The sequence below is a fragment of the Desmodus rotundus genome, chromosome 12 (assembly GCF_022682495.2).
Source record: "Desmodus rotundus isolate HL8 chromosome 12, HLdesRot8A.1, whole genome shotgun sequence".
NCBI lineage: Eukaryota > Metazoa > Chordata > Mammalia > Chiroptera > Phyllostomidae > Desmodus > Desmodus rotundus.
Window position 1 is genome coordinate 65,199,835 of NC_071398.1, and position 118,253 is coordinate 65,318,087.

A 118,253-nucleotide genomic window follows, 5' to 3' on the forward strand; every position below is an offset into this window, starting at 1 on the left:
TTTCCCTCCTCACAACGGCGTAGCTAGTGCCTGTTGTGTTTTTTTCTTCTCTTGGTCTGGGATGCAGATGTGGCAGATCAGAACCATACGCTGAGGGATGGCAGAGCACCAAGATGGAAGGAACATAGGTCCCTACCAAAACTCCCCACCCCCTGGACTGCTCCCCACAAACACTTAGGTGATAGACAACTATTACTTCCTTAAGCTTTTTATTTTGGGATCTCTTGATTAAAAATTGCCTTGTCTAATTACTAATCAGTGTATTTTTATGTGTGAATTAATGAATGCATGGATAAACAAAAGAATAACTAAAAAGAATGCATGAGTAAGTAAGTGACCTGCTGCCAGTCGCAGTTATGCCTGAAATAACACCCGTCTAATTTTCCCAGTGGTGTCCCTGAGTTTCCTGATAGAGAGAAGCCCAGGGAGAAGTTGGGGGAAGAGAGGAGGAACCTATCCCTCAGAAGGTGAGTCCGCAGGGAGTCCCATGACAGATGTGCTACTGATCCACTTTGTGTATGATGTTAGGCCACTCCCCAGCAACCTGCTATCAGAAAACGCAGAAGGGAGTTTTCTACTGTCAAGAGTTCAGTTGCAATAGCTTGAGCTGGCAGTGTCAGATGGCAATAAAGGACATTCAGGAAACCTGTCCTTATGACAGTGTTCTTTAAGAAACCTGAAGTATTTGGTGAGGTGTGTGACCAACCACCTCTCTAAGGTGAAGTGGCATCATATAGTGGACAAAAATGTGCTCTACATTCCTCACAGGGTTATAATGACAGTCCCATGAGGTCACGTGTGTGGAAATGCTCCGTAAACTTTTCAGCCCAGTAATGGGTGGCTGTAATTTTATCTGCCTGGCAACTTCCTTCCATTATCTGTCTATGCGATTCTGGCTGCTAAATACAGTCCCCCTCTCCTGGGACAAAGCAGTGAGAAAGTGACCCAGGTCTGGTCAATCACAGACCCCAGTTTTTTGGCCATAGGGATTTGTCTGAGGGGTGAACACATGACCCAGGCCGAGCCCATCAGAGCTCTTCCCTAGGGGGCGCTGTACCTCTCTGCTAGAGAACCCCCTGGGTTCTACCTGGAATGAGGCCAGTCTAGAGCTCATTGCAGCCCTGGGTTCTGTGTGAAGGAAGCAGGGTTCGGAGTTGGAGAGGGCGGTGTGACTGATGGTCTGAGACCAGCTCTACCTCTGTCCTCCAGAACTACATGAACAAATTGTGTTTGTATATGAAAAAGCTCCCTTTTCCCCTGAGCTGATTTGAGTTGGCTGTCTTTCACCTGAAATCAAAATAGTGCTAATAAAATTCTCTATATAAGTAACATTTGACTCAAATGAACCTTGAGAGCTTGCTTATTTAGAGATTCTAACCAGGGACAATGTCCCTTGAGACCCTTTAGCCAAGAATGGCCATCATTGTTCTGGAAAAGTCATCCTTTGTGACCTGCCACGTGGCTTCTAAGGGGACATAAACATAGTGCTGCCAATAGAAGGGGAACCTAACCAGCCAGGAGGTCCAGTCCAGCCCACCCTGGTGAGCACGGGGATGATAGTTTTGCTTGAATATTTCCAAGGATGGGGTTGTCAGCTTCTCATAAGGCCGACTGCCATATTGCTGCACACCTCTGATCCTTAGAAATGAAACCAAATCTGGCCCCTTTAGACTTTGTCTTTGTCTCTCTAAAGAGACAGAGGTTTCTGACCTGCCCACCCCCGCTGACCCCCAGCCCTTCTAAGTCTTCAGATCGGTGAAAACAGATGGCATGTGTCCCCGAATCCTTTCTTCTCTGGACTAAAAAGCAGTTTTGTTCAGGTGACAAGGCTCTTAAACTCTTCATCAACCTGACTTCTCTCTCTGGGTGCACACTTACCAGTGTCCCTCTTTAACCAGGCGCCCGGGACCGCGTTGACAGTTGCACCCGTGTTCTGCCGGGGAGAGCCTACCAGAACAGCGCCCTTGGTCTGGGCCTGTGCGTTCTGGAAGTGCAGACCTAAGTTTGTCTTTCTAAAAATTTCTTCTCAGACTGTTGACTCATATGGAGCTGAAAATAAACTAAAGCTACATATTCTTCTCTCTCATGAAGGGCTCTTAACTTATCTTTATTTTTGTGGCTTACTTTTTGAAACCAAGTAAAAGAAGTTCCATTGATTCTGATTTACTTATTGTGGCCCATCACTTCATATATTTTTAAATAACTGGTATGTGAACAAATGTTCCTATATTGCTCAGAGTTCAGTCATTTCAAATTAGATAAGCTGCCTCTTTGACTTGATTGAAATCATTAATTCAGATGTTGGCTAGGATTGGGCCAAAGGCAAGAAACCTCCCTGCAGAAGGCCAGGAATTTTTTGACTGGGTAAGGGCCTCCAGCCAACAGTGCATCCGCCCACAGGTACTCTGCCCAACCCACCTTTCTCCATCTGGCTTCCCTCAGGAGAAATTTGTCAGACTCCTGAGCTGACCTGATTAATGCATTAATGATAATCGTCCCTTAGCATTGAGGAAAGGCCCAGACCAACAAACATGGGGCAGGTTCATTTTGGGGTGAGGTGAGAGGAGCAGTGAATTGGGCCCTGCCCAGAGGTCAGAGCAGCACAGGGCCCCCAGTGCCCAGGGGAGTGGGGGCACTTGGAGGAGATGTGGAGGAAAGTAGGACACAGCTTTATCCCATTTACCGTTTTCCCAGAAAAGTCTTGTAGGGATATAGGCTAGATTAACCATTCAGCGTGCAGTTGTCCGATGCTTAATACAGATGAGATGCTGTGATACAGGCATGGCGCTACAGAGAGAGAGAGACCTACGCTCCCAGAACACAATCAACATAGGCACATTTTAGGCACATTCAAAGGCTTTCCTAAGTCCTAGTGTCCCTGAACTTGGGCAGGTGAGAGATAGTACTAAACATCCTTAAGAGCTGGGGGCGGGGGGGGGGGGGGCGCGTCTCAGTGAAACACATCTTCTGGGGAAGAGTGCCCAGGACGCACAATACAGCCAAAGAGCAAAGCTCTGGCAGAGGCGCCAAGGAGCCTGGGGAGCCCTGGGGAAGAACTATGAGACTGTTGGTCCCAGAGAAGCTGGCTAGGGTGTCCATGGGGACTTCTCACCATGGGAATATGGGTTAAGGTTTGGTTGTTTATACCTTCACATTGAACCTTTGTAAGAAGATAGCATTTCAGAACTGTATTCCTTCCATTGAACTGCTGTGACCAATTATCCCAAAGTGGAGGACTTAGCAGGATACAAATGTATCCTCTCACAGTTCCGGAGGCAGAAGCCTGAAATCTTGGTGTGAGCGGGGCCACACTCTTTCTGGGGCGCCTGGGAAGAATCCGCTACATGCCTCGCTTCTGGTTTCTAGTGGCTGCTGACACTCCTTGGCATTCCTCGGCTTGCAGCCACATCTACCAGTCTCTGCCAATGTCTTCACTTGGCCATGTCCTCCTCTTCCGTCTGTCTCAACCCTCCCTCTGCCCTTCTCCTGTAAGGACACTGGCCATCTGATTTAAGGCCCACTGGATAATCCAGGATGATCTTATCTCAGGATGCTTAACCGAATCATATCTCCTAAGACCCTTTTCCTAGATCAGGTGGCATTTGCAGTTTCTGGGAATTAGGGTGTAGACATATCTTTGGAGGGTGGGGGCATCATTCAACCCATTATATAAATCCATCCCAAATGTTCTTTTCCCAGTAGCAAATCACTCTCACATTTTGAACCCGAGCAGCGAGCGCTTTTGCTGCCAAAAGCAAGCAAGCGTTACAGCTGGCAATGAACAGGACGTGTGCTACCACCTGCGGGTGGAAGCAGTGCAATGTCTGCTGCGATCTGGAGAAAGAACACACACACTCAAGGAACGTGTTATTTCAACGCCCTCAACACCTAACGCAGTCTTACTCTCCTTAAATACACCGGCAACTACAGTGACTGTAAGTGCCATTGTGGTGTGTGCATATGATGTGTTTTAAAAAGTCCTTTGATCAGGATCCATTCATTTCCGTTTGTTGCTTTGAATAGTTGGAAGACCCCCCTCCGTGTCTCATCAGATCGCTGCAGCCTTCCCTAGCCTCGCTGCTGCATTTGACTATGCCTGCACCAACCCCAGGTCTCTGGGGGCCACCAAAGAGATGACTCAGGGGCTGCTGCTTCTGTGGCTAATCAGACTCTCCTTACCATGCTTACCCACCCCATTCCTAATAGCCGCACTTACCTATCATAGTAATCCCCAAGTGGCTGTTGCTGGCTAGCCTAGCACTTGAGGCCACTCGGGAGGAGGGTCAGGGAGCATGACGGCAATGAGTGCGTAGGGCCACTGCTCCAGCAGGTACAAGCTGAATTCATTCCTTCACCATCATTCAAGCAGCCCTCCCCGAGTGCCTGTGATGTGCAAGGCACCATTCTGGGTCCTAGGAGATGGGGAATGGAGAGATGATCCCTGCCTCCGAAGCACTGAAAGCAATTTCCTAACATCCCATGTTTTAGACTCAGAATTTTTAATCCCAAGTAAGGAAGACAAAGTTTTGTCAGCAGAGTGGAACTGTCAGGACATATGGAACATTGTAAGTGCCTTACTCTTTTCGTTTTTTACAAGTGGCCCAGGCTAGGTAGCTCAGTTGGTTAGAGTATGGTCTTGATATGCCAAGGTTGCAGGTTCAATCCCTGGTCCGGGTACATATGAGACTCAACCAACGAATGCATAAGTGGAATGACAAATTGGTGTTTATCTCTGTCTAAAAGTAATAAATAAATTTTAAAAGTTTAAATAGTTTTTTACAAACAGCATTCACGTACATCGTCTCCTTAGAATTAATGTTATCACCCTGTAGGGGCTGGTAGCCTCTGTTTCCAGACAAGGCAGCCCAGGCTCAGGTGGTGAGCTGGTTTGCCCAGGGGGCCAGCCAGGGGGTGGCGGAGCTGGGGCCTGAGTCTGGGTACCCTCCGAGCTGTCTGGGGCTCACTCCACTCGGCCATGCGCTTGCCTTTGCTCTTTCCTGCCTTGACTTCTAAGCCATTGCTGCCCCCGCTGCTCCTGCGACCCCATGTCCCTGGTGGCACCCTCTGCCTGGGCTCCCTTCTCTGCATGAGGAGCTTCTCGGTTCTCTGATCTGATAAATTATGCTAATGGGTGAAAATAGGTCAAATAGCAATTTCCAATCCTATTTTAAGCTTTGGGGAGATAAAGCTCTAGTGAAAAATGGATACAAACACTATTTAATGAACATACCAGCTGAAGGATAAGCTGCTTTCATTATGCAAACGTTTATTCAGCACTTAGCATCTTGGGGGCAACCGGGAGGCCCATGGGAGGGCAGACTCCACGGTGTCCTGGCACAGAAAGCAGGAGTGAGAGCAGCTGGAGCTGAGGCTGGGCAGGTGACAAGCTCTACTGGCCTCTTGCGAGATGCAGATGAAAATAGCTACGCAAGGGTCTGGTGAGGATCTGATGGGCTAAAGTATATAGACATGCAGGTTGGGAGTTTAATTTGTTAACGTTGGTGCCTTTCCTTCTCAGAAAGCTTACGTTCCAGTGAGGGAGATAAAACCACTAATACAAATTGCCTTGAGGTGAAATATATTCCAGCCACCTCACCCTTCCTGACACTTGCAAAAAAGCCACACACTCCGGGGAGGTGGTAAGAGGATGGACCACAGGTGAAAAGATGGGGCATAGGTAAGAGGACAAGAGTGTGGGTGAGAGGGCAGGGACACAGGTGAGAAGGCAGGGACACAGGTGAGAGGACAGGGACACAGGTGAGAGGGCAGGGGCACAGGTAAGAGGGCAGGGACACAGGTGAGAGGGCAGGGGCACAGGTGAGAGGACAGGGGCACAGGTGAGAGGACAGAGGGGCAGGTGGGAGGGCAGGGGTGGAGGTGAGTGTGCGGGGGCACAAGTCCACAGCCAGGTGGGCAGGGTCAGTACTTACGGGGCCTGAGGGCAGAAAAGGAGGGGGGTTGTGAGCATCAGAGAGTGCCTCCCTTCCGGGGCTGCTTCTTGTCTTCCTTGCACTCTTTAAAATCTTGTTTGACTTATAAAAGTAATGCACAGTAGTGAAAATAAAAAACTCAAACAATGCAAAATGTTACAAATTATTACAAAATTACATAAATTCTCTCTCTGAGCCCCACTGCCAGCGCTGGCCTCGTTAACAGTGTGGCCCATTCCTCCACACCTTGGCCTGTGCCCTGCTGAGTGCATTTTATATCTGTCTACTGTTTCGAGTTTAAAACAATGGCTTACCCTAAGAATTCGTTCTGCAACTCGCTTCTCATTGTTGTCTTTTGCTCAAAGTCTGTTATAACCAGCTCTCCACGTCAGTAACCACGGCTCTGCCTTGTTGTTTTAAAGACCTGTGTGATATTACACAGCACGATACCCCATCATTTATTTAACCTGTTCCCAGTAAATTGTCTCCAGTCTTTCAATATTACAAACAACGGCGCAGTATGTCCGTTACTTCAGCAGACACGGACTGGGCAGCTACTGTGCACCAAGCCCAGGCTGTGCTTCAGTGAGCAGGAGAGTGGACAGTCCCCGTGCCCAAGTTGCCTGCGGGCCACTGGGAGAAGCAGACACCAGCGCAACGAAACGATGGCGCACGTAGACATGAAACAGTGCCTGGGGCTGAGGGGTGGGTGACGCTGAGGCCGCAGCAGCCAGCCAGGGGAAGGAGACTCACACTCCGTGTGGAGAGGAGAGTTCCTGAAGTCACAGTGAAGGGAGCAGAAGCGTGCGGGGCTAGTGGTAGACCAGGTGGCCAGAGCACAGCAAGACCTCAGGGCTTCTTCCTAGGCTCGCTTGAGGGGTTCACCTTTTATCCTGAGAGCATGCAAACTAAGGCAGGATTTCAGCACCAGGGCAACGTGGGGTGATGGATGTGACCACCACCTTGATTGCAGGGCTGTTTGTACGAATGTCAAACTTACCACATTGTACACTTGAAATAGTATATGCATGTTATTCTACAGCAATTATACCTCAACAAAACTATTTTTTAAACCCACCAGAGCATTTTCAGTTGCAGTAGAGGCATCACCCAATACTCAAAGACCTGCCAGATGTACAGAAATGGGGCAGACACTAGAGACAGGGGAACCAGCTGAGGCATAATGATGTATACGGTTAGGTGAGGGAAGAAGAGCTGGCTCGTTTATGTTAACTGGTGGGTGGTATTCTCTTGTGGGAATATATTGTAATTCATTTATCCATTTGCCTGCTGAAGGATATTTATTGGGTTGGCCAAAAAGTCTATTACATTTTTTCTGTAAAATAAACAACACATTTTTCATTTTCACCAATAACTATTGATTTGGATATTTTGAGTATGTCAGCTTCCTCTCACTATAGGCTTCTAGTGCATAGAGGCCAGGGGTGCTGCTAAACATTTTCCCACACATAAGACAGCACCACAGCAGAGAACTATTTGGCCAAAATGTCAATATTACCAAGAAATTTTGCAAACCACTTTTGACACATTTGATCAGTCACAGCACCTTCTCCGTACACTGCACAAATCTTTTTTTGCATTTCATTGCATTTTTTACCTTTCCTGAAATAATAATACTTAATACACCAAAAATGTTGTGTATTTTCTTCCATCTTCAATATTAAAATGGCTGCACAAAAATTCACCAATTTTGATGTTTTTTAAAAATGCATGCTGATATGACAGCTGTCACAATACAATTTAACAAAATTGTTTTGAATGAGTTCAAGACATCTAAGAACTACCAGAGTCCTCATAAGGATAAAACGTAGCGAACCTTTTGGCCAACCCAATAGATTGTTTCCAATTGTTCAATGTTACAAAATTGCCTTCCTGAACAGCCTTGTCAGTCTCGCCAAGTGTTCACCTGTGCTGGTGTCTCTGATGAAATACCCACAGTAGGAATCGCTGAGTCATGGGGCATGGGTGCCTTCAAGTGTTCGAAATGTTGCCAAGCGTCTCTCTCCAAAGTCTTTGCAAACAGTCCCTGCTGGCTTTCACCAGGCCAGAGTGAATGTCAGCAGAGCTGCGTTCCTTCTGCAGGCTCTCGGGAAGAACCAGTTCCCGTGACTTTTCCTGCTTCTAGAGTCCACCCGCACTCACTGGCTTCTGGCCTTTTCCTCTACCGTCAAAGCCAGCCACCTAGAATGTTCAAATCTCTCCCCCACTTTGACAGTCCTATGTCCCTCTCCGAAGGACTGTGGACCAGCCCGATCTATTAAATACAGGCATCCCCTGCTTTTGGACAGTTTGCGTTATGCCAGTTCGCTTTTATGAAAGACCCACATTAATACCTCTTTTCAGAACCTAAAGAAATCTGAACAGAATTTTCACTTTTATGAAAAAAGATGAAGAGTGAAAATAATAATTTTCAGTGTTTTGTGTTGCAGCCAGCGGTGAAAGAGGCAATGCATCACCCGAGCCCCTGGAGCAGCCCCGCCAGGCTCCTTCTCCGACCCACACTCGCCACCTCAACATCAAGCCTCCAGAGCTTTGCTCCGTGTGAGTGCCTGTGCTTTATTTCCGTGTATTTTGTGCTTCGGGCAGTAACACGCACCCTAAGGTGTCGGCCCTCCTGAGGGTTCCCGCTTCACATGAAGCTGGATGGAATTAAGCATATTTGGTATGATTTGGGAAATTATTTTTTTTCAGTCTGAAAATGCTCAGTTTTTTTCATACAAATTAACGGTAATTGCTTCTGCACTTTGCACCATTTCAGCTTAGGAAGGTTTCATAGGAACGCTCTACTTTCAGATTGTAGGGAAAACCTGTGGTCCACTTCCCCTGCTCACCTGCTGTGCCACCTTTATTGTACAGCAATCTTTCACAAATGCATGGAATTGTTTCTGGGCTCTTTGCTCTGTTCTTTCAAGTATTTACTCCCATTTTTCTCAGAAAGTGTGGTCCACGGGGCAGCAGCAGCAGCATCACCTTGTAGCTTGTTTGGGATGCAGAACCTCAAGCCCCATCCCAGACCTTCCCAGTTAGGATCTGCGATTAACAAGGTCCCCAGGGGATTTCTATGAGTGTGACAGTTTGAGAAGTACTATTCTACCCCATGCTTTTGGAATCCTAGTGCAATAGCTTTATTTCATGTACTGGCATTTAGTAAGTCAAGTTCTCTTTGTTCTTCCTCATGTTGATGTCATAGTTTAATTTGGGAGAACTGGAATTTTTATAATAATCAGAGTCAGTCATAAGCTTGTCAGATATCATTGATGTTGTCATTTATGTTCTTCAGTAAACTCTGGTAATTTCCTCCATAGAGGTTTTGTATATTCTCTTGGTGGGTTCTATTCTTAGGAAACTTACAGGTTTTGTTGCTATTGAAAATGCTATTTTTTATTACCTTTTCTAGTCATTATAGGTATATTAGAATGTAATTTGTATTTGCATATTGATCTGGTAACCTTGCAGAACATTTTTTATTAGTGCTAGTAGTGTTGCAGTAGATTCTACAGATTGAGGATAATAATATTGCCTGTGCATGGTAATAGCTTTGTGTCTTCCTCTCTCATCTTTTCAGTTTGTATTTATTTGCCTCATGGGAATCCAGTAGCTGGGATTTCCAGCATAAGGTTGAGTAGAAGTAGTGAAGCAAAGACCGCCTTGATCCTGAACTTACGGGAGTAAGGTCATTTACATCGCCAGTGTTCAATTAGGTGTTTTTAGTTGTTTTTTGATCAGTACACTTTAAATGTTGAAAGAAGTGTTCTTCACTTTCTCATTTGCTAAGGTTTTAAAAAATTATAAGTGAATATCAGATTTTATGAATGACTACGTGTATGCAGCTACTGAACTATTAGTATGCATATAAAAAGGACTGCCAAGGAACCCCTCACCTCTCCTCCCCGGCCAAATGGCAAATGTGTTAGAGTGCAGAGCTTCTAGGGGATTTCCATCTCCTTTCCTATCTGTTTGTGGTACATTGCTTCCTAATTTTAAATGCTTTGCCCTTCTGGAGACCCACTAGTAATGTTAAAGAATCCAAATGAATTTACTGGGTTGGCCAAAAAGTCCGTATGGTTTTTTCCATAAAATAAAAGACACGTTTTTCACTTTCACCAATAACTTTATTGACTTGGATGTTTTCAGTATATTGGCTCTCTCCCACGTGGTATAACATTGACTGTTCTCAGTTAATGTGTCCATTTAATTGCTATCCACTTCAACTGGTCTAACCGACTGTGGAGCATTCATTGTCCAGCGAGAAGTCTCCAGCACGAAACTTCGCAAACCACTTTTAATATGTTCGATCAGCTACACAGCACCTTCCCCACACTGCACAAATCTTACTTTGCATTTCAGTTGCATTTTTACCTTTCTTGAAATGATAAAGCATAATATACTAAAAATGCATATCCTCTTCTACCTTCAATATCAAAATGGCTACACAAAAATTTACCAATTTTGGTAAGTTTTTTTAAATGCACACTGGTATGACAGCTGTCACAATACAATCTAACAAAATTGTTTCAAATGAAATTCAAGACAACTAAGCACTACTAGAGCCATCTTACAGAAAAAACCAAACAAACTTTTTGGCCAACCCAATATTTGTCCGTTTCTTTTAAGGAGACTCAGAACATCAGCCTATTCAGTAATGTTAAGGAAAGAACAGCTGTAAAAATTCAGATCACACAAGTACTCACATATTCAGAGTATTTATTGAGCACTTGTTATATTCCAGATATGCTAAAAGCAAGGGTTATTTTTTTAAAAAAAGAAAGATTGGGCTCTTTTCTCATAGAGTGAGTTTTGTGTAGTGTCTAAACATTGGGGAGAGTGTTGTCCCAACTCAACAAGGTTGTGGGTTTGATCCCCGGATCAACCAATGAATGCATAAATAAGTGGGCCAACAAATCGATCTCTCTCTCTCTCTCTCAAATCAGTAAAAAAATTTAAAGTCCTATACTTACATTGACTATTTACAAGCAGTTAATCTTGGGCAAATTACTTAACCTCTTTGAACTTCAATGATCTCATTTGTAATATGGAAATAATAATAGGTCATTCTAATGGATTTTTTAATGGTTAAGATGCTTTTGAGTACAAGTACTTCAATTTAAACAATAAGGAAACTATATCTCTTCACCATGAAAAGTTCTGACCCTTCTGGGTTGGTTCCCTCAGTAATCAACGACACCACCAAAGACTCAATTACAGTACCACCTATTTTTTGATTCTGACATTTTCTTTAGGTCTCCTTGCACTCAGGCTAATACCCCTCCTAACTGTAAAATGACTGTTAAAATTTCTGGCATCAAAAAAAATTTTTTAAAAATTTCTGGCATCCAGAAATTTCTGAGAAGCACCATCCCTTCCCCCCACGCTTAGACTGCTATCCTATCTTACTGGCTGCAAGTTTATTATATGTCCTGGCTGAAATGAGTGACTCTAATAAGAGAAATGGGATCCCAGTAATTGGATTAGGCCAACTGGGATAAAGCTTCCCCTGAGTTACAATGAGGAAGAGTAGCAGACACCCAAATGAAATCAGGGCTCTGTCAGCCCCGAAGGGAGAGCCAGGAGTCTCCACCCCAGGGCTGCTGTGACCTGTAGTGAGGCCATGTGTGTAAGGCTCTCAGAATGGTACCTGGTGCCTAGTCAGCACTCAAACGGATGTTAGCTAAGAATATTTCTCACGTATTTCACTTTGAAGTATAAACTGTGTTTTTCTTACAATGTTGAATGACAGTTGTAATCAAGGTAACCGCAGACCACAAAGGAGCCCCGAACCTGGTGTGGACAGAGGAATGGAAGGGTGAGGAGGCGTGGAGAAAGGCTTCTCAGAGAGATGGCCTTGAGCTGACTGTTGAAAGACAGACAGGAATTGTAGGATAACAATGAGAAGGACGGCTTGTGCAGGGGCGTGGAGCTGGAGACCTATCTGTCCTTCCCGCACTGGAAAAGGCCGGTGGGGGCGGGATGCCTGGGGAGGAGGAGGAAGAAAAACCATTGCAGCGGCCGTGGGCTGTGCCTGGAGGGCACGGTGATGTCACAACATTTAAATGTCTCAGACAAATTGATCTTGAGCGCTTGTCAAAGTTTGTTATCTTGCTGGTAAAGAAACCAGAAAGACATGCGACAGCCCAGGTTCAGAGAGAAGGTATGGAGTTGGAGAAAAGAATCTTACATAAGTGGCCAGTTTTTGTTTCTATTTATTTATTAATTTAAATTTTTTCAAATTAAATGTATTGGGGTGACATTGGTTGGTAACATCATATAAGTGTCAAGTGTGAAATTCTGTAACACATCATCTGTATATTGCGACGTGTGCTGCTCACCCAAAGTCTGGTCTCTGTCACTGAGTATTTGACCCCCTTACCCTCTTCAGCCTCCCTGCAGCGCCCCCCGCTGGTGTCCAGCTGCCTGTCGCCAGTGCGTAGGCATTTGTTTGTTCCTTTGTTGCTTTCTGGTTTATATCCCACTCCTGAGTGAAACCATGTGGTTCTTGTCCATTTCTGCCTGACTTGTTTCAGTTAGCGTGACGCTCTCGTGATCCAGCCACACTGTCACAGACAGCAGTGTTTCATCCTTTCTTACAGTAGCCACTTTTTAAAAAAGATTTTCTTTATTTTTAGAGAGAGGGAAGGGAGGGAGAAAGAGAGGGGGAGAAACATCCATCAGTTGCCTCTTGCATGCCCCCACCAGGGAGCTGGCCAGCAACCCAGGCATGGGCCCTGACTGGGAATTGAACTGGTGACTTTTTGGTCCACAGGCTGACATTCAATCCACTGAGCCACATCAGCCCGGACAGTAGCCGGTTTTTAAAGTGAGAAAAATTTCAAGGTCATTTGACAAAGGTGTAACAATGTCAAGGGCATATTGGTTGTGCCAAAGGGCAGCTGCAGCAGGACAATCTAAGGTGCCAGGTGTGTTGGCTGTCAGTCAAAAGAAGAGAGAAAAGGAAAAGAGGAGAGAAAAGGCACACTTAAGAAGCAAATGATAAGGGTTCGTTTCTCTCTGAGTTTGGAATGGCCAGAAGCAGTGCTCTATGGGGCCAGCTGCCAGGTAAGCAGGAAACAGAGTCTGCTCTCCAGGGGGATGAGCAGAAGCAGAGTGTGAGGGGGGAAGGTCAAGTAGGACTTCAAGTTCTTATTCCAAACAGTGAGCCCTGATGACATGTTTCACCCAAACCACAAAGATGCAAAATACAGTTTGCCCACTGCTCAGTTTTGGAGCACATTTTTTCCCACCAGAAATGAAAAGCAGGCTCGATGCTGTGTCTGGGGGTGGGGGAGCAGAAACTGATCCTGAATGTTGGAGGGAACCACTGCCCAGTGGTCAGGCTCCCTCTTTGGGTTGTCATCCCCTCCACCCGGGCCTGGGACATCCCACCAGAGCACCCAGAGGGAAGCCCAACATGCCCAGCAGTACACTGTCTTTCATTTTGATAAAGCGATAAATGTATCTATGCTTGTAAGTACCTGCCCCAAGAAATCGGATGTACTGACAGTACCTTGCAATAAGAGCCTGCAGATAACAGCTCTATTTTAAATAACCAGTTTGGTCAAGTGCAGAGGACCCTTGCCAGCCTCTCCAGGACTGCCATGGCGGACTCCTCACCGATTTCCAGTGGGCTTAGCAGCCCCCCCCCCCCCCCCCAAAGACAGCAGCGACCAGAGTTCAGTTTGCTCCAGGCCAGCAAGGGCACCTCCTTCTGAACGCCGTCCAAGAAGGAACATCCTGCCAAGACAGAATGTTCCAACTCTGCTACACCCAGAAGATATAAAACAACCGATATGTTTGAGAGAAGTAGCAATCAAGGGAGGGAAAGCAAATAATTTTGTCCTCCCGCACTTGGCTGGAAGTTGAGGAGGAAGTGAGAATGCCCGCCTAGCCTTCCATGGCGCTGTGGGGCCTGGCCTTGACCCTCACTTTCCAGCCCACAGCGAGGGCACCCACTGTCCCCTGTGGATGAGGCCCTGCTGAGGAGGTGACCAGGGACTTGAATGACAAGGCCTGGGAAAAACACTTCCCTCCTCCCCTTCCCCAGTCCCTCAAACCTATATGTTTTTACTAAATAAAAAAGCAAGAAAGTAAACTCTGTGGCTGAGGGGTCATTACCACCCTCTCAGGATGCCCATCTCCTGCCATCCCCTCTTACATCTTGCCCTCGGGAGACACCAAATTGCTTCCAGCAGCCCACGTGGCAGCACGTCACTCCTCTGCTCCAGGCCTGTGGCCACGCATATCCCTGTGGCCTGCAGCATCTGTCACTCATTGTGAGAGCTGGAATCGGAGCTTCGCCCAGGTACCACAGCATCCCAAGTTTCCTCTACATGAAACACAGCTCTGTGCAGGAACTACTACCTGTCTCCTCCACCATCCTGGGACCTTCGCAAGGGCGAGGACGGAGTCTTACCCACGTGTGTGTATTCCGGTACCCAGCATGAGCCTGCACAGAGTAGGTGCTCACAAACATGCAGAGGAGCCGGCGTGAGCGGCGAGGAGCTGGCTCAAGCTGCTGGGGCTCCCCAGTGCCCCAGCCTCCGTCCCCACCTGGCTCCACCTGGGGCCTGACCTCGCAGACCGGCCACAAACCCGGGCCAGGTTCAGAAGGACAGAGAAATGAATCCGGATCACTTGCTTCTTAAATGTTCAGGGTCTGTCCCCCGCCACCCGCCCAGCAGCTTAAGAGGAACATGCAAAGAGATTCTCTCCTTACACAAGCTTCGACCTCAAGTGCCGGGGCAGAGCTGTGGGCTCCTTCTGTTGTTGGGGTTTTCCTGGTCAGCCCTGGAAGGAGCCACTGAGGCAAAGGAGGGCTCTTCAGTGGGAAGATTTCTGAATGCAAAGGACACTTTCCAGCCCTGGGCATAGCTCTGGGTGCCAGGGCTGATTTCTCTGGAGCGGAAAAAAGTACCTTACAGATTAATTAGGGGGCTTCATTCCCCGAGCCAAAAGACACTTTAAAGAACATCTCTGTCAAGGCAATAAAAGAATGTGTCCAAAAGGGCCCAGGGGTCAGGAAGAAGAAACCCCAAACTCGAGAAAGAAAAACAATCTCCAGTTTATAAATGCTGGTTATCTCCCAGCTGCAGTCCCGGCCGCGGCACAGGTGGAAGCCACCCGCGCTGTTTCTCTATCAGAAACTGTTTGCCTTCCGTGACTCTGGAACGGTCCAGCCTGTGTCTTCTTTCCCATTTCTCAGTCCTGTCTTTCAAGCTGTCTCCTTTCTCCATTTACTTTTTCTTTTACTATTAAAAATTGTTTCCTCTCTCTCTCTGAAGCGTGTGTGTATACACACACACACACACGTGCCCGCACTTCCCATTCACATCTCTCAGTACACCTTCCTTGCCCACCGAGTCTCTGGGGCCCAAATCATCCTCCCTCACACCCACGCCCTGAGCCCTCCCTTCTCAGACCCAGTCTTTGAGCTCGCCGAAGAGATTTACCTGAATCCCTCTTTAATTGAACTTATATTTATCTCAAAAGTTATTAACCACTATTTATTAAAAAAATACATATATGACCCCACCTACTGAATATAAGGCCCTGGACTGAGGGCTGAGGTTATCAAGATAAGAAAGGCGATAGGGTTTATTTGGGAAGACACATATAAACCTATACTTTGGGTACAATAGGTAAGTTGTAAGAGATCTTCACTGACCTTGACAGCCAGGGTGGGCTCCTCTCCTGGGAGCTAAGGGAAGGCTTCCAGGAGAAAGTGATGCCAAGTGAAGAAAGATGGAAGAAAATTCCAGAAAGAGGCAGCAACACAAATAAGGCACAGAGACAGGAAATGGTGTGGCTTATGAGAGGAGCCACCGAGGAGCAGTCCAGAATTGCTATGCGGGATGTTACCAGAGATGAGTCTGATGAAGTACTAGGAGAAAGTTCTAGAAGCCCTCTAAGCCAGGCCAAGGGCTTGGACTCTCTTCTGTACAAGATGGGGCACTCATCACATGATGTTAGTTACTTGTGGAGTGCAGGACGGCCCCACGTCCGGGGTTCAGGGAGCATCACCAGGGGGCATTTGCGGTACCCCAGTCCAGAAATGATGCAGGCATGGGCTGGGTCAGGGGTGGTGTGGATAAATAGGAAGCGACAGATTCAAAGCATGAATAGTTAAAAACAAAAAAACCTCATCATTCTTTGGTGGCCCCTTGCACTGAGAAGCATGTGAGACAATGTCTAGGGCGATTCCACCCCAGTTTCTGGCCCAAGTCCCTGCGGAGAGGGAGCAGTGCCTCTGGCTGCTCAGGGGTGAGGTCCTGAGTCCCAGGGTGAGAGGAAGACCTTTAGAGGCTGCAAGCACAGAGAGGACTATGTTGTCTCCCCCATGCATGTATCAAAATAAAATCAATGCCAGTTTATGGTTGTAATAAAGGCCAACAGAATCTTGAATTTTCCAAGTTATCAATTTAAACATACTTAATGTATGTACAGGCATATGTACATACATGTGCTTTTTTCATTGTTTTTTCTTCACAACACCTTTGCTCCGGGTACCCCGGACACCTGTCTCATCTGTCTGCTGCTGGTTGCAGTGGGTTTGGGAGTGAACGGGACGTGAGGAAGTGATGGGCCAGTGCAGCCAGAAGCTCAGATGAGGGGGCAGGAGAGAGAGAAGAAGATGTGAGGAGAGGGAGGGGAAGTTTGTGTTCTAGGGGGAGAATCCTGGTGATGCTTATAGGTTGAGGGGTGGGTGAAACAAGCAAATAGGGCAAGATTGAGGAGGAGGAGGGATTGGTGGGCAGTGTCCCAGTGACAGGAAGTAGAAGGTGAAGGGCCTGGGAGTCCTTGGCTTTGACAGCAGGGAGGACCGCTCAGCCTCCCTAGGCCACAGGAAATGGGATGCAGGTGTGGATAAATATGTAGGTGGGATGGGAAGTGGGTGGCCTCCTATGTCTCGGAGAAGGAGAAACATGGTGAGGGTGGCGATTTGTGGGCTTGGGGGACAGGGAAAGACTTGGCGCTGGCATTAAAAGAAAGTGGACCCAGGACAGCAACCCCTCTGCCCACATTTCCTCAGCCCCTCAGCCCCTCACTGCTTCCTCTCTCAGAACCACCTTCAACAGCAGCTTAACCTGGAGGTCAAACCCAGGACAAAGGTGATGCCTGAGGGGGCCACTGTGGAGACAAAGGTCAAACCACCCCTGACGGGGACCACCCATGTTCCTTTGCCCTGGCCTTTGCTGCTGCCCTGGCTCGGTGTGAATTCTCATCCGACTCCATATCCTTTGGCTCTTTGTCAGTTTCTCTCACCAGCTGTTTACTTGTACGTCATCTTCATGCCTTTTCTGTCTCCTGGATTAATTCTATTGTAGGCTGAGTGCAATTTCCCAATACATATTCATGGGTTTCTCTCTGCCCAGAGCTATTGAGCCTCGCACGCACGCATGCACGTGTTCCCTCTCTCCCTCTTTCCCTCTTCCTCTTTGGGTGTAGTTCCAAACAAATCTCCCCATGCTCAAAAATTTTTTGAAGTTTTGTGTTATATTTTAACAACGTATTAGATTATTATATTCTTCCCCATAATATATTTATTTTTGATATCATGTAAATGTATTTTAAACCACACACTAGCAAATATAACTGACACTCCAAGAGGATATTCTGTGTCTGTCCTGTGGCCCCTTGTGCCCCTGAGGCCTTGCTGAGCACTCCCAGGGGTACTTGCACCTTGTTGGAGAAATAGCGATCTATAAATTACTGCTTTCTTCTCTCTTGTTTGCAAGCCCACCAATGTGCTGTCAACACCATAGGTGATGTGTTTGTGTTTGATCTAAGTGATAGGAAATTGCACTAGATGGATGGAATGTTGGCAATTGTAGGGACAGTAGAGCACAGTTGGTCCATCTGGAGCCCAGAGCGGGTGAGTGACTGGCCTAAGGTCCCAGAGCAAGTTAGTAGAGCTGGGACTTGTCCCCAGGTATCCTGAGTCTCAGTCAAGACTCTTCCATTCTGCCATATCTTTCTTTGACGTTTTTCAAGATCCCAATTAGTTCTCAAATTATGCGATTTTAAATAGGGGTAGAAGTTTATACCCCTGTGTACTCTCTAAGACACTGTCTCTTCTAGAATCCATTACTCTTTATCATTGTTCTTTGTCCAAGCAGCTTTTTAAAAAATTTTACTTACTGATTTTAGAGAGAGATAAAGAGAGAGAAACATCAAATTGTTGTTTACGCACTAATTGGTTGATTCTTGTATGTGCCCTGACAAGGGATCGAACCTGCAACCTTGGTGTATGGGGATGACACTCTGCCCAACTGAGCTACCCAGCCAGGACCCATCCAAGCAGCTTTATATCCCTCTTCAAGACTGCATTTATATCCTAGACTAATTGAATTCATTAATAATCTGAATAAGCCAATTCAGTTCTTACATATGATTATTTCTTGGTGATTGGATATGCACCATTAGCTCAAATACCATTTATGTTTATTTATTTAAATCCACTAAACCTTTTGGAGGAAGTAAGCCCTTGGGGCATTACCTTGTGCCCTAGAAAACATTCCTCCTTTTATTTCTCTTGAACTCACCTCTTCCCAGTTGCGATAATCGTTCCCTATTCCTACTCTCTCAGGCTGGCTGCAGGCATCATTCTAGTTGTGCCCGTGTTGGTTTTATTCATGTGCTTGGCTCCATCACAGTGTTCGGTCCACCTTGGTCCTTGTCCAAAGAGGGTCACTGCCAGGAAGACCTCACTCCAGTATGGTTCCCATGGACCCCAACGATGCCCTCAGAGCTCACACCTGCGCGTTAGGGAAGGCAAGACTGTCAGAGGGTTTGCAGAACAGGATGAAATGATGTTCCCCTTTAATTAAGGATTTTACTCTCTCAAAGGGGGAGGGGTGTGAGCTGTGATGACTGTTTTCTTCTTCAAAACCTGCCTCCTGTCGTATCGCATCTCTCCTGAGTTCCCTGTGTTCCAGCTCACCCCAAGTAACCCTGCCCCGTTTACCCTCCCATGGGCTGGGGCACCCCCCTCCCCCGCCTGCACCCAGCAGTGGCCTGTCTGATCACCTGCCCTGTGGCAGTCAGGAGGAGACTGGCCCCAGCTGGAGCCCAGCGGAGGAGAGATGAAATATTAAGACATTTTCCTTTCTTCTGAGTCCTCGTTAATTCTTCCTGGTGGTGATTAGCCGGTTATTTTTAGCTCGATTGAAGCTCCCTGGTTAGTATTCAGGGCTGGTTTAGACAGCACTGAGGCACACTCAACATGTTAATGCTCTGGTTCCATTTGGTGCCGTTAAAGTGGCTGCTGAAAGAACTTGCAGAGGGGCCTGCCCCCAGCCTCCCAGGTGCACCTTCTCCCGCTGTTGCTCCCTGAAGTGTTGGCTGCTGTCCAAAGGGCCTGCAGCTCCGGGGCCCGGGACAAAGTCTCACCAGGAGGGTCTGGGGAATGAGCAATTTGAAAGCCCTAAGAGGAGGCAGAAATAACTCTGCACCGGGAGCCAGGGCATCAAGCTTTCGTCCTGGACTTTGTCACCTGCCAGCGGCGTAACTCTGGGCAAGATACCTTCCTTTTCTGAGCCATCAGTAAAACAGTGTGGCTGGAGCAATCGGCCCTAAGTTCTTTCCAGGACTAAGATGCTCTAGAGTCACCAACTCTAAAAAAGGAACTGAATGCAAAGCCACCCACGCCTGTGTGAGGACACTTTGGTGCCTTTTTCTTTCTCACTGCACACCCCTGCCTCCGCCTCCTTCCTGTGCTGTGCACATTCGTCCCTGGTGTGAGTGCCTCCCATAGACCTCCCAGGGGTGCTGGGCATGCCCAGAGGCAACAAAAAAAAGTGTCTGGGGAGATGGGGCACCTGGCGCCTTGGTGCAGTTCTGTAGACAAGACGGAGGCATGCACTGGGCCTCGCAAAGCAGTCCCATTGCAGTCTGTTAAACCAGCCTAGGAACGACGAATTCTAAGTTATGGGTCCTGTTATACTTCCTCAAGCAAGGGTAGACTCTAAACCAGCTCAGAGGGATGTGTGCATGGCCACTGTTCCCAGCGGTTCCCCTTGCGCTGGGGAGGTGGCAGGGCCAGCCCTCCCCTGGGATGCTGAGCCTGCCCTTAACTTGTTTGTAACATATGGTAGATCGTCATAGGATTAAATATTATGAAGTCACATATATAATTTGGCCCAAGGCCTTGCACAGAGTAGGCGCCACTGCCTTTTTATTAGCTCTGGTCTGGAATTCATCAATAATAGCCACCTTTCACTGAGTGCTCCTGCTGGGCCGAGTAGCACGCACCACAGGTGTGTCCAGCGCTGTATAATGAGGACCATCATCCAGACTAAACATTGAGAATGTTTAGATACATTCTCACTACAGTGGGCTGGATAAGCCCACACTGTAAGTGTAAAGATGTACTTGAACCCAAGCTCTCTAGGCAAGAGTCCGAGCTTTCAACCGAATATACATGTGCATACATGTATGGGTAAAGATGTGGTGCATGGAAACAATGGACCGGTCCTCAGCAATAAGATGGAGTGAAATCTTGCCATTTTCAATAGTGTAGATGGACCTAGAGGGCACTAGGCTAAGTGAAATCAATCACACACACATACAGTATCGATATAAAGATGGTTTTTTAAATGTGTACATCCTTCAGGGTTGCACGCCCTTAAAACTTCCTGTATAATGTTCTATGTCAATTATATCTCAGTAAAAACTCGCTCCTATGTGGGATATAAAACTGATACTCAGACACACAGACAGCCACCAGTGTGGCAGTCACCAGAGGGACGGGGTGGGGGCGATAGAAGGCAAATACCTGCTGACGAGAGACGTTCTGACTGCGGGCGGGTCACGGGTCACAGTCATGCACACGCGAAACCTGCGTGGCCCTGTTAACGAACGTCACCCCAGTGAGTCTGATTTTTAAAATCCCCGTAAGCACAAAGTAGACGTTAATAAGTATTTTACTGATGAACCGAAGCGACAGCCAGTCCCTTCCTCACACCTTCCATTCTGTCGTTTCCCTTGTACAGAAGCTCACGACGAACTCGTCTGCATCCCCAACCTGGTTCTGCACCTCCCCCCGCATCTCATTGCAAGCTCGTGGGTTGCGATATCTGCACAATTTTGTTCAAGCCAAGTCAGCTGTGGGCCCTACCACTCAAGGGTCCTTCAGCACCCAGAGTCTCCTGGGCTGCCTCCCGTTAAAGCCCAGGCCCACCCTTCACTGTCCCCGCTCCACATTGCTGTTGCCAGCACCCCCGGCCCCTCCCTCAGTCTTGTTCAAGGACACAGTTCTCCTTGGGCTGACCTCTGGCCCCTCCATGACCAGGTTGCAATGGGATGGTCATTTCTTCCTCATTTTTTAAATAGTCATTGTGTGTTTATAAAATCAGTTGGCATTTTATTTTATTTTTTCCACTTACCTGCCAACCCTCTCCCCATCAGTGTGTGCTCTGTGTCTGTGGGTCTGTGTCTGTTTTGTTTTGTTCATCCGTTTGTTTTGTCTCATTTCAGATTCCACATAGAAGTGATGGTGTGTGTCTTTCTCTGACTTCTTTCACGTAGCAGAATGCCCTCTAGATCCATTGTGTTGTCACAAAGGGCAAAATTTTGTCCCTTTTCCCTGCAGAGTAATGCTCCATTATGTATCCGTCTTCTCTATTCATCTGTTGATGGGTACCTAAGTTGTTTCCGTATCTCGGCTGTTGTAAATAATGCTGTGATGAACATAGGGGTTTTTCAAAGCACCGACTTGTTTCCTTCTAGTAAATACGTGGAGTGGAATGGGGGGATTGCTGGGTCTTATGGCAGCTCAATTCTTCATTTTGGAGGTAATGACAGTGACTTCTGAAATAAGTCCAAAGCCTAACAACTATGGGGACAGTCAAGCATCGCTAACCTGTGGCTGTGAGTTCACCTTTAAATGGTTCCCACTAGTTCTGCTAGGGCTACACCGTGATTGATTGACCTGTAATCCCTCAAAGCAGTCAAGGTACCTGTGTCTGGGACAAAGACTTCCAGTGAAGCAGGCTGGCTGGCTCCACAGGCCTGGGGCAGGCAGGACTAGGTCTCTCTGGCTGGGATCCCCCGGCAGCCTTACCCTGCCTTACCTCACCCTTCTCCCTCTGTTCTAAACACAGCCCCACCCAGCCACGGCAGGGGAGAGGTCACGAAGCTGCCATTGTTTACACAAAGGTCGGGGGAGAGCCGAGCACAGTGCATCATCCTGTGATAGCCCTTTCTGCCAGCAGGCCCCAGAGGGACCCCAGCCCACCGACACTTGCCCCTCACTCATTCCGAGCTTTTGGAATTGAAGGAAACTCTTGTAAATCCAAGACCACTTGGGACTGCACATTTTATTGTAATCGTAAACAGCGCCCAATGCCACAACAGGTGCACCTGGGCCCTCGGCTAAATAATAAATGCAGCTGGCTTTGTTCCCCATTCATTCAGCCCAGCGGGCCCCTGAGCAGCTCAGGGTGAGGGGCAGGGTGCAGGGAGCAGGTGAGTAGAACCCCAGGGTTGTGCTGCTGCTGTGATGGAGTCAGAGAGGGAGTGTTCTCACCTTGGACTCAGGGAGTGGAGTGTGGACAGTGACACACAGCAGTTCTTCCACGCCCACGTGGTTCGGGGCCCCCTTCAAATGCCAGCTTTCCAGCTGTGTGCCCTTGGGGAGGCCCCTTAGCTGTCCGGAGTCTGTTTACTCACCTGCTATGCAAGCATGAATGTTTAGGGTAATTCTGATGAGTAAAGGAATTAAGGGCCCAGCTCTGGGCCTGTGTTCCCTCTGTCAGTACTCGGCCCGCTCCCCTGGGGTGGTGTTTGGAAACTCTGTCTCTAAAGCTTGTCCTTGGTCAGACACTTGCTTGGGCCAGCATTAGAAGAGAGTTACAATATTGAAATGATCACTTTGTAAGATACACAAGGTCTGTCCAGAAAGTATCCAGCCATGTACTATGAAAAATAGAGACATTTATTGAACAAGATACAAGAAACATTGCACATAGGTCAATGACACCTAAGTCCCCTTCAAAGTAGGCACCTTGGGACCTCACCCAGTTCTCCCAGCACCTCTTCCACTGTTCAAAACACTCTGCAAAATCCTTTGTTGGAATTGACATCAGCTGCCCCGTCGTATTTTCCTGAATCTGATCGATGGTCTGCAATCTCTTCCCTTTCAAATGTGATTTAGTTTTGGGAAAAGCCAGAAGTCTTTGTTTGTTGCAGCTCAAACAAGTTCAGCATTCTGAGGTGTTCTGCTTGCTGCAGGCCTTCCAGAACATGGATCACTTTGAGCAGATTCTTGGCCTTCTTTGAAGTGTCTGAGCCTCACTTTTATTTGCACTGCACTCATTGCATTGTCTCCGAAAGCCTTCTGACTCACCTGAATAGTTTCCACAGAGGAATGTTCAAGTTTAACGCAAAATCTGATGCAGATTCGTTGCTCTGCTCAGTCATTTTGAATCCGATGGCCACACAGTGCACATGCTCACTCAATGGAGTCTGCCGCCCTCACTGACACTGTTCACGCATGCGCATTCCAGTCCACTCGCCTTGGCTGCCCGGTTACATCCCTGTCGCACAAACTGTTCTCGTTATATTAACAATGGCTGGACTTTTTCCAGCATACCTCACTTAATGTCTGACCACTCTATTGTACACCTGAAACTAATATAATATTGTATGTCAAGTGTAATTGGGAAATAAATTATTTTTTAAAAAAGGAGTTATGGGCCACCTCACAGCCATTGAGAGGGCTACTATTGAAAAAATAGAAAATAACATGTTGACAAAAAGTGCTGAAATTGGAACCCTTGTGCATTGTTGGTGGGAATGCAAAATGGTGCAGCTGCTGTGGAAAACAGTATGGAGGTTCTTCAAAAGATTTAAACTACCATCCTATCCAGCCATTCCGCTCTGGGTCTGTACCCCAAAGAACGGCAATCAGGGACATGAAGAGAGATTTGCACATGTATAGGATGAATTCTACAATTTGGATCTTGCTGTATTCCTCAAGCCAGTCCAAAGGGACATGCGCATGGCCGTTCTCCCAGCAGCTGAGTTCCTCTGGTGCAGGGTGGGACCAGCCCCTCCCCTGCGGCGTCGTTCCCCATAGACACACCAGCACTGGTCACGGTAGCCAAAAGGTGGAAGCACCCCGGGCGTCCGTGTGCAGACGGATGGGTAAACAAGATGTGGTGTGTACATGCAATGGAATGTTATTCAGCCTTAAAAGTGAGGACTTTCTGACATATGCTACCAAATGGATGCAACTCGAGGACTTTATGCTGAGCACATGAACTAGTCACAAAAAGGCAAACATGGTCTGATGCCCTTTACATGAGTTGGTCTTATTCCTAGAGAAAGAAAGTGGAATGGTGGTTACCAGGGCGGGAGGAGAATGAAGAGCTGTTGTTTAATGGGTACAGTTTTGGTTTTGCGAGATGAAAAGAGCCCCAGAGACTGATTGTACAACAATGTGAATGAAATTGATACAACTGGGTTCTACACTTTAAAATGGTTAAGATGGCAACTTTAGCATTATGTGTATTTTATGAGGGAGGGGGAGAGAGAGAGATGAGGGTTATGGGGCAAAGTGGTGGCGACTGGTTCAGGGCTCTTCTCCCCACGGCAAGCACTCGAGTGAGACCCTCAGCCCAATCCGGGCCTGGTGGTCCGTGGTCAACTTGGCCGAGTTTGACCTGACCTTCCAGAGTCTGCAAATGAAACAGGGTGTGTGTGTATGTGCGCGTGTGCGTGTGAAAATGTAGACCTCTCTCCTTTGTTTTATTTTTTCTACAGATGTAGATAATAACAATAATTGTGATCATAAATGCTATTCGAGCATTAACCTGAACTTTGCATATGTCATCACCTTCAATTTTTACAGCAATCCAGTTAAGTATGTATTATTACCCTCAATTTACAAGTGAGGGACCCAGGATCAGGGGGTTGAGTGAGAACTGAATGAGTGATGGAATTAACTGGCAGGTAGCGTTGGTGATCGTGAAGGCCGGTGCAGGGCTCAGGGTGTAGGTGCGCCTGGAGCACCTCTGTGGTGTTCCAGAACCTTTGAGGAGACGTCCACAGTGAGAGAGGCTCAAAGTGGAGCCTTGAGTTGACTCAGGAGGCCATGAAAAGGAGGGGGCACCAAACTGGCAGAGAAGGGGGAAGGTAAAGACCCTCAGTTCTAGGGGACAGGAGGTAGATAGATGAAAAATGAAAACAGGATTCTTTAGAAGGGGAAAAGGGATATGTAGTCACAAACACGAGTTCCCAGTGTGGGCAGAAGATCATTAGGCTGGGGAAACCCTTGGTAGGGAATGCATTGTAAATATTTAAATCCACACCCTGATAGCTAGTATTTATTGAGCCCTGATTGTGCGCCAGGCACTCATAGATTCTTTGCATACAGCAGTGCATTTAACCCTCACAACAACCCTATGAGGTAAGTCCTGTTCATTATACTCATGTTCCAGACGAAAAAACGAAGGCTCAGAGAAGTGATGTGACAGTCCACTGTCCTAGAGCCAGCAACAGAGCCAGGGTTCAAGTCCAGATAATGTGGCTGCAGAACCCAAATACCCAGCCCCCACTCTATCTGGTTTGGGGCTGCTGGAGTGATTGCCCAACCAAAATTACTTGTCTTTAGTCCCAGGCGTGAGCGGCCGTCTCGTCCAGTCAGAAATGGTTGCTGACATTCGTGTGTCGTGTCTCGTGCGTCGTGCACGTCACAGATGCTCACAGACGCCTGCAGTGCAGCATCAGGAGCTGAAAGTCAGGAGGCTTAGAATGGGTCACGAGGCTCAGTGTTTCCACCAGAAAATCACAGCTTCGCCCCTGCAGGTCCTCCATTCGCTGCACAGCTGGCAGTGATCATGAGAGGAGCTAGCAGAGATGAGAAGGGACTGAAATTAGTCAGGATATAGCGTTTCTAAGTGACAGAAACCCAACTCACACTAGCTCAAGCTAAGAGGAAAATCTCCCGGCTCGGTGCTGGCCTGGAGTGGAATCGGCTTAGACGCAGGATGTTGCACGCAGACCTCTTTAGGCAGAAGTCTCCAATTAAGGTCCCGCTCTAGCCTTAGGTAAGTCTTTCTGAAATTTGGCCAAAGGCCATTCGCATGAGAATCTTTTAGAGGAGTGAGGTAGAGGACAGGTTAAAGTAAATTTCTGGAAGGGATCCTTGCCCTACTGAATCACACTGGGGATGCGGCCCAGGGACCCTACTAATCCAGCTTCCCAGGTGACTGTAGCAGTTCAGAGTCTGCGAACCACTGCCTAAGTGACGGCAGCGACAAAATGTGTCATGTGATCCGTTCCCCTGTCGCCGTCCCATGGAACCATGCTCCTTTCTTAGTAGCTAGTTGAGTGGTTGTCCAGTAGTGTGACTGAATAAGTCATTGTCCCCACTGGGCTGCAGGCTTCGTGAGAGCAGAAGCTGCATCTGTTGGTACAGTTCCCTCCATTGGATCCCCATCAGCTAAACTCAGTGTCTGGTGCAGAGTGAGTTCTCAATACATATTGAGTGAGTGAGTGAGTGAATGAATGAGTGAATATAATGACTGTGGCCCACAGAGCGGGCTCACAGACTTTTCTCATTTAATCCACCCAACAGCCCCCCATGAGGTAGGTAGGCTAGCCATCACTCCACTTGTCAGGTGAGAAAACTGAAACCGAGAGCAAAATGGCTGGCTCGAGTCTTGTAGATAGTGAGTGATCTCCCAGCTCTTGTTCTGCGGTCTTCCAACGGACTCATTCAAACTGGGTGGTCCAGGGTCCAGGGGAGTTGCCTGTGCTCGTGAGGATGTCCCCAGAAAGGCGAGGTGGCATGCATAATCCCATTCCCCAGCTCTTCCACAGGCCTCACTCCAGGGTCCTGCTTTATATTTTATCTTGAAAGAAGAGTCTCATTGCTCAGAGATCTGTAAATGAGTTCTGATCTGCACACGAAGAACCTCACGTTATGTCCAAATGCCCCAGGCCCCTCAGAACCACACACACACACACACACACACACACACACATACCCGCAGTGCTGGGAGGGGCGACGTCACCACCATGAAAATGGCAAAGAGCAACAATTGCCTCTAAAGATGCGGCGGAACTTCAAGGTGCTTTGTTGTCCAAAGTCCCAATAAGTTCTGAGCACCTCCCATGCCCCAGACAGTCTGCTGGGGATGAGGGAGGGAAAACCCAGGCCCTCACCTGGAGGAGCACACTGCAAGCGGCCTTTATGTAGGAAAGATGGCGATGTTAAGGCATAGTGGGTGAGAAATCAAAGAATGTGTTACGTGAGGATTTTCACGCTGTGGGAGGTCAAGGGCGGGCAATTTGAGCTAAAGATCAAAGAAAGGGTCATAAAAAAGTATGACGGGGTCTGGAGAGACTTGTGATTTTAAAAGGCTGTAGAGAGGGGGAACATTCCTGGGAAGGCAAGAATGAGTCTGGCATGAGAGTGGAAGGGGGCCGAGGTTCCGGGGGCAGGAGGAGGTCGGCCAGGTGGCCATCTGGGCATGCACTCTGCTCCTGGCTCTGCCCTGAGCTCACTTGCGCTTTCATTTCCTCTCCTACCAGTGGATGCTCATGGTGATTGTAATAACAAATACCTTAAAACTAACAAACATCTCAATAATGCACCTCATAGGGTTGTCAAAAGGGTGACATGACTTACTATATGCAAAGTGCCTAAAAGTATGAATAAATGGTATCTGGTACCATTCAACCACATTCCTTGAGCTTCCGCTATGTGGCAGGCATCAGTACGGTGGGGATGAAAGATACCATGCTTCCTCTCAAAGGTCTCCCAGGAAGGAGGGGAGAAAGCCAGGAAGTCAAACACAGCACAGCGGCAGGTGCTAGGTACACAGCAGAGGGTCACCTGGAAGCCTGCCTGGAGGCAACCCTAGAAGACTTCTCAGAGGAGGTGATGACTGTGGAATCCAAAGTGAGAAGTTTCTCAGATGAAGAGAGGAAGGAGAGAAAGGGCAGTGGAGGCAGAGGAGCCACCCTGCACCAGAAACGTTGTACCAAAGGCAGTGGACGAGGGGGGTTAGGAGTGTGCGGCTTGAGCAGAACGACGCCTGGAGGGTTAGGTCAGGGAAGGGACTGGAAGGCCTTGGTGCACAGGGAGTCATTAAAGGGGCTTAAGAAGGGGAGTGAAGGGGGAGGTGGAGGCTGGATCTTCACTGGAAGGAAGGGAGGCTGGGATCGCCAATCCCCACCCTCCCTCTGAGAACTGCTGAGTTCCCTCCCGCATTCCTCCACCAGTCTGCCATATTCATACAGTAGGGGACCAGCCACAGAGCTGCAGAGAGGGACAGGTTAATAGACAAACCTGAAACGTTGTTAAATCATTCATTCGATAAGTACTTATGGAGCACCCACGATATGCAGGCACCAGTGAGCCAGGGAGCTCAGGTCCCAAGTGCAGAGTCCAGGTCCCTCTCTTGCAGCTCAGGCAAAGACAGCAGCAGTCTCTCCTCAGCAGAATGGAAGCCGCTTATGCACAAGAACAAGCGAGCTGGGGCCCGGTGGGCTGGGACTTGAAGTGAGGCAATGTCTTTGGCCCGCCCTGCCTTGTGTGGAAGTCTCATTCATCAGTCTCCCTAGAGAGAGTGTGATGAGTTTCAAAGGGAGCAGGCAGGGTTCGAAGTCTGCGGGCAGAGACCTGGCAGGATGGACTGGGAACCCCAGAGTGGTCCCCGTCTCCTGAAAGACAGGCAGACTAGCAGCAGGGATAGTTTGTGGAGGTTTAGGTACATATAAACTCTCTAGTTCCCAGGCTATTCAAATCCCATTCCACAGATGCTTCAAAACCAGCCTGCTGGGCATTGTCCCATGTCAAGGAATGCTTTCTTTGTTAAATCCCTTAATCCCGCTGTCTCTTATCTGCCCCTCATCCCCCAGATTCCCACAGATTCCTAGGGAGTGATGCAGATTTACCCAACCGGAAGCAGCTCCGGTCCAGGAACAGTGGGAAATGAATGGGTTGGAGTGGTTGCGACCATTTGCCCAGAGACAAAGGTGTAACAAAGCCTGGGATCAGAACTAGGTCCAAGACCAGGGTCAGAATCTCCACCAGGCTGGTCCTGGGGGCAGCCAGCAGAGACACCAGTCCTAATTCTCAGTCATTCCCAGGCTCCAGGCTGTCTGAGTCCAGACCCTGCTTGCCCACTGCCCACTGAGTGACTACCTCCTGCATTTCCCCAAGAATGACATTTGGTTGCCCCAGGCCAACATCTTCAGGTGCCTGTGGTCTCCTCGCCCTGCTCCCAAGGCTCTGCACAGAAACTCTAGCCTCTCCACTCCCCAGCTGTGTGAGAAGTGGGGACAACATCTGCATCACAGAGTCACTGTAAAGGTTAGCTTAGATAACATGTGTAAACCACAGAGTAGATTCTCGGTGCCTGTGGGACTTACCCTTCCTTTCTTCCAGGTGGTCAGAAACTCAATCTACAACAACCCTAGTGAGTGTCCGCGATATGCATAGTGCTGCGTTAAGCACCATAAGAGATACACTAGTTGTATCCTCCACATGGTTTCTCCTCTGGGCTTCCTCTGTGCCCAGTGTCACGCTAGTGGCAACGACGAATTGTAGTCTGCCTGAAGCATGACACCATCCCTTCCCGTGAGTCTTACTCTAGGGAGATAACACGTACACAGAACACGCTAAATAACAGCACAAGACCTACCAGCTGGAAAGAACAAAGAGCCACATGATTTGCACGATTCCCTGCCAAATGGGATGGAAGATCTAGCAGAGTAGAAGAGCCTTCGGGGGCCACATGGCAGGACAGGGAGGGCCTGGGGGCCCCCAACTACATTGCTGGGGCTCTCGTCATGGTGGTTGTACTTCTGGTCAAGAGAAGAGGCTAAAAGATTCGGCATGGACCACACAGGAGAAAAGGGGGACAGTTGGTAGACCTGGGGTCTTGGGGTCTTGTTGGCTGGGTGGGACAACCTGTGCTGCCCCTTCTTGCTGAGCAGACTGGAGCAGGTGACCTGACTTCTCTCTGAGTCTCGTTTTCTGCGAACTGGAATACTAGTTCTCTCTCATGGAGTTGTAAGATTAAATAAGATATATGTGTGTGTATGTATACATATATATGTATATATATCTCAATTTGCACAGTGTCAGGCACTTATGTAGCAATATAAATTAACATTTATTATTAATAACATAAGTTATGATACCATCTTTTTTGGAATCTAACCCATCCTAAACTGCAAAAACCCTTTTGTTTGCTACAAAGAGGTGACAACTGTTTACAGAATGTGAATTAGATTTTTAAAAGTTTGTTGTCATATTTTATTTGCTGATTTATTTGATTTAGAAATATGAAACTCCAACCACTTGAAAAACCAAAACTCTGAGCTTTTCATTTCCTTCAAAACCCCTTTCCTCCCACTCACCACAAAGGACGGTGCCTCGGAGATTCTGGGTAAAAGCACCCACGCATCCTCCGCCCGCAGGATGGGGCAGCATGGGGCGTGCCTGCCTTCTCCACCTGGCTGGCTAGTCTCGGCCTAGGACCTGACTCTGGGTGCGTGGATTTCAGTCCTTCTCTTTCTGTTCCTGGCAAGGCTTAGCCGAGGGGCTAAAAGAACTCTAGGCAGTTGCCTGTTGTTCATGATAAATGGGAATGAGATTAGCAAGAATACTTGAACTTCTGCCCAAGCTGCTTCTTAAACTCTGTGCTGTGATCACTAACAGGCCCTAGCATTGATTAACCTCAGATCCCCCGCCTTCCCTACTCTGGTGAGTGTACTGACATGACCAGTGTACTCACATGGGGGTGGACTGACATGGGGGTGGACTGACATGGGGTGGACTGACATGGGGGTGGACTGACATGGGGTGGACTGACATGGGGGTGGACTGACATGGGGTGGACTGACATGGGGGTGGACTGACATGGGGGTGGACTGACATGGGGTGGACTGACAGGAGAGCCCAAAGGTGGCTGGCAAAGAGAGGGGAGACAAAGAGTGAGGAGAAGGAAGAGGAGGTACACACTGAACCATTAGTCTATGAATAATTAAAAGTTAGCTCTATTAGAAAATTGACTTTGATAGTAATTTGGCCAGAGCCCATGCCCAGAATACTCCATTCTAGCCTCGTCATGGAACCAAGGGGCCAAAAGCCAAGTCCACAAAGTGCTTTTCCAAATGGCAACAGCTGTTGGTGTCATCCAAAGGAAGGTGTTTCAGAGGGACAGTAGCCCCTGTGCAGTCCTGCAGCCTTGTTGTCACATATCGGGGAAGGCTCTGGGACCAGAGCCACGTAGCCCCAAGGGACAGTGGACTCCCAATTAGCTCTGTCAGCACCAGGAGGGGACGTGAACTGGGCCTTTGACATAAGGCCCTGAATTTGGGAGCTTCAGGAAGGGGCTTGGCAGCTTCCTCGGTGTGTCTCTCGATCCTGTCTGGTAGGCTTTGGAGAGAATTAAGATCTGGGCAGGGTTGACACTTGCTGCAGGTGGAGACTCTTTTTGTGCCGCGTTGGCCCAAAGCCCCCACTGGGAGCGATCCAGAAGGCTGGGCCCCACTCCTTGTGCACCCGTGGCGGTGGCAAGTTGGGTCCATCTGATGACTGTCTAACTCACCGACTGGGGGCTGGCCCACCCTCCGGTCTGTGACACCACCTCACCCAGCCACAGCGAGGCAGTCGGGACTCTAGTCAAGCTCCGTTGCCCCGGCAAATTGCTGACTGCACCTAAGCCTCAGTTCCCCCTTCTGTGACCAAAAGGGGCAAAAAGGTTTCTACTCAGGATTGTTGGGAGAAATACACAAAATCAAAATTCTTTGAGTGTCTACAGCATAGTGCTGGATGACAATTGTCTTCCTCCTCACAAAGCCGATGACACCAGCATTTGTGTCTCTTGACAGAGGGACTGTTTCCTCCTCAGGTGGAAGATCCCAGGTGGGAGCTCCAGGTGGCACAGGATGGCTGTTGAATGACGCTGTTCTTTGTTCTTCACAGCCAGGGGACCCTGATGTTTGAAGTCTTAGGGGTTTTGCCTTGAAAGGTAGAAACACTTTTCTGCCTCTGAAAAACAGCAGCTCACTTTCCCGGCAAAGGAAACCAGGGAGAGCAACAAAATAGCATGGGGACCCTTGAAAATTGGGAACAAAGCAGTATGTTTTCAGTCAGCAGGAGCACCAGGCCAAACAGAGCTCATGGGACACCCAGAAGGAAGACTGTTCATTGCAGTCAGTTCTCTGGGTGACTCACGAAGAGCCTGAATGCAGAGCAGACAGACTTGTTAGAAGAGGTGAGAGGGGCCTGAGTAGCTGGACAGGGTTGAGAGGTGAGGTCCTTCAGCCCGCCCCACCATTAGAAGATGCTGGAAAGAGATGGTGACTCAGGGCTGGCAGTGAGGAAGTCTTCCACTTCACTGACTTACCTGAACGATTGGTTAATGCTTCCAGACATTTGGCTTTTGCGAGTGTGGCCCCCAGCCAAGAAGAGGCAGAGGAAATGGAACAGAGGGTGTTGCTGAGAAATAGACAGGAAGGAGTCCTTGCCCACCAGGTTGCGAGCAGCCATATCAGGAGCTACCTTGGCTTGAAGATGGTGTCAGATGGGAGACTTGGGGCTCCTCAGACTTCAGCCAGTAGCCTCCGGCTCTCCCAGGTGCTGGTGAGGAGGCAGCCCCTCCTCCAGGCTAGCTCCCCTTGGCTGGGATTCTGTCTCCTCCAGGCAGCCAAAGGAGATGAGCTCATTTCCAGCACCCGAGAGGTGGCTCTGACCCCACCTTGTCAGTTATTGCTGGAGTTGGGCAGTGGAAGGCAGGCAGGGTATGGTGCTGGCACCAGGCCAGCCTTGCACCAGGCAGATCTGCTGACTCACCTCCCCCTTCTTCTAAACAAGCCCTGGGAGTTGGCATGCAGGAAGCAGCCCCAGGAGCCGGATGGCTGAGGGCTCAGGCCACCTGGCGGAGACCAAGGCAGGGGCGGGGATGTTGAGGGGAGCAGCACTCTCCCCAGCTCCGCAGGAGGTGTCACCCACCCACCACCCCAGTCCCAACTTCCACACACTGTACAGGGAACAAAAATCGGTGCTCGCCCAAGGATTTCAGGACTGCCTTCACAAGTAGAAACGAGCACATCGCACGAGGGAGTGTTGCAACAGGGCAGGTCTGCTTTGCAGGAGAAAAGTGGATGGATGGCTTGGACAGCCTTCAAAAAATATGCTCGGTGTATGTTAAAGCTTAGTGGCTTCTTAAAAAAAAAAAAAAAAGCCATACAGTAGGGTTTGAGAAATGAGCACAGAGAAGTATATAGAACTCCTCCCCCCACCCCGATATCTGTACATCTAACAAATAAAAGTACTCAGTTAGATAACACACAGGGCCCGGCAGAAGGAGCGCCTGCTGCAGTGTGGTTGGGAGGGTGCGTGAACGTCCCGCAGGAGAGGGACAGTAATTTGGACATTTCACCTAAAAATGTCCCATGGTGTGCTGAGTGCGATGTTGTTTGTTACAGAATTACATGCTTATGATTGTGTAATAAAAGATTTTTACGTAATAAAAAGGGGCGTTATTTGTGCTGGACCCTGCATATGTACAAAGTGGTATGAAATGAACAGTGACACTTCTCACCCCCTTACCTATTCCCCTTCGGAAGGCTCTGCTTTTACGAGTTTCTTTCCCAGGGGAAACAACTTGACGTATCTTCCTACATAGCTGTTGGTGCTTAAGTATTTTTAACGTGCCGGAATGGCGTCAGGTTTGCACAGCTCCATGGGATACCAGCCCCGTTGTACTTGGGGTGCCTCGGGCAGGGGCGGCATTCCCAGGGCATACGGTGGGAACGGTGCCCAATCAGAGTTACAAAATGCGGTAGGAATGTTGTTTCCGCTTCGTAATCTCTCCTGGAGCTCTTTCCAGACCCACACTTAGATCTAGCTCATTGGGTCCCCAATCCCACCTCACAGATCCCACTGCTCGGATGTTCCAGTTAATTTCCTTTGTGCAGCTAACTTTTCTTTTTAAGATTTTATTGATTTATTTAGAGACGGGGGAGGTAGGGAGAAAGAGAGGGAGAGAAACAGCCATCAGTTGCGTCTTGCACAAGCCCCAAGTGGGGACCAGGTGCTCCATGCAGACACGTGCCCTGACCGGGAATCAAACCGGTGACCTTTCGCTTTGTGGGAGGATGCCCAACCAACTGAGCCACACTGGCCAGGGCTCCTTGTACAATCTTAGCAAACCTTTGAGAGTGTCCATAGAATAAATGCTTAGCAGTGGGATTCCTAAACCCATGGCACATACGTTTTAATTTTATAGATAATGTCTAATCAGTAACTCCATTATAAATAACAGCTATTCCAAGGAACAAACAAGTTTGCCTGGTTTAATTCTTCCCTGGAGGAAGGTGAAAAGGACTGACCTGCCATTGGAACAGGACCCCTCATTACTACGAGCAGACTGAGTGTGCGCACACAGACTGGGTGAACGAGAGGGAGGCGGACTGGATGAGAAAGAGGAATAAAGGCAATTCTTGGGAATTTAAGAAGGGCTGTCATCCTAACCATTCATAAGGGAAAAGGCGGACAAAGGGGCATAAAGCTTGTATTTATCGAGTCCCTGAACCTCAGCTAGAGCCGCTGAGTATCCCAGACACAAACCGGGAGCTTGCCCTGGGCTGCAGGGTTTTTTATAGTATCTGCTAGGAGTGTCTCAGAGGCGCCACACTGTCCAGTGTGTGTCTCAGCCACCCAGTGCAGTCGTGCGTAATGATTCACCGTTTCCCTCGTGGTTCTGTGGGCTGACCGAGCTCGGCTGGGTGGCTCTCACTGGGGGTCTTTCCTGCACCTGTGGTCCTATGTGGGCTATTGTTTGGATTGGAATTGCCCGAAGGAAATGGTCATTCCCCCCCACCCCCACCAACTCTCTGCAGATTACTGTCTTCCTAAAGAGAGGAAGATGGCAGCTTGGCCATTTGTCTTTGCGTCACAAGAGACAGACTCATCACGACTTGGAGAAAACGAGGAATTTCTTGACTGAGGTAACCATGTTCAGGGGGTTTGCAGGACTAGCTGGGTCTAGTTGTTAAAAGAATGCTATTAGGAGCTTGTTTCTCTCCATCTCTCAAATTCTCTCTCTCTTGACTTCTTTCTCAAATAATGCCATCAAGAGCTCCAGGTTTAGGATCGGCAACCTGGAGGGGGTTGGGGGGACTCTCTCTCTCTCCCAGAAGCTCCCACAGCATCCTGAGGCTGTCGTTGGCCTTGGGTCACACACATTGCCTCTGAAAGCAATCTATTTCAGCATCAGGAGTAAGCCATCACAAAGTGAGATAAATTCTAAACCCTGGGCTGTGCACTTACATGTGTATTTCAATTCCTTTTTTATAATATTCCTGTGTAAGTAGTTACTATTATTAGACCAACTTCAGAGAGGAGAAAATCAAATCTGAAAGACTTTAAGTAACTCAGATATTTCAAGACAAAATCTTTATGGTAAACTCTATACTGTGAAGTCCTGCCATCCATGATTTTTACCCAGTGATCTCACTTTGGTGTTTGGAGATATTTGGATAAGTTCTTCAAATACCTGTAGGCAGCTATCACATACTCCTAAGGCTTCAGTCTTCTCAGGTAAGAATCTGTAGCACCCTCTTTCATTCTGTAATGTAAATGGTTGGCGGAAATTTCACCAAATGCCCTTCTCTGGGCACGCTCAGTGTCCCACTTAAGAGATGCTCAAAACTCAGGCTGCCCCGAGTGGGGTCTAAGCGGGGCGAAGTACCATGAGACCTCCTTGCTCATCTGTCAGCACAGCCTCTGACTACATTCGGGTCCTAAGGAGCCACGTTCCTCTGACAACACAGACTGAACCTGGATTCATCTTCCGTCCTGAGGTCTTCTGCTAGTCCTCCCCCGTTCTAACGGGGCTTTACCTTTGTCCTTGCTGAATTCCGCCCCGTTCCTTTAGTTCACTGGCCCAGCCGTTACTGGGAATTCTCATTGTCATGCTACACCTCCGCCCCCCTTTCAGTCTGGGATATCTTCAGACTTGATGAGCATGCATTTGTCCAAGTCAGGAATGTTTTTTAAAAAATTGACAAGATACAGGCAAGAATAGAAAGTGCCATTGGAGGCCTTCTTAGGGACTTACTGATCTGTTAGCTAATCCCACCAACCATACCGTCATTCCTCCTTCAGCACTCCACCTTTGTTTTTAAGTTGCAAAGTATTCTCCTAATGATAATAGATGCTCAGTGTCAGAAAGGTTCGGAGAAGCACTACTGCCTTACCCTGGAGGGGAAGTCAGCGCGGCTGCCGCTGAGGAGCGCGAACACGTGCACACCCTGCAATTCCACTTCCAGGAACGTGTGCCGAGGAAACAATTAGGAATGTGCATAAAGATTTAACTACAAGGTTGCATGTCCCAGCACATTGTTTATAAGAAACTGGAGACAATGTCACAGTGGCTTGTTGAAATAAATACAGAAATACAGTGGAATATGAAAACAATGGTGTACATGGATGAATATCTAGGGCAGGAGAAGTCAGTCTGCTGTTAACCGGAAAAAGCAAGTTGTAAAAGTACAGCATGAGCTCGCATTTGTTTAAAAAACCACACATGCATATATACAGTAGAAAAGGGTAAATACCCCATTACCACTGGCAGTCTCTGGATGTGGAAATATGAGGGGTTAAAAAAAGTCCATACTCATTTTGGTATTTATCTGCGATGAATGTGTACTCTTTCTGTAATTGAAAAAGGAAAAGAAAAGTCAAAGCCTCATTTTAAAAACTGCTTTGCCTAGGCTTGGCTGTGCTGGGAGGGGCCACTTGCCCCTACAGGCATATACTTGGTTTTGTTCCTCTGAGCCGAGTGGGTAATTCTCACAGTTGTTTTTCTGCCAATGCCGTAATCACAGCCACTGGACCGCTGGCCTGGAAAAGAGTTCTCTCATTTCTGGTGGAGCTCACCAGGGCTCTGACCGGGAAGGAGGAAGTAGGCTGATTGTAAAGCCATGCCAAGGCCTGCCCACCCTTTGGTGGGGAAGCCCTGAGAGTGAGCTCTGGGGAGAAGGGGGCAGGGGGTGGGGGTGGAGAGGAGAAGCCAGCAGAAACTAGAGACATAGGAGTGGACTGCCATGCCAGGTCTCCTGGGTCGGAGAGGTGGGGTGAGGCAGGGTGCCTGGCCCTGGCTACACAGATCCCTTCTGGGGCACGTCGTTTCAGAAGAGAAATAGCAGAAGTCCTGTTGGAAGGTCTAACATCGCACTGTTAGGGCAACCCCACCACTGTAGAAACAGAGGCATCTGGCTCGAAGGGCTGTATTCTGGGTTGGTTCAGAGACCCCAAATGAACCACAGCTCTGAGAACCGCGCCCAGCAGGTTCAGTAAATGATTATCCATTAAGGAAGTCTTTCTCAAGAACAAAGGAAGCATTAAGTTGTCAAGATAAGACAAACCTACAAACTCCAGTTAGTACCGCAAAGGCCTCTTCCTCCTCTATCCCACATCCTCCCCTGGGCTTCCAAGAGATCCTGGAAAAACAGCCCAGGCCGAGCTTCCTGAGGGGTGGGTCCTGCAGGGAAAATCCGACTCACCACTTACCGCCTGCAACCCTCCTCAGGATCTGAAGGGAAGGGAAGAGGGGCCACAGTCATCTTCACGATAAAAGGTCCCTGCCAACCGAGAACAGAGGCGCTCACACCTGTAGTGGAGGTGTGTTGAAGAGTTCTGGTCAGTAAATACTCAGGCTTGTACATGCTATACTCTCAAAAGGAGCAAGTTACTGTAAAGTCAGCCACATAAGAAAGTCTCTCAGCCATCTGTGTGCTTCCTTGAATGAGAGAAAGGTGGACCTGCCACTGTCAGCACGCGAGCATTGTTTGCCAGGTGTTGGGCTGGCTGAAACGCTGATGATTGCAGGCTCTTCCAGAGCAGGAAGCAAGGGAGCCCCCAGGGAAAGGGGAGTCCAGCGGATCAGAGGCAGGAGAGGTCTGTGGGAGCATCCCAAGGTCCTGAACTGGGGAAAGGGAAGGTTAGGAAACGCTGTTGTGCAAAGGGTGCCAGGCACAGGCATGCATGCGAGGCTGGATCCGCCCCTGCACGTTCGGCGGGACGTGTCGGTACTGGTACTCAGGAGCGAGAAAGGCAGCAGAGCCATCGCACGGGGTTCAATTCCGGTTCTTGTGAAGGCCAGCTCTGAGACTTGGGGGTGGCGCTGACCCCTCCCCTCAGCTACTTGTGGGAAATGCAGTCTAAGGCCACAGACGTGGTTCTAGGCAATGCCAGCCCATTTCACAGTCTGGGCAGGCCAGACACTTGGTGTTGCCCACGTCCCTTGGGTAGCCCACGTTCTCAAAGATGAACTTGTCTATTGGCCAGTGCTCCCGCAGGGGGCCGCCACTGGGGCAGCTGCCATCAGCCACAGCTGGCTTCTTTCGGACACAGAGGGAAGGAGTGTTCGCAGGAGGGGATAGCCGCCCTTGGCTGCAGCACGTGCCCCCAGAGCAGGTGGAGCCCCTGTAGCCGCAGCCACACCCACACCCACGAGCCCACACACGCTCGCACAGCGGCGCCTTCTGGTTCCGGTTTTCTGCAGGGGTTCACGAGAGATTTGACGAGTACTGTGATGAACTACTGACGGACCATGTCCAAGGATCTAGTACTCTACTCAAAATATTTCAGGAGGAAAAGTGGTTAGTTTCTCGTTCTTTTATCCGTTCAGTGATGTAATATTTGTCGAGCATCAGCTCACTATTTATTAGCTGAGAGGCCCTGGGCGAGTTGCTTAACCCACCTGTGCCTTAATTTTCTAATCTGTAATAGGGGACTATAACCTCACAGAGCTGATATAGAAATTAAACTAGATAACAAACAGTTTATTGAGAGTGGTTCCCAACACATGATAATTCTTAGTGAATATAAAATACAAAGCCCCGTTATGAACGCATTTCCGTACCCAAAACTCCCTACTCTCCAGTGCGCACACCTTTTCCTAGCCATAAAAATTTGGGTAAATGTATAATCAAAGAAAGACATTTTCTCCCCTCCTCCATCTTTTCACTCCTGCACATTTTCACCCATCCCCACCTCCAGGGGGAACCATTTATACAGAACACATTATAAATGGTGCCCCCCTTGAACTGTGCAACCCAGCAGCATAACCCAACTCTCGGTGAAGCTGGGTCCTCCTGCCCTCTATCCCACCTCCTCCTGCGGGCTCTTCATCCTTGCTATCCCATCACACTGCTAGATGCTGAGATGGGTGGGTGGTGACGGGGGCGAGAGCCGTCTTACCAACACAGAGGACAGTGCCTGGAGAAGACAGCACTTGATGCTCCCAGGGCTCAGTGTGACACTCAGCCAGCTAAGAGGAGGGACAGCGGATGGAGCCCAAAGGGCCTCTGCCCCTTCCCAGCCCAGGAGCCATTCTGTCTTTGCCCACTGCCTGCACAGGTAGAGGCCGGGGGGCCGCCCACTCCACCCCACCCCAAAGAAGAGTCTACAAGGCGAAAGGATGCTGGACATCCATTGTACATGCCTGAGGCTCAACCCTGAATCAGCAGGGCACCCAGGCTCCCTCAGAAGGAGAAGTCCCAGCTCCCTGAGAGATCGAGTAGAGGAGGGCTGGCAATCACAGAATCTTCTTATAAATCCTACGTGTTCTGATGGGGTGAAGGCCTGACCCTGCACCTCTGCTGTCTCTTGACCAGGCACTCGGTTCCTTTCTCATCTCAGAATCAGCAGCCCCAGGAGCCGCCCCGGGCACTCCCTCCCCATCATCCATTTTCGTTTTCTCCATGGCCCGGCCTCCTGCTGGTGTTGCATGACCCGTTCATTGTCTGTCTCCCCCGGGAACGGACGCCTCTGGAAGACAGGGTGTTTGCCACAGAGCCGGGGACAGTGGCTTTCCAACCCAAAGTGGCGCTTAGGAAACGGTCGGCAAAGAGCTCAGGAACGAGTGGGAGGGCAGCAGTCCCGCCCCACTGCACGAGCTGCACCGGCCTGCAGCGGCGGCCTGACCCGTTTTCTGCTCCGTTCTCATGGAACGAACCTGGAAGCAGTCCAGAGATTCTAAGTGACTTCTCAGACTGGACACTGGAACTGGACTTGGCATTTTTCAAGGAGCTTTCAAGGCACACTCTCCCCATCTGATTTTTCTCCACGCTCCCTGGGGAATGCTCTGATGCTGAAGCGCAGAGTCTGAGAGAGGCCGGGAGAGGCTGGGAGAGGCTTGGGCTCACACAGCCAGAACTTAAACTCAGGTTTGTCTGACTCCAAATCTGCTGCTTTCAGCCACCAGGCTGGGGATGACAAATACATTTCATTTCAAGAGTCAAGGGCAATGAACTGGGAATGCTACCTGGGGCCACCATTGAGAGAAGGAGTCTGAGGCTACATTTAGGTTTAATGGGCAAGAGCGTGTGATTGATTAGCCATGTCTGCCACAGACCCAGGAAGGGGGGATGGCAACGTTATGCCATCCCTGGAACCAGACTACCTTGCGATGTTGGGCTCCGTATCCAGGAATCTTTCTCTCTCACCATACTGCTTCTAAAGCCAGTAATTCTACAGTTCCTGTCTCAACAGTTAGAAGCCTTATGGGAAGGCTGCCAGGCGCTGCCATGTTGGAGGTGAGCAGAGAACTACTAGAAAGGACCTATATGCATAGTTGGCTATTCCAAAATCTTTTGTCTATCACACAGGGCTTGGCTTCACCTCCTGTGGGAAGGGCACACGTATGTTCATGAGAGGAGGGCAGATGATCCAAAATCATTTCTGTGTCCCTGGGGAGGGAGTCCATGACTTCCTTGTGGCACAGACTTGGCTTCGTTGTTTTCTGAGCCCACGGAGAGCAGGACACATCCCTGAAATGTGTGGTGTGGTGGTGGGATTGGACCACAAAGCAGAGCCTGTCCCCACAGAATGAGCACGGAGCGTGCGGAGAAGGCCAGGCCACCCCTGCCGGCACTCCCCAGAGTTCCATGCCTGAGCCCACACTGGCGTATCGGGTCACGAGCTGAGGCCTGTAAAGTCATTTGCATCACAGGCCTCACACAGGCACAAGGACACACATTTCCATGTTCTCCCACCTGCCTGGACATGTTCTGCAAAGACTTTGTAATATGGGGCTGAGACGTGCACCCTGAGTTCAAGGAGACTACGCCCCAGTTAGGGAGACAGGACTGGCAACCCCTGGCCCAGGCGGCAGCGTCTGCCCCGATGACTCTCCGCTCATCTCCCTTCACCTCCCGAGAAGCTGGCTGTCTTTGTGTCGAGTGTATCTCCTTGGAATCCCCTGGCATTTGCTGTCATCTCACACCTCCATGCCTTTGCTAACTGTCCCAGGCTGCCTGGCAAACAGCTCTTTGTGGTCCATGCCCCGGAGCAGCTGTGGGGCCCTGGACACGTTATCCAACTGCGCTGTGTCCTCATCTAAGGGGGGCGGGGGGGGGGGGGTGACAACAGTTTCACCTCCTGGGATTGTTGTAAAAATTAAATGGGTTAGTGCGGATCACACCCTTAGAAGCATGTGCAGCACTTGAGAAGCACTAGCAAAAGCTACTGACGATTATTGTTACTCATCCTTCAATACTTAGCTCGAACATGACTTCCACCAGGGAGCACTGCAAAAAAATACCCTGAAACTAAAAGAGAAAAGGTTACCTGGGAAAGATATTCACAACACACGTGACAAGGGACTAATTGCTTTCATTTGTGAGGAACAAGTGGAGACAGAGGAAGACAACAGTTCAGTAGAAAATGCCCAGTGGACAGGAACATGCCGTTCACAGACAAAGCAATACGAGTTGTCGACACGCAAGAAACGAGGCTCAATTTCAGTCCTTGTCGTGCAAGTCACAGCAGCAAGGAGAGGACACCCTGCCTATCAGATGGGCAAAGTTTTCAGAGTCTGATAGCATTCCAGGCTGGCAGGGGTGGGGCACTGACCATCGGCAGTGGTCCCCCTACTCTTGGGGGCGGCACATGTTCCTGGAGCCACTCTGGCAGGCGTTCGGGAAATAGTTATCGAAACTGAAAACGCACATTTCCTCCAGCCCAGCAATTCTCCTGTTTACTCTCTTGATATCCTCCCAAAAGAACAATATGCATCATTATTATATCCTAGGTTTCTAGAACAGCCGTGCCTGGCCCACAGGGATGCTTGATGAATATGTGTCGAATGAACACGCGAACCGAAATGTCCATTATAGCAACGTTTGTAACGGACACAAACTAAAAACAACCTCAATGCCCAGCAGCGGGGGAGGCGTTGAAGCAATGGCCAGAGAATTCTGCAGTTGCTGAAACCAGCGTCTCCTAGCTGCACATTCTGATTCAAGAAGAGTTCTAATACCTAAGGTGATAAAAACATTCAAGGTATGGAACAGTAAGCATTGTACATAACCATTGGTGTAAATAGGAAAGACTGTGCATATATAAATATTAAGATGTTTTAATATATGCATTGTTTCCTTGGAAAAATGGCTTGAAAGCTATTTATAATCCCTTTGCAGAGAAAGATCATGAACAGGGAGGTAGGTGAGGAGGATTTTAGATTCATGTATTGATTATATATATGTATTTTTTCATTTTTCCTTGTCTTTTCTTTTTTAATTAATTTTTTATTGTTATTCAGTTACAATTGTCTGCATTTTCTCCCCATCCCTCCACCCCACCCCACCCCAGCCAATCCCACCTCCCTCCCCCACCTCCACCCTCCCCCTTGGTTTTGTCTTTGTGTCCTTTAGAGTAGCTCCTGTAGCTCCTGTAGAATTGATTATATTTTAAAACACAATTTTAAAGGAACTATTTTAAATCATTAAATTAAAACAAATATTTTAAATTATATTACAAAAGATAAATATTTTAAATTACATTATAAAAGATCAATATTTTACATTATGTTTTAAAAGATAAATATTTTAAATTATATTTTAAAAGATATATTAAATTGTTTTAAAAGATAAATATTTTAAATTATAATATTTTAAAAGATCAATATTTTACATTATAATGTTATAAAATGTAAGTAAACAAGCATGCATTTATTTGCCTTTTAGTAGCCAGCCAGGCTCTCGAAGCTCTGCCCCCTCTATACTCCCAGCCCCTCTCCTCTGCCTCCTGCCCCCCTCCCTTCCTGCTCCAGCAATGCAGACCGCAGGCAGCCCCTTCTTCGCTCTCTTCCCAGGCCTCTGCTCCTGCTGCCTGTTCCCTCTGCTCCCCACATTCTCTGCTCTCCCTATTCTTTAAGGCATGACTCCCACACCCCCTCCCAGGCTTGGCCGGTGCCACTACAGGGCCCCCACAGGACCCTGAGCCCGTAGCCATCCCTGCACATGGCTGTCTTGGGCTCAGTCTATGACGGTCCACAGGGTAGGACTATTCTTCACTCCTCTCTGCGGCCGCAGCTCGCAGCACGGAGCTGCCTGCGTGAAAGGCTCTCGATAAATGTTGGGTAGACAGATGTTGGGGATAAGAATGTCTGGTCTGGAAAACTGTGAAAAAGCCCTTTGATGACGAGCACTAGGACTCTCACCTAAAAAGAGGATCGTAGTGCTCACAAAGCTGGGTGTTTCACTAAGAAAAGCTGCTTCTCCACTAGAGATGCATCAGGATCCCCACACCCCCAGGCTGAGCAGCCTTTTCTGGAGTCTCCCCTGCCCCTCTTGGGCGGATCAGGAGAGAGCTGAAAGTTGTTAAGGCCGAAGGTGCAGAAATAATGGAGCCAATGAAGGTTTCAGTGCTGCCCTTAAAGAGATTTTCTGGGACTTCCTCCTCCCACGAAGGGGAAGCATATGGCATATGGTTTGGACAAGTCAGGATTCTGAGGTCCTCAGATTTCTGGACTTGGGAGCAGGTGCTGCGGAGGCAGGTGGGCCACGGGTAAGGTATGGGGGATGGGAGGTTACGTTGGGTAGGACCTTGCAGACCTCTCTCTCTCCACTTTCTGCTTTTCATCCTACCCCAGCGGCCTCCCATCTCTGTTCTGTCCCTGACCTCTAAAGCATGAAGGTCACCATGGCTTTGGCACCAGCAGCCTGAATGATTTCAACAACTTAACACAGGAGCTTAGGGGAGGCCGAGTGTAACGAGAGTGTAACCAACAGTGAAAACGCACGCACTGGAGGCTTCAGGTAGCGTGGTGCCCGATCCCGCTCTGCCGTTAACCCTCCGTGTGACAGGCGACTGCTGTCTCTGAGGATTGACTGGGTGGACAGTATCCGAGATTCCTTCTGCATGGATGGAAGAACGTATCAAATTCTAAACTGCACCTGGCTTCTCAGACCCTGTGCTTCTAGAAGCACTAGGGGCTACCCAGAGAGGAAAAAAGGGCTTGCTGAATGGATGAAACTCAGCAAATACATCTTTCATCTCTCACCAGGGATTTTGTTAGCAATAATCGGAACATCGCACCCACAGTTTCCAACTTAATTATGTGACATTTACGGGAAGCCTTATTTGTGTGTTAAGCAATTGGGTTAATATTTGGGAACCGCCCCTGGGAATAATATTAACAGCAGCATGTTGCGCACTATTACGTGGGTTACATCTCTTAGCCCTCAGTTCTGGGGAGGTGGGCATTAACACAGTTCTAGAGGAGAGAACAGGCTCTGAGAGGTTCAGAAACCGGGCCCAGGGCACACAGTGACTTACTCCATGCTGGTCTGACCCTAGAACCCAAGTTCTTTACTACAATTTACTGGCTTTTATGGAAATAATTACAGGTGGCTTAGAAAAAAATAAATCATTGTTACGAGAACTGACATTAACAAACCGACTGCTGGTCTGAGCAGTGTTTTCTCCTCCATCCCCAAGTATATTGGTATTTTCCACCCGCCCGCCAGCAGCCCCTGGCTCTGCTGCTTCCCTGATTCCTGCTCCCCAGTCTCATGATGGTGGCTGGCTGGCTGAGCCACCTCGCAGACCTGTTTACCCAAACTCCTTACCGCGGATTCCTTTCCTCTATGGAAATTGCCATGAACAGCTGTTCACAAGAAGGGAGAGGGACCCACTTCACAACATTGCCTGGAATTTTGACACCACATCCTACTGGCCTCAAAAAACCTTGCTAAGAGCCCTCAGTGATATTTGTTCTATGGTTGTTGTTTAAACTCAAGGGCTGCTGAGCTGTTTGGTCAGACAAAGGGACAGATGACATTTTGACTTTCTAGAAGTCCAGGTACCAGGAACCAGGAAGCTCTTGCTCTGTGGTGAGCCCTGGATCCCAGGATCCCAGGATAGGAGAGTCTTAAGCTCCCTTGGGTGGCCCTGGGGGCCTACTGGTCCCTGCAGAAGTCCTGCAAGCCTGTGGAATTAGTTACGTGTCGAGGCCCAAGTGGCAGGAATAAAGGAGCAGGGTTTGGCTTAGTACTGTGGGATTACACACGGCTGAACTGAGGTCTCCAAACAACATTTTGCTCACAGACATGGAACAAAGGGAAGGAGCTTAACCACCGTGAGCCACAAAGGCCCTGGCTGGTGTGGCTCAGTGGGTGGAGTGCTGGCCTGTGAACTGAGGTAAGCCAGAGGTGGTCATGGATAACACTTCCGACTCAATGAGTGCAGAGCAACTCTTGAAGGAAAATAAGAGCATTGAATATAGAGCAGATGTGAAGGGCAGCTCTTGCGTATGGCTGGAGGAAAAGACCAGTCTGGGGGAGGGCCCCTAGGATACTCCCAGGATATGTCTACTAATAGATACATCCCTACCTGTTAGAGAATTCCAGAATTACCATTGCTCAAAGGACCTCAGGGTGGGCCTGAGCCCAGGGCGCAGATTGAGAAAGCTGGGACGTTGGGAGGGGAAGTGACTTGCTCAGGGCCGCACAGTGCAGAGACTGGAGTCAGCCTTCCTGACTGCTCTCCCAGTGCTCTTGACCTTGACCTCCCACAGTGTGCACTGGACTGGATGTCTCCCTTTGGCCCCGAGAAGGGGTTCCACTCTTTCTCATAGTTTGTAGTGAGCTGCAGCAGCCATCTGAGTGCCTACCAGCACTGTTCCCTGTGATTCAGGGTGATTCAGGCTAAGTGGTGGGGACAGAACTCGTCACCTGTAAGTTACTTGTCCTACCTGGAGCAGGGAAAGGGCCCAAGAGGGTTTCCCCTGGAGGAGACGTCGGGTCACATGATGCTGGTATCCGGTATCTGAATAGTTGTGTGAGAGGGGTCATTAGATTCATTTGCCATCACCAGAGAATGCTGGCTCTCAAAGTGTGGTCCAGGGACCAGCAGTGGCGGTACGGCCTGGGACGTGTTAGAAATAAAAAAATCAGGGGTTTCTTCCCAACCCACTGAATCGGATCTCTGGAGGGGGCCTGGCACTGTGGATGTGCAGAGGTCAGGCGGATACGTACGGCTCATGTGACAAGGATGGGCCTCTGGAAGGGGCAGGGATGATGGGGGTGAGCTCCCCGGACTCTGGATGCCCCCACGCAGGTGAACATGCCCCACCCCCCACAGGAGAGGTGCAGGGGGGCTGCCCAGTGAGGAGAGTCCTGAACTAGATCACCCCTCAAGTTTCAGCAACTCCAGATTTTACATGGTGAACAGGCCAAGAAACACAATTTTTTTCCCTTTCTAGAACTTTCTAGAATGTAAGCTCCACAAAGGCAGGCCTTTTGGGGGATTTTGTTTTGTTTTGTTTGCGCTAGTATAACCCCAGTGCCTAGAGCAGGAACAGAGCTCATGGGCCAAATCCGACCCACAGCCTGCTTTTGTAAATAAAGTTTTATTGGAACACAGCCATGCTTGTTCATTCACATACTTTCTACATCTGCTTTCACAGTTCAACAGAGAAAGTCACATCAGCATGACTGGCCATATGGCCCACGGAGCCTGAAGTACTGCCTAGCCTTTTGTAGAAAAAGTTGGATGGTCCAGGATTTAGAATGTTGCCTATATGATGCGAGGTGTCCCGTACACATTTGATGAATGAATGAACCATTTTGTCTGTTGGTGTCACCGAGGCACAAAGCTCCTGGCTTAGAATACAGAGATGGAGAGGACACGGGCGTGAATTCAGAGCTGGACAGGTCTGGCCTGGAATCCCGGTTCCACCATCTGCAAGTGGTGCGACCTTAGGCAAATTATTCTGCTTCTCCGGGTTTCTTCGGCCCCATCTATAAAAAGAACAATAATATTAGCCATTTCAGATGAAAAACCAAATCACATACTGCACAGAAAGCACAGAGCCTGGCTCACAGACCTACTAAAAACATGTTACCTAGTGATTAATAACACTGAGGACTCTTTGACAGCAGGGGTGCAGGCGTGCCCGTCATGGACACCGTGGAACAGAGTGAGAGAAGGCCTGAGCTCTTCCTTGTTCTTCCAGGAAGGAGGGGAAAGGGCAAGTTCAGGGATGTTAAGCAACTCAGCATTTAAACTTGGAGAAAGCTCCTAGTCAGCCAGTTTACTCATGATAACTTTTAAGATAGTGAATGAATAGGCCAAGATTTAATTGGCCATAGATTTTCAGATGTTTTTCCAATTGTGAAAAATAATGATTCATTCACGTTCTCTTTCATATTCCTCTGATGACCATTTGCATACAGCTGGCTGGAGTTAGGGCTGAGCAGCCCGAGGTCATGGGAGTTACCCGGCCAGAGAAGGACGGACCTTGGCCCGGTTTACCGGGTAGCAGGCCCGTCCTCAAAGAGAGGTGTGTTCTCTCATACTGGGCAAGTATGGCCTCTTTGTGTTATGGGTGGTGCTATTTCACACACGTTATTTTTTTCTGGCAGGAACTCTTAATATGTCCAAGGGGTTCTGGCAGAGTCCCCACGTCCTCCAGTTCCCCAGGGTAAGCCAAAAAGAAAATAATCGCGGGCAGGTGCAAATCTGCACGAGCCTGAGACTGAGTCAGAAACGTGTTGTAACACAGAACTGAACACGGCCGTGTGGAGAGCTTTCCTGATTTGGAGATTTTTGCAGATTAGCCCACACGCCTGCATTCGACATACCAGCACGTCGGTTTTCTCAACTGTGTTGTGAGAAACACTGCGATTTCTAGAACTCGGGGACTGTGCGTTTTCCTGTGTGAAGGTGGTGTCTGGAGGCTCCCCGTCTCCCCCGTTCACACGCGTCAAGGCCAACCCCAGCTCTCTCATCATGGCTCTGGCTAAACACTGCTCCCCTCCACCGTGTAGCACTTGACTACAGGGTCTCCAGGGTCTGGGAATCGGCTGTGTTTACTCTGAGGAACACAGCTTGAATGAAAAGGGAAACTGGAAACACGTAATCCAGATTTTCATTCTTCACATTTTTATCTCCTTATATATCGGGGTCCAGAACTCTGCGATCCACTCTCCTGAGAGTCAGGTACCACCTCTCTGCAGAGAGAAACAGTTTTCTACCTCCAAAGTGTCTCCAGGGCCACTTCCTCTGACCTTCAACCATAGCCATCAATACCCGCTGGTCGCTAGACTGCCACCTGCCACCAAACACATTCCAAAATAGCCACAAATTTTGGGTGTCCCACTGGTAACTCAAATCTTCCTACATCCTTCCAGAAAGCACAACACGTTCCCCAAATGCTCCTATAAACACCCATAGACCGATTCCAAATCAGATGAGGAAAAGTCCTCACAGATGTGGAGAGCGTGGTGGGCGTCGGGAGAGAGGGAGGAGCTTTGAGCGAGGGCCTGGCCAGGCTCGGATTGCATGCTCCTGCAGGAACTCCCGGTCCGCCTCCCAGCCTTCTGTGATCCTCTCCATCCTCGCGTGGGCCGTGCTGCTTTTCCTCCGGCAGTGAAACATTGAGGTGGCTTCCTGTAAATATGACAGTGACAAAAACACAGGGGACCCTCAGTCCAGAAATCCCCTGTTGTTCATTAAAAAAATAAACAAATCCTCAATCCCCCTGCAATGCAATGACAAAGTGGATGGTATTTGTCCAGGGGAAGAGGGTCGAGAAGGAGGCCCGGCAAGGACTGGCTGTTCTCCCACGTCTGCCCGCTCCCAGTCATCCATGAAATTGTGTCCATGTGTACCAGAGCCAAAGCCATGAGATACCCTCCTTTTCGAGATACTCTCCGAAAAGACGACTGGGCTTTTCTTCAGGGAGTGGAAGGGCCTAGCACAGGTCTAGAGTGCGTGGTTAATGATAGCGTTTGGAATTCCAGGGTTGTTACAGAAATGTCCTATGATATTTTGTGCAAAAGCCTGAAGCAGTTAGCAGTTGAGCATGTCACGTGATGTCTAAGACATCAGGGCTGGTCTCTTCGGGTCCTGGCCCAGGTCTCTGCAGACTGCCACCCTCGCAGGGCTTGCTCTGCTTCCCTTGACCCAAACCTGACCAACCTGACCAACCTTACCCCGTCACTTGCCTCCGTCCAGCCTCAGCTGTTTTCACGGTGTGAAGCTCCTCCTCTCCAGGTAACCCATGCCCCTCCCTGCCCTTTCTCCGTGTCCTCCCCCGAGGCCACACTGTGGAAACCGTGCCTCAGCCTCTGCGCTGGCGCCCAGGTACGCCCTGGAGTTCCCCTGTGCTCCCAGGTCTGCATGCTTCTCCCACTGGCTCAGTCCTTCCCGTCCCGCTCTCACCTCCAACGTTGGAGGGGTTTGGAAAGGGTCTAAGATTTACAGTCTAGAAAGCTCTCCAGGGATACGGGTGAACACAGGCCTGGGGAAGCCGGCCTAGAGCTAAGCGGGGGGCATCCAGGTGAGAGGTGATCCTGGGAGTTTGCTTTTTTATTATTAGCATGCACCGGGTTCTAAACACTATCCCAAGTCACCTGCCAATTCTGTGCTCCCTGCCCTCGGCCAAGTTTCTACCTTCCTTCCATGCTTCAGTTGCCTCCAGAAACTCTTCCCTGGGCAGGTGAGAGCAGACGGAGTGTGTTCTTCCTGCTCCGCTCCAGCCGATCCCTTAGACTCCACTCCCAAAATGCACCTACCTGAGGATAAACCCCAACCAACGGAAGAGAACGCGTTGTGGATGAGGAAGGAGATGACAAGGTTGCCAGGCAGGGAAAGGGGGCATCTTCCCACCTTCATGTCCACCCAGGCGAAGCTGCAGCGGGAACAAGGCCCAAGATCCGAGTAAACCTCGGGAGGGCAGGAAATGGATGTTGAAGTGTGCGGAATACCCCTCACTTCAAACCCACACATCTCTGTCCCACACCGTTATTCACCCAGTGAGAGGTCACTAGGAAATGCAGGTTTGCCTTCCACAGGAGTCCCCACCTCCCCCAACCCCACTTCCTTATTTCTTTCTCCCTACCCTTAACTCATACTGCTTTATTTTTTATTACCCAAATAAACCACCAGAGTTGTTTCTGGGATGAGAAGGGTCTTAATCACATCTACTCATATATCTCTTTATTACACAAATGAACACAAATGTCCCCCCTCCCCAAACAAAGACATGCACACGAGTGACTGGAAGCCCCAATGCCTGGCACACACAGATAAGCCCGAAGTGAGCCTGAAGTGTCCCTTCAGGGGAGCCCAGAGATAAGCGTGTTGACACACGCAGGCCACTCGGAGCACTGGGTGAGAGGCTCCTGGTGTGGGCCTCCGGGAGCCAGGGTGACTGCGGGCAGAGGTGAGGGCTGGGCCGCGAGGAGAGGGAGCTGGGTGGACGGAGGGTCTCGTGGTGCGAGAAGTGCAGTCTGGTCAGGGCAGAGACCCCCTGGAGTGTGCTGCTCAGTTGATGTTATTATGGTTTCGAGGTGTCTGTCCAGATCAGTTTGTCTGTCTTAGGCTGTGAACCTCTAGAGGACAGAACTGGGCCCACACTCAGTGCTGCCTGAGCTCCATCGAGCACGAAGGGAGCACCAGGTCATGACGAGGGCGGGCACCTCTGTGCCCTTGGTTTGCCCGACCGGCTAAATGACCAGGTTCCCAGACCCGAGTGTCTTTGACGGTGTGGCGAACTGCACAGAGCGCTGTGAAACACACTCGCTCCAGGCTTTACTGACACGCCCTTCGCACAGCTGAAATGTCAGCGGTTGGGGGCCTCGCCGCTGAACGGCTGAAGTCGGACTCCATAAGCTGCCAGTGGCCTGGTTAGCCTTAGGGTCACTGGGTGAAGTTCCTAGGCCTTGAGGACGCCTGGTACCACACCAGGTTTCCTTGGGCCGTTCCCAGGTTGGTCTTCCTCGGGAGCATAAAGGGCCTGAGAGGCATTCACCTGTACATTTCCAGAGCTTATGTGCTAGAACATCAGGGTGCTCCAGAAATGCTGCCTGAGGGAATGACCAGCGTGGGCCTAAGTGGAGTCCAGCCCCACCTCCACCCCCAGGAGCCCCAGGGGCATCCCATGCAGCGGCCACACCTCTGATTATCCAGCAATGCAGAACTCCCTGCCCCGGCTCCTGCAGGGCTGGAGCTGCGACACATCTGAGGGGAGCACTGTTGTAATCCCAGCCTTGTGGGTGATAAAGTGGAGGCCCCGAAATGGCGCACGTGTTATCTGGGTCACATCATCAGCAGGAGGGGGTGCCAACCTCGGTCTTTCAGACCCCAGGGTCCGTGTTCTTAACCACCGAGTCAGTCCCCACATGCCTCCCAGCTGCACGCCCATTGCTTGAATACTTCAGGGCTCGGGTTGGAGTTTCCTTGTCTGTGAACGGCCAATGCAACCTACTTAAGACAAGGGTGTGATTCAGATGATGTGTACAAAACAGTAAGCAGACAAATGGTAGCTACACTTTCTAAGGGACTCACCCTTAACACTTAAGGAGAGAGGCATATGGAAGGTTTAGTTACCTGAACTAACTTAGGTAAGAAGCTGTATTCATGTAGGGTCTCCTCGTTGTACTAATTAAAATAATGATCAATTAATCCATTTATTCTTACACTCATAGGCAAATACAGTAGTCCCCCTTATCTGTGGTTTTACTTTCTATGGTTTCAGCTGTGGCCCAAAAGTATCAAATGGAAAATTCCAGAAACAATTCATAAGTCTTAAATTGCATACTATTCTGAGTAGCATGATAAAATTTCATGCCGTTCTGATCCATTCTGCCCGGGGTGTGAATCTGGTCTTTGTCTAGTGTACCCACGCAGTACATACAGTACTATATAATATTCTGAGAGAGAAACCACAGTCACTTAGTTTTTATTACAGTATATGGTTATTGTTTTTCTATTTTACTATTAGTTATTGTTGTTCATCTCTTACTGTGGCAAATTTATAAATTAAACTTTAGCATAGATATGTACGTATAGGAAAAGAACAGGACATACGGTGTATGGTATTACCCGTGGTTTCAGGCATCCACTGGGGTCTTGGAATGTGTCCTCTGTGGGTAAGGGGGGCTGCCGTGCACCTCACGGGCCTTCCACACGTCAGTGGTGCTGAAGGACAGGAAAGCCTAGTGGAAAGTGGGCTTTGAGGCATTAAGTTTAGATTGACACCCTCACTCCTCGCTCTACTAGCGGAGTGAGTTTGAGCAAGTTGCTTAATTCGTTTGGCCCTCAGTTTTCTCATCTGTAAAATGGGAATGATAATACCTAACCCACACAGCTGTGAGGTTTAAATAAAATTCATGTTCAAAAAATGGAGCAGGTCAGGTCCCCAATACGACTCACACAGGTGCAGAACCGTTGCTCCTCCTCCTGCCGTAGGCCTACTGAGGGCGGGGCCGGAGGAGCAGCGCAGCCCCGCCCAACATGAGCCACAGAATGGTTCCAGACCTAGGTCAGCATTTCACTTATTGGGGGAGGGGAGAGACATTTCGTCACTGGTGCCTGGTAATAACAAAAAAGCAAACTCCCAGTATGCTCTCTCGGGGATGCATGTAACAATCCCCAACATTGCTGGCTTCCCTGGGCCTGTTTTCACCCATATCCCTATGGATCTTTCTAAACTGTAAATGTGATCACGCCTTCCCTCTACTTAAACCCTTCTCAAACCTTTCTGATGCTCTCAGATTCAAATCCATCAAAACTCCTTAACATGTTCAGCAAGGACCTCTGAGCTCCCACCCTGCTGAGCTCTCCAGCTTCCGACACCTCTCCCTCGTGCTCAGTGGCCCCGCCTGGTAGAACTGCCTCTTGTTTGCTGAAACACTGTGCTCTCTCTCCCCTTTAATATATACAATGCTACTGTATATATTATAGCACTGCTGTGATATAATTCATATGCTATGCAGTTCACCCTTTAAAAGTGCAATCAGATGGTTTGAGGGACATTCAGAGTGTTGTGCAGCCATCACCACACCCACTGTGGGCCGTTCTCCTCGCCCCAGAAACACACCCAGTGTCTGTCAGTTCTCAACCCACTTAGTCTTAGGCACAAGCAATCTACTTTCTGCCTCTGTCGGTTTGTTGGGCATTTCATATCAACAGCACTGTACAATCTGTAGCCTTTTCTGACCGGCTCCGTTCACTTAGGAGAGCATAGTATTTTCAAGGTTTTCCATGTTGTATCATCAGTCAGGACTTCAATCCTTTTTATTACTGAATAATATCCCATTGTGTCAGTGTTCCTCATTTTATTTATCCATTCATCCGTTAACTGACTTATTGTTTCCATTTCCAGCTGTTAGGAGTGAAGCTGTTTTGGACATTCGTGTACTAGTTTTAGTGTGGACAGATGTTTCCATTTCTCTCGGGTAGGCATCTAGGAGTGGAATTGCTGGGTGACATGGGAAGTCAGACGCCTATCAGCCTTGACCAAAGCTCCAACAGGCTTTGCTTTAATGCCCGTAAACACAAAAAGCGGAGTGAAAATCCTTACAAGGAAGATAATCTAAATAAACACCAATGAGGGTTTCAGGGGGGAAAAAACCTTGTAGACACAGACAGCAGTGTGGTGATTGCCAGGGGGGAAGGGGGGTGGGGGGAGGTAAACGAACAAGAAAAAGACCACTTAGAAAATAACAGTAATCTCCTGGGCACTGGAGACTATCACCCCAGTTCCCAGACAGCTGAAGACCACAACTGTGATAGACTCAAGGTCAGCAGTTCTCCGTAGGGTTTTGTGACTCAACTCGCCCAAGGTGAGGATAGCTCCGCTCACAATCCGGACATCGAGCCGTGGAGATCCCAATCCCAAAGCCTAATGTTTGTGCAGTGCTCACAGTTTAATTTTCACAGACGTTCTCATTTGCAGGGCATCTGCTGGTCCTTACAACCCTGGGGGAGGTGTAGACAGGACCAGGGTTATCTGTAGTCTCAGAGTCTCAGAATAGAAACTGGAGCTTCGGAGAAGCAAGGGGACTTGCCCAAGGTCAATGAGCTAGTGAAAGACAGAATCTCAATCTAAACTCCGTCTTCCAAGCCCTTTTCTGGTGCTGTTTCCACCACTGCTGGCGTCTCCACCCCAATCCGAGTTAAACAGGAGGTTAGGCTCTTTGTCAGCAAACATCTAGACTCCTGGGATCTGTGTAGATGTTGGCTAAGTTGGCCTAAGTTGCAAGGAAACAGAAGATAGGATTCATGATAAAAGCAATACAAAAAATAAAAATCTATCACTTCTTGAGATAATAGCTTTATTAAGAAATAATTCACATACCTAGAAATTTGCCCTTTTGAAATGTACAGTTCAGTGGTTTTGAGGATTTCACACAATTTTACAGCCATCACCACAATCCTGGAGACCCTTCCTCACCGTAGAAGGAACCACACGGCTGTCACTGCCCATTCCAGATCCGTCCGCCCCGGAAACCACCATTAACCCTGTTCCCATGAATTTACCTTGCCGGACAGTTCATATAAATAGAATAATTCAGCGTGTGGCCTGTTGTGTCTGGCATTTTTCACCTACATGCAATGCTTCCAAGTTTCATGCCCGCTGTAGCCTGTGTTAGTGCTTCCTTCGTTTCCTGGCCAGATAACAACCCACGGTACAGTTATGCCGCATTCCATTTATCCCCGTCTCAGTTAGTGGACATTCGTGCTGTGTTCGCCTTTCGGCCATGATGAACAACACTGCCGTAGACATCCCCGTCCAAGCTCTGTGTGCATATGTTTTCATTTCCTGCGGGTCTGTGCCTTGGAGCAGAATGGCTGGGTCGAATGGTAGCTCCATGCTTAGCCTTTTGAGGAACTGTCAGAATAAGTCAGTTTTTTATCCTATCTATTCTTTAATCTTTACTGTCCTATTTATACTATTTCCAAAGTGGCCACACCATTTTACATTCCCACCGGCAGTATATGAGGGTCCGCATCCCCCCAGCACTTGCTATTGTATGTTGTATGTATGTATTATTATTACCTTTCTAGTAGTGTGAGGTGGTTTTGATTTGCATTCCCTAGCAAGTGAAAAGTTTTTCTTAGCTCTGTGAGCTGCTGTAGCAAGTTAGTAGGACCTGCAGAGGAGGCCGTGGGGACCTGGGATCCCATAGCCAGTCAGTCGGAAGCCCAGATAACAACAGCCTGGACTTTCGAGTGGTGTCTGAGGTTGGGAGGCAGGAGCGGGAAACAGCCTTGGCTTCAAGTCGCTTTAGCGTGAACGATACCAGTATAGCAACTCCGGCCCCCTTTCAGGTACTGTTTGTACCTTATAACCTTTTCCATCCTTTTACTTTCAGCCTATTTGTATCTTTGTATTCAGCCCATTTGAGTGTAACGTGTCTCTTGTAGAGAGCATATAGTTAGAAGGAGGTTTTCATCCATTGTTTTCAATCTCTGCTTTTTAATTGAAGTTCTAGGCCATTTACATTTAAGTAATTACTGATGAGGGAAGATTTAATGTTTCCTGTTGCTGTTTTTCTGTATGCCTTATGGATTTTTTTGTCCTTCTATGCCTTCATTACTACTGCATTTGTGTTAAACAGATATTTTCTAGCATAAAATATTCCCCTGCTATTTCTTTACATATACATACATGCACATAAACATATATGTGTGTGTATACATACAATATTTTCCCTTGGTGGTTGGCCTGAGTATAACAAGATTTTAACTTAAAACCATCCCGTTTGCATTAACACCCTGCACTTTTACAACACATTCTCATTTACATTTTCCTCTTAGTTCTCAGGGAGAAGCAAAGAAGAAATCCGGGCTGGAAACCCTCTCTCTGCCTTGGCCTGAGAGCCCGCCTGGAGCAGTGTTACTCATGCCTGATGCTCCTCTAGGGACAAATTATAGCCACGTGAGAAGGGTCCCTTTTGGATTCCCAGGGTATAGATTTTCAGAGTGATCCCGGCAACTTTGTAGGAACTTTCCAGCTTCCAAAGTGAATTCAAATATATCAGTGATTCTCAGAGTCTGGTCTGGGGACCCTTAAGTGTCCCAGAGACCCTTCAGGGGGTCGTCAAGAGAAAACTATTTTCATAATAATGCCAAGACGCTATTTACCCGTCTAAGCTCTCATTTTCTCACGCAGGTACAGATTGAATGCTGAAGCGGATGTGAGAATTTACTGTCTCCGTTAAGCCAGGCATTAAAGGGGTTTGCAAAACTAAAACAATGCCCCTCTTCTCTCTAACCTGTTCTTGAGAACATAGTGATAGTCCATAAAGTAGGTTTTTATGCTAACAGATAAGGGTTTATTACTGTTCATTTTAAATGAGTTAAATATTTTTTAACTTCCCAGTTTTAATTTGTAACATGGTAAACATTGATAAATGTTACACGTTTAAACAGAAGCTTATTTGAGTTCTTGACCAATCTTAAGAGTGTAGAAGGGCCCTGAAACGAAATGTCCTGAGAGCTGCCCACGTTCCCTCATTTAGCCCCACGACGGCACGGACACACTGTCCTGCTCCCTCTCAGCCTGAGGAAAGCAGGGCAGGTTCCGCCCCTCAGCGCTGCGGCTCCTCCGACGAGGCCAGGAGCCCGGGACTGTCCCTGGAAGGACTGGTTGAGGGGAAGGCTGTGGATGACTCTGAAGCCAGAGCCAAACCAGGCCAGGGGAGTGACTGGCAGGGCACTTCCTGGTAGCTTCAGCCTCTTGCTGCCTATTGACCCATTGACCTCTCCCAGGTTCTAGAGGCTCTCTCCACCTTGGCTTCCATGCCACCACGTTTCCAGTTTTGCAAATGGCTCCCCTTCTCTCTTCCCCTTAAGTACTGCTATTACCAGCATTCTCTCCTCGGCCCTCTTCTGGTCTCACTCTCTGGTTTCCCTGGATACGCTTGTCCACATCATGTGTGATGGTTCCCAGACTCTCTAGCTCACATCCCGCTCTTCAGTTTCAAAGCTAAGTATTGGAAGTGTCTACCTGGACATCAGATGTTTTAAACCCACGTGCTCAAAACTGTCTAATCACTGGGCACTCAATGTATTGTACTAGTCACAGGCAATGTGCCAGCGAGTGACACAAACATCCCTGTCCTCAAGCAAAAAACAATACCGCCGGGTAGAGATGATCAGTCCGAAACCAGCTTCTGCATTTGGGGGTCTGGTTATTATTCTCACCATCAGCCCGATTACCCAACGCCCCTTCTTCCCCGTCTGCTCCGTGCAGCCAGGCACCAAGTCCTCATGCATTCTGTTTGTTCATTTCCCGCCACCGCGCTGCAACACCCTCGGACCAAGGCTTCCTCCTCTCTGCTGTGAACTCTCGCGGTAATCTCCTAGCCACTCTCTCGGCCTCCTCTCTCATCCCCTCCTAATCCGTACATCGCTTGGCTTCCCGAGTGACTATTTCACAACCTCAAATCCTGTGTGCACTACCTAGACTCTGCAATGGCTCCCTCTTCTCTGTGAAATAAAATCCAGACAAATGAGCTTTATAAGCTTCTTCAGGAATTGACCTTCGCTTTACTTTCTATCACTCCTCTGAATGTCCCCAATACATTTCAAATGATGTTTTTGACAGCAAGAATGCCCTCCCTAGTCACCTGGTCATTATTCATGACCTTCCTCAAGGGTCTTCTTCTCTGTTAAAATGGTTATGACCTTCTGAAGAAGTCTGGATTATTCCCCCTCTTGGTCTACCACTATATCCTTCACAGGTCTCTTTTTACATGGTACTGATCACACTGTGTTATAACAGTTTATTCCCAGGGTGATCTCCTCCCGAGACCGAATACCTCGATGGCAGGAACTGTATTTTCTTCATCTTGGGATCACCCATCCAGCCCAGTGACTGGCATAGAGTAGGTGCCAAGTAAATACTTGTTGACTCAATGTTGAAGGTCTTTAAAATGTGGATCACTCCATCTTCTTCCCATCTTTGTAAATTTACAATTTCCTTCCCATTTTCCAATCAGTCACCCAAGCCCAAAACGTGGGTAACTCTTTGTATAGATTCCACCCTCTCCCTTATCCTCTACAGCCAGTGAGTCACCAGGTCCAACCCAGTCTGTTTCCATAATCTCTCTCCAAAGTCAGCTGCCCTTCCTCACCGCTTTTCGAGAAGCTACATGTCCCTTATGATAACAGTAGCCTTATTTTCATCCTCAGAAACTGGAACATGGAACTCTTGTTTCACCTCCAGATATGAGGTATTCTGAGAAACAGATGCAAGTTCTAAAAGGTTGGAATACTTTAAATGTGTTAATGATTTCCAGGGCCAGTAATAGAGAATACTTGGAATCCTAATGCCACTAAGAATTCAGGTTGGGTGGTCATTTAACCGTAGTAGTAAGGTTCCTGGAGTCTGCTTTAAGAGTCTCAGACCTTAAGTTATTTATCACCTGGCTGACAGAAGGCAAATGCACAGACAGGAATTACTGAAAATACAATATTGTAAGTATCAAATAAACGGGGAAGTAATTGAAAAGAGAAATTCAGAGGATATATGCAGGGCTTTAAGGTCATTCTAGCAGAGATGGGCCAACTGCAGCCTCCGCCAATGGAACTGGACCCTTGTCCCCCAGCCAGAGTTGGCGGGCCCAGGAAAGCTGGTCCAAGAGGAGCTCATTGGAGGCAGTCGGAGGTGCAGGGCTTGGACCAGCATAAAAACATGAGCCGTATGGATCAGATCCCCTCCTGGAATCTGAAATTGGGAAACCAGAATGGTAAACCTGGCAACAAAGGCAGGTGCTGAAGACATGTCTCAGGTGTCACCCTGAGGCAAGGTGGGGCTGGAGAGCCGAAGTCGTGGGTGAGCCCCAGGCCTGAGGAAGCAGGGAGCACGGAGCCTGAGTCGACAGCACAGTGGTCGCGTTTGGCTCCACGCAGTGACAGTGGCGCAAGAGAAAGCCCGTGCGGCTGACGTGGGAGGTGGGGCAGCCAGTGCCCGAGTTCACGCTGGAACGCGACGTCTTGCCAGCCCCAGTCTAAATCTACGCATAGCCTTACAGCCGCTCCTGACCCTTCTTTCCCTGGTGAGGGTTTGAATACTGTTGCCTGTGACCTGAAAGCTCAACCGAAACAGATTCACCCAGGCAGAGCGGATGGAGGGGCAAAGGTCAAATTTCTCATGGGTGACTTAGGGAAGGGTAGAAAGGAAATAAAAGTGATGGAATGCCTTAATTTTTTAAATAAGCCAAATTGGTATTTGGTGAGTGGGTGAGTGGATGATCGAATGTGGGTTAAGGCCAGAAAGTATACAACTTTGAATAACAGGATCAAGAGTTAGACTTGATACCATAGGCAATAGGAGACCACAGCAGTTTGGAAAAGGAGGGAGGAGGTACCATCCATATTGGCTTGGAAAACTCCTGATGGTCCTGGAAGACATTCCATTTCCCAGCGTTGAAGCATGCTTGCCCCAGTCCCCAGGGATGTGCTGGGCAGGTGTGGGGAGCACATGGCTGAGAGAACAGGAGCGCCGCCCGTGGTTGGCAGCAGAACTACTGATCAGGATGGTCTGGGGGGGAGGCTTCCACTCAGACGGCCTAGGAGTAGGAACGACAGCCAAAAGCTGTAAAATCAGTGAATGTCACCTCCATGGGCAAACCCATGCACTGTCAGTTCCAAATGGGCCCATATGACAGGGACAGCGGGCCCCCTGCGGACGGCCACGGAGAACCCAGATGTCACATGGAGAACCCCGCTGTCATCTGGTTCTCGCCTCTTAACGGGGCATTTGCAGCAGCTGCCTCACGCCGTGTCAGCATGGACCCAGATCTCAGCAACTCTTGAACGCCCCCAGAACCCACTCACAGGACACTAACGAGCAGTAGACAGCCTCCTGACATTTTCGTGAGGGAGTTTGCGTTGCGCAGCCCGCAGCCGACAGTTCAGCAGACGTGTGTGCTGTGTAAAGCCCTCCTTTGCTGGGCAACCACCAGAGGTTTCTTTTTCAGCCCATCCCCCTGTCTGGGCCCCTGGGCTCTCTTTCTCCTCCCAGATTCCTCCTGCTCTGTTTTGCAAAGTCATGCTGCTCTGCCGTAGCTGCTGGCCCCAAGTGTGCATACCCAAACCCAAACACGGCTTAGATCAATAAGCTAGGGGACCCACCCTCCTCAAGATGACGAGATCGAGGTTACAAACAAAGCATTGTGTTGTCGTTGCAACAGAAAGCAGTCAGCATACGGATTAGTATCAGCTGTTTCCTTGGCCCCATCGCTTTGCTCTCTGGCCTTCTGTTTCTTACTCTCTAAGAGGCACAGATGGGCCAATCTGGGTGAGTCCCTTCTACCAGTCAGCTCTCAGTTTGTTCTTGACTTAAGAGTCAAGTGGAAGGATGGTTGGGGATGAAGAAGGCAGCTACATAAACCCAAGCCTTGGGGTGGGGGTGGGGGTAGTTGAGGATGGGAGGGGGAGAGAGGATGAGGGAGGATAGGGTCCGGATGGCGGAGGCAAGAGGAGTGAGGAAAGGGAGGTGGGGCTGCCCCCTCTAGCAGGCCTGCTGCAGCCCCAATGCAGAGCTCTATGGAGAAATGGCTCTGTCGCTGCAGCCGCCCACACTCTGACTGCGCGAAGGCTCACACTGGGCCCAGGATAGATGACTTCTTGATGAAGTGCATGCAGTACCCCGCAGGGGCCCGCAGCCTCCAGGAAGAGAAGAGCTCAGCAGAAAGCGCATTCAGCTTTCCAGAACGCCCAGCCCTTCTCTCGTCTGCTTTCTCTTTAAAGTAGACATTCCTGATGTGCTGTGCTATCTGTAGCTTCTCAATAAGCAAGAAGGGGGAGATGCAGCCACAGCAACAGCCCCGTGGCCGTTTCTGCGGGAACACCTATGGATGTCTACTGCAACGGGCAAGAGCAGAACAAAGTCGCTTTTATGTCCAGCTTTCCAAAAGCCTTTGTGTGCTTCAGAAGCGGGTTATTATTGCATTATTAAAGCCCCAGTGAGCGGGGCCAAGGCACGGATACGCTAGAGCTGTCCCGGGCAGCCTCAGCTAGTTCAGACTTCTCATCCTGTGACCTAACCTGACTCCTGGCTTGCCATCCTCGCAGCGCAGCCAAGGGGGAGCAGGAGGGCGAGGCCAGGCCCTTGCCCAGGACTGCTCACCAAACTGGTCCGTTCAGTTCCCAGGAATCTTTTGGAGCATAATCCATTTTAGCAATATTGTGTTTCTTAAAGCACCAGCAATGTAGCATGGAGGCGAAACTGTTGCATAAGGCCATAACTGAAACCAGCTTTTCCCGGGTTTCAGCGAGCAGGTTGCTCAGGGGAGGCTGGGAGGACCACGTGTTCAGGTGGATGTGTGTGGCTGGGGCGGAGGATTGGGGGTTGGGGTGGGGACCGTCTGGGCGGAGTTTGCTGAGCCCAGGTTGGAGCACAGGTCAGTGCCAGATTGTTACAGATCCCTAGTCCCTGCACCTGTGAGCTTTGTCGTCGGTCCCAAACCCTGCTGTCACAGAGGAAGAGAGGAAGCCCAAAGGGGCAAGGTGACTTGTCCAAGGTCACCCCAGTCAGTCGGCGTCCCACGGAGACAGCCACAGCCTGCTCAGCCTGTGCAGCACTCTTCCTCCAGGGCTGCAGGCGCGGCGCCCTTCAAGTGTCAGTGCCAGGTTAACCCTGGTGTTCGGACAGCTAAGTCCCGGGAAGCGCGGCCTGTGTTTTTCATTGGCCCGTCTGTGGCATGCAGCAAGGCCCAGGCCCAGTTAGGAGCTTAGCTTCCGGACAAACTCTGAAAACAAAAAAGATCAATGTCCCATCTTCCAACCAGCTCCACTGTGCTCTCCTCATAGTAAGGCAGAGACACAGCCCTGCTGCAGAGGATGCGGCGCAGCGGGGGGCTGCCGTGGGTGCCGGCCCTGCAGCCCGCGCGCCCTCTGCAAAGGGCGCCAACCCACCACCACCCTGGCAAAGCGCTCCTCATCTTCTCCGTCTTGTGTCGTTTATCCTGGAGTAAAAAAGCTTTTCCTCTCTGCTGGTCCTTTCTCTGTACTTTCCTTTTACCTCACTCCTATTCACTAAGGGTTTCACTTTTCTTTTTTTTTAATTTATGACTTCCAGGTTCAGGTTCACTTTTTAAGCAATAACCACCAGACTGTTGATGAGCCCTGCCTACACTGCACTGTTTGAAGCCAGTGAGCCCATCTTCAGGCTCCTGCTTCCCCTCGGAACATAGTCTTCCAGCTACCTCTGTTCATATGCCGCTTCCTCCGGAAGCCTTCCCTGGCCATCACCTCGCCCCCCCCCAGGAAGCTTCCGCCCTAAGAGCAAGACCCATTAGTCACAACATCCTAGAGACACCCTGTGGGAGCTCTCAGGACACGTGGAATGCTTTATTTATACGCGTATCTTCCCTTTAGATCTACCCTGTCCAATATGGTAGCTGCCAGCCATATGGGGCTTTTGAGCTCTTGAACTGTGTGTAGTCTGAATGGAGATGTATCGTAAGTACAAGATATATACCGGATGAGAAACAACATGAAAAAATACCATAACATGTCTCATTGTTAACTTCTATATTAATTTTTATATCGATTACATGTTGAAATGATAATAACCTAGATAGTTGGGTTAACTTAAGTGTCTGATTAAAATTAAGTTCACCTGTTTCTTTTTGCTTTTTTGCTGTGGCTACTAGAAAGATTTAAATTGCATATGTGGCTTGCATTACATTTCGATTGGACAGGGCTTCGACTGTAACACTATGTAAGGGACTGTAAGACTGTAAGGCACCATGCCTTAGTCATATCAGTACCCTCAGTACATAATACAGACACATATTGGGGTGCTAAGAAAGTGTTTGTAACAATATAAGTGTCACCTCATATTGTCACCTTTGCTGCCAACCTGCCTGTCTCTACCAGGACACGTGGGTCGTGAGCACAGAGACTGTGCCTCACCTGTCACAGCACTTGGTAAGAGTCGGATGCAGAAGAAACGTTAAAGAATGGAGGTAAAGGGAGCATTTTATCTTTGTGTGTAGGGAGAGGAGTTTTCAACTTTTAGTCTTGGCTTAATTCAGCTGGGGACTACAGACGCGGCACGGAAACCTGAGGTCACGGGGTAAGAGCGGAGAAGCTGCGATAGCCTCGCTGGGCTTCCCAGTTAAGACAGCAGAAGCAAGCAGAGGAGGAGCTGGCCGCGTCCCCAGGGCTGCCCAGCAGTCTGTAAGAAGAGGGCCAGGCTTCTCTAAGAGTCAGGAACTAGGAAAACCACTCTGGGCTGTGCAAATAAACACAGGACAAAGGACACAGACTGTAAAGACTGACATTAGAACAATACCGGTTAGCGTGTCCTCTTAGGCATTGATCAACATGGTGTTAATTTCAAGTTGTAAAAGTCTTCCATGTTTTTTTTTCTGACTGTAGAAATAAGACTGGCTCACTGTAGAAACAAAACAAAATGTAATGGCCCAAGCCTCACAATTACATAGAAATGTTAAGTTGAAAAGTCATAGTCCTCTGTGACGCCATCCAAACTGTAAACTAAAGCCGCTAATAACAGGTCGGTGTTCTTCCTTCTAGGCATTTCCATCATACAGATACTTTCCTTGCTTTTGCTTTTTCAAAAAACATAAATGAGGTTATATTCTGAATATCATTCTGCAACTTGTTTTTTAAATGTAAAGATACATTGTCAACATTTTTCCAGGTCAGTGTGTACAGATCTAGCCCGTTCTTTTCAGCTGTGGCAGAGTGTTCCATTTATTTAAATAACACCCTAACCAGCGGACGTCAGCACTAAGGATACTTTCTCACTCTTGCAAAAAGCCTGCGGGAAGCATTCTCAGACGCGTCTTTTCAACTTTCGGGTTTCGATAGAGCAAAAACAGCTACATTTATCTCCTAACGAAGACAATGTAGCTAAACAGAATAGTACCCCTGTATTTTTTTTAAAACCCAGATTGGGGTGGGCGGACCGCCAGGGGATAGTGGTAATAACGGTGGATGTTTGGGCTTGATTTGAGGGTTTGTACAACCATGCAAGAAAAGTCCATTTACCATGAATCTCATCTTCCAACTCTCTAATTCTAAAACTGTTACTTTTAAATTTAATCTAAATGAGATTGAATCTAAAAGCGCAACTTTGGATCAGCCTGTGTGAAGTCCAAGAACATCATCTTACCCGTACCCCAGGAGGAACTGCAATTGGATACATCCTCAGGTCTGGCATTCCCTGGGTCGGTTTACACTTTTTCCTATTGAAGGACTTCTGGGTTCTCTAGTTACACAGGTAATTGTGGCTTGAAATTCAAAACAACAGTATGTCTTTCATAATTCTCCTGAGAAAGAGAAATTCCAAGAGTGAACAATGCCCCTCGGGTCTCTCCTTCCCGACCAGACGCCCAAGGAACATTAGTAACCAGTTTGGACATTTTGTTACAGCACCTCGGATGCCTGTTTCCCATGGTGCACTATCGGCCAAGTTCTGCGGAAGAACGTTGCATACATCATGCTGCTTAATTCTCACAACAAATTGGTGAGGTGAGTCGTCTGCTCCCATTCTACAGATGGGACAAACCGAGCCCTATGTTTCATGTTTAAGGGGCTTCCTCAGACTTATCAACCCAGGAGGGAGATCAGCTGGTATGAAAACTCAGATCGGTTTGTCCCAAACCTGCACCTGTCTAGGCACCAGGCTGTGGTCCACCACACCAGGGCCCCCCCTTGCCTTGTATCTGTCAGAACTCCCTGAGCTGTGAGTGACAGGAAGTCAAAGCAAAGCAGCTCAAGCCCATCAGGGAAAAAATTGACTCACATAAAGATGGACTTGGACTTCAGGCATGGCTGCACTCAGGGGCCCAGATAGTGCTGTCAGGCTCTGTCTGTCTCCTCTGTCCCTTAGGGTTCTGGAACTGGCTTTACTCTCCAAAGGCTCTCTTGTCTGGGCCAAAACCTTACAGCCCATCACCCCAGGGAGAAAAGGAGACAGGGAGCACCCTGCCTCTCTCCCAGTGTCTATACTGTCCACGATTCAAGTCTTAGTGAAGGTCCACATGCCTCTTTCTCAACCGATCACTGTGGCTTGGGGTGGGGAGTAGCCTGCTCGCCAGGCCTCTGGCTCAGGCCCACCCCTGTGACCAGGGGCCTTGGGGCCAGCCTTATCTGAGTCACAACGGGTGGCTCCCCACAGAATATGGTCCTGCAATGAATGCACACAGCTCTGGATAGACCCAGGACACAGAAATCCTCTGCAGAATTCTTTTTTTTTTTTTCACTCAGCAACAGCTCATAAACCCTGTTATTTGCTGAGAAGAACTCATACTTTAGCTACGTAGGGATTCCATAATGGTTTCTTTTTTTGGCATGTTTCTCTTGCATTAGTACACGCAGTCTGCACAAGCTATATGCATATCCCACTGGCGTAGTGTGCCCTGCCCCTCTTCCCCCAATTAGTGTGATAGCACTGTCCTTTTTTTAATGCTTTTGGCTGCAATTTACACAAAGCTGTAATTAAATGTCTTAGACAGTGTGGAAAATATCTCCCCCCTCCCCTGCCCCAGCGCACGAGGAAGTCCCAGGTTGGGCAGCCCCAGGTAGACTGAGCCCGTGGCTCCGGCTCTCTCCATTTCCTCTCCGCCATCGGCTTCTCCCTCAGTGTGCTGCCGCCCGGGCTGCAGGAGGGCCGCACAGTCAGGCACCACAGTCGGGCACCACACCAGATGAGACAGCTTCCTGCAGAAGACACGACTCTGGCTGCCTTGTGTTTCTTTTGCCAGCACTGAGTCCCCTGAGTTACCGGCCTTGAGCTATCCAATAGGGGTGGCAATTGATACTTACATTTTAATTCATTAGAATTCCATAAAATCAAGCCCTGGCCGGGTAACTCAGTGGGTTAGAGCATCATCCCGCCACACTGAGGTTGTGGGGTGACCCGCAGTCAGGGCGCACACGAGGAGCAACCAATGAAGGGACCAGTAAGCGGAACAGCAGATTGATCTCGCGATCTCTCTCTCTCTCTGTCTCCCTTCCTCTCTTTCTAAAATCAATATATAAAAAATTTTTTAAAAGAATTCAATATAAATCGAAGTTCCCAGTCATGCTCGCCCCATTTCCGTTATTGCAGGTGCCTCTATTGGACACTTCCCTAAATTAATCACTGGCGAGAAGAATGCAATTACTCTGGTTGTCAAGGAAAACACCAGTAGTGAAACCCATCATTGATATTCATTAAACTCTGACCTTGTGCCTTGACTTTGCAGGCGGCTGAGAATGCAAAGATAGACTTGGCCCTTAAGCTCAAGGCACTCCCACTCTAGCAGAGGTGACAGCCAGGTGTATGGACAGCCACAGGGAAGGGTGACATTCCTAAACTCTGGAAGGCCAGAGGGTCTCAGAGCTCTGTGCAAGGACAGGTTGCTTCTGATGGCGAGCTGGGAAGGTCAGCTTCAGAGCATGTGTGTGGTGCAGCGTCCAGGGCGGATCGGAGGCCGTTGCAGCAGTCCCGACAAGCAAAATCAAGGTTGAGAAAGAATGGAAAGCAGGAGACAAAGGCGGAGTACCTTGCCCGAAGGGTCTGAGTTCTCCTGAAAGTTAAGAACCAGACTGACTTCATAAAAAAACAAATTAGGGTTGCAGAGTACAGGATGGAGCAGAAGAAGGTTTACGGTTGCATGTATGGAAAATAATACAATATTAATAAATAATAATACAAGAATAAACTGTTTCACGTACTCAAAACTTTATACCTAGTTTTGCCCCACTCTGTGTTTAAAAGAATGTTTTGGGGTTTTCCCAAGTTCATCTTGTAAAACAAACCATTAGGATAAATTGTGAGGGGACCCGAAGACAGCAGCCCGTTGTGTGGGATCTGAACCCTCTGTGAGAATTTTACTGTTTTAGAAATAGATTTGTAGAGAGAGAGAGAAATGTGGATCTGTTGTCCCACTCATTGATGCCCTCATTGGCTGCTCCTTGTATTCGCCCTGACTGCATCACACCCACACCCTCGGTGTGTCGGGACGACGCTCTAACCCACTGAGACACCCGGCCAGGGCCATGGATTTTACTTTCAATGAGTAGTAAAATTAGCCCTCACACTGCCCCTATGCTAGCTGTTGTCTGCAGAACATACATATTTGTTATGACTCAGTCTTCTAAATTGAGATCCAAATGTTTATTTAAATTGTAACAGAGTGACTGGGTTGTAGTGATGTCATTTCAAAAGATTACTGGGTTATGTTCCCACGGGTGGTTTGGTCCATGAATGATGGGCTGTATGGACAGGGGAAGACTTGATTGCACCCAGCTGACCCCTCTCTGGAGCAGCCTAACCTAGCAGGACACCTGCTCTAGTGGTGTCACTGCAGTCACCTCTGCTGGAACTGGTGATGACCCCCCGGACCCCCTTTGGCCCGACATGGTGGACTTGTGGCTTCTCAGTTTGTCCTGGCAGCACCCCCACCCCCATCCTGCAAGCATGTGCCACCCCATGTCCAGGGCGTTGAGCTCTGGTACTCTTTCTCTCCATGAATAGAGAACCCCCCACCCCTTCACCATGAAGTCAGTGAGGCTTAACCTTCAGGGCCCTCCCTTGCGCTGGCCCTTCTAAGGTCCTGGAAGGCATCTTGCTGTTGTGTTCGCGCAGTCATATGTTTTTGTGAAGCTCCCAGGAGGAAGACATTTTTGTTGCAGTTGATTACCTGTGCCACCTCTGTCACTCAGATTCCCATCCATCGCCTTTCTCTTCAGGTGGGGTGACATTGGAGGGGACCCAGCACTGGGGTGTCAGCTAAGAGAAACATGAGTTAAAGGAGAAGTCTAGTCTGGGTGTCTGAGGGTGCATGTGTGTCGGCCGCAGCCACTCCCATGGACGGCTCTGTCGCTGCCAGCTGTCCCGGAACGGAAAGGCTTTCTGGAACACTCCTATCGCTTACTGTCGCGGTCCTCAGATTGAGGGCCTGGACCCTGTGGGAACGTAAGCGTGCCCTCAGCGGCTCCGCCAGGCACACGTGGGGAGTGGAGGAGAGATGAAGTTGGAAGTGTACTGGGCCAGAGGTACACTATGGAAAGCTCTTCCAAATATGAGACGGGGGAAGTCGTTAAGCGGGTGACTCAGTTTTCACGACGCCTGATCGGACTGCAGTCCTCTCTTACCGGGAAAGTGCCTGGGGTTGTAGCATATGCAATTACTGAAAAAAAGAAAATCCATCTTCCTTTTTGTTATGTTTAATGGGACTTGTGAGAAATAGCATTTATGAGAATTTCCATATTTATAGGGCATCTGCTCCACGCAGAACAACAAAAGCAAGTATATTTTAACCATATATGGTAAAAATGGGAGTTTTCTCAAATTTGAATGGAATCATAAACAACTACATGACGTTGTTACCAATAAGGAGTTGGGAGGCTGAAATAAATCTTTTTGAAGTATCAATAACAATAAAAACTTTGATCAGCCGTTCTGGAGCCTTCAGGAAGGAAGGAAATATTAAATTAAAATAAGTTTTCTCCCTTTAAGTTATGATATGACAAAACTAGTATCAAGCAGAGGGACAATGAAAGAGTTTGCAGGCAAAAGATGTTTTTAAAAGAAAAAGATTTTAAAGACATACAGTAAATAAAAGGCAGTAAGGTTAATAACAAGGCAGGTAAAGATATTTTTTTTTCTGTATTTATGTCAACTTCAACTTTTTTAGTTTATTATAACTCTTAATTTAAATAAATATTTATATTTATAATCATTTTTCTAGTCATAATGTTTATATTTTGGACAGAGGATCCCCAAATCTAAAAAGCTTCAGGCCCACCGCCAAGCCTGGACTAACAAGTAATCAAGGGAGAAACTGAGGCAATATTAAAGCTTACTTTTTTTCCACTCATAGCTGGTGAGTTTCTATTTCTGTGTGAGGCTCTGCTCCCAGAGAACAGTGTTTGTGCTTTTGGAACTGGAAAATCCATGGAAGGAAGGACAACAGACACTAGATTTGGGTGGAATTTGGGCTTTCCAGTGGACTTCTGTAAACTGAGAATCTCGTCATCTGTAAAATAAGAGCTTTGGGTTAGTTGAGCTGACAGTTCCTTTCCAGGGCTCTGTTTCTGGCTCTAAAGCTAAGCGTTGCTAAGTCAAAGTATTCCATGACTGGCTGTGCAGGACACAGAAGAATGGCTGATGAATTTTTAATTTGCAATGAACTGCTGCTACATTTGCGCAACCCGATCGTTCCCATACGTAGGTTAAACATATCCCTCTCATATTATTTGCACTTTTCAATTATTTAAATATCCTTTTTCATAACAGGGCCAAGGTAAACTCTTGCACTGTCCCCTTCCGCTTGCGGGAATCAAATCCTGCAGGTGCAGAACCTGAAGCGGCGCAGCTTCGTGGTACGGTTGCACCTCCACGTCCGTTTCTATAACCTCCGAATGTTTTAAGCTGTCCTTGTAAATGCGATCCTAGAGGGTACACCGAGCAGGGATAATTATCTCCATTTAACCGATTTGCAAACTGGAATGGAAAAAGGCTAAATCACTTTTCTGGAGACAGAGGCAACTGGAATCCTCCAGTACCCACTCCCCCTAGGAAGGTCAATATGCGGCAATAGGTGTCTGGGATGGAGAAGTGGATGCTCTGGTTGTCCTCAGTGACTGGCATATACTATTAGCCTAAAGCCCTAGGATTTTATGAAAATGGGAACATTCCTCTTTACCTGCCCTTACTCCGTCCTTTCCTTCCACCTCATTCCTATTCACTAAGGGTATCATTTTTTAAAAAATTTATGTTTTTCAGGTTTGTTTTTAAAGCTATAAACACCAAATTATTGATGACCCCTGCCTACACCACACTGTTTGAAGCCATGAAGCCCATCTTCAAGCTGCCTGTTTTACCTCTAAATATGGTTTTCCCATGATGCATCTGGCTACCTCAGGTCAGGTACCACTTCCTCCAGGAAGTCTTCCCTGACCATCACCTTCTCCCCAACATATCCAATCCCAAAGCCATCCATCGTGGGACATGAGTGGCAGAGTAGTGCCCATGCAGAGTGAGATCAATGCTTATCCATTGTCTGAGACAGATCTGGTATTCATGTTAAATATTAGAGGAAAGGCAACTGAGAGCAGCCAGTCCCTGAATGTAAGTGAAACACTGTCCCGATCCCCCACCAGCCCCAGTGCACAGCTAAATGTGCTGGCCACGTGACTAGTCACATCAGCTAGCTCTGAGCCTGCAGAACAAGACAGCGCGTGTGGGCACGGGTTGGCTGGCTGGCTCTGGCTCCTTCTCCCTGACCTGTTCTCCACTGGGTGCTTAGGAGTAGGCGGTTTATTCCAGTGCAGTTAGGCCACAGGAAGAGGACACGGGAACTTCCTGCCACAGTGCCCCTCGGGGTATGTGCACCCACCTGCTCAGGGGCCTCTATTCAAATATCCACGACACACAGCTTTGTGACAGCCGGTGCCTCGCTGTGCCACCCTCTCAGTAAAGGGATGGGGGCTTCCTCTGAGAGGGGGCCGCTCAGGTGAGAGGGGTGTTTCTAAGAAGTGCCGCAGTGAGGGCTCGGCTGGAAGGTCGGACAGCTCACAGGTGTGTACCAGAACATACATATTTTTCCGTGTGAGTGATTCGGGGCGCAGCTCTGGGCCCGAGCCTATTCCTCTGAGGGCTCCTGTTGTCAGGACTCACTTTTGACAGGGTCTGTCCAGCCTCGTTGTCCAATCACTGTCCTCTGTGACTCCATCAGGCCATGGGGACACTCGAAGTCACCAAGGCAATCAAAATTTCAGCCCCCGTTAACACAAATATAATCCAAATGAAAGAGAGAATTGCAATATCCAACCCTAGTTTCTCAGAGTTTTGAATGGAGAAAAATGTATCTTGGTTTTATTATCCACCCAAGTATTGCTTTGTAAGGTTCCTTCCTACTAACATTTACTATCCCTGACAAAAATGTATGTTTTTAGTGTTCCCTGCACATCTGTGCCATTTCCTGTTCTTTGTTCATCTACAGCTATTGGAAGGGAAGGGATGGATGGAGGAGGAAAAGATAACTCATGCTTAAAGAGCACCGTCAGATGCCAAGGTGTGTACAATGAATGTTTTTCTATGCTTTCCTACAACTTTCAGAGGTTGGTATTAGGACCCCCTTATGGTTATGTGAGCTGTTAATGTCAGAGGAAGCTGGGTGAAGGTTATGTGGGGCCTTTCTAGACCATCTTTGTGACTCTCCAATAAGTGAAAAATTATTTCAAAGTGAAAACTTAAAAAATCCGATGGTTTTGCAGCAAGGCCGCCCTTCTGGAGTCAGACAGACCTAAGTTACAACCTGTGCACTACCTGTACTCCAGGGTCTCGGGCAAATCAAAGCCACACAGTCTCCCTGAACCTCATTGTCCAACGGCCTGGCACAGGGAAACACTCCCTGAACAGCAGTTGCCTTTGTTGCAATAAGCGTTATAGTTGCAGCCAAGTGTTATTACTGTAACAACGGGTTAAGTATATGGCCTGCACTTCCCTTTTCAAATTTTTTCTGATGCACACCTCCTAGCATCCTGACACACCCTATACTTAAGCCACATCCACTTGTCTACTGGGCAAATACCTCCGAGTGTTCTAGCTGCTGTACCGGCTGGTGATAGAGCAATGAATGAAACTGACCAAAATCGCTGCTGTGAACAACTTACATGCTGGTGGAGACAGACAGGCAATAATAAGTAAAGTTTATAGTGTGCTGGTTCTCAGAGTGAGTCCCACGTTCAGCAGCATCAGTATCACCCGGCAGCTTGTTAGAAATGCACATTCTCAGGCCCCACCCCAGACCTACTGACTCAAGAGACCTGGGGGTGGGGCCCCACAGACAGTTTTAACAAGCCTTCCAGGTGGTTCTGGTAAGTACTCGGGTTTCCAAACCACTGATGGAGCACGTCAGTGACCGTCAGCGTACTGGAGAAACTAAAGCAGGAAGGGGGTGGTGTGTCCGAGTGAGGAGGGAAGGTTACAATTTTAAATAGGGTGGTCAAAAAAAGCCAAAGACATGCCCTGGCGGGAGTGGCTCAGTAGATTGAGTGTCAGCCTGTGAGTCAAGAGGCTGCTGGTTTGATTCCCAGTCAGGCCACATGCCTGGGTTGCAGGCCATGTTCCCAGTAGGGGGTGTGGAAGAGGCAACCATATATTGATGTTTCTCTCCCTCTCTTTCTTACTCCCTTCCCCTCTCTAAAAAAATAAATAAAAATCTTAAAAAAAAAGCCAAAGACCGAAAGAGGATGAGGGAGCAGGCCTCCAAGGTATCCCGGGGAAGACTGTCTTAGGCAGAAGCAATACCAAGTTCAAAGGCACTGGGGTTTTGGAAGGACAGCAAGGAGACCTGAGCAGCTGGATTGGGGTGAGCAAAGGGGAGAGAGCAGGAGGAGAGGGGGTGGAGGCTATGGGGCTCCAGGCCTCGAAGGGACTTGAAAGCTGTTGCAAAGAGTTTGACATTTCCATATTGAACCATAGTTCTTCCAAAGAACACTTTACCTTTCCTACCTAGGTTGGAGTTCTCCCTCACCCCGCACCCACATGCCTGGCCTAGTCAATGGTCCCAGCCAATTCCTCTCTTCCTTAGTTTCCCCATGCATGCCGTCAGAACAAGCCTCTCCCGTCCCTAACTTCTGCAGGCACCTTGGTTTATCCCAAGCTACAATGTACCTTCACCCAAATATAGGCTTTGCCTGTATTTTGCCCTGTTGGGTTGTGTCCCCCCAAAACAGGAACTTAGCCCTTTCCCGGCTGGACTCCCACTGCCCATCACAGTGTCCGTGCGTTGCAATGCTACAGAAATATTGACTGAATTTCTCTTAATGCATCAGGAGAGAAACCAGCACATTACTGGCACTGGGCAAATATTGCAAATGTTGCCAATGACTTTGCAATTTTCCTAAGAGATAATAAGAAGGAAAACTTAGAGATGTATTCTCAAACCACCAAAGCATTTTGGATGCAGTTGTAGGACTGGTCCAGAGCTGGACTAAAACCTGCACCTCACTCCTCACTTCCAGCCTCTCTTCCTTCATGCCTGATGGCCTGGCCAGTTCTGTGTTGCCGATGGCTCGGGTACGGCCGGAGTGTCAGAGATTCCCTGCTAGCCTTGGGCCCACGTGCACCAAGGTGGGAGGTGGGCTTGAACTCCAGCTCTACCACCCACAAGCTCCTCCACCCTTTTTCTTTTTTTTAATATCACAAACCCTTTTAGCATCTGGGGAAACCTGTGAGCTGTTACCCAGTACTGTGAGGTTTGAAATGCATAAAATAAAGCCTAAGATTACGTAGGAAACACATTTTCCTGAAATATAATTGAGATTATGTTAAAAGTCACCAGGATATTAAAAAAAATAAAATTGTTAGAGTACTATTTTTGCCTCAGCATTAAACCATTAAGTAATGAGATCTAGAGGCAAGTTCAATCAGTGCAAAATCCTGACGTAACGATGAGCATGGGAGAAATTCACAACAACTGTGCCGTGACGTGAAATTTATCTGCAGTTCCTCGCGCTGACATAGACCCAGGTACCGCCGTCCCTACAGTGCGCGTGGGTTCTGTCCACAATCGAGGGAAGTGCCAAGTTTTAGCTTGTCCCTGACTCTGACCGTTAGAGGTTGGTAGGGGAAAAAATACTTTTTCTATCCCATTTTATTCTGTGTGCTATGCAAGGACCCCTTTGACCCGGCATGTAAGTTGGGATACATTACTGTACCTCTCTGAATTTCAGTATTCATATCTGTAAAATGATGCGTAATAAGTGGCAGCTTTTTTCTTTCTTTTTTTTTTAAAGCAGGAGTGGCAGTAGCTAAAGTAGGTGAAGACTCCCCGTCGTCTGGAATGTACTCTGGGTCAGATCTCTGGTCTACCCGTTTGGCGCTCCTCTTTTTCAGTTGAGAGTCCAGAGCGTGCACGCCACTGGAGACGAAAGCCTTGCAGCTTGAAGAGACTCCTAGCAAAGAGTGAGTGCTCCGGATGCGCTGTCACCCTGCACTCTGGCCTCACCTACCTCCCGCCCAGAGCTAGGGAGCGGGGCACTGGTCAGGCCAGGAGGAACTGTGGGTGGCTTCAGAAAGGTGACAATACTTGGGACAATCTACCCTAACTCACTCACTTCCTCCAGAGGACCTGTTAGGAAGACTAAACTGTTTGCCAGACAAGATCATATTTAGTCCATAGCTGTGGTCTCGGAGAGGATTTTCCCAAAACTCAGCAGTGCACTTAATTACAACCTTGCATGTGCCTGCCTAACCCATGTATTCTAACTCATTCTCCAATTAATTTCCATCCTAAAATAGTATCTTTACTATCCTTCAGTGACATTAAGCTGGGTTTCCAAGCCCTTGAAAGGTATTTCCTCTGGGCCCAGGCCTCCAGAACTGTTCTCTTTCGAGACCACGTGATTTCTTCAAGCTCCGTGGTATGCAGCTCCTTAAACTCCAGTTTGCGTCAGTCACCCAAGGAATCCAGTCAAATACAGATTGCTGGGTCCACCCAGAGATTCTGAGTCACTAGGCTTGGGGCGGCGGGGGGTCGGAGGGGGTACGTGCCTGAGAATCTGCATTTCTAACCACTCCCAGGTTCCTTTACCTCTATGAACCCACTTTCTTTATTATTAAACCAGGGCAATAATACCTTCTTTACAGGGATGTTGAAAGAATTAGAAAAAGGTAACATATATAAATGTATTCAAAGCACTAAGCCCCTAACAAATTTAATAACTACTAATTCCCACGATGGCGCACTGTGGAAAGAAGGCTTTCTGAAGATGCCACCAGAGCCGTCTTGAGGAAGCAGCAGCAATTAGCTGGGGAAGAAGGGAGTGAAGGGCGTTCCCAGAATAAAGAGCAGTGTTCCGTGCTGGGGACCTGAAAAACACGGCCCGTTCAGAGAGCTGCCAGAGGTTACACTTGGCTGAAGCAGGTGCACGGATACTATGTGCATAAGCAGGGACTTGAAAACAAGGGCCTTTTGTGCTGTTAAACAAACAAGAAAGAAAGAAAAGAAACAACAGGCCAAAATGGAGTCACCTTTGCTAACCACATCACCAAACAAAAACTTAATAACCAACATCGCTGCAGCTTCAGCCTCTCCCAGGAATGGAATTTTAAACCAATCTGTCTGAAATTTGCCGGTCAATGCTTAGGTGGAAGTTAGATCCACAGGAACAGATGAAATAGCCCAAGGAGTATAAAGCACGAGAGAAAACCTGAGGACTGGATTCTGGGAAAAACAACATTTATGAGTAATCCCTAATGGAGCTCAAGTCAAGGTTAATGACCACGGGCAGGGGCTGAGCTTCCTGTTCTCGTAATATCTGTACTCAAGCACACTCTGGTTTAACTGGACATCAAAGTCAGCCCTGGTCAGGGGCACCCACAACATCCAATGCCGCACTTAGATGGTAGAAGCAATGTAAGGAGACGTCACCACGGGCCCACAGGGAGCGTGCAGGGAGCTCGAAGGAAAGGCACAGGCTGATAATAACTAGGAGGTGGATGTGCTGGCTGCCACTGCCCCCGCCTCAGGATGCAGGTGCCACAGTCCCCCAAGAAGCGAGTCCAGGAGGAGCTGCCCGACTCTCGTTCTCCAGAGATGGGTCTCTTCTCCAGAATTTGTTGCATAACTGAGACCCCTGGATTTGCCAAAGCTGAGAAGTCATCTGCTTGGAGAAAGACATCGTGAAACATGAGTTGTCACAAAAATAAATACTGTTCCCTTTTCTCTTTCTTAAGACAAGCAGGACACCCACACGAATCCTATTTCATGCTGCCTAAGCTATCCCACTGGGCCGGGCCGAACCACCATAAATGAGCAGGATCCTGCAGCCGGGCCTGAGCTCGCCTTTCTGGCCACAGGTTTCAGAACTGTCCGACCCGCAGGAACACAAATGCCCTGCCCGCCCAGGTACGGGGAAGGTGGAAAACTAGCTCGGGGTCTGCGCTCTTCCTACCTGGGACCGAACAGTGGAGCAGAGACTGGAGAATCTCACAGGGAGGAGGGAACACCTGCCTTACATAGGAGGTCCCAGATTGGCCCTCGGTCCAGGGCATTCCTGGGTGACCCTGTCTCCGCTGGAGGAAATGCGGTGCTTACAAAAATACAAGCGGTCAGACACACGGGGGCATTTTCATATGTGTTGCCCCCCCCCTTAAAGAGTAAATTTAAGTAGAAGTTTATTCTCTCTAATTTTAGGAAACACATTATGCAAAAAATGAGGCACACCTGCATGGGGCCTAGACCTCCCCAAATAATTAACGAGCCTTTGTTATTTCCAAAGATGTCTTCTTAGAAGGAAACCTGTGGCCTAATTCTTGAAAAAATGCTCCCCCCCCCTCCCGCTGACCTGATTTCACAGAGATGGGGCCTGCGGTGTGGACGTTCCGGAAGGGGACTGAGCTTTGACAGGACTGTCACGGGCTAGGAAAGCACAGGAAATGTTTAGTCAGGAGGAACGAAAACACCGTGTACGGTGGATATCTGATCTCTGCCGACCTGTCTTTATTATAGCTGGAGGGGTGGGGGGGAAGCAATTCTAAAACCACCAGACCATGGAAACAGAACTCTAGGGGGGCTCGAGACCTTCCTCCCGGGGGGGCATGGCTTCTCCGGCACCCGGGAACACCTGTGCCCGGCCAGGAGCTGTGGCATCCAGACTGTTAAGTGCCTCGGCCTGGAACATACTATTCTCACAGGCTGCACCAGTGAACTTCCTGGAACCTGTGTTCCCGTTTGAGACGGCTCCCTGGAATGCAAAGACTTCAGCTGCGGGTCTACAGAGACCCTCTCCCAAGGTGGAGCCCCCTCACTCGAGAGAACGAAAGGAAAGTCCTAATGGTCCCCAAGAGGGTGGGAAGGGGCCAGTGGGAGCTTATGCAGCCCCGTGGGCATTCCTGAAGCTCCCCAGGTGGGCCTGACCCCCTGGCTGACAGCCCAAGGTGAACTTCAAGGCCCAAGCCAGACAGTAAGAAAGGTTTCTCCACCGTGTTCTTTTACAGGTAAATACATCTTTGAGAAGAGGAATTGCTTGTACAAGCCCCTTGACCACAAGCTGTGGAGGTAGAAAAGCTGTTCTCCTCAGGATTAGATGCCGATGCAATCCCTGCTGGTGGGATTAGGTAAGAACCCACTTCCGTGCTGTTGGAACAGTTCTATTTGTTTATTTGTTTGCTGTAGGGCATTTTCCCAAACAACCTACACAGGCACACTTGTAAAGACCCAGCTGCTCCAGTGGCATCAGGAGCAGGTCCTTGCTGGTTCCCTTCCCTCCTCGGCTCCCCCTGCCCCTCTGAGGCCCTCCTGGGACCCCCAGCCCCCCCCCCCTCAGCTGGGGAACACAGACTGAATACCACAAAGTGTCTGCCCCTGGGTTGGGTTCCTGTGCACCATTAGGCTGGAGAAGCAGAGTGCCCCCTTTTCAACAGAGCCCAGCACACTCCAGCTGGTTTGTCGTTGTGCCCACTGAGCCACAGGGCCCCCGGAGACCTCTGGTGTGAGGCCGTCATGGACCTGCGGCTCTGCTCCAGGACGGGGGCTGTGGGTGGGTCTCCTGGTGTTTCACTGTACAAGCCCCAGCCCAGGAAGGGCTGCCTCCTTTGGCCCCGTGTAGTACTTATTGTTGGCAAGTATGCCCACAATTCCAGAATTACACCATCTCAGAGCGAATGTGCCCTCACTGCCTACACCAGAAACTATTGAATGCATTCTGACTGGGCAGCAAGAGAGAAGCGTTACCTTATTTCCAAGCATCTTGTGTCAACAACCCACTTTAGGTTCTGTATTTGCTACTCCTGAATAATTAAAAGTCAAGGTCAACATGTCACTGAAGGAACCCATAATTAACATCTACGCACAAGCATTAGACTCACTGAATTGACTCAGATTGTTCTTAAAAGGGTGGCAGGAGAGATGGAGCTTGGTCTCGATTTTTATTTAGGGAAGCAGCCTTTTGTGTTTCCATAATGTTTGATTTTATAAGGAGATGAAAGCACATTTAAGGTAAAGGTCCTGCTTCAATGACACAGCCGTCTTCTAGATGGACATCATGGGGCTTTGAGAAATGGCAATGTCGTGATCCTCGTGGCAGCTAATGGGGGGAGTGCCGGAAATTATAAAATCCTGCACCACCTTCTTTCCGCAAGAAAGGAAAGTGAGGTCCAGGTGGGTGAAGGAACCTCCTGCAGATCACAGGGCTAGCAGGTAGGCAGACAGAAACAAGAACCCCCGTGTTTACGGCTCCAAATGCGATGCTTTCCCCACTCCCACCTGTCCTAACAGCAAGGCGCAGGGAATGCCTCCCGGAATCGCTGCTTGGCTCACGGTGCGATTCGCAGAGCGTTCGCCAGACACTCGGAGGTGCAGCTGATGAGGAGAGACCACATCAGTTATGCCCTGCGCACATTTGTTACCAAAGGAACGATTCTCAGGCTTTCGTATGCCACCTTCCTGGGTTGGGCCTCCGTGGACAAGCTGGTGGGCCAGGGGTATTTCTGGAAAGCTGAAGAAAGTGGGAGGAAGGCCAGGACACAGGGGAAGGAGGCGTCTGGGGTAGCCCAGTGGTTCTTATCCCTGGATACATTAGAATCAGAGAGATTCTCTTTTTTTTTTTTTTTTTAAGATTTTATTTATTTATTTTCAGAGAGAGAAGGGAAGGGGAAAGAGAGGGAGAGAAATATCAATTGGTTGCCTCTTGCATGCCCCCTACTGGGTACCTGGCCCACCACCCAGGCATGTACCCTGACTAGGAATCGAACCAGCGACTCTTTGGTTCGCAGGCGCACAATCCCCTGAGCCACACCAGCCAGGGCCAGAGAGGTTTTTTGAGAGTACCAGTGTTGGGCTACACCTCCAGAGATTCTGATTCAGTGGACTGGGGATGGGGCCCAGGCGCCGGCATTTTCCCAGCTCCCTTTGATAATGTGGGGTGCAGACAGGGTGGAGAACCGCAGGAGGCAAGGTCTGGGTGTCAGGGAGTGCTGGGCTGAATATCCCCAACTCTGTCACCCAGAACTCTTCCATCTGAGTTTCCCTTGTTACATTAAAGAAAAGAAAAGACAAAAGTCCTATCCTATTGGGTGGCTGTAAGCATTAGATTAGACCGGTATATAAAGAATACAGTTGTTTCTCAATGAATTCTCCTCGTCCTCCCTTTAAAGAAGTATCCTGGAGTCATCCAGCGAGAGAGCAACTGGGGACAATGAGAGGGGCCAGGCATTGTATCGGAATTCTTTGCTACCTCCTGCTCTCTCCCTTTTTTCTAGAACTATCCATGTCACTCAGTGGCTGGGCACACCTGATGGGCCAGGAGGAGGTTCTGCCTGCTCAGTGATTTGCATTACTCCGTTTGGGGGTGGGGGGCAGGGACTGGTGCCCCACTGCACAGGTTTCCTGCTGTGGGCGCTAGGCTATCAGGAGAATCCTTTCAGGGGAACAGGGGGAAGACAGGAGAAGACTGACCAGGGGCAGGGACGTAGTTCTTCTCTGTCAGACCTGCCCTGGTATCTTCTACCTGCACGTGGAGATTTTCTGCCAACCCAGCCCTCACAAGGTGCCTCAGTGAGTTCGCAAATAATTCAATGAGGCCCTTCCCAGGGACATCAGACACCATTTCCATTCTCGTCCCTGAATATACAGCCTACGGAAAATTCTGGAGGCAGGGCATGGAGCTAGAATGAATAAATAGCAACAGGCGATGCCTTTGGTTCTGGGAGCCACCCTGGGCTCAGAGACAAAAACTGTACCCCAGGCTTGATTTTCCTTCATTCCTCTTGCACTTCACACACTGGAGGGAGTGGGGGCAGGAATCAGAGTTCTCGCCTCCTGGACAACCCTGCTCCTAACCACTGCTTGGCACCAGCCTGCATCTAGCACTGGCACAGTGGGTCCCCCACCTGCAGCCAAAGGGGCCGTCTCTACTAGGCCGTGGGGTGGGTGTGGCCTTTTATTCTTGCTCTGGCCTTTGTGCAGAGCTCCAGCCCTGCCTGGGCTGGCTTCCTGGGTCCGGGTTCTTTCACCCACACCCAGGGGCTGGGTCTCCCTGGGTTCCAGCTGCAGAATCACCCACAGGACGGAAGCTCTTCCCTAGACTGTGGTCTGGCCCAGGTGGGAGAGGCAGGCAGCAGCGTGTGCATGGAGGTGATGGTGGTCTTTGCTGCGGCACCTTGTTCACCACGGTGGGTGCAGCTCTCTGCCACTGATGTCTAGAATATTCAAATGGCAGGGAGGCCCCAGACTCCCCATCCCAGGGACTCAGGTCCTGCTCCCTTCCCTCGCCCAGGGTTCCCAGCCCCATTCCCTGCAGTCATCAGGCACATGCGCCATTCAAGGGTGCAGCTATTTTTACTGGAGTGTGAAGGATTCTCGGGGCACAAACTATATTTAGAAAAGGTTAAAGTTCACGTGACAAATCAGTGAGGCACAGGAGGAAATCATTAAACAGCCTGTGGACTTTTGTAGTCCTACTCTGTCTCTTAATTCCTCCTACAGATACATTAAGCCAGGGGTCCCCAACCCCCAGGCCATGGACTAGTACTGGCCCATGGCCTGTTAGGAACCGGGCCGCACAGCCGAATGGAAGCAGCAGGCGAGGGATCGAGGGAGCTAGGCTTCGCTTGCACCTGTCTCCGTACCCCAACACTCTGTTTGTGGAAAAATTGTCTTTCACAAAACTAGTCCCAGGTGCCAAAAGGGCTGGGGACCGCTGCCTTAAGCCCTTCATTTTCCAAAGGAAAGGAAGTCCGTTCATTTTCAGGCCTCATATCCCTCCCTTCGCCTCAGGTGGAGATTTTCTTATAACTATCAGAGCCCTTGATTTAGCAGGGATCTCCAAGAAAATGTTAAATGGGACCCTTTCCAATGCTGGAAAATATAGCCTAGGAATTCTTAGAATGGCAAGCTCCCCACCCAGAGGCTTGACTTGTCAACGGTAGGTGGCTTTCCGGGCCGAGGTACTGAGAAAGGGTTGTGTTTGAGGTGTGTGAATCCACATTAAAGTGGAGAGGAGGGCTCGAACCTAGCCCATCAGTGAGAGAGGACCTGGAGACCAGGGTGCGGGCCTGGATGTGCAACCTGGCGCTCGCCCAGGTGGCCCTTCAGCTGCCGGAAGTGCTGCCTGCAACAGCCTCAGCTGTCCGCCCGTGCTTGGGATATCTGCCCAAAGAGAGTCCCCTCATGCCAGGTGACCCCCCTTCCTGGGGCAGCCTGCATCCAGGGCCTGGCCCCTTCACCTCAACTCAGGCCAACTTAAAGCAGCAGCCCTGCTGCAGAGCCTCCGGGGCCTGGGGAGCCCTTGCTGGGCTGCCTCCGCTCTTGCCCAGATGGAAATCTCAGCAGCACTTCTCAATACGCTAAGTCCTCACTTAACACCACTGACAGGTTCTTGGAACTACAGCAAAACTTCATGCAGTGAAACCTATTTCACCCAAGGTTAATTGATCTAAATGAGAGTTAAGTTTCTATGGCATCTCATCAATGTAATAATGAACTGACATTATTCAAGGGCCTGCTATATACACCTGCATTCAGTCTCCATCTCAGAGTCTGCTCGCCAGGGAGCCCAACCCGAGACAATGGCCAGAACACCTCGGCCACAGCTTTTAAACTATGTGACATTCTCATGTCTGTTTTGGGGGTGCTGCTGCCATTGTCAGTGAAGCTCTTCCAACACAAATGACAGATGCTCTCCGTTGCCTCCACTTTGCTGTGAAAGTGCTGTCGGCGGACCCAGCAGCATCGCTGTCTCGGGCGAGGGGACAAGAAGTGCAGAATCGCAGCCCCCATCCCAGACTGACCAAGTCAGAACCCGTGTTTTAACAAGACCCTCCGGTGATTCAGATGGGTCTTCGTGCTTGGGAAGCGCTGGCCTCCGTGAACATCGGACGAGAGCTTGAGCAGCACCGACTACGGGGAGCACAGAAAAAGCATCCTGACCTGGGGGGGGCGTCTGCTTTTAGCCTACAAGTTATTTTTCCTGGTAAAAGGAGTTTTAAACCCCTCTATTTTGCCAGAACCCAGTAACAAGCAAAAGGACGAAGAGCAGGCAGATGGCCAGACAGCCAATTGCTCAGGTTGGGGAACAGAGCTGCAGTGTTTTGTCTTCCTGGCGTTGTCACTATTATTTGTTGATTTTTGAACACTCAGTGTTATTTTGCTTTGGTTTCAGGTGTGCAGCATGGTGGTTAGACAATCACATACTTTACAAAGGGTCCCTTTCCCCCGGCATTTCCAGTGCCCGCCTGGTACCACATGTAGTTATCATGATGCTATTGACTCGGCTTTGTTTGCTACGCCGTCTTTGATCCCCCCGTGACAGCTTTGAAACTACCAGTTCGTACTTCTTCATCCTTCATCCCTTTCACCCAGTCCCTCAACCCAGAGCTGCAATATCAAGCAAAACAAGGAAAAGCATGTCAGCATCTCCCAGAATATGGAGAAAAGATGGGACACTTCCCTTCCAATACTCAGCCGTGACTTAGAATTTTCCCATAAGACCCTAAGGAGGCCCGCATAAGGAAAAGTCCCCAAGGGAAGGCGCACACACACAGGCGGGCAAGAGGGCAGATTTACACTGCCCCGTCTGCGTGTTCTCCTCGGTTCTTCAGTGCGCACAACCAGGTCCTACTAGAGTGGCAATAGTGCGTGTGGGTAACGCAGTAGCACGTTCTTGGGTGATGAAGTGCTTCCACGGCCTCACTTCATAGGGAGGTCCACTCATTCTCAGCAGATGCTCCTGTGGCTTATGGTGTTCTATAACACTATATTGAACTTTCCGTCTAGATTTCTAGACTGGCTTTGACCTCTGGGTGCTCTTTTAGTGGAAGTCCTAGAACACAGAGTGGGGAGGACGGGTGAGCGGTGCGCGGCAGGAATGCCGCTTCCTGGGATGGGTTTTTGTCTGTGGGCCCGTTCTCACTGAAGGGCAGCAAGACGAAGGCAGCTGGGACCCCAGCACAGCAGGCCCCCAAGGGAGAGCGGAAGTGTTCACCGGTGTCAAGGGGAGAGGCGGGGTGCAGTTCTGGACGAAACGGAGTAAACATGTTCCACCCTGTCCCTCCCACTGAATGCCACTGTCAAACCTGACCATGGGACAGCAGAGGGCTCGCAAAAGTAAAGGTAGCAGGTGGTTTGGGGAGGAAACCAGAAACCAAAGTGCTGCCGACCAGCAATGAGTTTCCTACTTGGCCTCTGCATCCCCCCGTCGAGGTTTGGGGCAGCCCCCAAATTTGAAAACGAGCACCAGGTGTGGATGAAAAGAGCTCCCTCTCGCTCTGGTCAATGTGCAGTTAACACTCAGAAAGTGGAAGAAATCCCAGCGGTTGTGAAAGGCAATCAGGTAGCATCTGTCAAGAAGCTAAATCCGCCTGGCTCTTAACCCTCCATCCCACCTCTGCAAACCTTTCCTACTGAAGCGTTTGTACGTGTGCCAAGGGTGCTTCCTGTGGTCTTCGTGTAATGGCAAATGAATACATAATTAATAAAGCATTATTAAATTACTACAGATGAAATCACACTTAAAGTATAGAACATCACACTGGGGCGGTAATGAGCCCTTCAGGGGAGTGAGGTGGGAGCCCCGTGCACTGGCCTGGGAGGGAGCTGTGATACATTGCTAACCAAGAAAGACATTTGTTAAATAGCGCACAACCAAGTGAGTGTGTGAGTGTGAGTGTGTGTGTGTCTGTCTGTATGTGATTATAATCGACTGAAAAGGGAGCCAGAAGGATAAAAACCAAACTAGTATCAGCAGTTGCTTCTGAGGAAGAAGATGGGAAAGACAGAAAAGATACTTACTCTTTTACTTTATCTGTGTGTGTGTGTGTGTGTGTGTTTTAACAAAGAACAAGTACTATTTTTGACATTTTTTTTAAAAAATGGTAAAAGGCCTGTCTATGCAAGATTGATAACAATATCCTCCAGTGTTCTCATCTTGGAAACTCACTAACTAGTTTTTCATTCTCTTCTGAGAATTTAGCATTCTGTTCACTTTCCTTAAGAAAGGCCTATTATCTCATTCAGCATCTCCTAGTGTGTAAGTTCTCTGTTGCTGCATAACAAATTACCTTGAAGCAAATGAGTTTAGAGATTATTATCTCTATAGTCTCTGAGAATCAGGAAGCTGGCAGTGTCTTGGCCGGAGGCTTCCGGTCAGGGTCTCTCATGAGGTTGCCATCAAAATGTTGGTCGGGGCTGCAGTCACCTGAAGGCTTGACCAGGACTACAGGGTCCCCTTACAAGTCCCTTGTATAGCCAGCTGTTGGTCAGAGGCCTCGGTTCCTCCTCACACAGGCCTCTTTGAAGGCTGCTCACAGCACAGTGCTGGCTTCCGCTCGAGTGATGAGTCAGAGAGACAGAGCAACGGAGATGGAAGCTGCGGGACTATTACAACGTCATCTTAGAAGTGCCACACTGTCCCTAGAGTGTATGGTCACACAGACCGGCCTTCGTACAGCACGGGGGGGGGTGCTCTGGAACACGAGGACCAGGAGGCAGAGACCACTGAAGGCTGTCTTGAAGACTGGCTACCACAGCTAATTTCCCGGCTCCCTCTCTCTTCTCCCTACGTTCACAGGCCTTCTAGGAGCTTGTAAAGTGCAGCTCTCCCCCTACAGCATCACTGGTCCATTTACAGGGGCCAGAACGTCCACGCAACCCTGCATCAAAGAAAACGCTATGGACCAGTAGGAAAATCTCACTCAAGGAACCCGGCCTTTTCCTGTGAACAGAGGAGTTTGACTTCCCTAAAGTATGACGATTAAGGAGACTTGGACGACACTGCAAAGGGAGATAACCGATCAACTGGAAAAGCATGGGGAGTGACCAGGCACCTCACCGAGGATCCCGTCAGCAGGGGTCATGTCATTTACTCCTGCCCTGCAGCCCCACCCTCAGTCCTCACAAGTCAGGGCAGCTGCCTCTGCTCCCCAGTGGAAATTCCCATCGGCCACGGACACAAGGGGGTGGGGATGCTTGCCAGCTTGCAGATCGACAGTGAAGGCTGCTAGAATCATCAGTTACTGAGAAAATACTAGATGGCAGTCCGTCAGAGCTGTGGGTTACGTGACTGCACAAGAACAGCACGGGGCACTCCTAGGCATGGGGTATCTGAGAGTTTAGAAGAGAATTTCCTGGCATGTGTACCTGATTGCAAAAGATGGTTATTTATTCCTAGGAGTATAATTGAATGGTATTATTCTGTGTAGCGTAGGTTCCGCCAAACACTTAAGTCTTTCATAAGATGCTCATAGATACGATGGAGAAAGAAAAGCAAGAGTTGATTCATCAGAAGTTGAGCAATCTTAATGCAAAGAGTGTTGATCAAATCATTGCTGTCAACTTGAAAGAGGGAACGTGCCTCGGGGCTTTGAAAACTTGGCCTTGCCTCATTGAACATTACTGTAAACTATTTGGACAAAGAAAATGTGCTTATTGTATTTTCAGGTATTGTAGAGTTAGACAGGAGAGCCAAGCGGTTGGTTAATAAGATCAGAATTTCCCACTGTCTCCTACGGGCTGAAATGATAAGACAGAAGCCATGTCATGAAAATGGGTAAGAAGCAAGCAGCATAAAACCCTGCCCAGGTACAAAGTGGGAGAGACCTGGCACAGTACCAGCGGCTGCAGGGAAGCTTGAAGTGAACTACAGATTTTACAGGAGTCAGCAGCTTGCCAGCTCTGCCAAAAAGGCAATGCGAAAAATCAGTCCACATCGTCAAGACTACACTGCTTAGAGCCAGGGAGATGTTGATCTGAGGAAATGTGGGTTTCATCTCTGACAATGTGGATTCCTGGAATAATGAACAGATTCCTCTTTGACTACAGGTGCCTTCTAACACCAAGGTTATACAGGTCTCTGCTTATAACAGTCCCAAGTGACCCGTCCGGTAATTCTGTCAAAAAAGGAAATAAATGGATTTAACTCTTTTTCATTTGTTCAAATGGCAGTTGTTGAGTAAACATATTTTCCAGGTACTCTGCTGAAAGCCGGGAACACAGAGGGGCATCTTCTCCCAGTAATTCATTCAAACACCAGTGTAGGGACTGTTGTGCAGTGGTTTGGTCAGTGTAATTAAGGGCCCGGATTAGTTAACCTTACGATGCAGAGATATCTAGGTGGGCCTGCCGCAATCACATGGGCACTTTAAAAGTAGAGTTCAAAGCATGCGAAGGACTCCGTGCACCATTGCTGGCTGGGAAGTAGAGGGGGCCACATGGTAAGAAGTCCTGGGTCCTCTAGGAGCTGAGAGCTGCTCCCAACTGACAAGCCAGCAGGGAAACGGAGACCTCAGTCCTACAACCACAAGGAGCTGAGTTCAGCCACAAGAATGAGCTTGGGAGAGGACCTGGAGCCCCAGAGGAGAAGGGCAGCCCTGCTGGGGGCCCCAAGCCCAGCATTCAGCCACATCGTGCCCAGACCTCTGACCCACAGGAACTGGGGGCTCACAAATTGGTATTGTTTTCTAATACTAAGTTTGTGACAGTTTGTTATACAGCAACAGAGACGAATGCAGGAAGAATAAACAGCAGCCACACACTGAGGTAGCTGCTCTGATTGAGCAAACCCGCAGTGCACATGGTTGGTTGATCCATCAAAATCCATTTCCCCCCCTCTTTCCTAAATGAATCTCGGTTTTGTTTGGGTAGCCACTCCTCATCCGTACCTGCATCCGTGAGCTGATGGACGGCGCTCCAAGCTCCAAGTGCGGGGCTGATCTGTCTAAAACAGGGCTTCTCAACTATGGCACTGTTGACATTTTGGCCTGAATCATTTGGGGGGATGGTAGGGGGTGGGGTGGGGAGGTGTCCTATCCATTGTAGGATGCTTAGAAGCATCCCTGGCCTCTACCAAATGTATGCTAGTGCCATATGCTCTCCCTGTCCCCCACCCGTGATGATCAACTATGTCTAGATATTGCCAAATGTCTTTGATGGGGGGAGAGGGATGGGGAGCAAAATCACCCCACTTGAGGACCATTGATCTGAAGGTAAGTTCAACCCCCGCCCCCCCGCCGCTAATGATTGGTTTGAGAATAGGTACGTGGCCACTTTGGAAAAAGGAGCTATAAAGAGTGTTTGAGGGAGGTTCTGAGTATCTTCCTCCCTTTTCCAGGAACATTGCTGGAAGTAGCCCCGTTTCTCTTCCTCTAGGTTCTCATGCAGAGATGTGGTTCCGTGGGCTGCTGCAGCCACCTGAAACCAGCGTGGTGACAAAGCCAGTGCTGAACTCTACCCTGCCTCTAGACTCCTGGTTATGGTGAGCCAATTAATTTCCTTATTGTTCGAGGTAGTTAAAGATTATTCAAGAGAGCTCGAGAGCTGGTGTTTGCAGCTAACAGTTGCCTGACTTGTGCCAATGTCCAAGGTGACAGCGAAGCCCAGAGAACAATGCACCTCAGAACGCTGAGCCAAGATGTGGGAAGGAAAGAGGGCAGGCCCAGAAGACTCCAGTTTATAGAGTGCATCACACCACACGTCTCTTTGAAAAGATCTGCTCTCAGCAGCTTTCAAATGTGCAGCCTGGATTTATTAGTATAGTCACCAGGCCGTACGTTACATCCCCGTAAATGTTGTGACTTCGTACCTTTTGAACCCTTTGTGTCACCTACCCTCCACTCCTGCCTCCGGCAACCACCAGTCTGTTCTCTGTATCTGCGAGCTTGTCTGGGGTTGGTTGGTTTCTCTTTTTAGATTCCACGTATGAGTGAGATCGTACACTATTTGTCTTTATCTGACTTATTTCACTTAGCATATTGCCCTCCACATCCATCTGTCTTGTTGCAAATGGCAAGATTTCATTCCATTTATGGCTGAATTATTATTCCAGTGTGTGTGTATCACATTTCCTTTATCCGTTCATCTACTGACACTTAGGTTGCTTCTGTATCTGGGCTGTTGTAAATAATGCTGCAACGAACATAGGGGCGCAGAGATCTTTTCAAATTAGTGTTTTGTTCTTCTGTGGACACGTGCCCAGAAGTGGGATTGCTGAATCACATGGTAGATCTGTTTTTCAGTTTTTGAGGAACCGCGCCCCGCCCCGCCCGCAGCTCCCGCAGTGGCCGCACCAGGGTGTGATCCCACTAACAGTGCACAAGGGTTTCCTTGTCTCCACGTCCTCGCCGACACTTGCTATTTCTTGTCTTTTTGATAAGTCATTCTGACAGGTGTGGGGTGACATCTTATGTGGTTTCGATTTGCATTTCCCTGATGATTCGTGATGCTGAGCACCTTTTCATGTGTCTTGTCGGCCTTCCCTATGTCTTCCTTGGAGAAGTGTCGATTCAGGTCTTCTGCCCATTTTTTAATCAAATTGTTTGTCTGCTTGATTTTGCTATAAAGTTGTGTGAGTTCTTTATAGATTTTCTATAGTAGCCCCTTATCAGTTGTAGGGTTAGCAAATACTTTCTCCCACTCAGTAGACTGCCTTTTCATTTGTTGGTGGTTCCCACGCTGTGCAGAAGCTTTGAGCTTGTTGTAGTCCCACTTGTTTATTTTTGCTTTTGTTGCCTGGGCCTTTGGTGTCACGTGACATCACTCCTCTGTCCCTAACACCGCCTGGAAGAATATACTGTTGTCCTCATCTTATGTCGCAGGACAGTTAATGGCTTGCTCGTACTTACAGGGCAACAATGGGTCCAGATTCAAACCCGTGCCAGATACGCTTTCCCCCCATGACTTCTTTCCTGTCATTCTCCTGCTCAAAATGATTCGACACATTCCACTGCTTCCAGAAAAAAGTTTGAACTTTTGAGCTAAGGATTCAAAATGTTCCACAAACTTACCTCCTCCGATCACTCCAAAATATGTAGATTCGCTCCAGTTGGGCCTTTTCTTGGGCTTTCCTCCCAAATAAACACAGATGATTGCTGTTTCTTCTCCTCCTATTTTAGCCCACTATTTCATAAAGTCCACGGTTATTCCTGAAATTATGCAGAATAGCCCTGGTTTTCAGTGAGGTTTCTTCCTCTTAACTCCTGGAGCACTTACTAAGTTCACATCACCCAGATGTTCTCCAGCTTTACCCTATGGGGTCCCGATAGCAGCCATCACGGAAACATCCACCGGTCCAGTGCCCACCTGCTTCTCTAGACCCTGTCTCCATGCACCTTCTCCTTCTCGTTCACCCTCCCTGAGGTCTTCCTCTTGGGGAGCTTCACCCCTCTCACTGTGAGAATGCCAGCATCTATACCAGAAATGCTGCCCACTAATGCCCTGACCCTCAGCCCACACAGTCCAAGGTGGCTGGGTGTGGTGAACCACACCAAAGAAGGAAGGTCACTCTTGGTCACACAAAGGCCAGAGCAGCTTTGCTGGTGACTTTGCTCATCCACCTCACCCCCAAAGACAGAGTCCTATTTTTAAAAAAAAAAAAACAAAAAACTTTCTTCAGCTTTCATCTGCAGCCCTTTTCCTAATGTGCCTCAGTTGGAATAACACAGACCCCACACTGCCCCCTCTCATCTTTGTCTCTGCTTCTAGAAACACTAGCCACTGGGTTTTGACTGCTTTCTCTGGACCATGCATTAAGCTAAGCACCTGACAACCCACCTCATTTAATCCTCACCCACCATAGGGTAGGTATCCTTATTTTATTCACTTTACAAAATGGTCTGTCCTAGCTACAAAAGCTTAAGTAACTTGCCCAAGGTCACACAGGTCATCAGAGTTGGACTTTTCCACAGTACACTGTTCAAGGTACCAAAGGAACAACCTCCCCTCTGTCTTCACCAGTCCAAATCAAAAGCCCTTTAAGAACGAGCTCACGCAGAGCTGCTCCTGCAGCGCCTGCTCTGCAGATGCGCTCAGACGGGCTGCAGCCGGCCTTCTAAATCATCGTTGATGTGTACTGAGTGCTTACTGTGGGCTGGGCCCGATTCTACCACTTTGCATTATTAATGCATTTCATCCTCACAACAACCCTGTTAGGTTTTATCATCATCCCCTGTTTCACAGAGGAGAACAAGACAAAAGCGCTGAAAGGTTAGGAAGCAGGCCTGAGGCCACGCAGCTCAGCCGAGGTGGTGCTGGGATGAGGACTCAGGCTGTCTAGAGCCTGAGCCCTGCTCTCGCGTTCTGCTGCTGCTGCTGCTGATCGGGGAGTCTCTACTATGCTCCCGTCCTCCCATACACTTGCTCTAGTCTTCCCAGCATTCCAGCGAGAGTTCTATGTCCTGAGTCTTACAGCGAAGGAACTGAAAATCACAGAGATTAAATAACCTTGCCTGAGATCTTGGTTAGTAAGGATACATGTCCAGATTTCATCGGCTCTAGGCTGTCCTGTCAAATCACTTGCCTTTTCAGGCACATGTGTTTTCTAGAGCCCCAACCAGCCTCCCTGGTCCATCTATCCTCCCAGGACCTGAGAGCTATAGCTAGGCCTGTGTTCTTGGCACAGATAGGAGGAGAAGATAAAAGAAGGTGGGGGCTGCCAGCTGCTGCTTCAAACAAAACAGATCCACATTTACAAAGGCACCAGGACTGGTTGCCTAGCAACAACTTTCTGCCTCCCCAACCTGTTCCACCCCATCCTTACCCATCACACATCATCACACACCCCTTGGCCTGCAGTGCCCTGTGAGACATCCATCCCCCTTCGAGGCTGCCTTTGTTCATTTTAACCTGATTTGCTGGGCAAATGCTTGCAGCTGGCGAGTTGCAGGGAGTCCAGGAAACAAATTTGTATCGCAGATGGCCTCAGGGCAGGCGAACAGATCCGTGCTCCCAGCTCAGCCCGCACCTCGGCCCTCACGGGACATCCAATGCTGTGGGAAGGAGAAGGTCTCATTTCAGGCTCTTTGTCACATCCCTGAAGGTTTTTTTTTAAAGAGTTTTGTGTTTCACATATGTCAGGTCCTTTAAATAGTTCTTTGAAATAAAAGTTTAACTGGAATAGAACTAAAGTAGACTGTCTGGATTTCTTTTTTCATCTTATCGCCATGTTTGGAGTTAAGAGCCTCTTAAATTTAAACTTATCTTCAGTTCAACCAGCTCAACAGTCCTTGGGGCTATTTTTGTCTGGAGTCTTCAAGGGAGGTCGGACAAGGCGGAATACACAGTTCTCTGAGCTCTTCTGTCAAGCAGAAACGGAAAGGGACAGCGGTCACGCAGCCCCTGACAAGTCCCGAAGTGTCTGACTTCATAGCGAGCAGGTGGCTGCAGACCCGAGAGCCAGGGCAGCACGGTCACTCCCGTGGGCCCCTGCGTCCACAACAAGAAAGAGAAAATAATAACAGTTGTACTTGACAACTGTGCTGGTATAAAGACAAACAAAATCCAGGCTGGATTCATTAATATGTGCATTTATTATTTTTATTATGCCATGTTTATTTTTTCTGAGATTAAAAGAAATTAAAACATTTCATGGGCCCCTGAAGGGATTGTGGGCCGAGGCCACTGTGCCCGCTGTGCCCCATGGACAAGGTGGCCCTGCTGGGGGCAGCCCCGCATTACCGAGACGTGGGTGCCAGCCCGGAGCTCAGAGCCATGCGGCAGGGGAAAGGGGAGGTGTGGTGCCTGTACCCAAGAGGCTCCCGGCCTGGCTGGGGAGAAAAAAAGAGGTGATGACTGCAGTCACTGAGCCACAGACACAGCTTGGCTGCCACCAAGAAGATCATCTAAGGCCCCTTTCTTGAGTAGATGCGTTCCCATTTAAATACATAATGCATTTGGAAAACACAGCAGACTGGGAAAAGTCCGGAGAGGTGAGAAGTAGCTCTGACAAGGGTGGGGATGGACCGGATGCTGGTTGGGGTTAAAGAAACTCAAGGAAGATTTCTGGGTTTGGGGCTTAAGTGACCCCCTACACACACAGCAAATGCAGAAAAGAGGAGGCTTGGAGGAGGAGGCAGTGAGGCCAGTGATGGACAGGTTGCGTTTGAGATGCCTTCGGAGGGTAAAAGGCAGAGACCAGGGTTGTTTCAGTCCCCACTAGAGTCCCATCTCCCTGCAAGTGGATACACATGGAGAAATCCAGTGACTAGTTGCCTTTATGGTCTGATGCCCAAATTAGACACCTGGACTAAGCTAGAGACTGGGACACTGTAGAGTCCCTGGCTCCTGACATTCACTCTCCACCTGAAGGCAGCTTACGTGAACAGCTGCCACTTCCTGCTTTGTTCTGGCCTCAGGAATAGGCTTGGCCCCTACAAAGGACAAGTTGGAATCGCCAGAGAGTTAATGCCCTGGAATCTAAGGCGTAGAAGCAGTTCTCAACCAGGGCTGGACAGGAAGTTGGTTCTCTTTTTTTTTTTTTTTTAAAGATTTTGTGCATTTACTTTGAGAGAGAAGGGAAGGGAAAGAGAAAGAAAAGAAGGGAAACATCAGTGTTTGAGAGATAATAATTGACTATCTCTCTCACACCCCGAGGTGGGGACCTGGTCCACATCCCAGGCATGTGCCCTGACTGGGAATCAAACTGATGACCTTTCGATTCACAGGCTGGCACTCAGTCCACTGAGCCACACCAGCCAGGGCTAACCCAGCTTCTTCATCCTTCAGTTGGGATAACTCTCAGACATAGGCTATATGGTCTCCCAGAATCCCCAGTGAGACTGTTTCTAGAGCCCTGGGGGACACTGGAAACATCCTGGCCACACCTTCATCGGAGTAGAAGGCTTCTCTGGGCAAAGGGCTCTGGAGGCAGCTGTAGGACCGTGTGCGTCTGGAAGGAAAGGGCTGACATTCTTAACGGATGTCATCGACTTCCGCTTGACTACTTCCTACGTGCATGCAGAGAGCCTGCCAACTCCAAGGCAGCCCATTCCATTTTCAGGTAGATCTAGTTACTGGAAAGTTCTTTCTTAAAGTGAAATAATGTTTATGATTTCAACCCCTTGGTTCTACTTTGACTTTTAACTAAAAGCTTTATTTTAAAATGTACAGTTAAGTGGTTTTCACCCTATTAATAGAGGCGTGCAACCATCACCAGCACAATTGTAGAACATCTTTGTCATCCCAAGGGGACACCACATTCTCTAACGGTCACTTACAGTCCCCCCAACCCTCACAGCCCACGCCTAGTCCTAGACAACCACTAGCCTATTTTCAGTTCCCACGCAGTTGCCTATTCTGGACTTTTCCCGTAAATGAACTTGTGTGTGCGCTTCTTTGAGTGACTCCTTTCACTCAGCATCACGCTTTCAAGGTTTACCCGTGTCGTGGCATGTGTCACTCCTTCATTCCTTTTCAGAGTCAAACAATATTCCATGAGGGATGGGTCATTTTCATTCATTCACATATCAGTTGATGAATATCTGGGTGTTTCTACGGTTGGCTATTATCAGTAGTAAGGTTGCTGCGGACACTGTGTATGAGTTTTTGTGTGGCTATGTTTCATTTGGGGGATACATATCTAGGAGTGAAGTTGCCAGGTCATGTGGTAACTCTACGTTTGTGTTTCTGAGGAACTGACGGACCATTTTCCAGGGCGGCTGCACCGCTTCACCGTCCAGGCAGCAGTGTGTGGGGGACCTGCTTTCTCCTCGTCCTCACCAAAAATTATTCCACATCCTTTTTAAGACAGCAGCCACAGTAGACGTACAGTGGTGTCTTGTGGTTTTAATTTGCACTTCCCTAATGACTAAGGACGGTAAGAACCTTTCATGTACTCTTTGGCCGTTTGTATATCTTTCTTTGAAGAATTGTCTATTCCAATCCTTTGCCCATGTTTAATTGGGATATTTGCCTTCATATTACTGAATTATAACACTTATTTATGTGTTCTAGATACAGATCTCTTATCAGATAAATGATTTGCAAGTATTTTCTCCCATTCTGTGGGCTGTCTTTTTCACTTTCTTTTCCCTTTGAAGCACCAAAGTTTTCATTGTGATGAAATCCAGTTTACCCATTTTCTTGTTTGTGGTTTATTCTTTTGGAGTCATATCCAAGAAATCTTTGGCCAATTTAAGGCTATGAACATTTCTATCAATGTTTTTTTCTAAGAGTTTTATAACTTCATTTCTCACCTTTAGGTCTGCAACCCACTTGGAGTTAATTTTTGTGTATGGTGTAAGGTAAGGGTCCACCTTAGGTAAGGCAAAAGGTTCTTTTGCCTGTGGCTATTCAGTTGCCCCGGCACTGTTTCTTGGAAAGACTATCGTTTTTTTGAAAACAGTTTTTGAAAAGACTATTGAATTATCTTGGCACCCATGATGCAAATCAGCTGACCATAAACGTGAAGGTTGAGTTTGGGACTTTCAGTTCGACTCCGTCGACCTATGTGGACGCGCTGGCGTGCAGGACCACACACACCGGGTTGGTCATTGCGGCCTTGCGGGAAGTGTCGAAGTGAAGAAGTGTGAGTGTACAACCTCGTTCCCTTTTTCAAGTTCGCGTTGGCTCTTCTCAGTCCCTTGCCCTAGCATTTCCATACGAAGTTTGTCATCAGTTTGTCCATTTCTGCAAAACGAAACAACAGCAGCAGCAGCGACAAAAAACACAAAGGCATCTGGGATCTTGAATGGGGTTGTACTGAACCCGTGACCAAGTTTGGGAGTGTCGTCATCTTAACTATGTTGTCTTGTAATCCATCAACTTGGGGTGCCTTTCCATGCGTTTGTATCTTAGATTCTTTGTGTTAATTTTATTCCTATTTTCTTCTTCTGATATTGTTGTAAATGGAATTTTTTTTACTTTCATTTTTAGAATTGTTCATTGTTGCTGTATAGAAATACAATTCACACCCTGACCGGTGTGGCTTGGTTGGTTGGGCATCATTCCGCAAAGCAAAAGGTCACTGCTTCAATACCCAGTCAGAGCACGTGCCTGGGTTGCGGGTTTGGTCCCCAGTCGGGGCGTGTATGAGAAGCAACCAATCCATGTATCTCTCACATTGATGTTTCTCCCTCTCTTTCTCCCTCTGTTCCTCTCCCTCTAAAAATAAATAAATAACATTTTTTAAAAAGAAATCCAATTCACTTTTGTATATCAATGTTATACCTGCACCATCATTTATTAGTTCTAATCGTGTTTTTGTGGGTCCCTTGGGCTTCTTATGTACAAAATCGCAACATTTGCAAATAGAGATTGTTTTACTTCTTCATTCCAACCTGGATACCTTTTATTTAATTGGCCTTGCTTAAACCTCCACTGCAATGTTAGTGGAGGTAGGGAGAAGGAACATCTTTATTTTATCCCTGATCTTAGAGGAAAGTGTTCAGTCTTTTGCCATTAAGTGTAACGTTAGCTACGGGTGTTTCATAAATGCCTTTTATTAGGTTGAGGAGTTTTCCTTTTATTCCTAGTGTGTTGAGTGGTTTTTCATGAATTAGGTTCGTTTTTGTGAAGTGCTCTTTCAGCACTTATTGGGATGATCATGTGCCTTTCGGCCTTTGTTCTGCTAACCTCGTGTATGGGACTAACTGGTTTTGAGTGGGAAGTCAAGTTTGCATTCCTGGGGTAAACTCCTCTTGCTGATGATGTAGAATTCTCTTTCAGTTGCCAGGTTTGGTTTGCTGATACTTTATTGATGATTTCTGCTTCTATATTTATAAAATATATTGATAGGCTGTTTTCTTTTTTGGTATTGCTTTTGTCTGGTTTCAATATCTATGTAATATTGACCTCATAGAATGAGTTGGGAAATATTCCTTCCTCTTCTGTTTTTTGGAAGAGTGTATGAATTATTGATGTTATTTCTTCTTTAAACCTCTGGTATATTTCACCAATGAAGCCAGTTAGGTTAGGGCTTTTCTTTGTAAGAAGTTGCTCCAGTTTTTGTATTTTGTTTTATTTTTGAACTGATCTGATCTCTTGTTATAAGTCTACTCAGATTTTCTACTTCTTCACGAGTCATTTTTGGTAGTTCATGTCTTTCTAGGAATTTGCTCATTTAATCTAGATTACCTAGATTCTGGCACACAGCTGTTCCTTAAGTTTCCTGATGATCCATTGCATTCCGTTCAGGTTGCCAGTGATGTTCTCTCTTTCTTTCCTCATTTTAGTAACTTGAGTCTTCTCTGCTTCTCCCCTCTCTTGGTTAGTCTGGCTAAAGGTTTGCTAATTCTTTTGATCTTTTCAAAGAACTAACTTGTTTTGTTTTTGTTTATTTTCTCTAATACAACCCTGTGTCCCCTGAGAGTGACTTTTCCATCCATGACAGACTGCCTATAGGACAGTAGTCCCCTAAGATTACAATGGAGCAGAGAACTTCCTATCACCTCCCAGCACCATAGCTGTCCTGCCACCCTTGTAGCACAGTGCGTTACACACACACCGTTGTGCTACAGTCGCCTGCAGTGCTCAGTACGGTGACACGTTGTACCAGTGTATAGCCTGGCAGCTCCAGGGAAACAGAATTTGTCACCCCTGACTATATCTCTTTGGCAGGCTGGTTAATTTTAAGGAAGAGCAGGCATGAGAGAAGCTGGCAAACCAAGCAGAAGTTACCCTTTGTAACATACGTTTACAGTTGTACGGAACATCTTCATTTGTGAGGGTGTCTTGCCTCACGCGTACCTAGTAGAGGGGGCTGGCCTTACCTGTAAAACTCCCATCTGCGCAGAAGACCAGGACTTGAATATGCGTAACAACCTTACGCTTGTTTATGGTGCTTTTCCCAGTCGCCTCCCATAACCGGTCCCACCTACCCCCAACAGCTTTTGTCTTCGGCTCAGGATGGTGTTTAAGCTGGTGGTGTCAGCATTTTGGTGAGTTACTCAGTTTTCCTTGCTCTCTCCCTTATATACAGATGTATACATATGTAATTTCCACTTTGCTAGTTTATCTCTGTTACTGATTTCTAATTTCAATTCATTGTGGTCGGAGACTATACTTTGTATAATGTCAATCTGCTTAAGTGTTTTCTGGCTTGTTTTATGGCCTAACGTATGGTCTGTCCCGGAGAATGTTCCATATGCACCTAAGAAAGTGTGTCCTGTGCTCAGTGGGTAGAGGGTTCTGTAGAGATCTCATAGGCCTAGTTGCTTCATAGTGTTCAAATCTCCCATTTCCTGTTGATCGTCCACCCAGGTGTTCCATCCGTTATTGACAGTGGGATAGTGAAGTTTCTAACTACAGTTGTTCAGCTGTCTGTTTCTTTTTCCAATTCTGCCGGGGTTTGCTCCATGTATTTTGGGGCTCTGTTATTAGGTGCGTATGTATTTATTATTGTCACATCTTTCGGACAGATTGACCTTTTTTCGTTACAAAATGTCCCACCCTGACCAGCGTGGCTCAGTTGCTTAGAGCATCGTTCTGTGGTGGTTGTGGGTTCAGTTCCCAGTTGGGGCACACGCCTGGGTTGTGTGTTCAACCCCCAGTCCAGACATGTCCGGCCCCCGGTCCAGGTGTGTACAGGAGGTGGCTGCTTGATGCTTCTCTCTCACATGATGTTTTTCTCTCTCCCTTCCTCTCTCTCTAAAAACCAATGGGGGAGTATCCTCGGGTGAGGATAAAAAAATGCATATTAAGAAAACTGTCCCTCTTCATCCCTAGTAACATTTTTTTGTTTTAAAGTCTGTTTTGTCTGATATTAGTGAACCTCTTGTGTTAGTCTCCTATTGTCTCTGTAAACAGATTACCATAAATTAATTAGTGGCTTAAACAATACATTTATTATCTCACACAGAGCTGCATTCCTATTGAAGGCTCTATGGGAGAATCCATTTCCTAGCTATTCCGACTCCTAGACGCTGCCCGTACTCTTTGGGTTCTGGCCCCTTCCTCGGTCCCATGGTCAGCAGTACAGCGTTTTCAAATCTCTCTCTCTATCCCTCTCCTCCATGCCCCCCCCACCATCTCCTCTGCTTATCATCACACCCTCTCCGTCCCTAACGCCCCTGCCTCCTCCCTCTTGAAAAGACCATTATGACTTAAGTTGGCCAAACTGGCTAGTCCAGAATAATCCTTCATTTAATCATATCTGCAAAATTCGTTTTGCTGTGGAAGAGAACATTTCCACACCTTCTGGTGATTAGTCTGGAGGCATCTTCCCGGGAGGGGGCATTATTCATCCCACCACATCACTCCAGCTTTGTTATAACTGCTGTTCACCTGTTGTATCTTCTGGATTTGCTGTTGACCTTCACGGTCTCAACGGTTTCCCTTATCCACCTTTCCAGGTGAACCATTCCAGTGACTGTTAACCAAGCTTGGTCTGGCTTTGGATTTTATCATCCCCGGCTTCCCAGTCTTCATGCCTTAATGATATTCTGGTAATAATCACTGTAAATCAGCAACAAATACTTACAGAGTGCTTGCTCTGTGCCAACCACTATGCTAACCTCTTCACACCAATTGTTTCCTTAGTACTGTGGCGAACCTGGGAGGTAGAGACTGTCGTCCGTGTTGGTGTAGATGAGACTGAGGCTCAGAGGGGCTGAAGGACTTGCCAGAGTTCCACAGCCAGCAAGTGGCAGAGCCAGAATATGAACTCAAATGCCCTCATTCGGGACCCTCCTTTCTGATCCATCTGTTTTTTAAAAGAATTTATTTATTTATTTTTAGAGAGAGAGGAAAGGAAGGAGAAAGAGAGGGAGAGAAACTCAATGTGCGGTTGCCTCTTGCACACCCCCACTGGGGACCTGGCCCACAACCCAGGCATGTGCCCTGACTGGGAGTTAAACCAGCGACCCTTTGGTTCGCAGGCCGGCACTCAATCCACTGAGCCACACCAGCCAGGGCCTTATTCGTCTCTTAAAAATATCACACCTATTCCACTAAATTCAAACAATATCTGATTTAGTAATTTAACTTAAAAAAGCACATATGGTAAGATACCACTGTGCAAAATTGTATCTCTTCTTAATGTGCATACGGAGGTATCTAGAAAAATATTTCCCAAGTGTGACTGTGATTATCTCTGAGTGATAGAATTTGGGGGATTTTTGTTCATTTTCTTTGCTATGGTTCATTTACTCTTAAGTTTTTATGTTTCTTGACTTTTTATGATTAACATTTATTTTTTGTCTTTTTCCATTTCCTCCTCCATCCCTAGGCAAACACTAATCTACTTCCTGTCTCTGTATATTTTCCTTTTGGGGGGCTTTTTGTATAAATGAAATTATACAAGATGTGCATTTCGTGTCTGGCTTCTTTCACTGAACATAATGTTGTCGGGGTTCACCTGTGCTGTAACGGATACTGGTACTTTGGTCATTTTTACAGCAAATAGTATTTCATTACTTGGATAATGCTATACTATTAATCCATTCATCAGTCTTTTAAAAAATTAATTATTCAGCTTTGCTGAGGTATAATTGACAAATACAATAGCATACATATAAAGTATCCAAGATGATTTGACATACGTGTACTTTGTAGAGTGATAACCATAATCAGTTTGGTTAACGCATCCATCACCTCACGTAGTTACCTTTTAAATAATCTGTTCACCAGTTGGTAGACGATGGATCGTTGTTGGGTTTTTTTTGAGTACTGCAAATAATATTGCTGTGTGCATCTGCAAACAAGTGTTGGTGTGGACATGTGTTTTATTTCTCTTGAGTAGGTAGGTGCCTAGGAAAGAAACTGCTGGGTCATATAACAAGTTCATGTTTGGCTTTTCAAGAAACTACCAGAATGTCTTTCCACAGTAGCTGCCCCATTAGACATCTTCACCACCCGTTTCTGAAGGCTTCGCTCTCTCTGCCTTCTTGACCCGCTCGCCATGTCCATCCCTTCTATTCCAGCTCTCCTAGCGGGTGTGCAGTGGTGTTCGCCGTGGTTTTCATTTGCATTTCCTAGTGACTAGTAACAGTAAGCATCTTCTCATATGCTTTTATCGGTCATTTATATATTTGTTCCAACATGTATCATCTTTACAACAAACAAAACTATTTTTGGAAGTTATTTTGATATCTAGCGTTGGACCTGATCTTCCAGATGACCCCTGGTCGGCACGGAGCGTAAGAAATGTGGTTGCCTGCGGCCCATCCTCTGCGCTTCTACCAATGCAGACAAGAAGCGCGGCTGCCTTATTCTAGCGGACGCATTATGCCGTAGCCTCATATTAAGCCTGTGGTCCACCAAGTACCCAGATCCTGTTCTCATCGATTATTGTGGACTGGGTGTCTCCCACTTTCCATCTGGGCAGTTGGTTTCATTGAGCTTAGATCCTGGAGCCAACACTTATCCCTGTTGGATTTTATCTTGTCCATTTAGACCCATATCGTCACCTGTAAAAATCATCTTTTATTTTAAGTCTGTCATCTTACTTCACCTACCGGGCACCACCATTTCTGATGTCAGAATATCCAAGAAGGGAGATTGTTTTAGGCACTTTTTTTTGTTTTTTCAGATACAAAATGAATTTGTACTTTGCCACAAGCAATACAAAGACTTGATTACCATGCATGAAATGTTTCTTTAGAAAGCATCTCAAAAATAAAACTAAGGTAGAAGACCTCCAAAACCATATTTTCTATTTTTCATAATCAACACAGGAGCCTATCTTTAATACATGAAAGGCTGTTAAAAATGAGCGCTGCCATTAAACTTTACTTCCTAGAAACAGCCAGTAATGAATTTATGTTTTAAAAATGGGATTGATGAGAAGAGGAAGCACACGCAGCACCGTTGAAATGAAAACACTTCGCATGTAGGGTGTTCTATTACATTTAGAGTCTTTCTAATTGCACTCTCAGTGGGATTTTTTTTTCTGGAAATGCTGGAAGTGATTTATTGTCACTTTAAGCACTAATTACTTTACCCATAACCCATTCACCTCCCACCTCTCCCTTGAAAAGCCTTTGGATCTTCCCAGACCACCCTGACCCTCTCCCTTCTCTGAAGGCCCTGAGCAGAACTGAGTCATGCATTCTCCTCGGTTCACAGCAAACCCCCCTTGGTTTGTACAGGGCCTGCCTTTGTTTTATTGCCTCCTGTCCACCCTCCATCCTCAGCACCCGCTCCCTCCCTCTGCCAGCACCCACTCTGGGGCAATACATGTCCTTCAGTCCATTGTTGTTTAGATAAATATGTGTTTACTTTTTTTAAGTGTTTACATGTCTGTTTTTAAATTACACACAAAAATGTTGTGCTTTAAGTCTTATTTTGTTTCTTCCTTTAGTCTTCCGGCATTATGTTTTTGGGAGACACGCACGTGCTCCCTGCATGCTGCATACCGCTCTAGCAAACAAACGCACGTTCCAAGTGTGCTTTCCATGCACAGCCCCGTGGCCCCTCGGGCTGCCTCCGAAACACTTCCTGAGCATCCGCGCAAATTTCTGGGACACACCGTTCTTTATGCTGGTCAGAGAAACTGCGCATGAAGAGGAAGTTGTAGTTTCTCCCTACGGACAGTTTCTCTGACGTATGCACCCAGGAGGCAGATTGCTGAGTCATAGGGTCATGGGGTCATACATACATAACTGCAGTAAAAATTGCCAGGTTGTGCCCTGGCCAAGTGGCTCAGTGGGTCAGAGTGTTGTCCCATGCACCAAAAGTTTGCAGGTTTGATCCCTGGTCAAGGCACATACCTAGGTCACTGGTTCTATCCCTAGTCGGGATGCATATGGGAGGCAACCAATTGATGATTCTCTCTCACATGTCTACCTCTCTCTCTCTCTCTCTCTCTTCCTCTCTTCCTCTATCTCTACAATCAATAACTATATCCTAAGGTGAGGATTAAAAAACAATTGTCAGGTTGTTCCCTAAAAGAGCTGCAGGAGTTTACCTTTCCTCACCAGGAGTACAAATGTTTTGTTTGAACTCCTCACCAGCAATTGGCGTCATCAGACTTCAGGATCTTTGCCAACCTGACGAGGTGAAGTACCTTCTCAGTGGGGCTTTGTTGGGCTGGCCTCTGACTGCCGGGCACGTTGAAATTCGGTCTCCTCCTCTGATTATTGGTCCCTGAGGGTTCCTGCCCCGCGAAATGCCTGTGCTGGTCGCGGTCCGTTTTTTCTGTCATTTGTGTCCCTCTTTTCATTGCTGACTTTCGCTAATTCCCTGTCCATTCTGGGTGCCGATGCCTTGTAGCTTTAGGTACTGCAAATGTCTTCTAGACTCACCAGCCCCCCGTCACTGTTAGCTTTACCTGTGGCACCCTTCATTGAACCCCAGACTTTATTACTGTCGAATTAGTCAATTTCTCTCTGGACCTCTTGAGCTCTAAGGTTTGATTTAACAATTTCTCTACCATCCGAGGGCAAACAGCTATTCTTAAGTATTTTCTTCCATTAGCTTTATAGTGTTTACTTTGACATTGTGAAATGTATGCCTTTTGAAGTGTTTTTGAATGCACTGAGATAGAGATCCACGTTCACTTTTCTCAATATATTAAGACCGTTTTCTCCAAAAAATTGTAAATAGCCTATTGGTTTACTCTGCACTCATTAAGCTGTCTTTAGCATATACTTCTCATAGATGCATAGTTTCATTTAGGGGTTTTTCAGTCTTTCCTTCCATCCTTTTGCTTGTCGTGCGCCTGAGCCTTATAACTTTATTTACTATGTCTTTCTCAACTGTCTCATTTTTAAGTAGAATGATTTTCTTCTCTTTCAGAGTTACTTAGTTACTTGAGAGCCTTTATTCTTCCATATAAAATTTAAAATCAGTTCATTACAATCCCAGACATTCCTGCTGCAGCTTTCCTTGGACTTGAAATAAAGTATAAAGTGCCCTGGAGACCACTAACATCACAGCACTATTAAATTGCCCCAGTCGTGCGTTTAGGGCTCTGCTTTTTTCTTTCAAGAAAGCAATATAGTTATTTTTTTTCTCAGTAGCGGTCCTATACAATTTTTATTGGAATACCAGGAGATACTTTTGTTGCTTTAGTAACTTATATCTTCCATATATAAGGCCTGTCCAGAAAGTATCAAGCCATGTAATATGAAAAATAGAGATATTTATTGAAAAAGATACAAGATACAAGAAACATTATACACAGGACAACAACACTTCAGTCTCCTTCAAAATAGGCAACTTGGGACCTCACACAGTTCTCCCAGTGTCTCTTCCACTGTTCGAAACATTCTGCAAAATCCTTTGTTGGGATTGCCATCAGCTTCCCCATTGTATCTTCCCGAATCTCATGTGTGGCCTCATCCGTCCTACATCAAAATCTCAGACACAGTAGTTTTTGGAATCCCCAGATCGGCTTCTAGTTCTCGCGCTGTCAGTTGCTGATCTTTGTCGATTGCAGCCCACACACGTTGAACATTCTCAACAAGGTGTTCTGCTTGTCGCAGGCCTTCCAGAACGTGGATCGCTTTCAACAGATTCTCGACCATCTTTGAAGCATTTGTGCCACACTTTTATTTGCGCTGCACTCATTGCATCGTCCCCGAAAGCCTTCTGACTCATCCGGATGGTTTCTGTGGAGGAATGTTCTAGCTTACTGCAATACTTGATGCAGATTCATTGCTCTACTCATCAGTCATTTTGAATGCGACAGCCACACAGTACACTCAACAGCATCTACCAACCCCACTGACTAGTACAGTGAAGTTGTCGTAGTTCACGCTGCACATTCCAGTCCACTCTCCTTGGCCACCAGGTTTCATTGATGTCACGCAAGCCATTCTGGTTATATTAATAATAGCTGGACATTTTCTGTACAGACCTCGTATAATTTTACAAGTTAATCCTGTATTTTCTCTTTGTGCTTCTATGACTCTTCAAGATTATATTTGAGAAGAGGGAGCCGACACCTAAGGGATTTCCCCCTCTTATCTGTAACCGTATTCAATACCTATATACTCAAGCACACAGTCAGTGTCTTTACCCTGTTTCGTCGGTGCCAGTGACCCCGGTGAGACCGCAATCTTCGTGAAGATGGTCTCTGCTCATTCCAGTTTGTGTTTCCTCTAGACCCCGCTCTGTGCTGTGCGCGCTCGGGAGGGGCGGGTACGGACGGAGGGGTGCACAGTGCACTTGGAAACAAGCCTGGAGTGCAGTCCTCCTCCGTCTGACTTTGACCCAGTCCCTAGTGCCTCTGCGTCTCACCTTTCTTATTCCTCACCCAAGACTAAGGACGTCATCACGAAAATTCAGAGACAATAAATGTATCTTGGCATGTGAAAACAATACCCGCTATTTGAATCTAAAGGCAAGAGACACTTAAATCAAAATCAGCTACAGTCAAAAGAAGAGCAACCACAGTGAACACCAAGAACTGTTCCCGATGATTAAAAACCAGCACCCAACTTACTCCAGCCCTGGACATGAAAGATTTATGAGCCCATCTGCAGATACCCAGTGTTCTCGTCAGAGTTTTCTTACAGCTGTGGGTGAAAGGAGAGCCTCCCACCCCCGACCACCCCCACCGGCCCTGGACACCCTAAAGCAGCCTGTGACACCCTCACTCAGAAGCTGTTCTTTTCGGTAGAGGAGGAAGCTGCTCTGCGTGGTGAGACACTCTTCTTCTGCGAACAGATAACTTGAGAAGAATCCCGAGTAGTATGTGGAGCTATCCGTAGTCCAATGCAAATACAGCGCATTTAAAAGTATAATTGAAACAAATTGGAATCTTTGCTTTGTTATCGTTCATCTTTTCCACTTTTCCGTAGGCACCGGGACCTGGTCTGTCTTGTCCGGGTGCCTAGGCTGGTAGCATGCACAGACTGGCCACTCAGCCCACGCTCCTTGCTCCCGCGGATCACACAGGGGCAGCGGCTGACCTTTGTGGCAGAACGGGAAGTTGCTGGATGGAAGATGCTGTAAAATGCTTTGATGGTGCCAGCACTGCTCAGCTAAGTGGTATCTCGATGAGCACTTTGAATCGATCTGCCCGGAATTCTAGCAATAAAAAGAATAAACACACACTGTTCCTGACCCGACTTAACCCCTGGTTCCAGTGAACCGACACATTCCTGAGTTTATCTTTCTGATAAACAGTAATCTGAGATACAGAGCCTGTGGTAATGGTCTTGAAATGAATGGGTAATGCAACAAGTTACAAAGTTCTTAAAAGACAGTTTGAGGATAGCTCCTCATTCTCTTGGGCTTCCCCAGCCTCCATTCACTGGTAGGTAGAGTTGGGGGTGGGGACGATTTATATAATTTAATAATCCATTCTGGTTTTGTCTTTGCTCCTACCCCTCTCACTTATTTCTTGAGGGAAAGAATGAAGAAGATAGGACTGGAAAGGTCTCAGATTTCTAATGAAATCATAATTCTTTTTTTTTTTTAATGATACCACTAAAACTATGAGGCAAACCAGCAGGGGGTGTTAAAGATAAAATTACCACTCAGGCGTCGATGGAAATGTAGTTACAGGGCAATGATTGCATGTTCTCTGTGTCCCTGGTAAACAAATTGACCTTTAAAAATAAAATTGCTCCTGATTGTTTTTTAAATCTCATTTTCTGTGCCCTGAGATTGTTTCCAACTGTTATCCGTATATTTTTAAAACTCCCAAATGTACCGTTATAAATAATGGTAACCAAAATTTATTGGATTATTAACTTTCCCTTTGTTTTAAAAATATTCATATTGTCTATCTTGCTAGGAATCAACAAATCATGGTATTGCCATACAATGGCATATTTCGCAGCCATTAAATTATATTTGAAATCGTATTTTTAAGATGTGAATATGGCCCTGGCTCGTGTGGCTCAACGGATTGAGTGCTGGCCTGCAAACCAAAAGGTCACTGGTTTGATTCCCGGTCAGGGCACATGTTGGGGTGCGGGTTCAGTCCCTGGTCGGGGCACGTCTGAGAGGCAATTGTTGGATGTTTCTCTCTCACGTTGATGTTTCTCCCCCTCTCCTCCCCTTTCTAAAAATAAATAAGTAAAATCTTTTAAAATAAAATAATGATTATAGGATTATGAATGTGATTATGGGTGAGTTATTTTCTTCCTTATTTTATATAACTATTTCTCTGTAATTTCCAAATTGTCTTCAATGGATGCCATTCTTATTATCAGAAAAGTTTCTAAAAACGCTCAAATATCTTTTCAACAGAATTTAATTGGTCTTTAAGGTATTTTTTGTGGTAGGTAGGAAATAGACCATATTTTTTTTCTTTCTTTTTTTTAAATCTTCACCTGAAGATATGTTTATTGATTTTTACAGAGAAAGGAAGGGAGAGAGAGAGAGAGAGAGAGAGAGAGAGAGATGAGAGACAGACATTGACCCGTTGCCTCCCATATGGGGATCAAACCCACAAACTAGGTGTGGTGCCCTAGGTGTGTAGGGAATCAAACCTATAACCTTCCGGTGCACAGGGCGATACTCCCACCCACTGAATCACCCAGCCAGGGCTATTTTTTCATTTTTAAGTGGATGTATACTGAGGCATCAAAAATGTTTTGCCTCAAGTCACATAATTTGTAACAAAAAATTGGAATCTGAAATAGGAACCAACCTCTCAGAGTTGTCCCCAGCCTCGCTCACCTAAACCCGGTGACAAACACACAGGCTGGCCTCGTCTCAGAGCCTCCTGGTGGCCGGCTCCCAGGGACTGCCTCCCTGTCTGCACTGGCTGCACCTGGAGGAGACCCTGAGAGTGAGCGGTGGTCCCCCTCCCTGGCTCTCCACAGCCTTTTGCCCAGGGAAGGGAAGAATCCTGAAATGTGTCTCTGGATTGTCAAGATGTATAACCAACCAGATCGATTCGGCTGAGAGCGTTTCAGACGACCAAAGCTGTTGTCTGCAAAGGGCAACCTTCTGTGTTCCTACATTAGCGGAAGCCTAACTTCAGAATTGCCGCGCTCTTTGCTCTTTGAACGTTCCTTAACAGCAGGGACTGTGTCTACTCTTTTCCAAAGACTCCTGGCCAGTTTCCCAATATGGAGTTATCACACTTGTCATGGAGTCTCTCCAAATACTCATTAACTCAGTGACCATCAGCCTTAGAACGTTGTACCTGGAGGGCACGCATTCTGATTCAGACCTGTGGATGGTGTGTGCGATGTGCCTCATCTTACTACCACGTGGGAGGACTCATTCATCGGTGTGGGGTCCCCGCCCTTCCACTGGGAGAGTCTGTGAATCTTGTGATTTCCTTTTTCTTTCTTTTGCGGTATTTTTATTATTTTAGATAATTTTGTATTCAATTACAGTGGACATGCAATACGATATTAGTTTCAGGTGTGCAACCCAGTGATGAGACATTCTGTAACTAAGTGATCATCCCAATACATCTAGTTCCCATCTGACACCGTACATGGTTATTACGGCACTTTGACTATGTTCCCCATGCTGTACCTCGCATCCCCGTGACTGTCCTGTAACCTCCAATTTGTACTTCTTTTTTTAAAGGTTTGTTTATTTATTTTTAGAGAGAGCAGAAGGGAGGGAGAAAAAGAGGGATAGAAACATCAGTGTGTGAGAGATACATCCACCAGGTGCCTCTCACATGTCCCCAACTACGGACCTGGTCTGCAACCCAGGCATGTGCCCTGATTGGGAATCGAACTGGCGACCCTTCGGTTCGCAGGTCGGCGCTCAATCCACTGAGTCACACCAGCAAGGGCCCAGCAATTTGTACTTCTTAATCTCTTCACCTTTTTCACCCATCCTCTCAAACCCACTCCCATCTGGCAACTGTCAAAATATTCTCTGTATCTATAAGTCTGTTTTTGTTCGGCTTGTTCACGTATTTTGTTCTTTAGATCCAATTGTTGATATGTATTGATTGCCATTTTATTATTTATATTTTTCTTTTTTCCTTCTTCTTAAAGAAAACTCTTTTAGCATTTCATATATAAAATGGTTTGGTGACGATGAACTCCTTTAGCTTTACCTTGTCTGGGAAGCACTTTATCTGCCCTTCCATTCTGAATGATAGCTTTGCTGGACAGAGTAATCCTGGTTGTTAGTCCTTGCTTTTTTTCACTTTGAGTATTTATTGCCAATTCATTCTGGCCTACAAAGTTTTTATTGAGAAATACGCTGGCAGTCTTATGGGAGCTCCCTTGTAGGTAACTAACTGCTTTTCTCTTGCTGCTTCTAAGCTCTTTTTCTATGTCTTTAACCTTTGGCATTTTAATTATGATGTGTCTCGGTGTGGGTCACTTTGGGTTTATCTTCTTGGGGACTCTGTGCTTCCTCGCCCTGTAGTTTCCTTCAGTACGTTGGGGACGTTTTCCATCATCATTTTTTCACGTAGGTTTCCAATTTCTTGCTCTCTCTCTCCTCCTTCCAGTACTCCCATGATGTGAATGTTGGTGCCCTTGAAGTTGTCCCAGAGCTTCCTTACATTATCCTCGTTTTTCTTGGATTCCTTTTTAATTGTTGCTGTTCTGATTGGGTGTTTTCTGCTTTCTTATATCCCAAATCTCTGATTTGACCCTCTGCTTCATCTACTCCACTGTTGATTCCCTGTAATGTATTCTTCATTTCTGACTAGTTCTTTTTTTATGTTTCCTAGTTCCCTTTTTAGGTTTCCTATTTGTTTGTTGAAGTTCTCACTAAGTTCATCTGCTTTTCCCCTTAGATTCATTGAGCATCCTGATAACCAGTGTTTTGAACTCTGCATCTAGTAGAGTGCTTGTCTCCATTTTGTTCAGTTCTTTTTCTGGAATTTTGTTCTGTTCTCTTGTTTGAGACATGTTTCTTTGTCTCCGCATTTTGGCAGCCTCCCTGTGTTTGTTTCTGTGTTTTAGGTGGAGCTGCTACATCTCCCGGGCTTGCTAGAGTGGCCATATGTAGTATATGTTCCATAGGGCCCTGTGGCACAGCCACCCTGATCACCCAAGCTGGCCCTTCCAGGTGTGCCCCACCCTCCTGTGAGAGCTGTGTACACCCTCCTGTTGTAGTTGAGCCTTGTAGTGAGCCCATAGAGCGGGACTTACTTCAGTGGGGCTCTGGTGCCTACCCCTTGAGTGTGGCCCTTGTGGAAGAGGGTGAGTGGTGCTTCGATGTGTTTGGAAGCTGTCCATTGGGTGTGCTGACTCTTGGGCCTCCTGGGAGATACAGGCCAAGGTCAGCCTCTACCTGTTTTCTACCCAGAACAACCTGGCATGAGCTACAAAGCAATCTGCAGATGGCCGCTACTTGTGCTGGGCTTGGAGGTACCCAGATGAGGCTCAGCTGTGAACCAAGGCCGGCTGCCACTAGTGCCAGGCCTGGGGCCACTTAGCAAGAGGTACAAGGCACACCAAGGCCAGCTGCTGCTTGTCTGAAAGGAAGTCTGAAGCATGAGCTATTGGTATGGAAAAGCCATTGGAAACAGCTTGGGTGGGCCTGAAAGTTGGGTGGGGTAGGGTCTCAGAATCACCAGGGCGGCACAAAGAGTGTGAGCCGGGGTGATGGAGACTAGATATGGTGCCCATCTGCTGGCTCTGTGGGGAGAGGGTTCAGAAAAGGAACAAGGGCCCCTGCCAACACTTCTATCCGGGAGAAAGCTGCCCTTCCAGGTTTTACCTAGGCTCACCTATAAAGACTTGGCTTTAACTGGTCCCCAGTGAGGTCCAGGTATGTGTATTGTTAAAAAATCTCATTTGATGATTCTAATACTCAACCAGGGTTGAGAAATACTAATGTAAAGTTTGAATTTTTGCCTCTATGACATATTTAGTATCTGTGATCATTTGATGCCTAGTTTTTGGTCAAGAATGCAACATCCAATTGTAACACAGATCAGATTTAGGATTGTCCGTGGGAGTTCTGGAAATGTGCCGCAGTGACAGTCAAGCATTGCTGGACACTTTATCTGTGTCTAGTACTCTGCCCCCCCCCCAAAAGAAGCACCTAGGCGAGACCTGCTTCTTAAATTGATGGCTCAGTTTAGGGAGAATGACTTCTCTGCAACACTGAATCTTCTAATCCATGAGTAGCATTTATTCCTGTGATTATTTAGGTCTTGTATCAGTCAGGGTCCAGTGAAGAGACAGAAACCAGACCAGTAATTTCAACGGGGAGAATTGGATGCCTACTTGAAAGGGCAGGGGATTATCAGGGGCAACCGCCCAAATCAGCTCCTACCTCTGGGGCCGAGGGATGGTGAAGAAGTGAAGGTACTTGGGAACTTAGAAGGGTCCCTTTCCCACTGCCAAGGCTGAGATTCAGACCTCTTTGGAGCTGGTGTGGCTGCCACAGAATCATGCAGGGATGGACGGACAGGAAGCCAGTTTACAGGAGGGGCTCACCACGGGGGGGAGAAGGACCTAGCTGGGGGGCACTGGCTGGCCACCTGGTCCCAGGACCTCTGTCACAGGGGTACAAGTGGTGATAATGGGTATCAGTCATTCACTCCCAACCTCAAAGAAACAATTTTCAGTATTTTCCCAGACTTGTTTTCTTGATTTTTAAAACTCCTCACCTGAGGACATATTTTCATTGCTTTTTAGAGAGAGAGGAAGGGGAGGGAGAGAGAGAGCAACATCAATACAAGAAAGAAACATGGACTGGTTGCCTGCTGCCCACACCCCGACCGGAGATTGAACCCACAGCCTAAGTATGTGCCTTGACCAGGAATCGAACCCACAACCTTTCAGCCCATGAGATGATGCTCCAACAAACGAAGCCACACTGGCCAGGGATCTTGATGTTTTTAGAGGCTGTGGGCAACAACCCAGGGAGAAATCACAGTGTAGTTCTACAAAACCCAGCTTTGATTACCAGTGGGATATGATTTATGGTAAGGAAAGTAGCCTTAAAAAGGGAAATGAGGTTGCCAAAGGAATCTTGATAACCATGTTGCAAAAGGGACAGTTTGGCTGGGAGGCCAGCGGTCCTCGCCCCTAGGGCACTGTGGCTCACAGGGCCCTCCAGCCTTCCTGCTACTGGAGCTGCAGTCAGCCCCCTCCCCCCCATCACTCTGTTCCCAAACCGGGGATCTGGTTTCCTGCACAGTAAGCGTGGATCCAGATGTTCGAAAACGGAGCCTCTTCTCATCGGCATTTTCAGAGGAGCCAGGAGGAGAGGCCGTTCTCTGCCACGGCGGAGATGCGGATGTTGGGACAGCAGAGAGAGAAGCGAGAGTGGGCAGGGGAACAAGGAGGTTGGAGACACTGTCCATTCGACGAGAATGGGGAGAGTAAAGAGACCATAATGCCTCAGAGGCTGTATCAGTGATTCTAGATCGATATCCAAAGAGTCCTATTAGACGGAAACTGGAAGAGAAAATTGGCAGGTGAATTTAACTGCTTCAGGACAGGATACTGTATATTAAATAATTTTATGGCACATTTTCAAATTCAGGCAAGTGCCCCTTCATTGGATTAAGAGAGAGGTCAAAGTGAGCCTATTGGGAGTTGGGACAGGCTACGGGGGCCTCTTTGGCTACCGGGAAGCCCCCCCACCTCCATTATCTGCTCAAGCCTTAGCCCAGCTCCACACCCAGGCCCCAGCCCCCACGCCACCACCCTCCACATCCTCTTCAGAATCTTCCTCCTCCACCAGCTGGCAGAGACTTGGGAAATGTCTGCGGGTGGCACAGCCATGGTGGCCAGGGAGTGAGGTGCAGGTGTGACGGGGCCCAGGGGCCTGTCACTGAGGAAAGAAGAGGCTTCCCGGCAAAGAAACGGGGTGGGAGGGTCTTCCTGAGCCTGCAAGAGATTTTAATTTTACCTTGATGCCATTTTGAAAAAAGGAAGAGGTATCCTTGAACTCTCTCGAATTCAAAATAGTAGTGTGTGTGTGTGTGTGTGTGTGTGTGTGTGTGTGTGTGTGTGTGTGTTCAGGTACAGCTCCCTTGAGAAAAGTGTGACAAGAGGGACTTTGAAGATGAATCTATGTGAGTACCCAGGGCATCATGGAAAATTTTATTTTAAAAGCTCTGGTCCTTTAAATGGCATGTTTTGGATAACCCTCGGGTTTCTTGTTTGGGAGCAAAACATTATTTCTGTGCTTAACTCTGACTCTTTCTAGCGGTCCTAGAGCTAAAGAAACAAACAGCACGAAGCAGTGGAAGGAGACGGGACATGGGGTCTTCCAAATTAATTATGGGGTCTTCCTTCACAATTAAGCGGGGGCTCTGTGATGCTGGGGAAGCATGCGCACCTCTCAACTCCACTCTGCAAGAGAGGGGGTCAGGCCAGGTTATTTCCGGTGCAGAACTCTCACTCCACAAGCTCAGTGTCCCTTGCAAAACCCACACTGCCTACAAGCAAGACTTCTCTCCCATGCTTAGCTCCCCTCCCAACTCAAGAATCAAATGCCGCCCGAGCAAGACTCCCAACTGCCCTCAGCTCTGTGGTAGACATTTCAGACGCGTGGGAAAGGGACTCAGAGACCACCCAAGTTCCTAGCGGTTCTGTTCTTTCCCAGATCGTGACCTTGCCAGCCCTTCCACCCGACACCAGTTCTGTCTGCGCTTGGAAGTGGAAAACGCGCTTGGTTCGGGCAGCCCCAGCTGGCAGTCGCATGCACACTGTTCAGTCCCTTTTCTCTTGATATGCAGGGCCTCTGAGGTTGGGGACAAGGACTACAACTTGACAGTGTCTCCCTTTGGGGAACAGGAATGGCTGGCAACTGAGAAAGGGGCAGAGAAGGGTGGGGCGTGGCATCCAGCCCATAGACAAACCCTTGACATTCCTGCTGGCCGCCCACCCCTCTCTCTGTTATTTGAGGAGCTGGAAACACTCAGCCTTCTGAATCCTGTAGGAGAGCAAGGTGGTTTCAGTCACACATATTTTTATAACATGGATGTCCAAACAGGAAGCCAAAGGGAACTGGCTTTTCACTCTCTGTATTTTTGACCTGTGGCTGGGAATGGACAAGACCGACATCACCAGGACGGCTGTGAACGTTCTGCAGCCTAAGAAAGCTACCGTGCATTGAGCTAACCTGATATAAAACTGCGTTTGCTATTTAGAAATTCCGGTTTCTGCTCTGCGCATGGACTGTGAGCCTGCGTTTAGAAGTCGCTGCAGGACCTCAGCCGACACTTCCACACCTGCCAGGAGCCAGTGGAGTGAACCAGGTGACCGGCTTCAAGCAGAATTCAATTGCCCAGATGGCAGCTGCTTCTTAGTTCAAAACTTTAACATCAACCCCCACCCCCCACCGACCTTTTATTCCCATTATGAAAATAAGAGGGGGAAGAGAATACACGGAGGCTGAGCACCTCTGGTTTGTGAGATTAGAGGCATCAAGAGGGAAGCGGTCCCTGGCCTCCGCCTGCAGCAGGGCGCCTGCTGACCGGGCCGCCTATTCCAGGAACAGGAGCGCGGCCCTGACACCCAGCCTGCTCTCGGGTCTGTTCTTAGGAAGCCGTTCAGAACTCTGTCTCTCTAATTAGCCATTGCTTTAGCAGATGGTGTCTTTCTTTTTGGTTCTGGGTGGTGGTTTTTTTTTTTTTTTTTTTTTTTGGAAGCATGGATATTCAGACTTCTTATTCTGAAGGTGAAAATCTCTGCGCTGGGCTGGCACTGCTGTGTTTTAGGGGCTCTGTCCCAGGTCCTCAGCGGTGGTTGGTGACGACCACACCAGTTTAGGCGGGTGGCGTGTTGACCAACCTCCACCCCCTCCCACTCCTGCACTCATTCCTGCTCTCGCTGAGGCTGGCCGTGTGGCCACAGACAGGCCACTGGCGGACAAAGGAGGTGGGGGGCGGGGGGAGAGGAGAGCCCACATAAGGTAGACTCTGTTCTCCCTTCTTCTCTAGAGAGGTTTTCATGGCAGCCTCCATCCTTCCTTGGAACGTGTTTCTTCCAGGCTGTGTAGGCGTTTGAAGTCCAGACAAGCCCTTGTACTTGTCGAACAGTTACTGTGTGGCAGGCGGTGCTTTCAGCCCTTCCAGTGTATCATGCCGATTGGCCCTCCCAGCAGCCTGGAGGTTTAGTTACTGATAAAATAGACTCCAAAGTTCCACGTGAGCAAGGACAATGCTGTGGCTTAAAGGACATGTGCGGTTGGGGTCCCGTTATTCGATCAGCTGTTTTGGGTCCAGCACCTCTGCCCTCATTGCCACCTCCTACCACCGCTTCCAGCACCCCCATTCCCCCTTCCACCACCCCTTCCACCCTTCCTTCACCCCCTCCACCACCCCCCTCTACCCCCTCTACCAACCCCTCCACCAACCCCCTCACCCCCTCTCCCACCTCCCTCACCCCCCTCCACCACCCCCCTCTCACCCCCTCCACCACCTCCTCTACCACCCCCCTCTCACCCCCTCTCCCACCGCCTCCACCACCCTGCTCCCTGCTCTACCACCCCCTCCCCCCTCCCTCCCCACCTCTGTAGCCGTGTGCACTACCAGATGCTAAATGTCAAATTGACAGGGACTTGTCAAAAAAAAAAAGAGAGAGAGAGAGTGAGCTGATATTGTTTACAGAAGGACATCTTTTACCTAAACTGCCTGGATAAGTGAAGCCCCATTATCCACTCATGTGGCCTTTTGCTCTGTTTTCTGTAGCCCCTCCCCCCCCAGTCTCAGTATTTGCATGTGGAATTGGGAGCCAGGCGGCTTAACTTCTCCTAAGTCAGAGGACTTGCATCAAGACTTGGTCTCTGAGAGGAATGGAAGCCAGCAGTCCTTGGTATATTTGGAATTCAGTTTAGTCAAAAATATTAGGAAAACCAGGGAAAATGCCTGAACCTTCCCAGCAAATTGCACTCCCCGCTAACAGACTGTAAAATCAGGCCCAAACCCCAGGTTTTCATCCCATGCAGTGATCTGAAAGCCTCTGTTTGGGGGAAGTGGTAGGTAATCGATTATACTGAGGAGCGCGCACGCACACACGATATGAGATCAGTACTCCATCTCCCCAAAGATAGGTGGGGAGAGGGGTGTCTGGAAAACCTGCATTCGATAACGGCATCGGAAACGCTTTGGTCAATGACTGATTGTGAAGGCTCGTCCCAGGGGGCGGGCGCTGCCGGGAAAACTTTCCAAAGCACAGATCTGGTCATGCCACCTCCCTGCTGCATGCCCTGCTGTGTCTCCCTCTGGCCTACAGGATCCAGTCCAAGCCCTCAGAATGGCATCCAAGTCCTCCACAAGCTGGACCCCGCTCTCCTCTCCGGGCTGATCTGTTGCGGCTGTCTCTCTCACACAGCCTGGGATCCCTTTTCAGCTGCCGGCCCGTCCTCCCACAGGCGAGTGTGTTGATGTCCTGAAGGTCTTCTCTGTGCTACTGCTGGCGATCACACCTCTCTTCTCGTCTCTCTCTCCCCTCCTTGATGAATTCCTGTCCACCCCTCAGGAGCCAGCCGGAGAAGCCTTTCCAGGTCTGCAGGCAGAGCTGGCCACGTCTTCCTTCACGCCCCCACAACATGCTTCATAGATACAGCGTCTCGTGCTGTGTTACTCTTTGCATGTCGCTCTTTAAGAACTGTGTGAGGGTAGGGCTTGGTCATCTTCAGATGCCAGCATCAAGCATGCTGCGAGGCTCAGAGCGGATGCCCAATAACGGCTGCTCTGGGCTTTTTGCATGAACCAGCTCCGACCTCGGTTAAACGTTGCGGAATACCAGAGGTAGGGGTTACAGAGGGTTCTTTCTGAGAGGGGAAGAAAGAGAGGGAAGCTTTCTTAGGAGCTTATCTGTAAGGGTCCACATGCAGAGGTCACTGGCCAACCCAAATGGCAGCCTCCAGAGTAAAACCTGAGCCGTTAGAAATGAATTGAGCTGGTTACTATTTTTGTGCCTGACCTACTTTTTGGTTACTTTCTACTGCTGTTACAAAAACTCCCAAACTTTTGTAAATGAACCAAACCACTTTGTGATGGTTTTGTATGCCTTCCTCTCAACGTGGCTTTTCACCTGAGGAAATCGGCACAGTCCCTGAAATCCAGTTTCAGTGCAAAGCCGCCTACGGGGGGGGGGGGGGGGGGGGGGGGGCACTGTCTGTTCTCCGTAGGACCCGCTTCCCCAGAACTCACTCAGTTGTTCGCCCTGGAAGATTGAAAAGCCAAGAATAGCAAATGTATCCACTCCAATGGTAGCACTCATTTCCTTAGTGCCCATGTCTGCATTCCCCTGGGAACAAGAAGGGCTAGATGACACTTATCTCCTGCCACCTCATCTGCGCCAGACTGGCGCACGCTGGGGCCGGGGGGAGCCAGCCTGAAGCCACATCCTACTGTCTCAGTGCAGACGGGGCTCTGGCAACAGAGTATTTTTCAGTCTAGATTCCTTCTTTGTTGCCATTTGATTTGTCTGCAACATCCCAGTGGTTGTTGATCAGAAGGAAACAAACCATGAGTTTTGACATGCCAGGACGCTGTAACATTTAACAGCGTTTGGGGTTAGGGTGAGGGGACCAGAAGTGTATGGGCACAGTGCGAGGAGACCCAGCCTCTTAGTTTCAGGATCTGCTGTCAAACACGTGGGAAACAACTAAGGACCCCTTTACAGTTGCTGTGGTTACTAAGGCTGGTACCCATAAGTGGCAGTTGAGTGAAGGGACACCGAGGAAAAGACTGAGGACTGGACTCTGTGGGGTTGACAGTAGCCCCCAGAAAAGGCACCCATTGCAGGCTGACTTTTCTAAATTTCCAGAGGCAAAACTCGAGGGTTTCCAATCATTAACAAAGCGTATTTATTGTAGAAGAGTACTAAAGAGCTTTAAAAGGAGTTAAGAGATGAGTAGAATACAGAGTCTGGAGGAAAAGTTACAGTGGTCAGAATCACGCAGCTGACAGATTTTTAATGGTCAGTAGTATGCCTAGACCTGTGCTTTAAAAAACTTATGTCTGGCCCTGGCCAGGTGGCTCAGGTGGCTGGAGCATCGTCCCATAGAGTGAAAGGTTGCAGGTTCGATTCCTCGTCAGGGCTCATACCTAGGTTGTGGGATCAATCCCTGGTCCGCGTATGTACGGGAGGCAGCCGATCGATGTCTTTCTCTCTCCCTCTCCTTCCCTCTCTCCCTCTCACTCTAAAATCAATTTTTAAAAAAAACATATCCTCAGGTGAGGGTTAAAAAATTAATTAATTTTTAAAAACCACCTATGTCTGCTGCTGGACAGAAAAGCAGATTTGCAATGGCGAGAGAGACCTGGTCTAGAACAAACTTAGTGAGAAGCACTGGCTTTAATTCATTGAGAACAGTGGTTAAGTGGCTTCCTGAGGTAGCTAGGAAATAGTAGAAGACAAAGATCATGTCGAAGATTGTTTCCATGGGCCAAAAGAGACTTCTGTCTCTTTGGCTTCCATAGGAAGCAAAACTTTGATCCCCCCCAAATTTTGCTTCCTATGGAAAACGCTAGCTTGATGTAGGTTCCAACTCATATTTTCAAGTCCTTAATTGCAATGATGTGTTTATTCATTTCAGCAAGTACTTATTCAAAGTGCTCACATTCTTGGCTCAAAATACTGGCTTGCATCATATTTTTCTTACATCTGCTGACTTCGTTCGCAGGGCCCGGGCCAGCCCTCCATGGCTGTGTCAACCCTCCTCGAAGCCATCACACTTGGCAGGCTTGGGGTCTGTAAACGCTACTGCCGGTCTCTAGGCCAAGCCTGTAACTATGCCCAAGCTAGGTGCTTAGGAAGAGCTGATAGGAGGCAGACGGAATGGGGAGGCAGGACTCGTCCCACCCTCTCTTCCAAAAGTACCCTCTGTCCCCTGCCCTGCTCTGGGAGGTCGAGAAGGTGCACAAAAGCTCTGCCACTCTCCTGGGACTATCCAGTGCCCATCACTCCCTGGGCCTCGGTTTCTTCATTGTAAAAAAGAGGGACATGTTTGATCTCAAAGTTTCCACTCGGAAACCTCCCAGCCCCAAGAGGAGGGGAGAAATCTTTCCCAACGAAAGGACTTTTCCCCATTTGGTTGCCCATGTTCCAAAGTAGCTCTCTTGCATCTGAGACGCCTGCACTCAGTCCAGCCATGCCGTCCCTGTGTCTTCATTCATAGGCCTGTCCAGGGCTTCTTATTACAACCAGGCAGGGGTTTTGTTCTCCCATCACTCTTTCCCGTAAAAAGTTGGCCAACACCTGATTCTTTACCATATTTTTTTCCCTTTCACCTCTTAAAACTAGCCTTAACTCCCGGCAATAACCCTTGCTCCAAAGACTGCCCAGAAGTGCCTAGGCCATGGCCCTTCGGTGTAGTGTGTAGAAAAGCATCAACTTTAGAGGGGCAACAGCAAGGCCCTGTCTGATATTCCGAAATGGTTTTGCCCCATAGGTTTTTTTCCCATAGAACTGCTGTGGGAAATGGCATTATCAAAGACCTTGAACATGGAATGGGGTTCGCCTCTGGAGGTGGGATCAGAAGGGTCACAGCAGCGGTGGGGGAGTGTTTGCTGACCTATATAGGGCATTTCTATAAAACAATGGTTCTCTGCCCAACGAGGGCGCACACAGTGGGCTGATGGGCGGGAACAGGAAGAAACGTCTCTAGCCGAGGTCATCTTGGTCGTGGAAGAGGAGAGGTGTGGGGAAAGCCCCCGTATCCCTGAGGACAGCAGTGCCGAAAGCAGTTGCTGTTCCCGCACCCCAGCTCCTCTGGCGCTGTGCTCCGAGACCAGGCTTCAGGAGGACGGTGGTTTCCATTTTGCAG

The 118,253-nt window shown here is 48.3% G+C and overlaps 1 long non-coding RNA gene across 5 annotated transcripts; it reads left to right on the forward strand.

The window, feature by feature from the left end:
* Positions 1 to 60,197: 60,197 nt before the first annotated feature.
* Positions 60,198 to 112,903, forward strand: LOC112313777 (uncharacterized). Of its 5 annotated transcripts, XR_008425807.1 has the most exons (9): positions 60,198 to 60,301; positions 62,084 to 64,255; positions 64,408 to 64,506; positions 69,752 to 69,890; positions 70,971 to 71,042; positions 73,774 to 73,939; positions 76,976 to 77,095; positions 87,120 to 87,225; positions 87,334 to 91,137. It is a non-coding gene; the product is annotated as an uncharacterized lncRNA (long non-coding RNA). The 5 variants fall into 5 exon arrangements; XR_008425809.1 differs by lacking the exon at positions 62,084 to 64,255; XR_008425806.1 differs by lacking the exons at positions 60,198 to 60,301; positions 87,334 to 91,137 and adding an exon at positions 112,624 to 112,903 and having other exon boundaries at positions 61,386 to 64,255.
* Positions 112,904 to 118,253: the final 5,350 nt, after the last annotated feature.